A 132,031-nucleotide genomic window follows, 5' to 3' on the forward strand; every position below is an offset into this window, starting at 1 on the left:
GCATCCATCATAATCACTGTCAGTGTAAGCCATCAAATCAAAGGAAGAGTTCTTTGGATACCAAATTCCCAGGTCTGGTTTTTCTCTCAAGTATCTGAATATTCTTTTCACTGCTAGCATATGTGACACCTTTGGATTAGCTTGAAACCTTGCACAAACACACACAGCAAACATAATATCTGGCCTAGATGCTGTAAGATACATCAATGATCCTATCTTGGCCCTATATTCATGCTGATCAACTGGCTCCCCCTTTTCATCAGGTACCATTTTCTCATGTATGTCCATTGGTGTTGACACTGTCTTGAAGTCTTGACACTTGAACTTGGTGAGAATCTCTTGAACATATTTGATTGATTAATGAAAATTCCATCTGGCTTCTGTTGCACTTGCAATCCAAGGAAGAAATTTATTTCTCCCATTGAACTCATTTGGTATTTGGACTTCATCACTTACTCAAATTCTTTGCACATTTGTTCATTTGTTGACCCAAAAATGATATCATCCACATATACTTGCAGCAGCAGCAAATCCTTTCCTCTCCTTTTGTAAAACAAAGTCTTGTCTATGGCTCCTCTACAGAAACCATGTTCTAACAGATGGTTAGACAGCTCATCATACTAGGCTCTTGGTGCCTGATATAATCCATACAATGCCTTGCTGAGCTTGTAGACTTTGTTTGGATGAATTGGATCTTCAAATCCAGGAGGTTGAGTGACATACACTTCTTCATCTATCTTTCCATTCAGAAATTCAGATTTTACATCAAGCTGATAGACTTTAATGTTCATTGATGCTGCATATGCCAGAAAAATCCTAATAGCCTCTAGTCTTGCAGCAGGAGCAAATACCTCTTCAAAATCTACTTCTTCTTCTTGTAAACATCCTAGAGCTACCAATCTAGCTTTGTTCTTTATCACTATCCCCCTTTCATCCTTCTTGTTTCTGAAGACCCATTTTGTACCAATTGCATACCTTCCTCTGGGCTTGTCCACCAAGTCCCTTACATATAAGTCTCTGAACTGAGCTAATTCCTCCTGCATAGCTTCCACCCAGCAATTGTCCTTCAAAGCTTGATTGATGTTCTTTGGTTCAACTTGGGATAGGAAACAGGCATACAGGCATATATTTGCTTTTTCAGATGCACTTCTGGTAACTCTTTCATGTAGATCTCCAATAATGTTCTCTGCAGGATGATTTCTTTTATTTGAGGTACTTTGTACAACTGGAGGTACACACACTTCTGCTTTTAGATTTGACAAATTTAACTCAATAGATTCATCTTCAGATGTGACTTGAGTCTCAGTAGAAGTTTGAACAAGATTGAGTTCTGATGTAGATGCCTCATTTCCTCCTAGCTGCAATGAGTCAAACAGGGATTGTAACTGACACATTTCTTCAGTTTGAGAAGGTTGTTGACTTTGGATGGGTTCATTTTCAACAACACTTGGACCTTCATTTGAGATTTCAACTTCAGCCTCTTGTCAAACTCTCTCTAGATCATCTTCTCCTTGGATAGTACCTCCAAAGGTAAATCCATTTGCTTCAGACGCAACTGAGGTCCATAGTTTGTCCAGATCAACTTGATTTGCTTTTCCTTTTTCTTCAAAGCTGGGTCTGTACATACTATCATCCATGTTTTCACTGTAGATTTTAAATGATTTGATCATTTTCTCAAGATCAAATAACCATTTAGGACCATCAGTATTGTTGAACTGATTTTCATTGAAGAAAATGCCAGACGATTCAATCACCACCATGTGCTCTTTCACATAGACTCTATAAGCTTTTGAGTGAGATGAGTAGCCCACAAGAAACATTCCAGTGATTTGGACTGGAATTTATTCAAGTAATCCTTTGTGTTCAAGAGTGAGCATTTGCATCCAAAAGGCTTCAAGAACTTCACATAAGGTTTTCTCCTGTAGAGAATTTCATATGGTGTCTTGTTTTGAGCCTTGTTGAATAGAACCCTGTTCTGCACATAACATGCAGTGTTTATTGCTTCTGCCCAGAAAGTAACAGGCAGGTTGGCATCAGCAATCATGGTCCTTGCAGCTTCAATTAAAGTTCTATTTCTCCTTTTCGCAACACCATTTTGTTTAGGGGTTCTAGGAGCACTATACTGCTGGAAAATACCCTTAGAAGTGCATAATTCACTCATAGTCTCATTCTTGAATTCTAACCCATTATCACTTCTAATCACTTTCACTCTCTTCTCAAGTTGATTTTCCATCTTCAAAACATAAGCCTTGAGTAACTCTGGAGTCTCATCCTTGCTTCCCATGAAAAAGACCCATGTAAACCTTGAAAAATCATCAGTTATTACTAGGCAGTATCTCTTCTTTCCAACACTTGGAACATTCACTGGACCAAACAAGTCCATGTGAAGTAGTTCCAAAACCTCATCAATTGTGTTCAGCAGTTTGCTCTTGTGTGAGGATTTGTGTTGTTTTCCTTTAAGGCAAGATGTGCATTTGTCTTCCAGCTTGAACTCTCTTGTGGGAAGACCAACAACATGTTCACCTTTCACCAGCTTGTTCATGTTCTTCAAATTTACATGACACATCTTCCTATGCCATAAAACAGATTCATTCTCAGTTGCCTTTGATACAAAGCATGAACCACCTCTTGAAGTTGCAATATTCATTCTCAGTTCATAGAGATTGCCATTTCTTGGAGCCATCATCATAATCATTTCTGTTGGTATCACAAACTCTGGCTTCAAAATCAGGCAATGTTCATCATTAAAGGCAACCTTATATCCTTTGTCACAAACTTGAGAAATGCTCAGCAGATTGTACTGTAGTCCTTCAACATGTAGAACATTCTTAAAGGATACTTTGCCATTCGTGAGTGTTCCCTTGCCAACAATTTTTCCTCCATTTTCATCACTCCCAAATGCAACTGGTCCCTCATACTTCTTCACATAATCTATTAATGCAGACTTGTCACATGTCATGTGCCTTGAATGTAACATCCTAAAATTTATAATGTTGAATAAAGAAAGTTACGTTTAGTGATTTCCGCGTTATTAATTAATTAATATCGAGTAAAGAACGGATCATGGATTTAGATTAATTGAGATGGGTTAAATGAGAATGGGCTTTAGGTCCATGGGCTTTAAGGGATATAAATATCCCCTAAACCAACCTAAAACCCTAAACCCTCATTTCATTTCCATCATAATCTCTACACACTCCAAAACACACACACACCACACACCGCCATATACGGCCGGCGGCCGAGGGAGAGAAACGAGCAAGATCCGAGAGAGAGTAAACGATTAGTTGTGATTAAACAAGTTAAACGAGATCCAAACGAGCACAAAAGGTATGTTCTTGACCTTTAAAGTTTATGTTTTATTGAATGTCCTTAAGCTTAAAGATCCAAGCTTTATAGTATATACGGGATATATATACGAACGAAATGGTTAGGGAACGTTAGTGGGTGATGTCGAACCATAACAAGGGTATTAAAATCGCCAAAATGCTTGATAAAAACCAAACCCGTGGCTGAACTGGGCAACTTCGCCTGCGAACTGGGCAACTTCGCCTGCTAACTGATAATTTCGCCTGCAAACTGGTAACTTCGCCTTCAAAGCTTAACTTCGCCTTCAAAGCTTAACTTCGCCTACGGCCAAGTTCGCCTAGCTGGTAACTTCGCCTAAAGCTAAGTTCGCCTAAGGTTTAACTTCGCCTAAAGCTAAGTTCGCATAAGGTTTAACTTCGCCTAAAGCTAAGTTCGCCTAAGGTTTAACTTCGCCTAAAGCTAAGTTCGCCTATGGTTTAACTTCGCCTAAAGCTAAGTTCGCCTAAGGTTTAACTTCGCCTAAAGCTAAGTTCGCCTAAGGTTTAACTTCGCCTAAAGCTAAGTTCGCCTAAGGTTTAACTTCGCCTAAAGCTAAGTTCGCATAAGGTTTAACTTCGCCTAAAGCTAAGTTCGCCTAAGGTTTAACTTCGCCTAAAGTCAAGTTCGATTAGAAAATAAATTAAAAACCTAATGGAAAATGTGTTAAGACAGCTCGACCCCAGCCAGGGGCTCTGCCCCTTGGACCCTGCTAGGGGCTGCCGCCCCTAGACCCCGCTGCCAGGGGCGCTGCCCCGGACCCCCGTTCGTTGTGGGTTGTATAAAGATAGAAATACAACATGAGTAGTAGTAGTTAATTGATACATGTAAATATTATACAGTTAGCCGTGCACAGCTCAAGAAGGGAATAACGATTAACGGAGAGCGTAACATGATTCAGGTGAGTTTCTAGCCCCATTCCTTGTTATGTTTTCGGGGCTGTGTGCATACTCGATGTGTTGTTAATACATTTATCCTAAGTGATAAGTGTATGCCATATGTGATATATGTGATGGATATGAATGATTGCTTGTCGGTACGTGAACGGTCTTCGGATATTGCGCGTACTATCAGGTTAAAAATAAAGGTACGAATATTATATATCGAAGATGTATGAACATTACAAATGAATACTTGTCGGGGCGTGAACGATCTTCGGATATTGCACGTATCGACAAGAGGTTTGGTTGTTAAATGAATGATGTAAAGAACGCCTAGAGTGTTCTTATGCTATAATATAATTATTGTATATGTGAAGTATGTGTATACAGGTACACGAATGGTATGTGAGTTCCACGTTCGACATAGTAAGTTAGGATGGCAAATCCCTCTAGCTTTTGTCGGACATAGACTCGGCTGGTGATGGCGTAGTTAAGGACTGCGGGCCTTATACGTAAAGTAGATGATAGATGTAAACGTAGATAGGGACGGTGGGCCTTATACGTGTTACAGATAATAGACGACAACGTAGTTAAGGACTGCGGACCTTATACGTATTATAGATAGGCATCAGCATAGGAAAGGACTGTGGACCTTATACGCGCTGTATTTGTATTGTGGTAGCATAGGGGAGGACTGCGGACCTTGTACGTGCTATGGTTTAGGTTGCAACATAGGGAAGGACTGTGGACCTTGTACGTGTTGTGGATGTAGGATGGCATAGGAAAGGACTGTGGACCTTATACGTGCTGTATTTGTATTGTGGTAGCATAGGGGAGGACTGCGGACCTCGTACGTGCTATGGTTTAGGTTGCAACATAGGGAAGGACTGTGGACCTTGTACGTGTTGTGGATGTAGGATGGTATAGGGAAGGACTGCGGACCTTGCACGTACCATAAATGGTGAACATAGGTAAGGACTGCGGACCTTTTACGTGTTCACGACCTTGAGTACAGGTATAGACGGCGGACTATGAACGTACTCTCGGTAGACTGAGGTTAGTGATTGTAGATATGTATGTATGTATGGTAGTAAGTATGTATGTAGAACAGAAGGGTAACTAGTTAGGTATGGATATGTATCTTCGGATATGTATGTATGTGTATGTATTGTATGGCGTCCGATTAACTAGAACTCACTCAGCGTAGCTGACTTTTAGTATGCACGCAGGTGAGTAGAATGAGACAACTAGCTTGAGCGGGCACATGGTAAGCGAATAGGAGACTGGCATTTGAAGACTCAAGATGTTTTAATGTAATTGACGTTTATTTTGAAAGACAAGAATGTTTAATTAAGGCAAGTTTTGGATTGTTGTAACGTTTCATGAAAGTTTTTATATTCCCCGAAAGTTTTAATGAACTCTGATTTGTAAGAACTGTGTTTATGAGTAAATCCGACGCTAAAGTAGGGCTACCGGTAATGGGGCCTTACATTGAACATCCACTGTCCATATACCATAAATCATTTTTGCTCATAGACTGATCCTGCACACACACAAAAGAAATCAGTTTGATTCTGAGTTACAAACTCCATCAGTTTGTAATTCAGAGAAAGTGGAGGATGTATCAGAAGTTGGAATTTGAAATGGTGGTGGATCTTCATACACAACTTCACACTCATCATCAGTGTCTAATTCTGATCCAATGTGCACTGCAGACACTGTAAAGCTTCCATCAACTTCCTCCATCACCTTATCCTTACCACCTTCTACTTCCTTCTTTACTTTCCACTGAAATCCTCTTGGTTCATATCCTTGTTTTAACATAAACTTCTCATCACCATTAAGAACACCTGATCTCTTCTTAGCCTTTTCTTCATTTGGAGATCTTCTGTTCTTGTCTGTTGTTTTCAGGATTCTATCATCTTCTTTAAGCTTCAAATTTGCTTTGAGTATTTTGTCCAACACAGACTGATAGTTCTTCTCTTCAGATGGATTTTTTTATTCCCTTCAAGTATCTCTCATACATTTCTTTGTAGCTTTTCATATCATAGCCACTAACCACATCTGGAATTTCAAAACTATTCTCAAGAATCCAGCAAGAGTCAGTGTGATGCCCATATGCATCACGTTTTGTGCAGAACACTTTAGCAAAGTTTCCCAAATCCTCAAGAAGTTTCTTGTCCTTGATCTTGTCACTTGGTTTAGGAAAATCAAACCCTAAAGATGTTTTTGAGTACAAAGTGTTGGAAAAGTCCATCTTGATTGGCTTGCTGAGATCAATTGGTTGGGAACATTTTTCTTTAACAAAAACAATCTTCTTCAGCTTAGATGGCAATTGTGAAGAACTTTCCTCTTGTTCTTTTGAACATCTTCTTCTTGGAGCATAGTCCACATCACCCACATCAAATAATTCATGATTAGAGAAAACTGGGTAGATAGGTGCACGACTTTGATCATAAGAGAATTTGCTTTGTGTTTCTGTTATCTTCTTGATGGCTGGTGGTGATCTAGCACATATATCAAATGGAACATGCTCTCTTCTCTTTTTCTCATGATGCTCTCTCACCTTTGATGTCATAGGTGGCAGATGAGGAATTGTGTCACCTTTCTTCTTCTTTGCTCCTTTCTTCTTCTTCTTCCTCTTTGATGACTGAGAGCTTCCACAGCTACAATTGCTTTCTTCACTGGAGTATTCACTCCACTTCTTTTTCTCTCCTTGAATCTGTTCATCCACCACAGTTTCTTGCTTGTCAGCCTTTTTCATTACAAATTCTCCATTCTGATCTACCATCACATCATCATATTGCTTGATAAATTCTGGCTTATCATCAAACACATTTTTGAACTGTTTGAGATACTCATTTCTGCTCTCTTTATCAACTTTCAATGGGTAACTATCACAGAACGGGGGTGGAACCTTCTTGTACTTCTCTTCTTCAGTCATCTTTTCAACATGCCCAACAATGTTTCCAGTAGAGACTAGGTTTTTTAAAAACTCAATTTCAATCAACAAATCAGCATTCTTGAGTTTCTCTTCAGCAAACATCTTCTTCAGTCCTTCTATCTCAATTCTCATTCTGGATTGAGCTTGATATGCTACCATGCAATCATCCTCCAAACCTTTGATTTGACTTTCATATGTAGCCTCACTTTCAGTATACACATTTAGAAAGACATCCTTCCTACCACATTCAGTTTTCCATTTTCCAACCTCCTGATTTAATTCTTCAATTTTAGCAAGAAGATCAGAAATAGAAGTATCAGAATGTACCTGAGTGTTTTAAGATTCAGCCTTCTCATTAATTTTGGCCATGAATGCAACATTTGCTCTTTCCATCTCAGCAGCATGATTACTCCAGTCAAACTCTCCATCCTGAGCCACCCTTGCAACGGCCACATTCCCTTGATCTCTTTGCTGGTTCACACCATTTTGAGATGGTCTGCTTTGATTTGTATGAACCTGCATTTGATTAGTTCTCCGAGGTTGAAATGTTTGTTGCTGGGTTCTATTCTGATTTTGATAGGGATTTTGATTGGGCATTTGAGTCCTTTGCTGCTGAAAGTTCTGATTCTGATTCTGATAGAACTGACTTTGATTGAGTTGATTTCCAAACTGTCTTGGCATGTTGCACTCTCTTGCAAAGTGTCCAGGTTGTTAACAGTTATAACAGATGGCCTTGGATTTGTCAAATCCAATTCTTTCATTTGGTCAATTGAAACTACTTCTGCCAGTTCTGTTATACAACCTTTTACTTCTTACTGCCAACATGGCCGCTTGCCATTTGATGTCCATATCTTCTAAATCATCAGCATCAATTTGTTCTAAGTCTTCTTGCACGATGCTTGTGTTTATCAGATTCTTGGCCATAAAAGGCATGATAAGACTCAGTGAACATTGAGAACAAGGCCTGATAGTCTGTTCCTTGAGTCTGGTTGTGATATGCAAAATTTGATTGCCCATTTCCAGTAGATGGATGGTCATCTTCAATCAGTTGCACATTGAATCTTGACTGATTGTTACATGAGGAGTGTGCATCTGATGGTTCCTCAACAATAGGCTGTTGATTCTTGACAGAGAGGTTGCCCATGGGTGCCACAAGTGCATTGTTCATTTGGAAGCTTGGCTTGTCCTCTCGAATCATGTGATTCTCTAACATTTCATGTTCAGCAGCCTTGAGGAAGGTAATCACATCATCTAGTTTGAAGGTAGGAAAACTTGTCTTTTCCTTTATGAACTTGCTTGCAGTATACCATTCCCCAGATAGAGATGATAAAAGCTTCTTGTTAAGCTCAAAGTCGGAAATCTGCAAATCAGTGGTCCTTATTTCATTTACAATGGTCATGAACATTTGTAACACTGACTTTAGACTTTCTCCTTCCTTAAACTTGAACTTGTCCAACTGCTGCTTCAGTCGATCTTTCTTTATGTCTCTTAACTCAGTATTACCTTCAAACATTTCAATCACTGCATCATACATATCCTTAGCATTCTTATGATGATTTACAGTGGTTAGAATCTCCCATGAAAGTCCCAACTTCAGCATGGACAGTGCTTTGTCATCCCTCTTTTTCATTCTTAGATCTACCGCAGCACTGTTATTTGGAGCGGCTGAAAGAGTGTAATTCCCTTCAGTAATAGCCATCCAAAGTTCTGGATCGTTGTAGTTCACAGCAGCCTCAAACAACACCTTCCACTTTATGAAGTTCTCTTGTCCAAGTAATCTTGGAATCTTGTTGGTTGAAACTTCTTGATCTTTCATTTTATCAGATCTGATGTTATCAATAGCAATGCACAGTTAATCTTCACTTTTCCTCACAAACCTTCAGTCCCGTGGTCTTCAGTGAGCTTACTCAAGCTCTGATACCACTTGTCAGGACCGTCTTTCGGGTGCAACCTTAGCAAAGGTTTGACAAGAACACACCGACTTAATTACTCAAAGACCGATTGAGTATCCCAGCGGAATCAGGATATTCAATGATTGAGAATGAAAGCTTATGGAGAATTATCAAACACAAAACAATAAATGATAATCGGTAAAGACTATTTCAACGACAAAGATTCACTATATTAAATGATACGTCAATGATACAGTGAATGGAATGTCTAGGGTTTTGTGTGACGGCGGCTTTTGATATTCGTTTGCAAAGATTGTCAGTATGCGTGCCAAAAAAAACCGTCTCCTAGTCATACCCTAGGATGTCTATATATAGACCCTAACATTCCATGTATACGTCCTAGACATTACATAATGAAAGATAAATCTAATACAAGTGTTTCAGACCTCGAGCAAGCTTCCTAAACAAGGTGTGCTCGGAGAGTGTCTTCGAGCATACTTTACTTAGAATATATTCTCTTTCGGAGAATACATATTCTCTTCGAGTAAGCTTCATTCCTCTTGACTTGTTCAGACTTTGCTCGAATAAGTCCATCAAGCAAGCTCATTCTTCTTGATGTCTTCAGCTTTTCTTATTCAGCAATCTTTATTATGCTCGGATGTAAATCTTGCTCGGTAACTGAACTGTGCTCGAAGTCTTTGCTTTGATTCACGTGACATCCTCTTATTGCATCCATGCTCGTCCCCATGTGCTCGATCATCCTGTGCTCGTAACACTTGGCTGGAACTTGTATGATCAAGCTGTTTGCTCGATTGGCAATCCATGCTCGATAGAAAATACCCTTGCTCGTTGAAGTGTAGCTTGCTCGAAGCCTTCCACTTATCAGAATCAACCATTTAAGATTCAGAACCTTGCTCGAAGTAGTAAAAACCATGCTCGATCGTCTGGGCTTGCTCATATTCCATACTTAGCCGTTTCTGAGGAGGTTGAGAAGATTCCAATCTTCCTTATTAAGAAATCCGACCCAACGGTTTGTTTTATAATTTTTTTAATATTTTTTAGAGGGTTTTTTTAGTGGTCCAAAATGGTTCTCAGAGTTCTTAATTTGCCAATGGTTCTCTTAATACACACACACACTAGAATATAACCCGTGTAATACACGGGTGGTTAAAAAAGTGCAATCAAAAGGTTAAATTTAATAATACAAGTAATAGCATGTCTTGTCGTCTCTAAAAATATGTTTAATACAACAAATTTTTATCTTATGGATTCATAATAACATAACTTATGGAAGAATGATTTTGTTTAGTAGTACAAATAAGTAAATTAAAATTAAATAGCTTATTAGGTGTAAATTATAATTTTGAAAATTGTTGAGATAGAATCCTATGTGGATAACTTAATTAAAGATCACGTAAGGCCACGTGGAAAGTGTGTTGATTTAATATAATAGTTAGATTAATTGTTGAACAACAATAATTAGTTAGCTTGCTACTATTATGAATTTGACTAGTTTGACGTACAATAATTTTATTATTAGTTTATAATGAAAAGAAAATATTAAAGTTAAGAATTCAACGGTCATTTCTATAGGAGGATTTGTATTTATAAATCTAGAAAGAAAACATAAAACCGTTTTTGCAAATTGGAAAGATCGATGGATGTCTAACAACAAATAAATAATAATCTCACCAGAAAATAAACAAGCGATTGAGAGAGTGGTTGCTTACGGTTGCGGAGAGGCGTAAATCCATCACTCATCACATTCACATCCATTCTCTATTGTCTGTTTTTCACGTTCCTTTATTCCCTCCCTTTTTTTTTCAGAACAATTTAATTAAACACACAGGAGAGTCACAATAATCCAACATATATATACGTTCAAGTTACACGCGGAGGAGATCGGATGGTTATCCGGTGAAATTTCAGGTTTGTCATTCCTTTTGTCAACAGTTTTCTATTAATATTATTTGAATTTGAATTCGGTTTAACATTATGTTATTCCGTTTCTGATCATGTGTAGTTTTTATTTTGATTGTTGATATTGTTATATAATTTCTTTGTTGATATCTTTTTGGTTGTTGTAATTCAATTTCATCCATGCATGGTTAATGCGATTTAAGATTTAACGATATATCTACCAAACCAAACGGCATTTGGCCCAATGGTATCTCGTGACGTAATAGGTGATCCCTCCCTTGGTTAGGTGGATTTAGGAGTAGAATATTAGTTGTTAAAAACAAAGACGATTCAATAAAGTCTAATTTGATTAACGGAAAGCCTTTCAATTTCGCATTTGCAGAAACAATAATTTTCCGGAATAAAAATGTCGAAATCTAAGGTACAATCAAGCTCACACGGCAACCTATCCTTGCCTCATAAAAACCTCTTCATCACACCACCACCAAGGAGTTCATTAAGCACACAAGAACTCGACAACGACATCATCGATTTAGATCAAGCCAGCCCGCTGGCTGCAGACACGTATGAGCAGTTGTATCGCGATGCTTTCGATTTGCAAAGTGTAGACGGATCAAGCACGTCTATACAGGATATAAAAATAGAGACTGAGCTGCGCGTGCTTGCATTAGGAGACCACGCAAAAGGAGATAATAAAACCACGAAAAGGAATGTTATCAAGATTGACACCATGGAAGCTCCATCCTGTAGTACTCCAAAAACCAGTACTCCAAAAGCCGCCACTCCGAAGAAATTAAACCAAACTTTAAGTGTCAAAAGTGTAAGTTCTCCAAGATCGCCCCAACTCCCAAAACCAAGAACGAAAAGCAGATCATTCCAAGACAATAATATACCTCTTGGGAGCCCGAGAATATCGAGTGCTAGAGTAATTGAAAAGAGTCCGTTACAAGGATCGAATGGGAAGGAAGATCCGGCTTACTTAGGGCCTTACTTGTTAAAGCAAACTCAAGAACTGATATCGTCAGGGGAAACCCCGAAGAAGTGTCTTGAATTGGGGATAAGGGCGATGAGAGCGTTTGAAACGGGTCGGTTTCAGAAGCCGAATTTGGAGTATGTCATGTGTTTGCATATTGTAGCAGCTTTGTATTGTAGTTTAGGGCAGTATGGTGAAGCGATTCCGGTTCTAGAACGTTCTGCTGAGATACCGAGTATGGGTGAAGGGCATAAGAACTCATTAGCTAAATTTGCAGGGTGTATGCAGTTAGGCGATACGCACGCGATGCTTGGATACATTGAGAATTCGATATTATGTTATACAGCGGGTTTGGGGATTCAAAGGCAGGTTTTGGGTGTGACCGATCCTCGGTTTGGGGAAACGTGTAGGTACGTAGCGGAAGCTCATATTCAAGCATTGGAGTTTGATGAAGCCAAGAAGTTATGTCAAATGGCTCTTGACATACACAAAGCAAACGGGTCAACTGCTTCTGTTGAAGAAGCAGCCGACCGAAGACTTATGGGGCTTGTGTGTGATGCCAAGGGCGAATATGAGGCTGCACTTGAACATTATGTGTTAGCCAGCATCACCATGTCTGCAGCGGGCCAAGACTCTGATGTTGCAGCCATTGATGTATGCATAGGTGATGCGTATTTGTCTCTGGCCCGTTATGATGAAGCAGTTTTCGCTTATCAAAAGGCGTTAAACGTGTTCAAGGCTACAAAAGGAGACAATCATCCATCAGTTGCTTCGGTTGTCGTTCGTTTGGCTGAGCTGTATAACAAAATGGGGAAGTTTCGCGAGTCGAAATCTTACTGTGGTAACGCGCTGCGAATATATGAAAAGCCAATGCAAGGAAGCCCGAATGATGAAATCGGCAACGGGTTCATTGAAGTTGCTGCTATCTATGAATCCATGAATGAAATCAGCCCAGCAATAAACTTATTAAAAAAGGCGTTAAGGGTTTTTGGGAAAGTTCAAGGGCAACTGAGCACGATTGCAGGCGTCGAGGCTCAAGTGGGAGTTTTGTATTACATGATGAGGAATTATTCGGACTCGTATGATTATTTTAAGGTTGCTGTTTCAAAACTAAGAGTGGTTGCAGAGAAGAAGTCGGCTTTATTTGGTAATGTTTTGAATCAAATGGGATTAGCTTGTGTTCAGATAGATTTGTTAGATGAGGCTGCTGATCTTTTTGAAGAAGCAAAGGGTGTTTTGGAGGTTGAATATGGGCCTCATCATCCAGATACACTTGGGGTTTACAGTAATCTTGCTGGCACATATGATGCAATGGGCAGGTAATTAATAGTGATAAATATTTCAAAATAGTTATTGTGGTTTTGTTGTTTGTGTTGTCAGTATAATAAAGATGAACGTTTTGGGACTTGCAGGTGGGATGATGCAATAGAGATACTAGAATATGTTGTGGGGATGAGAGAAGAGAAGTTAGGAACAGCAAGTTCTGATGTGGATGATGAGAAGAGAAGACTGGCCCAGTTATTGAAAGACGCGGGCAGGGATCGAAGCAAGAAAGATTTGTCGCTTGAGTTCCTGCTTGATGGTTGATTAATAATCTCGTCGCTCTCTCTCTCCCTCTCTCTCTATTTAGATAGCAATCCATATATGCATACATATGTATGTAGGTGTATGTACATTCATCCAAACGTATGCCTGGTTCTGTAAGTACATCCTTCGGGTTGTTTATGCGATGTACAGTAAGAGGAGCCTCGCTTTTTTTCTTGCATTTTCAGAACTTGTTCACATGTGTGTGTTTGTGATGTGTAAGCCTGAAAAAACAGGTGGGTCGGGTAACGGGTCAAACTGATGTGGTTGACTGGTAGCAGAAATTTATATATCATGGAATAAAAGGGTGGATTCCTTAGTTGACTCACATTATGTCAAGAAAAGAAAGTTGTTTGATTGAAATCTTGATACTAAGGCAGCATTACAAAATACTAGAACTTGCATATGCTGCAAATAGGTAAGTTGGCCATGAAAAGTTTGTAATGAGTTTATTGCTTTTCGTTGTTTCTAAAAGAGTAATAAGCAATTTTAAAAGGCTTGTGATGAGGTTATTAGCACTCTTAAATTTTTATTAATTGTCTTTTAAATAGTAATAAGCAGTTTTAACTTTTAAAGTATAGAAATTGCTATGTGGACAAAGAATCCAATGAGTAGATGTGATTGTGCACAGTTAACAGAGACGGCCCAACCATTTTAGGAGCCTAAAGTAAGGAAAATTTTGGGGTCTTTTCAATATTTTATTGGTATAAACTTACTCATCTGTTTGGGTTTGGGACCAACAATAATAAGCTTTTTATAGCTACCAACTTCCTGTTATATATTGAGCGGTTTTGCAATTTTTGTAAAAAAAGTTGAACATGGCTCGTATCTAATATGAATTCAATGTGTACACATACAACTAAAATGAAAAAATGAGAAGCAAAAGAGGAACACATAAATTACCTTATGATGGGTAAGAAAGATATGTGAAAAAAATAAGAAAGATAAAAAAGCCATATGAGATAATCAAACTTACGTTGCAAAAATCCAACGAGGATGTAAGTTTGGAACAAACGTTATCAATAACTGGGTCAGTGCAAGTATTTGCTTTGAGACCCACCCAAAGCCTTTACTTTATCCGATATTATTGTTGGGCCGACCCTCATAGGAAAAAATAATATTTATTAATAGGAAAAAAGTTAAAATAAACAATGAGACCAAAATTAGAAGAGTGGGAATGATTTGTGAGAATGAAAAATTGCCTCAAAAAATGATAAAAAAAAAATACATAACTCAAAATATAAATAAAAAATTAAAAAAAAAAAACTAAAATGTTTCCCCCGTCATTTCCGCTCCATAAAAACGACGAAAAGACAAAATGACGACAAAAAATACACAATGACGAAAATAAACAACAAACACAATGATAAATAAAAAAAAGACATAATAGATCGCAAAATATAGCACAATGCAGAACAAAATATAACACAAAGTTAAGTAATATTGCACAATATCAACTATCAAAGAAAAAAAAATCAATTGCGAAAATAAACACAAAACACAAAGATAAATAAAAAGACACATTGATCTTTTTTCCTCATCATTATTTTTATTATTTTTTTTATTTTTTTTAAACGAGGAAGATGGAAACATTTTTGTGTTTTTACTTTTTTTTGTTTTTTATGAAATTATGAGTTATTATAATTAATTTTTGTATTTTTTTTAATGGGTTTTTTTTTCTACAAATAATTCTTATCCTTCTCATTTTTGTTCTATTTTTAACTTAACCCTTATTAATATACACTTTATTTACAAATAGAAAAAGGAAATCATATTCCCTTCAGAAAAAAAATATATACCATGCTATACAAGTTGTAACTACATGTGTCTTTTTAAAACATGGCTTAGTATATATATTGCTATTGGATAAAGATTATTAGTTTTAATGAGAAAAAGTAGATGAAATGAAGTACTTAGTTGATGGAGGATTACTTTTTAAAAGTTTGATGACAATTTATAAACTTATAAAAGAAATCATATACTATAGTAAAATGTGTGGATTTTGTGAGTCTTTGGCTATGTGTAATTGTTATTTGAAAGGGGTTTGATCACACTGTCATATAAACTTGTAGAGAGTCATTTTCATCACATAAAACTCACTTGGGTATGTGTGACAACCACTTGACAAAAGAGTTTGGCCACTCTTATTGTGTAAATATTATTTTTTAACTTACTTTAATTATTTTCTTTTCAATGATAATTAATCAAATTTAAGACTTATGAGTTAATCTAATTAAAGAGAAATTTACAATTCAAATAAAAAACAAATTAAACACATAATAATAGTTTTGAAATTTCTATATCATTGAATATTAAAACCGAACCTTATAAACGAGACAACACCCATGCGTGTTCAACTCTCTGGTCTGGTAATAAACTAATCTTACTAATATATTAAAGCAAGATCATGTGGAAACATGCCATCTTTCTAAAGTATCCACATAGAATGACACATAAGTTATTTCCAAAATTAAACCTTATTTAAATCTATTAAATTTAATATGCTACATTTATTTTTATTTTTAAAATTCTAAATTAAATTTTCATTAACTCTTATTTAATGGTGATTTTCATAAATAAAAAAATATTTAATGTTTATTTATTTATTATATCTTTTCAACTTATTTTTTAAATACTTTATTTCAAAATATTATTATTATAAAGATCCATTTGATTTGCGTAAAACAACTAACAAACGCCTAAACTATTAAAAGTCTCCTTTTCTAGCGTGTGTACATCTAAATAACCAGAATTTGCCTTCTGTGAAAATTTAGTTAAACTTGGCTTGATTCATGATTTATTTTATCATTTTAAAACTAAAGTTATCATTTCGTATCATCTACCTATTCTAATAAAGTAAGATAAATGTGGACACTTGTCATGTTTTGGTTAATTCTCACAATTTTTTCCCTTCAAAACTAATATACCCTAATATATGTAATAAATCAATAATTATTCACTTTCCTTTTACACTATACTTATATATATATATATATTTTGCATTCTCAAACTTTTTAATTACTCAAATTTTTCATTTTTGACATGTTACAAATTTTAACATAAATGTAGTTAACTTGTACCAAACAATCAATTTACCAACTTTTGACCCATAAAATCAAATTTAAGTTCCGCAAAAAACCCGAAACAATTTTCATTTCAGAAACATGATTTGTTGTTGATTTTTGAAATTCACCAAGTATTTTGAAATATATAGTAAAATAAAATGTTAATATATATATATATATATATATATATATATATATATATATATATTAACATTTTATTTTACTATATATTTCAAAATACTTGGTGAATTTCAAAAATCAACAACAAATCATGTTTCTGAAATGAAAATTGTTTCGGGTTTTTTGCGGAACTTAAATTTGATTTTATGGGTCAAAAGTTGGTAAATTGATTGTTTGGTACAAGTTAACTACATTTATGTTAAAATTTGTAACATGTCAAAAATGAAAAATTTGAGTAATTAAAAAGTTTGAGAATGCAAAATAGATTTATCGTCAAATTTGTTATGGGTTCAAAGTGTTGACTTTAAAATGTCAAAAGTATGAAAGTTAGAAGTTTAAATATAATTCAGGTTTCAAATTTATTTTTAAGGGCATTTTTTGAAATAATCAAAAGGTTCGGGATTTAGCAAACTGACTATTTTTCTTTCAACTATTAAAATATAAGAAAAGACTGCTAACACTTTCGACGTACCACCCCCATGCCTATCAATGCTTCTAACTTTTATCAAATTTGAAATATTTATGTCATCATTAATTTTTCTTTCAATGGTGATTAGAACGTTGTATGGGAAGCATGTCATGCAAAACTATGCTCAAATAAATATTCACAAAATTGAATGGGTTAACATGTTATTTTTTATGTTGCCAATATGACAAAGTCGAGAAGCCTTCTGAAACTTATCAAAATCTTTTTGATGGTGTAGCTCAGAAAAACATAGCTCTTGAAGAACATCCATTGTTACAATTTAATGTTCTACTTTCCTTTGATGGGTGGTAAATTGATAATTATATCAATAACGGCAACGCTCCTTTTGTATTTAGGCTGAGTGGTTAGAACTACTATTGTATGAGAAACTTTATTTCTGAAATTGGTTCATAACCAAAAGTCTTTCAATTATACATATATGACACTGAGAATGAGAATGAATTTTTCAATAGAAAGAAGCATTCCCGGGTACATTTTTCACGGACATTTTTTTTATTAAGTTCATTTAAAAAAATTATTTTGTGATATAAATAAAATCAATTTATCTACACATTATATAAATACAAGCATAGATGTAATACGTTTTTTTAGTATATGCTATGTAATTATTTTCTTTACTTATAATTTTATAATTTGAATTATACCGTGTGCTCTAAAACTAGTTGAATTATATATAAACATCTTTATTATTCGTAGTTATATTATTTATTCAATCGGGTCAGTTACTAATACACCGCGTAGCCTAGATTCACACTCATCTTCAACAATTAACTTCAACTTCCCAAATAAACAAACAAACCCTAGCCTAGACAAACAAATACTGTGCAGAGCAGAAAGAAATTGAAGCAATACTACATATGGGTAACTAATTATGGACATGGATGAAGCAAGCTCCTCCACCGCCTATGGTCCTCGTCCCACCGCTCTTCGACTATCCTCCCCTTGCTGCTCGCACCAGGTACTATCCACACTCATTTCCAAATTCACCTTGTAATGCAGCCATGTGATGGATGCAGGATGTTAGAGTCACCATATAACCTTTTGTTTGGGAAGCTAGCTCTAAGATGTCTTTTCCATGATTATTTTGAAGCTGCTAATCATTTTAATACTAAGCTCATGCTTAAGCCCACTGATGATCCTCTTGTTGATCTCATTGCTACTGTATCCCCTCAATACCATTGTTATTAATGCGTTTTTCTGTATGCGTCTTCCTTCTTAACCCAAATTTGCCATTAAACAGGAAGTTATATAGCTAGCTTCTTTATATGTCCTTTATCAAAAGAAATAAAGTGACATGAGACATTCTTATTGATGACTGATTTATATTTTTCCGTCTATGTTATGTTTGGCGTCGAACTGAATTATATAGAAAATGATAATCAAGAGTTTACTTAGCTCCAACATTCAGGTTTCATTTTGCAGCCTGGTTTTTTTTTACGAAAAATGATAAAGAAAGAATTTCCTTAGCTCCCATTCAGGTTTCAGGTCCACTTGATCCAAATACCAAAGAGACAATTATAGGCAATGCATTATTTTGCTTGCAAAGGTATTCGAAAAGTTGGTAATCTCATCATGTTTCTCAATTTACATATCTTCACATTCTGTTTGAATTATAAATCTTATCATTATTATTATTCTCACAGTGATGTTGATGATCCTCACACGTTTGCGGACCTTTTTGTATCTACTTCTGATCCGTAAGTACCATTTTTTTTCTTTCTTTTCCCCTTAAAAAAGTTCTGCTTTTACCGATGTTTATGATTTTATTCTCAGGATTTTACTCATAAGAGCATGTGCATACTATCCAAAATATGGGCTGGGAGCATTTGGTATTTTACCTGTGCTTCAAAAGAAGAGGTTTGTTCATCTTTGTAACAAAAATTAAGCATGTTACCTTATTCAACTTTCTTAATCTTGATAATGATGTGCAGAGTATCTTTTGAAGATTATGGGTTGATTGGTTTGAGATATGGGTCATCAAATCTATCACTTGGAGCTACTCTTATGCCATATTCATGTACATGGTTTCTATCAGTTTTCATTTGCAGAGATTTTGGGCAATTTTTCTAATAATAATGATTTTTAATTGGAGTGAGAGATGAATTTCCTAGATCTGCATGGTTGGTGAGCAAGATAGGAAGGTTAACTGTTGGCGCGCTGTTCGACCCCAAATGTAAGTTCATTCTTTAAAGAATTTTTGCGTGCTCGTTTACTGATAAATTTGAAACTTGACACATTCCCGTTGTTGGTTGAAAGTTGAAAAGGAGGAAGATGCAAGGTATACAAATTTAAAAAATTGGAATTGCGCCATTGGCTATGGGCTTGGAACCGGCAGCCCACTGAGCCCGTCATTCAATTTTGGTCTTGAACTTGCACAAAATTCACAGGTTTGCCACAGGCTAATGTTTCTTACCTTATCATTGTTCCACTTTATGCTTTTGCTAATTTTATAATATTCATTCTGCAGTTCATAGCCTCATTTTATCAACATGTGGTGGTCCAAAGAAGGGTAATCTGTGTGTGTGTTCGTGTGGCTTACGTCTGTAAGTTGAAGCTGATATAGGCTGTTTATTGCAATTGTGTAGGTGAAGAATCCTCTTGAAGATAATGAAGTTGTTGAAATCACAAATTATATAGACTTTGGGTTCGAGTTGCAAACAAGGTAAAGTTTAGGGGGGTGCAATGTGAAAAACTATCTACTAATGGTTTATATGAGCGATCTAAGTCTTCAAATATTTTGGCAGGATTAATGATGAAAAGACATCAAACACTCAAGATTCAATCTTTAATGTTGCTGCATCTTGGCAAGCTAACAAGAATATCATGGTCAAGGTAGTCATTGACCATTTTCCATTGTTTACCTATCTACACATGCGCCATGGAATTTCTAACTATTTTCTTATTTAGGCAAAAGCGGGGCCTCTCGGTTCATCATTTTGTTTAGCTTTCAAGTCATGGTGGAAACCTTCTTTCACTTTTAGCATGTCAGGTAACCAAGAATATGGCAACCAACATCGAAGTTGCTAATAATAATAATGTGGATATGATATGATTTCTTTTGATTTTGACAGCTATAAGAGATCGAATAGTTGGAAAAACATCATATGGATTTAGTTTTTGTGTTGACAACGTTAGAGAAGCAAGGTTTGTGTTCATTGCGTAATCGCATGCTTACGAATCGGTTGATTGGGTCAGTTTGTTTTAACAATAAGCTATAATTGCAGTTATCAAAGGGCAGATCCAAATTTTGTAATGCTGACGCCGAACAAGGAGCATCTAGCGGAGGGGATCCACTGGAAAAGTGGGTCCAGGACATTGCTACAATCCAATGTGGATTCTGGAAACTTTGATGCAGTTCCTAAGGAACTAAGGCCCTTGGGTACAATTGTATGATCATGCTAGTCTTTTGCTTCTTGCCTTTAGGAATCTTTTTGGCTTTTATTTAGTCCAGTGTTGTACTCGTTTTAAATAAATAGATGGAACCCTTGTTTCAAGATAAAAAAATGTATTTTAATTTATTTATTGGTTATTATTCAAGATAAACCATATATAGAGCCTATATATGTTTATATTTTATGTAAGTGATGCTAGAAACCTATAAGAAACATAAAAAAATATGTGTTTCGCGCTTTATAAAACCAAGGACTAGCACCGCATTCCCATTTTTTGAGATTAACTCTGTAGGTTGTAATTCATGCAATTATTAGAAAAAAGTGGGATGGATGGACTACTTACCAACCCGAAAGGAATTTGAATAAATAAGAGCAAAGAGTCCTAAAAAGACAATTTACACAACTAATAGAGTTGAATCAGATTGCATCCAGCGCTATGAACTACAACAAAGGCAGAACCAAGCTAACTTGTTCTAGTAATAATGCATTAATGTCTGTCTGTTTACAATTACATGTATGACAAGTATATATGTATGTATTATGTTATATTTCCATTAGCAAAATAAACAACAGAGAGAAGATACCAGCTAACCAGTGGGAATGTCTACAATCAATGGTAAATCATCTGAATCAGCCGACAGGCCACATTGCCAAAGATGCCATCATCGTTGAGGTTGAATAAAACACCAACCTCTGTTGATTTGCAGTAGTATTCTTCATCAATGGCACACTGAGTTAATATAATGATCCGTATATGGTGAGTGGGTGACTCAACAAGCAAATTCAGTTGACTTTGGCAAATGGTTGTTTTCAAAGAAATTGTATGGTATGGTAGATGTGAAACTATTTAGGAGCCAGTCTTATGGGACAGACAGCGAATGCAATACATCGAGCTGCTTTTGCTAACATGAACCTCTCGTTTTCTGTCAACGGTCTCTCAATCACTTTCACAATATTTGCATCCTAAAACAAATATGATATACATGAGAACATCTATACATGGTTCCCTCTTTTTTGAATATTCTGAAATACAAATATATACCTTTTTTGGTGGTTGAATAGAAGGCCGAACATTTGCAGTTGCACCAACCTCAAGAATATTGTTAAGGTTTCCCCTGTCATCCCTTTCAGTGGGTGAAGATGTTGAATGTCTCCAATCGCCATTAACTATGAACTTGTAATAATACCTGTTATATGAAGTATGAGCAAAATCTTGCTGGATATAAGACTGCGAAAATGCCAATATTGAATGTTTAATGGCTTGTAATGCAAGTAACTTACTTCCCTTGTGCAAGGCGAACCTCAGCTTCATATCTTGGGCCGCCTTTGTGGGTTGCTTTAATTGGTTCTTTCCAATTACTAAAATCTCCAATCAATTCTACATTCTCTCCCTGTAATGTAACACGTATGAGCAAAAAGAATTTACCATAACCGTTAAATGTGTTTGAAAAAGAGAAAGTCATTAGAACCTCATGTCCATTCCATACAAACGTCACAGAATGGGTTGCAGGTCCATCATGTTTGCCATTTTCCACCATTGCTATGAGATCCCATGTTGCCCAAGCAATTGCTGGTCTGTATTGAACATTCAATAAGTAGGATTATACATAAATCACCACTATTTACTGCTTTTTATTACATCATTTCATGATTATGAACTAAGAACCTGTCGGGACGACATGTGTGCAATCCAGATACATAGTTGTAGGCTGCGTGAAGTGAAGTATCTGTCATCCAATGGAGGTATGCAACCACACAGGTGGAAGACCGGTCAAGACCTGTGGTGCAAGTAACATAAACACAATGATTCTTTTTCAGCAACCGTAAAAGAAGACCGACACAAAATGGAAGTTTGCTCCTCAAGTCAAATGAGTCTCTTTCTCTGCAAAAGGAAATTATTTTTGGAAGCAGTTAGCATGCAGATAATGAGTGCAACAAAAACGCCCTCAAAGAACTTATGTTTACCTTATTGGATAGTTGATCATAAGAATATTATTCTGTTGGCATGACTCATTGATTGCCTTTGAATCAATTTCCCAATTTTCTGCTTCATTTCCACCTTGGAAATTTAGTACAGCAGTGACTCCCTGGTGCAGAAATCCACCATTTTTGTCATGATAAAAAGAATAAAATAATATAGTGATTTAACAAGTTTGTTAGTGCTCACTGCAACATTAGCCAAAATTTCTATATCTTCCTTAGTTTGTATGCATGACCCTACGTACATTTGATCTGTAATCTGCAAGATAAAAAATTCATATCAATTAGCATTACACATCATAACAAACTGCTTAAATTGATATGTACTGCCAATAAATAATCTGGACATCTCACCTTGCTATAACGCATACCAAGAGAATGATCATAATAAAGTTCTCCTTTAGAACGATCCAGTGCTTTAATATACTCCTCAAGTGGAAAGCTTCCATGTGACCAATCATCACTAGATTCTTGATCAGAGAAAATGGTGACGAGTTGAGTAAACGGTTCATCAGGAATGTTCTTCTGTATCCTGCCACGAGGTTGTCCATTTTGGTTGATCAAAAGATTCCAACCTTTCGGGGTAGAAAATCTCGGCGTGAACACTATAAACCCTGGATTCCCATTACCCTCAGAAGATGCTTGCAAACTTGATGTCAGTATTGATTTGTTCCAAGTGGCAATAGGAACCCGACCACGATTAAACTGGACATCAAGATCACTTTTGTGATGCAGATGTTGAATCGGAAAAGGCGAAAACGGTCTTTCGAGAACAAGACTGCAAAGTCCTGATTTCTCTAACATCATCTTCCTGCAATAACCAAAACTGTAATCAAAATCACATCTGAATAGATCATATTACAAGGATTAGTTTCATATGGTTGCATCATGATATGCAAATGTAATGATCTAGCATGTGATCTTAAGTTATATATAAGGTGTATGCAAGTACTCTGCATCACTGAAGTCTTTAATATCAATAAGACTACCGCCAGAAGATGCGCTTGCCTTCTTTAGAGTGTCACCGACCATTATTATTCTGGATTTCTCAGCATTGCCCTACAAAAAAATAGCCACAAAATTATACAAACTCAAAAAATGCAGTAATAAACACCATGTTGAAGATAGGGACGTGCATAAACCAAAAAAAAAATCCAAAACTAAAACAAAAACCGACGGTTTGGTTTTTATGTTTTCATAAAAACCAAATTTCCTGTTCAGTTTCGGTTTTTCGTGTAACTAAAACCGAACCGAACTTATAGATTTTTAATTTAAGTAATTTATAACAGCTTAATATATAGTTTAACTAACCCAAACATTTTAGCCAAAATATGTAATAATCAATCAATTAACTATTAACTAACATAAACATTTAGGCTAAAAAATTCATTACTTTCGACCAACTTTTAATTTCGGCCCAAAATTTTAAAACCCAAATGTCAAAACCAAGAAAACCAAAGCGAACCGACCAATGCACACCCCTAGTTGCAGATAAAATAAATACCCACCCCTTTCTTCATGGAATGAACCAAGATCTTGCCATCCAAAGACAAAGCAAAGCGAATCCCTAAGGGTTTCTCTAAGGTAACCATATACTCATTCAAATTCATCTTAAACCTAGGGTTCGTCGAAGCAGACATCGCTAAAACCCTAATTCCTCGTCGTACATTTCGTGTTCTCCCCATATTTCCATCACCTGAGCCCTCACTGATCCAACAAAGCTCTTTTCCCCAAATTGACGAGCACATTGGAGTGCTAATTGATCGCTGGATCAACGAGAAGCTTCTGGAACATGGAGATTGGTGGAAATTGGAAGCTTGAAGCAGAGACATCAGAGAGTGTGAAGGCGATTGGCTAGGGTTTTAATAAATCATAAATGCGAATGTGTAGATGGATAGATAGACAGATACAGAGGATTGGATGAATGAATGATATTATTATCATTGAGATTGGAGCAGAGTGTAAGCTGGATAATTCGGGAAAGAAAGACAAGCCACATACTCGGTCAACGCTTGACCTTTAACGGTACATGTTATCTTATGTACCCACCACGTTACGTTACTTGGACCCGCTTTCCACGTGTTTTGCCTTTTCACTTTTTCTCCGTGCGACAAACAAAGCTCTACTAGTTTTGTCACTTTTTATTATTATTATTTCAGGAAATATTGTGTAGTCTGTCTACGTGAAAGAATTAAGAGTAGTAACAAAAAGATGGTTGAACAGAAAATCGAAGAAATATTAAAGAATGTAGATCACAAATAAACAACCTGTTTCACTTTCTACCTAGGCTTTAATCCTATTTCTTTTATTTCTGGGGCTTTCCTACTTTACCTATTTTAGCATTTCCAATATGATGTTTTCTAGGAACGGATTGACCCAAAATTTTCACTCTAACTTTATGTCTGCCAGTTGTGTTCCTTCTTATATATTGAATGAGACAAAGAGAAAGATAAGTTCATATGAACCATACGTGCACACCCTTAGTCACCCCCACCCGCATCCCAACCACGCTTAAGACTCCAGGCCCGGCCCAAGGGGAGGGTGAGGAGGGCGACGGACCCAGGCCCGCTCTCTCAAGAGACCCATAATTGTTAAAAAATTTAAACTTATATTTTATATATATTTTTGTTTTTAACAAAAAGGCCAACAAAATGACTATTTCGTTCAATGGAAAGTGCTTTAGACTATTGAAACGAAGGTCATTGATTCAATTCACACAATTAGTGTTTTTTTCATAGAAAAAAAACTTTCATTTGTGTTTTATATGCCATTTTAATAACATGTTTATTATTATTTGTATGTTTTGGGCTTTTGAAAGGCAACCTTATCGGTAAAATTGTCAAAATTATCAATTACATATTTGAGAACGCGATTTTAGGGGCCCGTTTTTTACTCGTCCCAGGCCCCAAAATTTTAAAGGGTTCTCGGATACGGGCCTGTAAGACTCTATACCCCAATCCAACTTGCTTTGCCCACGGGTCCTTTCTTTTCATTTCTTGATAAGCGGGAAAAACAAAGAGATACCGTATAAAAAACCAAAACAAAATTGAATGCTTTTATACCATTGTAATGCTCTGAAAACTGCTAAAATGATTTTTTTTATTTATATTTTACACAAAATTTATAGCTTTTGTTTTAAAAAATTTGGAAACTCAGACTTATTTCCATAGTGTAAACAAATTAATTTATCATCAAAATCAAAATGATTACAATAAAGTGGCAGGCAAACGGACAACAAGTTGCGCCGCAACCCCCTTTTGAATAGCAAAACCAATTCTACTAAAAACAAAACGTTGGGTCGTAGGAGACAACAAAGTACCATGAACGACACGCTGAACCATGTTTAGAAAATTCACGGCCTCCGGGGCCAAAAACCCAAATGTATCAAAAGCAAAAGGGAGAAACACGTTTTGATTTTCTAAACAGGCTTTCTCGTGTTTGGCAACTTTGCCCGATTCGGCCTTCAACGCAGCCTGACCCACAACAAATCTGCGATCCCTGAGCCCGACAAGAGGAGACACTCCTGTAAGGTCCACACAAGCGGGTTTCCCCCCTACCCACACAAACGTGTAAACTATAATTCGTTTTATCTAACACAGTTCCGTAGTTATTCATGTAGAAAAATTATAATAATTAGTATTTAATTTTATTTTTGTATGGACTTGTGTACAGACAACGTTGGTGTCCCTTTGTAATTTTTAAGTTATTGATTCCGCAATATCATGTCGAAAATATGATTAGTTTTATATAATATTTGAACAACATCGTGGATTCGTGCCTTCGTGGGGTTTAAGGTACCAATTTAAGACGAGAGACTTGGTGAAGAAACACTAGGTGACCCGGTACAGATTATAGATAATCTGGGGGTTAAGTAATGTTTCCCACGGATGAGGTCTAGCTGAGAAGGCTGTTCTTCAGGAGACCTGCAAAACAAACACCGTAAGCTCGTCACTGAGAAGGGGGGGGTTCCTCCTTGTGACCACCCTCCGGCGTGAGAATCAGACTAGGTTGCTCTGAATATAAGTGTATATTAAGAGATTGCTAGATAACTGGATAGCAGATGATCTTACCATTCCGAGATGTTGGAGTATTTATAGCCGAAGGTAGGTTTCCAAGCAGGTACAGCCGGCTGAATAGTATTCCTGTTCTACCAACAGTGGACTATGCACAGGCCATACTGGTTGGTGGGTAGGTTACGGCCAACAGTGACAAAGTCGGCTGCACTATTCCACCAACTGTAGATTATGCACGTCCTACCTACTGTGGATTGTACGCAGGCCATGCTGGTTGGTGAAAAGGTTACGGCCAATAGTAACACTATTCCACCAACTGTAGGCTGCGCATGTCCCACAGTAAGGGTTGGTGAGTAGGCAGCGGCTAATAGTGACAAACAGTACTAGAGGGTGCTCCTCCTCGCACTGTTGTCGGTGAGCTGTCACCCTGTGATTGGCTCATGGGTTGTTCTGGTCAGATCATCTGTCCTATCCATACCTTGGTAGGTATAGTACAAAAGATCTTTCAGAATCATACAGACTGGCTCATTTAGGCGGGATTGTTCCTGCCTTGCTCATTCCTTCATGTGACTACTGAAGTATCTATTGTCTTGTGCGTGTAGCCCTGCTGTCTGCGGGTAGCCTTCCCTGATGGCTTGTATCCGCAACTGCGGGAACAGGCGGGGTACTTCACCATTGGGAGGCTTTCCCTGCGTGTACAGCTTGCGTACTGCGCGTAAGGTTCTATGAGCATGGTGGGTCCTGCGGGAGCAGATGGTCTTTGCGCCGACGTCCCTGTTCAAGGTGAGTCTTGCGGGACCAACTGGGCTCTGCTGGGACCTACCTCTTCACTTGGACATCGGATGTTGTCATGTTGATATGTAACTCATTCACGTCGACATATGTGAACACATGTACGGAATTTCTGTGCAAAGATAATATTAAAAAAAATGACAACTCGGTAGCAAAGTTAGGTAACGTTTGTTATACAGGAATAGTGGGCGGAATGGAATGACCCATTTTGAGGGATTGGAGAAAACTGTGTTTGATTGATCAAAATAATAGAATGATTCATTACCTAGTCCATTTTATTCCCTTTAAAACACCTCAAGTTTATTCCATCCATACTCCATATTTTTTTTATTCCATTCTTTCTATCACCCTACATCACCTCGTCCACCCACCACGATCAACACCCAGTGGCGAAGCTTGGACAAGTTCGTTGAAGGGGGGGGTCAAATTTACGTCGAAAACGGGTAAATTTACACTACATAAAAAAAATTCGGGCGAAAACATGTAGCGTCCGACTTTTAGAAATAATAAATAAAGTAATATTTAAATAAACTTTGTTATTTAAATTCCGTATAATAAGTAAAATGAGAGAAGGTGGGCTTAAATGGATATGGACTTAGTAAATTAATGGGCCTAAAGTCAATGAGCTAAGGGTATAAGTACCCCTTAAACCTTTCCTAAAAACCTAGATCTCATATTCCATACCTTTTCATTTTTACCAACACACACCCTCCTTACTTTGAAACCCAAGAACGAGATCCAAGTCGTTTTAGTGATTCTCGCATCCAAACGACAAGGAGAAACAAGATCTAGCTCGTGTCAAGACCAAACTCTAAACCGGATTCGCTAGAGGTACGTTTGTGGTGTGAATGTGGGTCATTTGATGTCGGTTCTCCATAAAACTTGGTAGAATCATAGATCGGGGCTTAAGGGTTAATAAAAATATAAACTTGATGTTAAAAGATGAACTTTAGGAGTCGAATTCGTTTGACTCATTCGTTAAGTTCGGCTCGTTCATATTTGTAGATCTAACGAAAATTTGGCTCTTTATAAATATAGTATAAAAGAGGGTTAGATTCAAATAAGAAGTTTGATTTTCCTAAAAAGGCTAGGAAGGAGGGTATTTTAGTCTAATACTTTAATATCAAAACCCACTTAAATTAATTTCAAAAACCCACTTACATAAAACTCAATTACATCTTCACTCATCTCTTACAACCACCACCACTTCACCGCCCACCGCCACCACAACCATCACCCACCGCCACCACCTCGCCGGAAAAGTCCGAAAAAACACAATAAAAAACACACAATGGAAAAATACATTATGAAAAAAAAACACAATAAAAAACATAATTGTATGACACAATGTAAATAACACAATGAAAAAAAAAACACAATGAAAAATACTATTGTATAACACAATTTTGTAAAACACAATTCGGTAAAACATAATTTGTAAAAAACCCACTAATTTTTTTTTAATTTTTATATTACAATATGGTACTCATATAAAAGATAAAAAGACACTCGTTATTATGGTGAATTTGTTTTTCAATAAAAATGTTGTAAAAATAGTTATGAACGTTTTAAAATGATGAAGGAATTTGGCATGCGCCTTGCATGTGGAGAGAGAAATTCATCAAATGTGTTATTCCTTTTATACCCTTTACCTTGTGTTCACACTTGATTTCCCCCTAAATTAATCTCAACCCTCCATGTTCAAAATCAATGGACAAGATTACTTCTTATACTTTATACAAAAAGTATACTTCCTATTAGAACCTAACCCGTATAAAAGATTTGAAACTTGAATCTAACAAAGTTTAGATTATTAGCGTTAATAGTAATGGAAATAATAATAATAATAATAGAACAGTAGCAGCGCTCATTATTAACGATTAATAGTAACTTGAGTAATAACAATAATAATGAAAAGAAGCAATGATGTATGATGGAGGGCTGCACATGTGTTATTATAGTAACATTACTACTAATAATAATAATGAAACACCAGTAGCAGTAACGAAAAGTTAGGATAATAATAATAACAATAACATGGATAGCATCCAAGGTAAGTGGTGGAGTGGTTAGGCCACTTAGGTAGTTGCGAGAGGTTGAGTAGCGCGAGGTAAATTTTTTGCGAATAGGAGGACGCGAACTGAGGGGTTCATGCGATGTGAACTGGGCCATTCCTAGTTAATCCAAGATAATCCAACAAAATAAACCAAACCAACCTCGTAACCTCCGTATGACCTGATATGTTTTTAAGACAAATAATCCGTTAAAACAAAGAAATATATATATATATATATAGACACATAATAAGGCGTTAAAGGAAAGAAATATATTATTAATTATAATTGGAGAATATGAACGCAAAATAAGGGCCGTCGTTAAATGAAGCTATTTCGGTAGATTTGTTATCTCAAACAAACGAGCCTAGCTTATCAAATACGCTAGACTAATAAATACAGATTTAATTAATTATGTTAGTACATGGTTAATTAATGAATATATATATATATATTAAACCGTGCACAGCTCAGGAAGGGAATTACAATTAACGGTGAACGTAACAGGATCCAGGTGAGTTCTAGCCCCTTTTATGTGTTATGTTTTCGAGGCTGTGTGCATACTACGATGTGTTTAGATTCATACACTTAGCTTGAATGGTATGTAACACCCCGGCTAAAGCGGAAACGCCTGAGTGTGACGTACAGATTGCTCAAACACACGTGACACTATTAGGTTACCATAATAACATTATTTCATTTAAATCATCATGTAACACAAGTTTATCAAATAATACAAGTTGAAACAATAAATAAATAAATGATAAGTTGTTTTTGAATATCCTATAGGCATGTTACGTGTCTTCTAACTTTCATCCTCGTATCTTTACACCTGTAACATATGTATAAAATAAAGTCAGCTATAAATAGCCGTGAGTTTCCACAGTTTAAGTACGTACGTAAAAACCATACAATTCATGGACAAGTGATAAACGAGCAAGTAAGTCATTTCCAGTTGGTAACAACCAATGTACTTGGGTAATCGCGCAAGTAAGGTCCTTTCCAATTGGTAACAACCAACGTACTTGGATAATGAGGTCCTTTTCCACTCGATACAAATGGATCGGAGTACAAAGGGGGGCGTATGATCAAACTTAATGAGGCTTCCCAATCGTGCAAGTAATACAAGTAGCACACAAGTCTATATACGAATTGTAGTTTGTAATAGGAAACAATGCTTGAATTTTTTATAAGGATGCATATGCTACCCCAAAACATTAAAATATTAAAAAGGGGTGGTGAAAAACTCACCTCGAAATCGAAGACAAACTTGTAATAAAAGCCGAACGCACAATAACGAAACCGAAGCGGTCAAACGTCACGAACTATAAATGAAATAAATACGGAATTTAAAGACTAATCCAACGAGATTATTAAAGTTTGTTATTTGTTGGGAACATGTGTTATTTAATTATTTTAAGGCATGGATTAGTTAATATTATTTTTTAAGCTTAAAGGAATTTTAACGATTTGTAATATTTTAATAATATAATTAACGCTAATATGAGGGTTATGGTATTTACAAGGCACAGATTTTATCTCGAAGAATAATTATGTTATTGGATTAAAGTTAACGAATTAAGGTTAAGGAATTATAAACTAACAAACGGTTTATGGTTAACTAAATATGAGTTTAACGAATTAAAACAAATTATTTAAAGCTTAACGATTAAAAGTGAATGAGTTTATATTAACGGTTTAACGATTTATTAGTATTTTAATATTACTTAAGTTTGAATATAACGTGTACAGAATTTTGGTGCTAACGTATATTTTATTTTGAAAACGAAAGTGTTAACGAATTATAAAGCTATCGAATTAAAGTTAAACGTATTATAAATCTAATGAATTCAAGTTAACGAATTAAAAAAAAATCAAATGATTTACCGTTAACTAATTATAAGTCTAACGAATTAAAGTTAACGAAAAGATATTTAATAATATATTAAACGGATTTTTATGAAACACGTCGAATATGAAAAAAAGTGAGTTTTTGAATGAAATTTGGTAAAATTAATTTATAATTAACTAATAATATGATTTTTAATGATTTTTATAAATTATATAAAAAGAAAAAGGTCTTAAAAAAACAAATGCCATGACCCGGGTTCTCCTGGTTATACAAGCATGTCCTAACCATTGGACCAGTCTAACAATTTGTTAATAGTTTGAAACAACTTAAATAAATATAACATTACAAGTTCTTCATCTTCATACATAAACCCTAATTTTTAATCTGTTTAAATCAATCCATGTTTGCTAAAATCATGTTAGGGGTTTTGATTAGTGGTGAAAAACGATCAAAATTCATGTAAGTATTACCTATCGGTGTGGCGGGAAGAGGGTGAACCATGGTCGCCGGAAAACGAAGCTTTGACGGTTTATTTAGCGATATAGAATGTGTATTATGATAAATAGAAGATGTGAGCGAGTTTAAATGATTGCTAGGGTCCATTTTATAGCAGTTAGAGGAGCGTGTCATCACTATATCGTGATTAATGCGTTGGCCGAAAATCCAACGATTATCACGGGTCAATAAGCATGGTTACAGTCGTCATAACGAGTTTATTAATGAGGATTACGGTTTCTTATTATAGACAAAATAATTTACGGGGTTTAATTTGGTCGTTTGGCGAGTTTTATGATGATTATACTTTGGCCGGAGCCGCCACCGGCCGGTTTGCCTGAAAAATGAATTACAGGGTGTGACATTCGTCAATTTCGGGTCTTGTTTGTATTCGTTTTTGTATTTGTTTATTATGTAAACCGACCCGATTTGTAAACCGAAGCTTATGTTATAATCAAAATGATGGATTTATGTTACAATATTGTTTCACACTTGTTGGGTCTTGAAAACATCCTACCTTAATTTTTATTTTTATTTATTTATTTATTTATTATTATTTTTTTTTATTTTGTGTTTTTGTCTTTATCCATTTTGCATGAAAACTCTTGTGTCTTACACCTATATTTGACCACCAACATTACCCTATATATACACCACCTTTCCTCTTCATTTTCCCTTGCTACAACTCCAAAAAAAAAACTCTCTCAAACATCAAAGATTCAAGGTTATCTTCTTAAGTGTTCTTGAAGGTTTTTAGTCTTTCATCTTAATTAGTTTATGTAGCCTTATTAATACTTGTTTATGGTTGTGCAACACATATATATAATATACACCCCTTGTTTACCTTTGGTAGTTACTTCTCCGATTCCGGTCGGTGAGGTTTCGGACCTCATAAGGCAAGGCTTCATGGAGGACTTCGTGTCATTGATATATATACATCTATATAACTTGTTCATACATATTAATCTTGCTTATTTTAGTTTGTTGGTCATGTTTACAAGTTCCATGGTTATGGGATTTTAAGAGTCTATGCTTCGGTTTAACCGTAAATAGCTCTAAACCGTAAACTAAACTTTGTTACTAGTTTTGTTAAATAATTGTTTAAACATGCTTATTGTTAGATCTAAGTTTCTAAAATCATTTTTACAAATTCTATGGTTATGGGTTTGTAGAATCTTACCTCAGTCTTAACCCGAAACACGATCCGAACCGAAAACCAAACTTTTGTTTAAGACTTTATTGTTAACTTTTGGTTGTAAAACTTAAAGTATTTTTTTTATTTGTACATTATTATACAAGTTCTTTAGTGGTTGGACATGTGAAAACCAAACCGATTCTTACTCGCTTAAGATACACAAGTGTGTTTTTTTTAGCCATCAAGACTTGTATATTTCTTTAAAAATAGTTACAAATTGATTTTTAAATATTTTCTTAAGTACTTGGAAATGTTGGATCCAACTTGATCTCATAACAAAGTTTGGACCGACAAAACCGAACACTCGCTTAACGTGCGTTGTTAGTTCTAAAACAATGGAACTACATACTTGGTTAAGTCTTATTAAATTTTATTGAGTTATCTCATAACATTCAATATTTTGGAAAGTTGACTTTGGGTTTGACCAATTATCAAGACCCGAACCGACAACCCGAACACTCGATAAAAAAAACCGTTTTAGTATCTTTATTCCAAAGGGATTTGCATTCTTGCATTTTACCCACCTTATTACTTAACATAGGTTGAGTAAATATTAAGGTTAGATACTTTAACCCGGTTTCGAGCAAACTTACATTTTTAAAGGGTTATTATTATAAATTTCTTAAATAGTTATATTTTAAACCTTGAACTTTAATTATTTACATTTCTCAACATTTATTTTGTTTAAAGACCTTAAAGACAACCTTTCTAAATTCAAGACTTCTTTTCTTTTTAGGCATTGTGCGTTAAACTCGTCGTTTTGACAAATCTCCAAATTATCATCTTTCAAGTTTACTACTTGAAGGTGAGTACTTCATACCCCATTTTCCATCTTTTATTTTGGGGGTGACATTTCATACTTATTCAACAAAATGCATTATATTTGAATCTTAAACCACAAACGTAGTTGTATACTTTACCTAAATAATTGCTCGATTTGGTGTTCTATGCTTATATGCCTATGTGTTTATCGCTTTTGGTTGGTGGAACTATAAAATTCTAGACTATTTGGCACCCCCTTATAGCAAGGTGTCGTTAACGTAATGCAATTAACGATAACTATAAAATCCTAGACTATTTGGCATCCCCTTATAGCTAGGTGTCGCTAATGTGTTTAGCGATATCTATTTATCCAAATTACCACTTTTATTTATCGTTTCGTATGCAAGTTTTGTGGCTATCTTTATTATATACTAATATGATTAAACTTATGAATTGCTCACCAACCTTTGTGTTGACAAACTTTATTTTATGAAATGTTGTAGGTTTGCATCTTGGTTGATTTATGATTGTGAAGAAAACGACATCAAAGACCTTAAGATATTAGTAAAAATGAACAATATCAAATTTGCCATATTTTGTGATATCTTGTTTATGGTTATTTTATGGATAATTGTTATGTGACATTTTCGATGTTGTGAAATGAAATAAGTTTATTAAATACTGTCACTTTAATTAGTGTCATGTGCTTATGGACAATCGTTACACCTCGGCATGTTCCGCCGCCTTTGGTCGGGGTGTGACACAGGGGGTAGGGGACGGGGGGCTGGGTGAATAATTAATTTAATATTATATTTTAAATGTAATTTACAATTTAGTCCCTGAATTTCAAGAATCTTTAAGTTTAAGATTAATATTCAATATTTCATATTTAACCCTGAACTATATAATTTAAGTTAAATAATTTCGATTTTGGAATATTTATGTGTCAAATCCCGCAAAGCACAATTAACGATAAGGTTCGAGATTTTGTAAATGAATCAATACTATTCGAACGCACATTGAACATCAAGTCGGAATATAAATGACGAACAAACATACTTTGAATGATAACCAAGTCCGTAAATATTGACGAATGTCAAACGAAATCCCGTGAATATTAAATATATATGTGTGTGTGTGTGTATGTACTTGAAAACAGAAATCCGAAAATTCAAAACGGGTCGGGTTTTCGGGTTTGAAAAGTAACGAATGTTACATGGTAAGTGTGTGTTAGATATATGCTTACGTATAAATATGAATGATATGGATTGTTTAACTAGTATGCACGTAATGTTATATTAGTTATGATTGAATGAACTAGAAAGGAAATGTAACGAAGTTAGAATGGTATGGTATGATAGAGGGCAGCGTGCCCTTATAATAACCGAGGTATGTAAGGCACTAGACCCTTATAATATCCAAGGTAAGTAGGGACTGGACTCTAAGGAGATCCAAGGTATGTAGGACTCTAAGGAGATCCAAGGTATGTAGGACACCGAATCCTTATTAATTCCGAGGTATGTAGGGTCTGGACCCTTATAATATCCAAGGTAAGTGAGGACCGGATCTTTATAGTATCCGAGGTATGTGTTTAGTAGGAAGTATGTATGTATGTATGATTGATTGAATGATAGATGAACATGTAAGTATTAATACGTATCTTCGGACGCGTGTTGGTAAGAAAGTGAATGTAATGTATGTTAATTAACTAGAACTCACTTAGCGTAGCTGACTTTTAGTATGCACGCAGGCAAGTAGAATGAGGCAAGTTGCTTGACGAGGACACGTGGCAATAAGAGGAAGACTGGCATCGCTATGAAGAAGACACCCGTGTCGTTTTATGCTTTATGTTTATTGTTTAAAGATTTATGTTATGATATTTTAAGACAAGATGGTTATGTTATGTATGAATGAATGACTTTTATTTTCGCTAAATGTTTTAATTAACTTTGATTTTACGAATTATGTGAATGAGTAAATCCAACCAGCATGAAAGTAGGGCACCCAGGTTGGGGACCTTACAAAACAGGTAAATTTACACTGCAGCTCAAAAAAACAGGGGGGGGGGGATCACTAACCTTCGCCCCTGACAACACCCACCAACAGCCGCCATCATTAACCATCGCCCACGTCCCTCACCACCACCACCCGCTGCCCACTGCCCACCGTCACCGCTGCCCACCATTGCCTGCCACCTACACCGCCACCGCCCACCCCCAGCACCACCACCACCACCCACCTCCAACCACCATTATCTCCCACCACCAACCACCATCACTATTTAGATGCTTCAATTTTATAGAGCCGGACTATGATACTACTAAGTGCTAAGTATCGACTATGCTTCAATTTTATAGACTCGGTCGCCTAGGCCGACTTTTATAACTCTGTTATATAACATTATCTTCCAAATAAGTTTTCAATCATATACTACTATTAGGTATTAGGTATCGGCTATGCTCTTAATAGCACAGAGAAATAGCAACAATGAGTTCAAAGTGGGTCATTCTTAATCATATCATGTGTGTAGTAAAACTAAAAGTCCAATAACAAGGTATACAAAGATATATAACAAAACAAAACAAGTAACAAGTAGATAATAGATGCAAATTAATATACAATTTTACACAAGAGAATAATACAACCCTAAAGTCCCGTTACAAAAACGCATAAAAATTTCTCAAGACGCGTATAAACTTAACTAGAGTCATGAAATCCGTACTTGAAATAAATCTGTCTAAAATTTTTTATTGCTAATAATTCCATGTGATAACTAACGTCTTCAGTATAATCATTTTAGATTAATAGATTGTATAAGGCCGTAAGTATACTCTTATACCTTAAAAGGATATTTGTTAACTTGAATATTATTTTCGTCTAACTTAGACCTATTGTGATTTATTATCTTTGTGCCTTATATGATTTATCTTAGCTTATTTGTTATGATAAATGATAAATATAGTAAGTTGGGGTAACTTGCAAATATCCTTCACAATCAATTTATTCTATTATTAAATTTATTATTATTATTATTATTATTATTATTATTATTATTATTATTATAAAACTTATAAAGTACCGCATTTATGGCCAACGAAACCCGCTGAAGACGTTTTTTGCATCATCGCATGTCACGATGCTAGTTGCAAGGGGAAGGGAACAACAAGTTGTTGCTTCTATTAACAGATACAAGGTTTTTTAAAGTGTTTTTTAACAAATTATATAATTAATATACTTATTTCATACCTATTTATTTATTTTCATATTTAATTATACATTTTATCATTTACTTGGTGATAATATTAAAATTCATATTCATATTTATTACGAATTTAAGTCTCTTAAACTTTAGAGACCGGATATTTTGGAGCCATCAAAATTTTAAACCTATATTTAATGAAGCCATCAAAGGCATGAGTATCCCTGGCATGTAGGCATCGTGGGCGTGGAACATTGCACTCCGAGAGTGTGACAGGCGTGGGGAGTTAGGGGTGATCACTTTATGGCTTATTGCATTCACCACTTCAAGAATTCATCCATTTTAAACAATATTAACCTTCTACGTCACCTTTTTTCTCTCTTTAAGTAGAACCCTTGTGATGTCTTAAGTGTTGTTTATTTTTTAAGAGGTAAAATGTCTATAGTCTGCGGACCATATCTGCAGGCATCTGCAGCAGAAAAGGTGGACCAAACCTCTACAGTCTGCAACAAGAAGACTGTTTGTTTTTTAACGTCTGCAGACTGCTATAATAAATGGAAAATTAAATAAACCGATTTTTTTAAACTTTATTCAACAGCAAACTAGTAATAATCGTACAGTTTTAACAATAATCAAACAACAAACATTCATAAACCTTCTACAAACTTTAAAATCAACAATAAACTAGTAATAATTGTACAACTTTAACAAAAAATCAAAAAACACATTCATAAATCTAAACCTTCTACAAACTTTATTCAACAACAAACTAGTAATAATAGAACAATTACAATAATGGTGAATAGACTATCAAATCTTGGAGAAATAAGCATGCAAAGGTAGATGATGGTGGAGGTGACAGCTAGGGCTGGAGGTGGCGGAGCAGCGTGCGACGGCTATTGCGGCGCCGGAGGTGGAGGTCGCCGGTGGTGGAGGTCGCGGTGGTGCGGTGGCGAAGGGGAGGAGATGAAGGGGAGGAGAAGATAGAATGAAAGGGGGCTAGGGTTTGGAATAAGATAGAAGATGTAGAAGATCTAAAAAGAGGAAGGCCCATGTCTTTCAGGATTAGAGGGTGCGAAGACGTTTTTTAATGAAATGTCTTCAGAAAAACAAACAGTCTGCAAGCCTAAGATCTTCAGACAAAAAACAAACACCACCTTAGTGAGTGTGAAGAGTGGAACAATTATTGTCTACGTGGTTGTGATATGCCAACGCTTTTTACTCACCCATTGAGAACATTTCAAGCAAAATAATGTGATTTCAAATAAATTTAATAATGTGAAAGTTTATTTATATATTCAGTAAATAACTCGATTAAGGAAATGATGGAACATGGAGAGATATAGAACGGATCTAAGAATAGCAAGAAACTGTTTGATACTTTCATGTGTACTTGTTGGAGGATATGGTTGTGTATGAATGATATAAAGTCTTCAAGAACAAAGGGGCATTGAGCTTTAAGTTCATGGTGAGCATGAAAGAACAGTCGCTATGCTATTTGAGTAAAAAATATAAATCAAAATGATGTAGTTTAAATGTTAAATGCTTCGTTTTAAATATTTATAACTTGATTTATTGTTGTTATAATACTTAAAATAACGCTGTGGTTAAAAAATAAATAAAAGTAAAAGTTTTTCTCAACCACTTTTCTGTTTTTATTGTGTAGTTCCAATTACAAAAGAATGCACATTAAATAGCAATACATGTTTCCAGCAAAAACTGGGAAAGGTAATTGTATCAACTGTCAATAGCCGCATTTTCTAAAAGCATGCTTAATATCAGTAAATGTGTCTCACCATTTGAAATCATAGATTAAACCAAATCAACTAAAGAAAAATGTCACATCGACTCATTATTATAATGTTTTTAAATAAACCAACAATCAAGTCGTTTATGCTACTAACTTTCTGGGTTACTCAGTTGCTTATGATAATAAAGATAAGAACTAGGTTTTTTTACGAGAGGTCGTAAGTTCAAATTCAAACCGCACAGGGGGTTTATTCTATATGTGTTACGTCAGAGGGTTTCGACCTTTGTGGCGGCGCAACTTGTGTCAAGTGGCATCCAAGGAGAAGGTTCCTCTGGGGATGCGAAAAGGGCCCGAGAATCAGAGTTTATGCTCTTTGGAAGAAATTCTTTAGGGGTTTCAAACCGGGGTCGACCGCAAGCCAATATGGATCACCCAGTTATAGTAAAGACAGAAGACTGTCGCTACTAAAAAAAAGGTTTATGCTACTGTTTAGTGATTGGACCTATTGACCCAGACAACTTAATAATTAATTTTAAAATATATTTAAATATAACATAGATTATAAAGAATATTTTTCTAACACTTAGTAAAAGGGAATTCTATATGTAAACCTTCGTTTTTACTTGTTACTACCTTCTCACACGGTAAGAGAAGAAAAACAATTAATTTGATGTTTTCGGTCTCTTACAATTTGTTGCTCGCCTTTTCAATTTGTTACATTAGACTCCAAGACAAGAAAAAAACTTTTGATTTCATAATTTCCAGGTCGAGTACTGTATAATTTTTGTAGCTTGAGACAAGTTTGTTAACCGCTTAACCCCCCATTTGATTAGGTAGCTAGTTACAAAGGGCATTTCCACCAATGGTATCTTAGTGTGATATAAGGTGTTAGCCCAGACATATTAAACAATTAGATCAAACAAACAAACACGAGATATTGGGGGAACAACCTGCAATTCTTTTCATATGATCAAACGAACATATAAAGAAAGAGAGTTAATAAAAACATTATTCTACACCCCTATTTATATATCTACTTAACTTCCTCTCTAAAACAATTACTACACTCTTTTTAAGACAAAACTTTTCCTAAACCTACAACTCAATTAAGTAAAATAAATCATAACAAATAAACCCGAACTTTAACAATAATTTAGGAGTAACCTATAAGATGTACCTCTTAAAGATTAAGGGTTCGAGGCCCGTATTATTAATTTTCAATTTATTATTAAGATTAGATTGTCGTAGTGGAGATTAGTGTATTATTAATTTTCAATTTATTATTAAGATTAGATTGTCGTTAATAAAAAGTAGCTACCTAGAAATACAAGCAACTTTTTTTTTTCTTTTTCTTTTTCTTTTTGACCAGCGAAAGAAAAATTAATTGTCTTATACAACTAAACCAGCTAACGCTTGGTTCCCATCCCAACCGACTCAGTCATGTTTTAACAACATTTGTTTTCCTTATCAAACCATAACATGCAAAATAAGAATAAAAAAATCCCACATAAAAATATATAGTTCACCACTAAACAAGTCGAATACATGGATTGCAAATAAAAGATTAAATTAAAAAAAAAAAAAAACAAAATTGGGTTTTAACTTTGACCGGAGTCTAGTCTAGAACTAGAAGGGCAATTTTTTACCCGAGCCGTTGACATTACTGAAGAACCCTACCAAGCCTTGCCTATACGGTAAATACGACCTCCTTTTACCACCTTCTCTCTGTTTCACATACAACAACTCATGAACCGCCGGCGACAAGGGTTTCACTTTTCCGGCAACCGTTGACACCATCGGCCCCTTGCCTTCACTGTTACTCCGCCGTAGCAAATCCCTAATCCGCCACCGCTTCGACCCTGAACCCGTAGAACTACTCTTCTTACACTTACTTAATGCCCCGGCATCCGTTTTATTATTGTTATTATTATTATTATTATTATTATTATTATTATTATTATTATGTCTCCACACACAAAACATCGGAGGAGACTCACTGTCGGATGACGTGTCCGAGGTTTCTGTTTCTTCTTGTTCCTGTTCTTCATCAACCTTATTATTGTTTTGCACAAATGGGTTGTAATTAAAAAGAGGAAAACTCGTAGACGAGTGTTCGTGTTCATGCGAGAACTCGAACTCGAACTCGTCTTCTTCTTCGGCTTCGTTATGTAGCTGAGTACTGATTCTCGCGGCGGAGGTGGAGGCAGAAGAGTAGCAGTTGAAGCTAGGGCAGAACCCTATATCATCAACAAGTTGTTGTTCCTGTTGATGTTGTGGTTGCATATTGTTTAGCAATCCCTAGAAAGAAATTAATTATGTGAATGAAGAAATAATAATAACATGGGATTTGGTGGTAGGGGTTTATATAAGGAAGGGAACGTGGGGAGGTGCATATGGAAAACAAAATATCCTTGGTTTAAAATAGGAGCACTTGTTACATTAGATTAAGTTCCTAGGCTTTGACATACCAATTTTATATGATATGATGATTATTTATTTCTTTATTAAAGAAATACGGATCATGAAAGTTAAATTTTTAGAAAAATATAATAACACACGTCGTCAATTCTTTACGAAAATAGCGTATGTTTCTAGAATCAATAATCAAAATGTGTATTTTACTAGTCAAAAAGTAATAAAATGTTTACTTAAACAGCTTTTTTTTATAATATGTTCATCTTCAATTTTGTTGAGCATCACACTTTTTATTACTAATTGATGAGATTTTTAACTAACAAGATTCCACGCATTCGTACCTGATTATTTGTTTTTCTCGTACAAAGTCAAAACATATATCAGCATGAGCAAAAAAAAAGACCAGAAGACGAGAAAAATAATGTCGGATGCCAAAAGAAATCCCGTCGGATACCTAACAAATACCATCAGCTTTGCCGATTGTTTGAAAAAGAACTATGGACCCGACAACTTTTATGCCTGGAAGTTGGTTGAATATCTCGTCGGATAAGTATTAAAGCACGTTTAGGGTTGAGTTTGAAAACAAATTATTTACTTATTGACTTTTTTCAACAAGCCTATAAGTTAAAAAGGTGTCTAACAAACACAAAAGTCATTATTTTAGCCTTTTGAAACTGTAAAAAACTATTTTTAAAAAGGCCACAAATATGGGTTTTCCAAAATAATTTTTGAAAAAGCCAATAAGTCAATAAACTATTTTTAAACTCAATCCTAAACATGCCCTTATGAGAGAAAGTTTGTTAAATTGAGATTTTCTTTACTCTTGATTAAATGAACATTTTGATCATTTTTCCATTTATGAAACCTTGGGCAACAAGAAAGCGTAACAAAAGAACTTATAACATTAAATTTTGATTGTAAATACTAAATAAAGAAGAATAAGTAAACTAATAGAGTTTAATATTCCAATTTGTTACTACATGTATATGTGCACAGATGTAAGCTTCAAATTTGCTTTTTTCCGTTTGTGTGAGGTCGCTATCTTTTTTATTAAAAGATGTTAGCTTTAATATAAACATAACTTAAGTTTCACGATTCTTCAAGGCCAAGTTCACACGTATGTGGTATGTGTAAGTTGGTCCGTGTCTCCACCACTATCCATACCTATGAATGAATGCAACAACTAAAACAATACGTTGCAAGTTGCCGTTAAAGTTGTACTACATACTATGTGTAGTCAATTAGGTATTTTAACAAACACATAATTTATAAGTGTATTTATATTAATGTTGTTTAATTCATTATGAAAACCAAATTCACCATATGTATGCATACGAATTGACACTACATAACAGAAAGCCTTTACTGTGGATGAATCCAACAGAATTCCATCGATAAAGGTGTTTTACGTTGGCGATACCCCCCCCCCCCCCGTAAACATGTCGTGAGTAATGCATATATTTAAGGACATATTACCGGTGGAGTTTATATAAGAGTCACCAACGATGGCTAACCAACAACTATAACGCCTTTGCAACAGAGGTATTTGGTTGGTACATAATTCCTTCATAAACTGGTCGAGTAGCCATGAATCAGCTCCGATGTTTATTTAAGGTTATCCTCGATAAGGGAAGTCTCCAAGTATCCTTAAAAATTTTGGGGTTCGGGATGAGCACAAAAAAGGGGTCACTGAAATCACATTTTTAATTATGTGATAACTTGAAAATTTTACCAATTAAATTGTATTTCCAAAGTTAATATAGACCAAAGCACAAAATAATAATAAGAATGTTTTTTCTTATAAAAGTAAAAACACCACCAATCACCAATGGGAATTAAGTACATGATCTTTGATTCCGTAGACTACTACTCTTTTCATTACACCAATGAATCATTTTAATTTGTAAACTTATGTTTTGAAATAAAATTATATATAAAATATAAATAATATTTTTTTAATAATTATGAGTCTCTCTGGAGAATGAGTCTAGGCACGTCACCCTCCTCGACCTTCCTTTGGGTCAGCTCTGTCTTCCATGGTTAACTATTTCTCAGGGAAATTCCACATAAGAAGCTTTTCTTGTTAATGTCGAATTTGCGTCCTATATATAGGTAATTAACCATCTTTGACGAAATTCAAACCAAAGCGTATTCACTACAAACTCGATAATGGGACAGCTTTGAATCATCAATATAAAATAACATATTGTGAATTCCTCAAGCATGCTTTTTTTTTGGAAGGTTCTTTTAAACGCTTCGTCGTCTTGAAGAAACTACTAGATAGTTTATCACTCTCAGGTGACAAATCTTTAAACATAGGAAAATTTTGATTATAGGTCAGACTCATGTATATTACATGCATGATCATTTCCATTTCAACAATCTCGCCATAGATTTTAGCTTTAAGTAGTTTCGACACTCATTCCCTCAAGGCTCGCAAGCATCTTGTAACGTTTGAAAGTATCCCTGTATATTATATGTTATACATTATTGTTTGAACGTGCTCCCTGAAATTTTTGTGAAGCATCAAAGTCACTTCGATTACACGAAATCTGTGTTGGTAAAAAGTAATTTATTGGTTAAAACACTAAAACAAAGTTTAAAGTTTTTATGTGGATTTTATAACCATTAAATTTTATATAGTTAAACCATTTTAATTGTGAAATGATTTAATTAAATTTCAATTAAAACGGTCTTCTTTTTCACATGTACAAGCCATACTTTTCAAAAGTTTCATCCACTTTCCGATCAACCTTTTATTAAATCTCACCAAAAGCCTTTTAACTAATTATTATTTACACAATTTATAGCACTTTACCATGGTTTTCAATGGTTACCTTTTCTATATGTTCAGTAAGCCTGACCCGACAACTTGGGTAGTGGGGTAACCCAAACTCAATAACTTCTACGTATGCCATTCGAACCAACTTTGATTTGAAGCTACAAAGCACCAAGCCATAAGCATGCTTTGCAATAAAATGGACCGAATGGTGCTCGTCGACTGCACCAAAGATACCGTCCCTACCTATGAAGGATTATCTAATGGGCAGTATACTGTACCACAACAATTACTAATTATTTCAACTCTTTCATTTAGTCCTATCAACTTTTATAGCAACCTATTTCAAGATTTATTTCCAACACCCTTAACAAACATAAAGGCCTCTCTGACTCATACTCATCAGGTTTTGGATATGTCCGTCCCATATGTTACCCGTGAGACTTGGTTTTTTTTTTCCATCCTTACCTCTCCCACCTTTTAGGCTCCTTTGTTCTTCCTTTTATCATGAAGACTTTATAAAAGAAACTTTTATGTGGATAATATGACCTTTAAAATGTATTTATTTAATCTATGCTGATTGCAATTTGCAAAGTATAAACGACTTAATGAAAATTCAATCAAGACGGTTTTCTTTTTCAATGTACAAACATACTTTTCAAAAGTTTCATCTTCTTTACTTTAACTTTTTATTAAACCTCAAAAAAGTTTTATAAGACCGTTCACGATGGAGGGGCTTCACCACCCTTCCACGTCATCATTGCGTAAGAAACGAAACTTCGAAGCCTCTCTTCATAAAGCCCTACAACTATTTAAAGCCACTTTAGCATGAGTGAATGGTTGCAAAAGTCGTTTGGCGCTCCCAGGGCGGTCGACTAGGGAGTTGCGAGTACTCAGTTTATGCGGAGAGTACTCGGGGAGTACTCGGACATGGTAAATTATAAAGAAACTTATTTTTGGGAACTTATATATATGTCGAGTATCATAAATTTACTAATATTTATAACAAAATACGTGAATATTAATATAAATAAAAAAGATACATCTTTAAATCCTAAAGCATCTAAAATTTGAAAATCATTAATTGAAAAAATGACAGTCGGTCTTTAATGTTATAGAAATATGAATTGTGTTTAATTTTTTAAAGTCAAAATGTGTTTGAGTTGACTGAATAGATCCAATTGTGGCGGAGGTTAACCATTTTTTATCGATTCCGAGTAACTAGGCGGAGTTAAAGAAAGTCGCATCGGCACCATACTGATGGGTGGATTGTAGCACCACCCTTAAGTGTAGTAATTCTCGTTAAAACGTGTGCGTTTATGTTTAATTTCACGAATTTGGATTACTACACTATATTGTGCGTTTGTAGGTACAAATGCTAAAAATGGCGGTTCAAATGAACTATGATGAAGAGGAGCAAAGGACGCGAGAATTGGCGATGGCAGTCAACAAGTCAAACCAAAACAAGGAAATTAGAACTGAGGCTACCGTAGCTTACGGTAGCCACCGTAAGCTACGGTAGAGCTTCAGCGTGGAGTCCTGGCGTAAACAAAAGATAACTAGCGTAGCAACATTTTAAGCTACGGTAGCCACCGTAAGCTACGGTAGCCACCGTAGCTTACGGTGGACTCTGACACAGAACTTGTAACTGCTATTTTAAGGCCGTTTTTGGTTGGCTTTTGGTTATCTTTTTCATAGTTTTTGATCTAGAGACATTTGAGAGGCGATTTGGAGGAGATATAACTCAATTTTGAGTTGTGTAAACATTAGAGACTTGTTTTTGATTCATATGCACATCGTAATCGAAGGGATGATGACCCGAATCATGCTCGGCTAAATTCCTTTATGTTTTCCCTCGGATTGTAAGGTTTCATATGGTTTGTTGATTGAATGTTTATGCAATTGTTGAGATGATACTTTAGTATTATTGATTTCATAATTATGATATCTATGTGTTGATTGATAAATTGTTAGTTTGTTTAATTCGTGTTCTAAACCATCAGTTCTTGGTGTTATAGACAATCAGGATTAATCGGGTGGAATTTAGGGTTGGATAATCTAATTGATCTTTGAGTGATAACCTTGCAATTGTAATCCAAGTACTTAGTCCTCAATTATCACAATCAATTGCATATTCATGTATTATGTTTATAGTTCGTCTCAAGTTAAAACATTTATATTAACATTCATTGAAACCTGAAATCGAGGGAGAGCATATCTCCTCGTCGTTGATTGAAAAACCGTGTTAAGTGTTTTAGTTAATTTCGTTAATCAAACAAACCAACCAAAACTTTGCAATTTCATTTTATGCATTTAGTTTTAATTTAGTTAATTTATAAAACTACTTGATAACACATATTCCACAAACTATTCGTGTTCGACACCCATTTACCACTATCTAATTAGTTGTAATTGGTTTATTTTTGGGCGAGTCTTCGACCTCGTGTCGCATACCTTGTACCGATTACTCGGCGAGTACTCGGTGCCTAGTCGGGAGTTTTACAACCATAACCATGACATATATATGTGTAGGGTTTAGTTCATGCGAGAAGTGATTTTAATACGAGAAATGCGAGAAGTCATTACAACCAATAAAAAATGTGCTTTTCATATTCTTATTAATTTTGTTACAAGGGTATTGGAGTAATTTGGACGAATAGATTAATTTAGTAACTAAACTAATTAAGGCATCGTTTTTAATATTAATTCTCTCTTTTAGTTTTAAAAATTAAAGTTTTGAATTCAAAAGTAACTACGTATTAAGATATCTGATGGTTTTTTGAGAATTAATAATTCCTAACGATTAATTCAAATAATGTACTTATTAGAGTGCAATTTATCTATACTTCTCGCATTATTTCTTTTTTGTTTATTTAAAATCTAAAAAATAATTTAACTGCAACTAGTTTCAGCGCTTTGAGGGAAGTGCGCCCCCCATCAAAGCGCTCCGGAGGAGGGGGGTGTTTCCCGATGCTTTGGATGGGAGAAACATCTCACTACGCATGGTTTCATAAAAAGTAATTTTTTCTGTATTCTCTACTCACAACTATTTCATAATATTTAAAAAAGACACTCACATATTTATTGAGGAGCTATTACAATTTACGAATGCTCTAATTAATTATGAATTTAGTTGACTATTAGATAATTTTTATTAGATTTACATACATAAAAGAAATAAAAGAAGAGAAATGGAAAAAATTGACTAGACTGGTCAATGAGAAAAAAGTAGTGATTAGTAGATCATGAGTCATGGCACGATATGCACTTAAAACTTAACTTTAGAAGTCTTATTTTACACTAGCAAAGAACTTATTAGAATCAAAACAAAAAAGGGCTAGTTACAGGCCCATATACTTCTAATGGCTTTTTCATGAATTGACCGGAGACTTGTGATATTTTAAAGCTTTAAACGAGTTGGGCTGAGTTTTAACTCGTCTAAACATTACTTTCATAAAGATTAAGTTCAACTTGTAAGTAATTCTTCATATTTGTGTTTAGTTTTAGAGGGGTAGGTTCAAATAAAAAGTTTGATTTTCCTAAAAAGACTAGGAAGAAGGATATTTTTGTCTTAACACTTTTATATCAAAACCTACTTACTTTAATCTCAAAACTCACTTACATTAATTCAAAAACTCACTTACATAAAACCCACTTACATCTTCACTCATCTCCTACATCCACCACCACTTCACCGCCCACCGCCACCACCTCGCCGGAAAAGTCCGAAAAACACAATGGAAAACACTATGAAAAACACAATGGATAAAAACACTACAAAAAAAGCACAGTAATAAAAACACAATAAAAAACACAATTGTATGACACAATGAAAAAAACACAATGAAAAATACTATTGTATAACACAATTTGGTAAAACACAATTTGTAAAAAGCCCACTAATTTTTTTTTTAATTTTTATATTACAATATGGTACTCATATTAAAGATAAAAAGAGACTCGTTATTATGGTGAATTTGTTTTTCAATAAAAACGTAGTAATAAAAAGTTATAGACGTTTTAAAATAATGGAGAATTTGGCATGTGTCTTGCATGTGGAGAGAGAAAGTCAACAAATGTGTTATTCCTTTTATACCCTTCCCCTTTATGTTTATACTTGATTTCCCCTAAACTAATCTCAACACTCCGTATTCAAAATCAATGGCCAAGATTACTTCTTATCCTTCCTACAAAACTATACTTCCTATTATAACCCAACCCTAGTTTTAGATTGAGTTGTTTTTATTTATTAATTATTATTAGCTTAAAAACCAGTGTGATGTACGAAATGCATAAAATAAATACAATTAAGTTATAGAAATTAAATGGGTTAAATTTGAAAAAAACAACTATATTTTATCAAATTAAATGGTTTTGTAAGTTCAAATTATGTTTTCTAATGTGGTGAATTCTCACGCAGTTTTTCATAATCACGAAAAAGATGCACTTAGTGATTTTATAAGTTGTAATTATATTTTTAATGGAATTACGAATTGTAACAAAAGATGATATGATATTTCATTATGAATTACATAAGAAAAAGAACATCATATATAAAATTAGCATGAATAAAACACGCTTTTGTATTACAATTTCGAAATAGATGAATGAAAAATCCATGGATCCATGGAGATGTAATGAACATATGAGAGTAAATTTGCTATTCATTTATAATTTCTTATTGTCTTTATCATCTTATACATATAAATATCGTTAATTGAATTTTATCACATTTATCTCATATATTCAAAAGTGTATATAAATTGATTTAATAAATAAATAAGGTAGATCTGATTTCATTAAATATATAAATATTTGATTACATTGACATAAACATTTTTTTTATTAAAATATAAAATAGTTTGAGCGGGAAATATATACTAAGAATGAATCTCTAAGTGACACGTGTGGTCATTTATTTTTTTTATTATTAGAATATGTAGATTTCATTTGCATACATATCTATTTAGTTAGTTTTATATATGTTTATGGTTATAGTTTTTATATACAACATTATAAAAATTATCTATATCTATCCTATATTATATTACTTGTTTGATACCTGTATTATATTATATTATATTATATTATATTATATTATATTATATTATATTATATTAAAATATATTATATTATATTACTAGTTTTAGAACCCGTGTCACATACGAGATAATTTAAATTATAAAATTATAAGTAAAATAAATAATTACATAGCGTATATGAAAAAAAATGTATTACATCTATGCTTGTATCTATACAATGTGTACATAAATTGATTTATTTATATCACAAAATGATTTTTTTTAATGAACTTAATAAAAAAATGTCCGTGTAAAAACGTACCCGAGAATGCTTCTTTCTATTGAAAAATTCATTCTCGGTGCCATATATGTATGAAACAATTTTGGTTATGAACTAATTTCGAAAATAAGACTTTCATACGATAGTAGTTCTAATCATTCAGCCTAAATACAAAAGGAGTGTTACCTTTATTGATATATTTATCAATTTACCACCCATCAAAGGAAAGTAGAACATTAAATTGTAACAATGGATGTTCTTCAAGAACTATGTTTTTCTGAGCTACACCATGAAAAATATTTCAAGAACTACGTTTTTCTGAACTATGTCTTCGACTTTTCAGAAGTTTTTTTACAGCGAGAAGTGCGAGAAATGATTCTAACCAATCATATTATTTCTTTTTTAATTTTTAATTATTTAAATATAAGGGTATAATAGTAAAATATGATTTACATTTTTTTGGTAACCGATAATAATTAAATTACATGTAAGTTACAATTCATTAAATATGTATTTGAATTCAAAAATATTTATTTGATCTTTAATTCTATTTTTTAATCAATATATCTAGTTAACACATTGCCGCAAATTTGCACACGTTATCTATTGAGTTTGAAATTAATAGTTTGATCAAACAATCTCAATATTATTATTGCATTAGCCTAGCAATTGTGTATGCCTATTTTATTATTGTATTTTATACAAATTAAACTTGCTACGTTTCACATTTGATATTCGTAATTTGTTATGATACCATTAATCCATTTTTTTTCATTTAAATACATTAAACAATAACACTTGAGTATAAACTTTATCCAACTTTCATAAAAAGGTCATAAGCACTTGACCAACTAGTTTAGCTTAACCAAAAACAAAATGTGTATGTCTAGGTACTTACGTATGTGTGTCGGTACGCATGTATTTGTGTGTGTAAGTATGTATGTGTGTGCGCGCGCGCGTCCGTGCGTGTACTTATGTAGGTACATTTGTATGTATGTACATATGTATTTAGTTGCGTATGTAGGTACGCACGTACTCAGGTACCACTTTATGTATGTAGGTACGTGTTTAGGTACCTATGTAGGTACATATGTACGTATGTAGGTACGTATCTACGTATGGATGTATGTGGGTTTGTGTGTATGTATGTATGTAGGTAAACCATCAAATACAATAACCTTTATCAAAATATACTACAAAACAAGGGAGATATATTTCACAATTACATGAAAATTAAAAACAGTTTACATATTCTTTTCATACATCATTCTTATTCAAATACTAAAAAATAAAATTAATAAATAAATAACACAAAGCCACTATGAGCATGTTGTACATTTTCTAACTATACCTGTACAAGTACTCTAGACTCCGTACATGACATTTAGGTGCTGTTTGTTTTTGCAGACATAAACTGTCTGCAAGCTGATTTCATCTGTTTTCATGTCTGCAACTGAAGATGTGGTCTGAAGATCTGCAAGCTGAAAATATAAGACTGTTTGTTTTTATAAGCTGATACTGTCTGCATAACTGTCAAACTTATCTCACAAGATAGAAGTCATTTATTCAAGTTACATCTAGTTTTTAGTCTTTGCTTGCCATGCCGATTTGGTTTTGGTGGGTGGTGGAAGGTGGTGGTGGTGGATGGTGGTAGTGGCGGCGGACGGTGGGTAGTGGCGGTGGATGGTGGTGGTGGACAATGGGTGGTGGTGATGGATGGTTTTGGTTGGTGGTGGACGGTGGTGGTGATGGATGGTGGTGGTGGTGGGTGATGGATGGTGGTGGTGGCGGTGATGGATGGTGGTGGTGGTGATGGATGGTGGTGGTGATGGATGGTGGGTGGTGGACGGTGGTGGTGATGGATGGTGGTGGTGGTGGCGGACGGTGGTGGTGATGGATGGTGGTGGTGGTGGCGGACGGTGGTGGTGATGGATGGTGGGTGGTGGACGGTGGTGGTGATGGATGGTGGTGGTGGTGGCGGACGGTGGTGGTGATGGATGGTGGTGGTGGTGGCGGACGGTGGTGGTGATGGATGGTGGGTGGTGGACGGTGGTGGTGATGGATGGTGGGTGGTGGACGGTGGTGGTGGCGGTGATGGATGGTGGTGGTGGTGGCGGTGATGGATGGTGGTGGTGGTGGGTGATGGATGGTGGTGGTGGCGGTGATGGATGGTGGTGGTGGTGGCGGACGGTGGTGGTGATGGATGGTGGGTGGTGGACGGTGGTGGTGATGGATGGTGGGTGGTGGACGGTGGTGGTGGCGGTGGATGGTGGTGGACGGTGGCGGCGGGGTACGGGGGTGGTGGTGGCGGCGTACGGTGGGTGGTGGTGTTGGCGGACGGTGGTAGGAGCAGTGGATGAGAGGGTGGCTGCAAAGGGAGAAGAGTAGGGTTTTTTTGTGAAGATGTTTTAAGCAAGATTTCCTTGCTTTTCTTTTAAGATGAAAGAAGATAACTTCAGATCTGTTTTAAGAAAAAAAACAAACAGTCTTCAAGGGTAATGTCTGCGCGCCTGCAGACATTAGCTCCCTTGAAGATGTTTGAAGAAAAAACAAACACCCCCTTACTCACACCTACACACGTAACAAAACCTATTACACAATTAGCACCAACATACCTTACCTATTTAACAATACTTGTGCCAACAAGGAAAAAACATCTTCCCTTACACAAATACTCTAGAAATGGATGTTCAAAGTCATAAATCAAAATTATTCCATACACACATTCATAAACACAGAACATATTAAAAGTAGTAATAAAAAGCAAATTCAAATAAAACTTATTCCATACACAAATAAATACTTAACCAACTTAAAAGTAGGCATACTCATAACACAATGATGCAAAGTAGATAAAACAACCAACTAAGAATGAAACACGTTAAACATACACTTGTTTTCCATTCACTTGTGACCCTTCAATAATTTAACTACAACTTTTTCTTCACATAAAAAAAAAATTTTGAATTTATCTTTAAAGACATATAATAACTGGTTTTATGCTGTTTATTCAGCTAGAATTTTTGCTGTAAATTTAATCCTTAAACCGAGCAGAAACTTTTTCAGCTTTACTAACTCCTCCCCCTAGACTGCAACCACAATTATTCTTCCCCATCAATGTCGCTATATGCCTCGTGGTAAAAAGCCCAGACTCTTCATAGTTAGTGTCATTTTGATCATATCCAGATTCAGCATGAGTGTAAAATTCTGTTTCAACACCGTGACGCCTTTGCCGAATGGAAAGCCTTTGAATGTCAAATGTCTTTCATTCTATTGAAAAAAAAGTATCAAAGAAACAAGCCAAGTGAGCATAGTTAGTTTGTACACACCTTATAACCCAAGATTATAACACCTGAAATGTATGCCCTACACCTACAAAGTACGACGTACAACAACATAAAATTGTGCCTCAACTTAATAGCATAAACAAGTTATAAACATCACAACATTTCTAACACCTATATACACAGTTGACCCCTAAAATTCAGATAACATTGTTACTCGACCCGATATTCAACTGACACCCAGATACAACTTGAAACACCTTCATATTATATAACACCCCCACCCCCGCTCTCATACACTATACTGTGGACATGCCCCCACATAAAGCCGACAAACCATACACATTAATGAATTACATGTAAATGGTCCCGAAAAATCACACACAAATTTAACTTCCTTTTTTGAAGTAATACTAGCTGTTTCATCTACCCTACACAACTATTTAACATCCATACGGTGTTTATTATGTAGTCAAACCATATTCAACGATAACATTATTTCTAGTATTTATTCAAAACCTTTTGATATTTATTTATACAACACCAACAAATTCAAATCAAACAACAATAAGTGGATTAAAAAAAACATACATAATTTTTTTTTTGTTGCTAGTGTCGTCTTCTACATCCACATCAACTGAATTTGACGAATCATTTTTAAACCGTGAAAAAGATATTTTCTCACAATTCTTTCACTTTTCCTTCCTAGCCAACATTAGTAAAAAAATTATACATATGAAAAAAAAACTAACTGTTTAGCTACAATACATTGTATTCATCAAACACTAAGGGTCAAGATAAGAATCACCTTGCTGCTGGACATTGTGAAAGAATGGATCTGCGATTATGACCTGCAAATATGAAACACACTTACAAATTATGTACTTTGTGTAAGCATCACTAACTACTAAATGTAATTACACATAACGCGTATTCTGTGTACGGTTTCAAACAAATAGACCACTACCTCATCTTCTATTACTACTAAGTAACAAAACAACACATGTACAGACTTTGTAAATAAACTAAAAATCATATCCTATGGATTGAGTAACATGTTACTTATGTAAGAAGCATACACAATAAATATTACTAACAATAATAAAAAAAACTGTCAACATTTAATAATCTTACACAAAATGATATGCTGTACATGGGTTCAGGAAAATACACCAATGCCTAATACCACAATTATTAATAACTACACAATACAAAAAGATCCGTACACTTGGTCTAACCATCGGTTAATACTAACTACACCATATAGCGAGATGCATAAACTATGAAAAGACACATAAACATGACCACCTACAGATATATTAGCATCAAATATTAGCATTACACAAAACGCATGTTTTTCAAGAACATAATTAGATGTATCCAATCTTTGTAAATTAATAGATTTACCTACTGTCGGTATTATTTTCATTTTAGATTTTCACAAAATTGAGGCTCGCTTGAACCAAAAAAAAAAAAGAAAAGAAAATTCACCAAATAACTGGGTGTATGGCATGCTGATGAACTACATCTAAAACAAATCATAATGTAAGCATCATTTAGGTTATTATAAATGTTACTTGATTCAAACAAAAACCATAAATTATCCTACATACCTTTAATTTCTTGCCTAGGGTTTGGTCACTGTAGCATATGAAAAGCCCCCCAATTGAGCTTCAAAACTCATCGATAAAGAGCCATTATGAATGATTGCTTCTTCTGTACATACACAAACAGAATCAACACACTTTGTAATCATCAATTTTATGTATCAATTTCATAAGATGGATTTCTCATGAGGAGTGATCGAGTCGTTTAGGAGTGAAAGCAGGGACCTTGAAGACGTTACTTATTGCAAGCTACACAATATTGACCTGTTTGCCCTTTTAAGCATAAAACACCAGGATAAATGTTCAAACTATTTACAAAAAAGCCATTGTTTATCTTAAACCAATGATTTGTGTAATGAATGGTTGAGATCCACTTCTCGCACTTCTCGCATGATCCATTCCATATATATATATATATATGATTGGGTTCATTTCAGAAGTTTTCTTACTGCGAGAAGTGCGAGAAATAAAACCAACCAATCACAAATTTTTTTTTGTTATTTGATTTATTTTAATCATAAGGATATTTTAGTACAAATGATATTTCTTATATTTGGAAACAAATTATCCTCTAAAAGCAGTTACACTTTATTTGTTTTATTAGTTTCCTTATTATCAATTATATAATATATTCCCTGATTAAATTTTATAAATAAAAAAATCCATATTGATTTATTTATCGACAAAAAACTTTTTTTTTTCTAAATATTAATTTTAACCAATTTTTATTATAACGTATACATAATTTGAATTCTCGTAATTGATATATTCCTAATTACAGCTTGTCCACAAACAAACATACATCTTATTTTTATTTTTAATTTAATGGCTCTTGTAATTTATAAAGAAAACCAACAACGATCTAAACAATCTAAAATTATCATTATCCTTTAAAAGAAAGTGAATCTACAGTAGTGGAAAAAAAGGTACGTCGAAACAAAATATAATTTAAAACTCAATAATACACAATTATATACTAAAAATCCAACATTATATACTACACATCGATACATAATTATTAATTAGTGAGAGGCCCTACGCATAAAAAGTTATACACTACACATTAAACAAGTGTAGGAATTTTTTTTTGTGTCTGTAGGAAATAATTTTTTTATATGTGAAAACATAAGTGTGTAGGTCATGGAAAACACAAGTGTAAGTTATATGTAATTTGTGTAGCTTATTATACACTTGTGTAGGTTGATGTACACATGTGTAGGTTATATGTACATGTGTAAGAAATATGTTTTTTATGCGAAAAAATAATTATGTAGGTCATGCGAAAACACAAGTGTAGGTTATATGTTTTTTGTGTAGGTTAATGCAAACATGTGTAGGTTACATGTATATATGTAGAATATATTTTTTAAACAAATACACAGATAAACATGAAAGCTACCAGTACTTACATTTACATGAACACCATTCGAACTCCCATACATTCGAACTTACACAATACATCACTCCTACAATTTCAGATTTTAAGATAACCGATAACGAGTAATCACATACAACAAAGATGATATACTACAAATCTAACATTATATACTACACAATTATAAATAATTAAAATGCTCTACACATGAAAAAAACATATACTACATATCAAATAAGGTTATTAAAAAATAAAACTGAACATGTTATATTAATGAAAATATATGCTACATAGCCAATATACAAGAAACGTTTTTTCACAATTCCTTTAATGCTATATTAGTGAAGGCGAAAAAGGAGGGAAATTGACGAGGAGACTTTTAATGGTTTATTTATGCCTATGCATATTTGATAATTCTATCCTTTTTACTTTAAAACTTGTTATAACAATGTCATAGTAATTACAAATATGTCATTTATAATCTCCACCATTGATTTTACATAATCAATGGTTAAAATTGACTTCTCGCTGTAAAATCACTTCTCACATGAACCGTCCCATATATATATATATATAAGTATAGTTTGAAAACCCTCTTGAGTTGAGAAAACCCATGAAAACCCTATGTAGCATCGTTTTTTTTTTGTTGTAACACGTAATATATGTTACATTTAATACAAAATATCGAAAACATAAAAAAAAATATTTTGCTATTTTTTTTACATTTTTTTAGTAATTTATATATATGTTTTCAGGAGAGAGAAAGTGTAAGAAAAGTTTAACATTTTTTATTAACTTTAATTGTGGACCACAAAATTTAATCTTTAATTAAAAACATGTAGTTGAGAATGAGTTCTAGAGTTTTTACAACTCAAGTGGGTTTTTATTCTAACCTAACCCTATATATATATATATATTATAATATATTAAGAGGGATATGCAAAGAATTTTATATTTTTAAAAGTTTTATAAATTTTGATTCATGTGGCATACCACTTAATGCATTCATTACAAGTAATAAAAATTTTCAGATGGTAAAATTGTCTTTGCAACATCTGGTAATTACTATCTAGTATATTTATTAATGTATATTAAATTAACAACATAAAGTTGTATTTTGTAACAATTAATAATAAGTACACATTATTTATTCATGTATATTTAATTCACTATTTAATTATTATTATTTAAATACTAATAATACCCCAATATAATCGGTGCTTAAGACAATTCAGGTTAGTTTTAACTCTTGCGAATTTGCTGTGAAGCGCATGCTAGCTACTAGTAATGATTATTTATTTAACAAATTAAAACGCTTACTAGGTAAGTTATATACATATTATATTTGTATAAATAATAAACACGTTTGACTCACAAGTCTTGATAAGTTTAAATTATAAAAGCTCAAACTCCAATTTTACTTACTTAGAAAACAAAAGGTAACCTATCAATTATTTAACAAGCTTTAATCTATGCTACAACCTGGACTCGTCTCAATTAGAAATTTTAGAAAGTCGATTTTCAGTATCTTACAAGTGACTCAGTTCATTACACACCCCTACAACCACTTTCAGCGACTAATGTCCATGATTGTTTGGCGCGGTCATGCTTTTTAATCACATAATTAACATTAGATACGATGTCATAATCTTTCGAGTTTTGATTTGGCTTACTTAGAAAACAAAACGTGGTTCCTCTATCATTAATATTAAGCCGTACTTTAATAACTGAAGCCCAAATCTAGTCACTATCAACTTTTTTACTTTTACTTTAGTTAACATTAAAAAAATAATATAAAAAAGATTAACCGTAATCACTCTGAAATACCCCGACAAATCACAATAACACAAAGAAGATTAGCACGACATCTACACAACGATGACTCGCACAAATAAAAAAAAGAATCATCCACACAATTAACAAAATATTCTTGCTTATCCTAACAAAATTATAGTTGAAAAAGATGTATGAACCTAAAACTATTACCCAAATTAGCAAGGGATGCATATAACCTTAAAAACAGTAAAGATTCGGTAGATATTTGTCTGATCACCAAAGCCCCCGACTCCGACGTCGTTTAACCACAACTTTCGTAATAATATTATAATAATAATAATAATAATTATTATTATTATTTTGTAATAAGCAAAGCAGCAGTAGCACAGCACTTGGTTTGTCTAGTCAGTCAATAGTAATAGTCAATATTCAGTTCTTGTCTCAAGTTGTCTCGTACGGAACGAACGAACGAACGGCTGCTTCAAATCCCTAGGTTCGTACACACACACACACACACCCTTCATCATTTTCTATCTTTTCGACTGGCATCGATGTTAATGTTCTTTAATTTGCTGTATTATTTCTCAAAATTAAAATTACAAAGTTGGTATATTTTTTTATTTAATTTAATTTTGGTTTTGTTGGCATCGACGGATGAATTGAAACATGGAAGCAGTTTATGTTAATCGCAAAAGTAATGTGGGTTTTTGGGTTGTTTGTTAAAAGGGGGTGAAAATGATTTTGATGCTTTGATTTTTAATCCAGTGATTGGAAGTTAAAGATTATGACAATGTCACGTTTTGTTTTGTAAATGCCCTAATTTGATTATGATTTTTGAGAGATTTACGGGTTTAAATTGGTACTGATAAATAATAATCAGTGTTGTAGAACTCGCTAGCTAGTCTGGCGGTTAATTGATCGGGATTAATCGGATTGGAATTATATGTAATTTAAAAAATTTTTAAAATATACATATATCTAAAGTTTTCAATTTTGACCAAATTTGACCAAATAGCGATTAATCGGTGACTGGTCAGTGGGGTACCGACTAGCGATTAATTGGGATTAATCGAATTGAAATTTATATGTAATTTTTTGAATATACATATATATAAAGTTTTCAATTTTGGCCGACTTTGACCAAATAGCGATTAATCGGCGACTAGTCGGTGGGGTACCAACTAGCGATTAATTGGGGATTAATCAGATTGAAATTTATATGTAATTTTTGAATATACATACATATGAAGTTTTCAAATTTGACAAACTTTGACCAAATAGCGATTAATTGCGACTAGTTGGTGGGGTACCGACTAACGATTAATTGGGGATTAATACGATTGGAATTTATATGTAATTTTTTGAATATACGTATATAAAGTTTTCATTTTCAATTTGACAAGCTTTGAACAATTAGCAATTGAATGGGGACTGGTTGGTGGGGTACTGACTAGCGATAAATTGTGGATTAATCGGTGCCTAGGCAGGATTTTTACTTTACAACCATGCTAATAATGCGATTGGCTTAATTTTGTTCCTGTTATTGCAGGGTGATAAAATCATATATCATAGAAGAGAGGCGTTACCGTTGTGGAAGGACTCTTTAATGTTGATTTAATGCGCGATTCTGCGTATTTAGCTTTATTTTAGGGTAAATCTTTTTATTTAATCGTTGTTATAACTATGGGAACTGCGAAAAAGAAGTATCCGGTTAATGCAAAGGATTACAAGCTATATGAGGAGATTGGTGAAGGAGTAAGCGCATCGGTGTATCGGGCGCTTTGTGTCCCGTTAAATGAGATAGTGGCAATCAAGGTTCTTGATTTGGAAAAATGTAACAATGATCTGGTATGTTGGTTTCTGTTTATAGTATTAGTTGATATTTTATTATTATTTCTAACACTTTGTTTGATTTGAATTAGGATGGTATTCGTCGGGAAGTACAGACTATGAGCTTGATAAATCATCCAAATTTGTTACAGTCGTATTGCTCCTTCACAGCAGGCCACAACCTTTGGGTTGTTATGCCATATATGTCGGGTGGATCATGCCTTCACATAATGAAATCATCTTTTCCAGATGGTTTTGAAGAGCCCGTTATTGCTACCTTTTTGCGTGAGGTTCTTAAAGCCTTGGTTTATCTTCACGCGCATGGCCATATTCATAGAGATGTGAAGGTAATTCACCAAATTTTTAATAAAAGTGTGTGCGCTCTATGTTTTTAATTTTTAATTACATGGTCGGTCAATAATGATGTATTGATGTTTTGTGCAGGCGGGAAACATATTAGTTGATTATAATGGTTCCATAAAGTTAGCAGATTTTGGGGTATCCGCGTGCATGTTTGATGCAGGCGATCGACAACGTTCAAGAATCACTTTTGTGGGCACTCCTTGTTGGTATGTTTTTTGGTTATGTTTGTAATAAGGAGTTTCATTATTTGTTTTAAAATATTTATTACGCCTTTGAATGCTTTATCTTAGGATGGCACCTGAAGTTATGCAGCAATTGCACGGATACGATTTCAAGTAAGTCACGATTCACTTGTTTATTTACTATTATTAGACGTACATATTTTTTGATTAACTCGTTTAATAACTTTTATCTTCCATGTAAACAGAGCAGACATTTGGTCATTTGGAATCACAGCGCTCGAACTTGCTCATGGTCATGCACCTTTTTCAAAGTATCCGCCAATGAAAGTAATGAAATATTTAATATTCATTTAGTAGATTACCAAAGAGGGATTCTTTTATTCAAATATATGTTAACCTCTCGCGTCTTACCCTGCAGGTGTTACTTATGACTCTACAAAACGCACCACCGGGCCTTGATTATGAGCGTGACAAAAAGTTTTCAAAGGTTTGTGTCATGATTCGTGTCACAAGAAATAAAATTTAAAATTCACCAGAATTTATGCTAACTTTCAGCTTTTTTCTTATTTAGTCTTTTAAAGATATGGTTTCTGCTTGCTTAGTGAAAGACCCGAAAAAACGTCCCTCTTCGGAGAAGCTTTTAAAGCACTCGTTTTTTAAACAAGCGAAAAACACTGATTATCTAGAACGTTCCATTCTTGACGGTCTTTCTCCATTAGGTGATCGCTTTAGGATGCTAAAGGTGGACTTCTGTCATTATTAATCGTGCTGTTATTTATTATTTAGTCTATTTATTAACCTTTTTTTAAGTTGTTTAGGCCAAAGAAGCCGATCTTCTTGTACAGAACAAAGAATTATATGAAGATATGGAACAATTATCACAGGTAATATATGTTGTAATAATTTACTCATTTTTACAAACTGATAATATTTTTCATATTTGTAACATGCAGCAAGAGTATATACGGGGAATTAGTGCCTGGAATTTTAACTTGGATGACATAAAGAATCAAGCTGCACTTGTATGTATTCAAATTTGTAGCAGTTTTTTGTCATAAAACACTTGGTCTTCCGCTTTTTTACCCTAATTCATTTTTGGCAGATAAATGATGATGATGAAATTTCAAATATAGAAGAACCGAAAATTTCAGACCAACAAAATGGGATCAATGATAATCATTTAGCTGCTAAAGCTCAAGATACAGCTGATGAAATTGTTCAGTAAGATTATATGTTTTATTTATTTTTTTTCTTTCTTGATTCACAATTTGTGAGTTTTTTCCTGGTCATCTCATGCGAAGTTGCACATTAATACAGGGAATGCTTTGATATCTGTGAAGATGGCATGGAAGCTGCTAGCCCAACCAAACAACCACCTGCACAGCTATCACTAAAAGCTAGCGACCAACAAACCGATAAAGATGAAATTAAGCAACTTGGACAAATAAAATTACAAAAAACTACCATCTCCGGACCAAGAAAATTTATGAGCGGCTCACTGCTATCGGATAATGTTTTTTCTCCTAAAAAGTTAGTCAACAATGGTGAAAGGTAATTCACTTTAAATAAATAATTTTGATATAAATTTGGCATGTAATTAATTTTCAATTTAACATGAAGGGACCCTCACCTACTAAAATTTCAAGTTGACCGTAGTAGCAGTGGCCCGTTACAACATATTCAGAGGGTTAATATGTCCAACTCTTTATCTGGTAAATCTTCATTGACGCGTCTTAATATTATTATTATTATTATTATAATTAATTATTTCACTTTCAAAAATTTTGTGGCCTGCTGCAGTGGAAAATTTATCAGAAGGAGTTGTGGTGCAGCAGAAAGGGCGTTTTAGGGTCACCGAAGCAGACATGAGCCCTAAGGTACACACTTTGTGTATATGCATATCACATATACATATGTGTGTGTATATACATATAAATAATAAATTTGTAATCATTGTTTTCTTTTTCCAATCAGGCTCCGGTTCTTACTCCAACTCCGACCTCAGGTGTACCCGCTGCCTTACTTCTTCCATCTTTGCAAAATATTTTGCACCAAAACACCGTACAAAGGGTATGCAAATAAGTTCTTGAATTTATCTCATCAATGGACTACAAATCTGATATCTTAATTTCCATGTTTTTTTTTCAGGAAGAAATACTTCAATTAATCAAGTTTGCGGAACAAAACCATGGTTCTTCTTCAGGCTTTTTTTATCTCTGAAATAAAAGTGTGTTTTCACTTTTCACATCAATTTCTGTTTTAACTTATGTGCATTTCTCAATGCAGGAAATGCAGTGGAGACAGGAAACAGTGACTTCTCACAAGTAATGCACCTTAACCTGCTACTAAACAAGTTCTTTTTATTTTGTGCTTCATGCTTTAATCCTTAAAATGTTTGTTAATAACTTGTAGATCCCTCCTACTCCAAGGGAGAAAGAACTGCAGTCTCAGGTGGTCCAATTACAGCAAAGGTACACTAAAATCTGTCCCATGATTTGATCAAGTTGAATGGTTTATGATGCATTTGCACGTTTGTCATTTAAATAACCGCTCAAAAATTTGCAGCGTTGACAGTCTAGTTGAGGAATTGCAAAAACAGAAAATGAAGAATGTTCAGGTTTGTTTACATTTTTTTTTCTTTTTTTTTTTTTTGTAACGCCTTGTTTGCGTCTTACTTGTTTATCACATGTTGATCACTTTTCACTTTCTGTCATATTTTTCGGTAAATTTCGACAAGTAATCTTATAAATTGTTTGTTTTTCGGTTCTTGTAGTTGGAAAAGGAACTGAGTGACTGGAGGAAAAACAGCATCAAAGGATGATCATGATGACAAGGACAATGACGAACAGTTAGTAGGAATTTGGCAATACAGACTCAATGTTGTCATCTTTCTATCCGTTTTCTAGTGAGTCGAGTCTAGTAGTATTTAACTTTTTTTTTTTTGAATGTGAATATGGAGGGGAATGCTGGAAGTTATGAGTAGCAATTCCTGCTATAAATTATTTTAGTTGAATGAATTTCTCCCAAATTTGAAAGTTATAGTCAAAGATTGTTGCTTGTCTGGTACTCAGCTCAAGAGAATGATTGTTGACTTAAATACAAGATTTGTTTGATAAGCTTTGGGTTTTTTTTTTTTTTGGGGTTTTTCTTTTTGTGGTTGAAGATCTAATGTTGCATTTGTTCTGCCTTGGTTTTAGTTTAAGCATTCATGCGGGTTGAGATGCACAGAATACCTGGTTCTGTACCTGATCCGGAACCGGTTCCTACCCGTACCTGACCCGCGGGTATGGCATAGTTTTTGGTTTCTCCCCAGACGCCGTAACCGGTTCCACTTTTACCCGGTCAAAACCCAACCCAGTTTGTGCACCTCAACATGCGAGAATGGTATTTGATTTTTTGAATTTTCCATGAGAAAAAATTAAATCAGATTTATTTAATAAAACCTTTACTTCTACTGGTTTCCTGCTTTAACCTTTAAAAGTCAATGTTCAAAATAAGTTTGAGCTTTTTCTGTGTTGAGGGTGTTGGTTGGATCTGTGAATATTCCATAACTGTTTAATGTTTATCATGGCCTATAAAAAATTATAAAACAAGTGAATTTATCAAATTTTGAGTGTTAAAAATATAATGGGAAGACAAACAAATAGTCTACGGTTTACAACTAATTACTTTAGCTACTTGAACTCTTTACTCTTTAGTAATGCAGACAAACAAATTCTGAATCCTAGTGATTTGCCCTCCAAACATTGCTCCAAATAGTCAATTACACAAATTTCTTTCAAGAAACAAATTCCAAAGAATCAAAGATCAAGAAAACTCAGAATAATCATTGCACATCGATAGAGATCAATCTTGAGCATCCTTAAATTGTTTCTTAGTGTAGCAAATATGGTTCAATCACAGCAGAAACAATTCCGTTAAGAACCTCCTGAAGAATCAATCAACAGACTGTAATTACAAATCTTACAATTCTCTACTAAAAGCAATTTAGATTGTAATCAGAGTTAGAAAGCTACCGTAGAATGATCCTTGAGACCAAGTGAAAGTGTCAATGGTTTTGAAGAGCCAGAATTGCTGAAAACAGATCATAAGATATAGCTCCAAGGTTTAATTAAAATAATTACAACATTTTCCAATTAAACAAAAAAATGCATTGATACCTTATATGTTCAATAAGCTGGCGAGCGCATGCCAGTAGCATCGGCTGCAGGTTATAATTGACACACAAAATTAATTAATATCTCACGACATACATTTCAGTAATCTATAACCAATATGATTAAGAAAAGCTTCATAAGCGGGCTTACCTCGTCTCGTTTACCAAATATCACAGATACATTAAAAGTAGGAGTATTCAACATCCCTTCTTCCTTCCTGTAGTCCACAATCGACACACAAAATTAATTAATAGGTCATGACACAAGCACACAACAAACCAGTGAAAGAATCAGATATAAAACCGACTTTATTCCTATGTTACCTTGCATGCATCATGGTACCCATAGTCCCAATTTGAGTAGCAATAACCTGGTAGCGATGAACAGATTAACAAATGCACCCGCGAAGCATGTTTCAAATGGAAACAAAATAAAAATAAAGCAATCACTCACCAAGAACCGATCCTCATAGCTACAAATGACTACATCAATTTTACTTTCCTGCCAAGAAAAATAAGATTTGTTACTGTAAGAATATGAAATACTTGATTGATTTCATTCAATAAATGATTACAACATATAGAGATAAACTGGGGCTTGTGGGCTCAATACTAAAACCTAAATAGCAAATATTATGGGTTCTAGGGGTGAGCACGAAACCGAAAAAAACCGAACCGAAATTGAAAATACCAGAAAAACCAAACCGAATTAGAAACCGACGGTTCGGTTTTGGACTCTAGTAAAAACCAAAATTTTGGTTTAGTCTTTCGTGAAGAACTGAAAAAACCGAACTGAACCTAAATAACCAAGAAACCCTTTATAACCGAACCTAGCAATAACTAAATGCTATTAAATTTATGGCTTTTTATTTTTAATTTTAAATGTAACTATCTTTTATTAGATGCTTATATTCTAACCCAAATGTTCAATATTCTATTAAGTATTAACCATTAAATTTTTAAAATAAACTATTACGCCAAATATTAATATCTTGGGTCAATTTTTTTGGCATGATTAGGAAAACCGAATAAATGAATCCAAAACCGAATCGAACCTGAAAACCTTAACGGATTTGAAAAATTAAAAAAAACGCAAATTTGGTTTCCGGTTTGGCTTTAGCCCTAAACCGCACCACGCACACTCCTAATAGGTTCCAATACTCTCCCGCAGTCAGAGCGGTACAGAATTTACGAGCTGTGTAGGTCCAAAATTCTGCCAAACAATTTACGAGCTGCTTAAATTCAATAGTGGATGTCACAGTATCAAATTGGTTTGGTTTCCTGCAAAGCTAATGTCTTAAGATAAAGATGCAAATGATTTTGATTTAAATAAAAAGAAAGAAAACAGAAGAGGCATTAACACAAACAGGTGGTGGGCATAGGCAAAAATGGCCAATTTCATGAACTGTGCATATTAATAAACGATCTGCTGCTACCTGCAAGTAAAAGATAGAAACCCAGAAACAGATCACTCTTGAATATCTCTATGTGAAACGTTAGATAGAGATATCGGACCTTTATGTGGACTGAGAACTTATTGTGGCGAACTGGGGAAGAATAGGTTGAAGCAGCAGCAGCAGCATCATCATCCATGGAAGCAAGCAGTCGACTTGAAGCTTGAACAGCAAGTAAAAGGGGAAGCACTTGTAGAAGGAAACTTTGCTTTCAATTAAAATCGAGCCGGATTGATAAAAAGCTCGAATGATCCGTGTTTTTTCGATCTCGAGCTTTAGATAAAGCTCGTTAACTTATCGAGCCCTCGTAAGTCCAAACAAGGTGAGCTTAGGTTCAGCTTGTTTACAGTTACACCCCTTAATCTCGGCTCGTTTACACCCTAATACTATCCACTGTAACAACCCAACAATTTAATAAAAAAACTAATTTTTCTCTCTTTTATATACACAACTCAATCCAATCCAAATTTAACTCACATTTACAAATTACAACTCAACCTAACCTAATTTTTTTATTAAATAACAATGCTTATTTTTTATAATTTATATTAAAATGTTTAATTTTCTTTTATAAATAAAATTGTGTTTGTAGGTTTTTTTCTAAAGTTAAAAGTTGTAATTTTTATGAAAAAATAAAGTTATATATAAAAGTTTGGTTGTAAACTTAGGTTGCTAGAACAATCTAGGTTACAATCGGCTATGAACAAAATAGAAATTTCCAATTTTATACTTATAATGGATTTTGTCTTTTTTTTATATGACCTTGTAACCGGTTATGATAGCAGATAGTCTAATATCGTCCATATATGAAGGAATCGGTCACACCTCGATGGCTCGATCTCTACTCTTTTGTTGGGCTAGATTCCCCCACTTAATCAAGACGCTTTGGATTGGGCCTACTTCGCATCATCAACAAGTTGGTAATGATTAAAACTAAAAGATCAAGCAAGTTTCATAGTTTAAAGTCATTTAAATTTAAAACCATGCATAGTTAAAATTAGGTAACCTCGGGTAATTTGCCTAGTCAGCTTTGGTTATTTTGTGAAAAGTGGGTGTAGTGCGAAAATGCCCCCAGAACGCCTCTCTCCCCCCTCTCTACCTCTCTCTCACAAAACCCTCAAAATGTGAGCAATTTACAGCGTTATGTATATAACGTTCCTCACCATAATGCCTGGGGGCTGGTGTTTCTGGGCATTATGGCCCCAAAACGCCACAAAACATATACCACTACGGATGGTCTAATAGAGGCGCTCCGTTCTAGTAAGTTATTCTTACGCTCTACCCATGGCATTTTGCTTGATGGTCAGAATGTATATCTACATAATATTTAAACAAAGTGTAAGTGATTAGAAGTATGTGAAATAATATATTTTGCATCAAGTTTAAATACCAAATATGTTTCGTGATTGATGATTAGAATGTATATCTATAGGATTTTTCAATAAAGTTAATTAATGATTTTGACTAGGGGTGGCAATCTTGACCCAAACCATTTTAAATGGGTCAACTTAGGTTAATTTAAAAATTATATGGGTTGATTTTGGCCATTTATTTTAACTAAAAGTGTCAAAATGGATCACTTGAAATTCTATCTTGTTATTTTCGGGTCAAAATGGGTCGAAAAATTTTAAAAAACGGGTTGATGTGGGTTAGTGTCCTAAAAAAATGTGTCAGTTTCAGGTCGGATAGGTTTCAGCACAAAAAAGGTTTTGGATTGGAACGAGTTCGGTTCATGTTTTGGCTCGGAACAGGTTTCGAGCCGACACAAGTTTTCGCACGGGATGGGTTCGGTCCATATTGATTTCGTTTTCGTCGGTTTTTTTGGTTTTAGCTAACTTCTCGATGCTTTTTTTTTGAACGAGCACAATATGTTAACGTTTCAGCTTTTTTACTTTTTTTGTTTCTATTTATATTTTTAGTTATGATTTTCTTTTTAATTTTGTGAAAAAAAAATTTTGAGGGATTTTTTTATCTTAATAGAAAACCCCTCAAAATAAAATTCAAAAATAATAATAATAATAAAATCATAACTCAAAATATAAATAAAAAACAAAAATTTTTAAAAAACTAAAATGTTTCCGCCGTTATCATCATTCAAAAAAAATCAAGACTCGTTTCGACCATAATCTGTCCCGACCCAACCCAAAACAACCTTTTTTTTAATTGACCCGTTCTGACCCTAACCCATTCCGACCCTAACCCGATTCAACTCGTGACCAGTTTTGACCCATGACCCGTTCGACCCAACCTACCACCCCTAATTTTGACCAGTAATTTTGAGGGTGTTGTTAATAACAATGTTTTGACCTGTTTATGTTAATACAACGATTAGCAATGGTTCTCGATTATCTAAATCAAGTGTAAATGGTTAAAAATTATGTGAAATGATACATTTTATTTGATTATGATGATTAACAGGAGATACGAAAAGCACGGGATCAAACGAGCGAGACCAGAGATCAAAAATTGTGTTTTGATGAATGAGGTGTACCCCTACTAGAGTAGCTTACGCCCAAATTTGTCACTCTAACCCACAGCGGAACTGCTGAGGCGCGACTAAAATTGCCTATAGCTCAAAAACAATAATAAATAAAGTGATAATGATTAGTTATTTTATTCGATATCAAAGTACACAAGATGTTCGAATGAAAGAAATAATACAAAAAGGTGAATACATCAAACTAACAAAACATTAGCTTGCTTGTATCCTATGGTCCAAATCTAAATTCTTCAACTCCAAATCATCTTACACAGCATTCTGCAATATGTGTAAAAATAATATAGTTTGCCACAACACATGTTGATTGATCAACCATAGTTTAATATATTCATAATAGATAAAAAGAAATAAACAATTCCGTTGCGATATGTGAAATTGGGTCAAGTTACTCCGACGACGTATGGTCATACTGTTAGGATGAGGATTAGATATTAACCAACCAAAAAGTAGTAAACACATAGTTATATAGCATTTAGCAACTAATCGAGCAATATCACAACCACGCAATTAATGGGATTGTATTTGAGTATATAATATAATGAGAAACTAAGTCTTTTTGTATGCATAAAGCTCCCAAAACATAAATTTGAAAAAACGATAAGTGATTACTCACCTTAAAATGAGGCGACCGTAAGAAATTAAGTAGATGTTCGAGAAATAAGCGAGCCTACCAAATTATATGAAAAATCCTAAAAAAATGGAATAATAGACTACAAGTTAAAATAAGAAGAAACGAACCAAAATTACTGAAAATTACGATCTACAACTCAAGATATAAAGAAAACGAGAGATAAGCAAAATGAGGATTGAGGGTTTTCGTTTAGTATACGATAATAAACAACTTTGATGTTTACAACTTACCAGAAAAGCTTGAGGAACTAGGAGAAATCGAAGAGATGAACAACTTTGACTTCCATAAGTCAACCTTCAAGAACTTGATAAACTAACACCAATGGACAGGAATTGGGAGAGGGAAATCAAAGAACAACAGAACACTAAGGTTCAGGGTTAGTAATTTGATTAAGGAAAAAGGTTAATGCAATTAAAGCAATTGATCTCGGCTTAAGCAATAAGACAATGAATATAGAGTGGGAAATCGTCCAAATACATTTCTTAGAGGATACCCTAGAATATCAAGGCAATTGGAAACGATTTGGAGGATCAAATCGTTTAAACAAAGATTTTTCACCAACGACATGTTCGTCGCGTATCGCAACAGATTGAGCTAAACCGTCCGCAATGTGCAGCGATTTATTTATTTACTTTTTTTTTTAATTGACGGATGTTACAAAAATCCTCTAGATTAAAAAGTTTAACGCCCAGATGCTGGGGGGCGAAGGCAATACCAAAAGGAGAGTACGCCGCGCCCTTTTTATTTGATTTTATTTTGATCCATATCATTTTGCTATGCTTCTTATATAGCTTGTGGGGTTGTTCTGTCCTAGGTAATGTTGATGGACAAGAATGTGGATTATGATCGAGTCCTCGGGACGATAGGCAGACGCACTTAATAATCGAGAATTTAGCATTTGCTTTTAAAACTAAACCACTATGTTATATGTAATATGATACTTAGTAGCTTTAACTAAGCTGTGTTTGTCTTTCAAGGAAAAAAACTAAGTTTGTTGGTTAAAAAATACAAAAAGAGTAGGTGGGAAGTGATTTATAAGTGTTGTGAGTGTTGTTTAAAGCATGGTATCCTTTTCAAACTTAGGGTTGCTACGCATCGAACTTTTATCCCAATCAATTCCTGAAGAGCAGATACTAAAAATCGTGAACATGTCTGTCTACAACCAAAGAGATATGGGAAGTGATTAAAAACTGAATTCAAGGGTTAAGGATGAAGGGCCCAAGTTCAATCAATGATTTTGCAGGAAAGGTTACTGACTTACTGGTATATAAGCAAAATTAGCGTCGCTCTGGCATATTCTTGAAGAATTTAAACTCCAAACTCTCATATCCAAATGCAAGTTTAAGATAGAAATGCCACTCGACTTTCTTTGAAGAAAGGATCAAAATAAAATCAAGAAAGGGCGTAGCGTAGCCTACTCCCCTTTTGGTAGCCTACTTTTATTTTTGGGTCAGTCTCCTTTCTTCGTACTCCTTTAGCTAACTACAACATCAAAGTATTCGTTTTAGTTCAACCATATGTCTTTGTAATCCGTTGGGGGATTTTTTAGCAAAATCATTGATTGAACTATATGGCATAAAAGTAGGCTAACGTTCAACAAATATGATCTCGGGGCTAAGTACCAATTCTACGATTCAAATAAGGGGCGCGGTACGGGCGGGTCTCAGGGCAAATATTTATCTCTAACTTATAAAATAGTTACTTACAGTGTTAAGATAAATGAGATACTTATTGGTAACGATTTTGTAAGTTTTATAATAAACTTGAAATGAGAATGAAAAAATTGTGACGAATAGATTGGTGAACAAAGAGTGATATATTAGTGAGAGTAACATTACTTCTTTAGCAATCAACAGCATTTAGAGACGCTAACACCCTTAACAAGGACGCACGTTTCACGACATCGATAGTGAACAATGGTATAATAGCACTCTTAGCAACTTGTTATAGGCATAAATTGGGTTTATTTGCCACATATGGTGACGCCAAGGTTTCTAGTAGGGATGAGCAGAAAACCGAATTAACCGAAAAAATCGCACCGAAAAAACCGATCCGAAGCATTAACCGACGGTTAATTTTTTGTTTCTTTGAAAAAACGAAATTTCGGTTTCGATTCGGTTATCCATCTTTAAAAAACCGAACAGAACCGATTGATGATGATAAAGATTATCAAGATGATGAGAAATGAACTAAAAACATTTTAAGATAAATAAATAAGATGATAAATAAAGATCAAGACTAAATTTTCATGCTTTTTAATTTTTAAACTATATTTAGTAACTTTGTATTCGTACGCCTATTTTTGACTTTTGAATTCAATAATATATGTGGACTACACGTTCTTATACAAACTTAAAATATGCATTTTCATTAACTTTTTTTTTTTGCATTGTCAACACATAATTGAAAAAAACTCGAAAAAAACCAAAACCGAATTTAACCGAAAAACAAGAAACCAAAAAACCGGAAAACCAAACGGTTTGTATATTCAAATAATCGATTACTTCGGTTTCGGTTTGAGTTTCGCCTAATAACCGAATCGAACCGTGCTTAGCCCTAGATTCTAGTGCTAATGCGATAGAAAAGAAACTTGTTAATGGCAGTTATTAATGATGGGCAAACATCATAGTCGATGTTGTTCAGTCACTGAATAGTAGTTGAGTTATTTTTAAAACTATAGTGGATTTTAAAAGGAAAATTGGTTTTAAAAAATACCAACTATTGTTTATTGGCAAATAACAGTCCCAACTTAGCACTTAGCTGGTGAAGAGGTAGGTCCCAGCAGAGCCCAGTTGGACCCGCAAGACTCACCTTGAACAGAGACGTCTGCGCGGTTGGACCCGCAAGACTCACCTTAAACAGGGACGTCTGCGCAGTTGAACTCGCAAGACTCCTGAGGGACGTCTGCGCAAAGACCAACTGGATCCGCAGGACCAACCATGCTCAGAGACGCGACGTCCTTACGCGCAGTACGCAAGCTGTTCCCGCAGGAAATGCCTCCCAATGGTGACGTACTCCGCCTGTTCCCGCAGCTACGGATACTAGCCATCAGGGAAGGCTACCCGCGCAGCAAGGCTACACGCACAAGGCACTAACTCTCAAATAATTCAGTAATGTCACCTGAAGAGGGAATGAGCAAGCCGGGAATACTCCCGCCCAAAGCCGGGAATTCTCCCGCCCAAATGAGCCAGTCCGTACGATACTGGAGGATCTTTTGTACTGTACCTGCCAATGTATGGACAAAAGAACTGACCAAAGCTGCGACATCTCACTGACAACAGTACGACGGGCAGCACGCTCTAGTACTTAAAGTCACTATCAGCCACTGCCTACTCACCAACCCTTGTCGGGGCACGTCCATAGCCTGCAGTTGGTGGAAAAGGAATAGTACACAGCCGGCCTGGTCACTATCAGCCGCTGCCTACCCACCAACCATCAGCATGGCACGTGCGTAGCCCACAGTTGGTAGAACAGGAATACTATTCAGCCGGCTGTACCTGCTTGGAAACCTACATTCGGCTATAAATACTCCAACACCTTGGAATGGTAGGATCATCTTCTATCTAGCTATTTCTCTTAATATACACTTATATTCAAGAGCAATCTAGTCTGATTCTCACGCCGGAGGGTGGTCACAAGGAGGTACCCCCCCCCTTCTCAGTGACGAGCTCACGGTGTCTGTTTTGTAGGTTATAAGAACAACCATCTTTGCCGGAACTAACCCTCGTCGGAAACATCTATTTAACCCCCAGATTATCCGTAATCTGCCCGGGGTCGATTAGTGTTTCTTCATTGGCGCCATCCGTGCATAAAAGCTAGAACTTATTCTCAGTTTTTTTAAACTTCTGGAAAGATGGTTAAGGTTACTCCGTTGCCAAGGCCAACGAGTGACCATGAAACCCCGGTAACCACAACCCCAGCTACTGGGGGGAACACCGGCGAGTACACAATATTTACGAACACTACCCCGGTTACCCAAGCCGGGGCAAGTGCAGTAAATTTTACGAACACTACCCCGGTTACCCGAGCCGGGGCAAGTGCAGTAAACAATCATCCCCTGGAATTCATTGATACCCAGGCGGAAAGACGACAGACGAGGTTCCCCCGCCAAACACTTGATCAAGTTAAAGCGTGGGCGGAAGCACGTCAGAAAGAATTCCAAGCTGAGTTGGACGAACGCTTACGTTCCATCCAACAAGCTGACGAATTCGGAAGCACTCGACAACAGCTCAACATGAGCAACGAGTGCGAGTCCTCGGACGATGATCGGGAGGAATCCGACAGTGACGCAAACCCTCGCCATAGGGCGAAAGGGAAGCGTAACGACACGGACTTCCAACCAACAAGGAATTTTGGAAAAACCTTCAAACAAAGGAACGCGGGGGGAAACCCACGTGACTTCTCCAAAACCTTTAGACCAACTGCTGCAAATGCAGGAACGTCCAAATTTGCAAGGGACATTGCGGAAGCAATCGCCCCGAATAGTACCAAGCAGATGCCCAACATCGGCACTTATGATGGTATATCCGACCCAGACGATCACCTGAACAGATTCATAGCGGGGGCAACCGTCAGCAACTGGACAGAACCCACGTGGTGTTATATGTTCCAGATGACGCTGGTTGGAGCGGCTAGAGCGTGGTTTGACCGTCTACCGGTCCACCACATCTACGATTGGCGGACTTCCAACACAAGTTCAGCCAACACTTCAGTCAACAGCGGAAATATACTGAAGAGCAGTGGACGATCATCAACTGTGTTAGAGAGGAGGATGAATCTTTACTAGACTTCATCACTCGCTTCAACTCGAAAAAGCTGAGTCTGGGCGCTATAAGCTGAGTCTTGAGGGATCTTGTTCTCGCCGCTTTCATCCAGGGCGCCGAATACCCAGACCTTATCCGCACGTTAACGGGTAAAGACGGCATGCCATCCACGTGGGATGCCATCATGACGGTGGCCAAGCGCTTTGCCGAAACAGAGAAGCAACTGGGTGGGGATCCGCCCCAGAGTACAAACCTCTACGCGCAGAGGACTAGAGAAGACGTCCGGACCGCCCGGCAAAACAAGAGGAAGCCAGACATTTGGCAGTCAAGGGTAAACTTTGACACCTCATCCAGCTCTCGCTCTTTAGTAGGCGGAAGGGATAACACGCACCCATCAAGCCGACACCCCCGGTGGACGCCGCTCACCAAAAGCGTCACGGAGATATTTGCCACTGAGAAACTCCCATGGCCAAAAGCTCCAACGGTCCGGCACCGACCTGACGCGGATCAGAGCAAATACTGTGACTTCCACGGGACAAAGGGTCACACCACTGAGAGGTGTACATCCTTGAGGGATATTGTTGAATCATTCGTCAAGGATGGAAAACTTACACACATTGTGGCATCAATCAAGAATGGAAGGAAGAATGACAACCGATACAAAAGCAACGGACGAAAGCCCGTTGACATCAGCATCCACATGGTTCATAGTAACATCAGAGGAAGAAAAAGACGGACGACAGAACCATGCGCATGGAAGGAAGCTGAGGTGCGTTTCCCGCGAGTGCCAGGAGGACCCAGCAAAGAAGGCCCTATCGTCATCAAAAGCCAGCTGGGGCACTACATCACTTCCCGCACTCTTGTTGACAACGGCGCCTCGTCAACAGTTATGTACAGGCAGTTCTTCGACAAGCTAGACGATGAAGACAAAGAACGCCTGGAAACGGTCTACGCCTCGATGGAAGGGTTTGACGGCAGCACAAACACCCCCCTGGGTATCCTATCCTTCCCCGTCATTCTCACAGACGGGAAACACTCCCGCACAGAAGACGTGGACTTTGTCGTAATGAGGAAGCCACACCACACATACGACATTCTCTTCGGGAGAGACGGGATGGCAAGATTCAATGCCGTGGTATCTTCAGTCCACGGCATGATGGGATGGCTAACAGCTGAGGGCGTAGCGATGGTCACCGGTATTCCCCAGGTAAGCATCGCATCTGTCTCATCAACACCCAAACCAAAGATGGCTAAACCGACCATCACCGAACCAGAAGAATGGGCCTTCAATGGCAAATACCCCGACCAGGCGGTTACCATTGGCCCAACAGTCACTGATCCTATGCGCACCTTACTCAAATGCTTAATACAGAAAAACGCTGACATCTTCGCATGGAAACCAGCTGACATGACTGGGGTACCTCGAAGTAAGGCAGAGCATAAGCTCAAGTGTGACCCGGCTTTTACGCCGGTCATACAAAAGCGCATAGTAATGGGGGCGGAACAAGCTAACGCGTGTAGAACCCAAGTCAAGGAACTCCTTGACGCGGGCATCGTACGCGTCAGCATATATCAAACATGGGTTGCAAATCCCGTCATGGTACCGAAGTCTAACAAACAATGGCGCATGTGCATAGATTTCAAAGACTTGAACAAAGCATGCCCCAAAGATTGTTACCCGTTACCCGAAATTGATCTTAAGGTAGATTCGCTAGCACCGTTTCGCCTTAAATGCTTCCTTGATGCGTATAAAGGGTACCATCAAATCCACATGGCCGTTGACGATCAGGACAAAACCGCATTTCGGACCCCCGATGGCACATTTTGTTATCAAATGATGCCATTCGGACTTAAGAATGCCGGGTCCACATACCAACGCCTGATGGACAAAGAGTTTCATGCCCAAATTGGGAGGAACTTGGAAGTCTACATGGATGACCTGGTCATCAAAAGCCTTGACCCAGAAACGATGTTGAAAGACATCGAAGAAACATTCAACACACTCAGAAAGATAAACATGAAGCTCAACCCGAGCAAGTGTTCCTTTGGGATGGAAGAAGGGAAGTTCTTAGGAGTCATTGTTACTAAAGATGGCTTCAGAGCGAACCCTGAAAAGGTCGAAGCCATTATCAAAATGGAATCACCTACCACCATCAAGCAAGCTCAGACACTGAATGGACGCCTAGTCGCACTTAACCGCTTTTTGGCAAACCATGCGGATAGGTCGTTCCCATTCGTGTCAACGCTGAGAAACTGTTTAAAGAAAACGCACTTCCGCTGGACACCAGAAGCGGAAGCAGCTTTTCAGGAAATTCGGTCACGTTTGATCGAACTCCCAACGCTCACAGCACCAGAAGCGGGAGAGGAATTAATCCTATACCTCTCCGCCACAGATAGAGCAACCGGGGCCGTCCTGCTAGTCGAGCGAAAAGGCATCCAGATGCCAATCTACTATGTTAGCCGTCTCCTAACAGACGTCGAAACCCGGTACTCTACCCTGGAAAAAATAGTCTTAGCACTTGTACAGGCTTCACGCAGGCTAAGACGATATTTCCAAGGTCACCCAATCACCATTCTCACCAACTTCAAACTTGCAAACGTTTTAGGCAAACCCGAACTGTCGGGACGCCTAGCCAAATGGGCAATAGAATTGGGAGAATACGCGATAAAGTATAAGCCGAGGCCAGCCATAAAAGGCCAGGTCTTGGCCGACTTTATTGTAGAAGTCCCTGCCTCGCGGGAGAAAGAGTGCCAGGACGAGGCTTAACCCTCTCCAGCACAGGACGTCAATGATGTCTGGCGACTCTACACTGATGGAGCAGCCAGCAACGAGGGCTCAGGCGCAGGGTTAAAACTAACCAACCCAGCGGGCCAAGAATACACTTACGCTATTCGACTGGATTTTCCAAGTACAAATAACGAAGCGGAGTATGAAGCATTCTTGGTCGGGCTGAGGATTGCGCGAAAGATGAGAGTAAAGAACTTGGAAGCCCACGTGGATTCCATGTTAGTAGCCAATCAGATAAACGGGACGTACACGGCCGTGAACGACACAATGGCCCTGTACCTCGCTAAAGCAAAAACCCTCATGCGCGATTTTAACGATTGTAAAGTCATACACGTCAAGCGAAGCGAAAACAAATCTGCGGATGCGTTAAGCAAGCTTGCGTCATTGGCTTTCACCCACTTGGGAAAGGACATCCGCATTGAACTCCTTGGAGCACCATCAGTCCCACACAAGGAAGTCTGTGTCATCCAGACCGGCACGGAAACGTGGATGACACCAATAATAAATTACCTTGCGGCGGGTATACTACTAGAGTCGAAAAAACAGGCAAGAAAACTACGCCGTAAAGCACTGAACTATCAACTCATCGATGACATCCTTTACAGACGTAACTTTCTTGGTCCACTCCTCAGATGCGTCGACGACCAAGATGCCGACTACCTCCTAAGGGAAGTACACGAAGGCATCTGTGGGATACACGCAGGTCCACGCGCAGTTGTAGCTAAGCTAAACAACGCGGGATACTTTTGGCCGGGGATGCATACGGATGCACTAGCATACATCAGAAAGTGTAGGTCTTGCCAACTCTACGCACCCAACACGCATCGCCCGAAGAATGAACTTGTTCCAGTCACCTCTTCATGGCCATTTCAGAAGTGGGCCATCGATGTGACATGCCCATTTCCCACAGCAGCAGGGAACGTCCAGTTTCTAGTGGTTGCCATCGACTACTTCACCAAGTGGATAGAAACAAAACCCTTAGCCCAAACAACCGCAAAACATATCAAAAAATTTATTTGGGAATTTATTATTTGTCGTTTCGGGCTTCCACAGAGTTTGGTGAGCGATAATGGCACCAACTTTGCCGACAAGAAGCTACAACAGTGGCTGAAAGAACTTCAAATCACCCACACCTTTACCTCAGTGGCGCACCCACAGGGTAATGGTGAGGTGGAAAGAGCAAATAGGAGCATCGTCGACGGCATAAAGAAAAGACTATTGGAACACAGATCCGGCTGGGTGGACACACGTCCTTTGGGCACACAGAACGATGAAAAAGGCAAGTACGGGAGAAACCCCGTTCAGCCTCACTTATGGCACTGAAGCCATGGTCCCGGTCGAAATTGGTCTACCCTCACCAAGGGTCTTGATTCATCCAGAGGACAATGATGCGGAAAGACGGTTAGACCTTATGCTAACCGAAGAACGCAGAGACTTAGCCGCAGTGCGTGAAGAGAACTACAAACGACAAATGCAAAAGTACTACAACATGCGGGTAAAACTCTGCAACTTCAATGTCGGAGACTACATACTGCGTAACAACGAGGCTTCGAACCAAGAACGCCCAGGAAAGCTGGCCCCCGTCTGGGAAGAGCCATACATTATCAAAGAAGTTTTGGGAAAGGGCGCATACCGGCTCGAAAGGCTCGATGGCACCCCCATCCCAAGAACATGGAATGGAGCTCAATTACGCAAATGTTACATGTAGATCAATTCCAAACTTATAAAGAAACGGCCTGGGGCCACTTCTAATGGAAATAATTCTCCTTTATCACATTGTGTTGATCGCTTTACATTTATAAACTTTCCGGAAGGTATGCCTGTATTCACCGCATAAATATGGAAAGAAGTCGTTGCGTGTGGACGGCGGAAAAACCCGCATAAACACAAAAAACGACAAACCTCCACGCAGGTCAGTTATAGGTGAAGATTGGTCATCCCACTAAATGAAAGTGACGGTCCTACCCGCACAATCATGATAGAGGAAACTAAACACTAACCTATTGACAACCGCGCGTCGAACGGTTAACGTATTCAAAACACTGGGAAAATTGCTAAAATAAACTAAAATATGCATGCGCAAGTCATGTAACGTTTATAACGCAAGTCACAAAGATTCAAAAGTAAGCGGGACTATACCCCTTACCTTGGCAACCAAGTAACTATAAGACAGGTGCGGGTACAGTGTCAAGGCAAAACCCTTCACATACTTAGCACCTGCAGGGAATTGAAGCCAAGAATACCTCGGCAACCAAGTAACTATAAGACGGGTGCGGGTACAGTGTCAAGGCAAAACCCTTCACATACTTAGCACCTGCAGGGAATTGACGCCAGGAATACCTTGGAAGTAAAGTAACTATAAGACGAGTGCGGGTACAGTGTCAAGGCAAAACCCTTCACATACTTAGCACTCCGCAGGGAATTGAAACCAAGAAGGATCTTCTGGGCCATGCTTGCGGAAACGGAAATAACATCCCCGCATAACGGGAACGTTGAGAACTAGATTGTTTGAAGCTCCAAGATGGAATTGGTTGTTTAACATAATTGATCACTATGTTCAAAACTACCAAAACATCATGGAGAATCTACACAAGTGGAACTCAACGCTCCTGACTTGCGAGGAGGTTACAGACCTACCCGCATCATACCCAAAGATCAAGCAGAAAAGTCGGGAATTTCTGCACGTGACATTAGGACTTCCGCGGGAATAATCCCCATGGAAAACCTTAAAACTAAACCATTTTCAAAACCCCTTGCTTAAGTCCAAAGTTCACCTCACTTATTAACAATTCATGAGAAGAACATTGGACTGGGGGACTTGAAGAGGTAGGTCCCAGCAGAGCCCAGTTGGACCCGCAAGACTCACCTTGAACAGGGACGTCTGCGCGGTTGGACCCGCAAGACTCACCTTAAACAGGGACGTCTGCGCAGTTGAACTCGCAAGACTCCTGAGGGATGTCTGCGCAAAGACCAACTGGATCCGCAGGACCAACCATGCTCAGAGACACGACGTTCTTATGCGCAGTACGCAAGCTGTTCCCGCAGGAAAAGCCTCCCAATGGTGACGTACTCCGCCTGTTCTCGCAGCTACGGATACTAGCCATCAGGGAAGGCTACCCGCGCAGCAAGGCTACACGCACAAGGCACTAACTCTCAAATAATTCAGTAATGTCACCTGAAGAGGGAATGAGCAAGCCGGGAATACTCCCGCCCAAAGCCGGGAATTCTCCCGCCCAAATGAGCCAGTCCGTACGATACTGGAGGATCTTTTGTACTGTACCTGCCAAGGTATGGACAAAAGAACTGACCAAAGCTGCAACAGCTCACTGACAACAGTACGACGGGCAGCACGCTCTAGTACTTAAAGTCACTATCAGCCGCTGCCTACTCACCAACCCCTGTCGGGGCACGTCCATAGCCTGCAGTTGGTGGAAAAGGAATAGTACACAGCCGGCCTGGTCACTATCAGCCGCTGCCTACCCACCAACCATCAGCATGGCACGTGCGTAGCCCACAGTTGGTAGAACAGGAATACTATTCAGCCGGCTGTACCTGCTTGGAAACCTACCTTCGGCTATAAATACTCCAACACCTTGGAATGGTAGGATCATCTTCTCTCTAGCTATTTCTCTTAATATACACTTATATTCAAGAGCAATCTAGTCTGATTCTCACGCCGGAGGGTGGTCACAAGGAGGTACCCCCCCTTCTCAGTGACGAGCTCACGGTGTCTGTTTTGCATGTTATCAGAACAACCATCTTTGCCGGAACTAACCCTCGTGGGAAACATCTATTTAACCCCCAGATTATCCGTAATCTGCCCGGGGTCGATTAGTGTTTCTTCAGCTGGTGATAGTATCAACTAGAAGTGAGCCCCAATCCCCACCATTCCTCTCCATCTTCCCCTTACCCCCATCATCAACTTTCCACCACCGTCACTAACCTGCAACCACCACCAACTTCTTCTTTTCTGCCACCACACACCACCACCAACCCATCACCATACATCTCATAATTACTTTGTTATTATTGAGGCGATAAAAATCTATAATATATGATTGTTTATTGGATTACATCGAAACAGAAGGCAAGCGGGCAACAAGCTGCGCCGCTACCCCTTTTTGAATCGCAAAACCCAATCTTTTAAAAACTATATTTGCTGATCTTGGAGTCATAACATTACTATGCATGACCCGCTGAACACGGGTGAGTAGCTCCACAGCTTCAGGCGCGAGGAAACCAAAAGTGTCATAATGATCCAGTAAAAACTCACGAGGCCATGACATTTAAGTTTGTGTTATGAGTTTTCGCTAACCACTAATAGCCATGCGCTATATGTTCAACCCACCCGTGAGATTTAAAGCCAAATTTGTCTAACCTTTGATTTTTGATACAAAAACCATTTTTTTGAAAACTATCTCCCTTGTGAGATTTGAAAAAAATAAATCCTCCTCATTCCATCATTATTTTCACCACCACCAACACATGTCGAAAACTGGAGAAGACAACGGAGTTAAAATTCAGATCTTAGATTATACATGTGAATCTAAACAAAAACACTAACGATAGCTGGTCTAGAGGCTAGCACGAAAAGAACGGCGGCTGGATATGGTGATGTTGGATGGTGAAAGCGACGGTGGCAGGATATGGTGATAATAGATAGTGGACCATGGCCAAAGGTGGAATATGCGACGATAGTTGAAGACAGAGGAGCCAACACAGGCTGAAAAAAATGAAGTTGAAGGACAGAAACGGTGACAAAGTTTACTCAGAATATTTCAAAAAAATGAAGTGTGGCGATGGTGGTTGTGGTGAAACAATGGTAGAATGAGAGAAATTCAAACTTTTTCCGACCCACAATAAGATGGTTTTAAAAATAGTTTTGGCATTAAACTCACTGGTAAGACAGACATAGCTTAAAATCCCACAGGTATGGACAAACAAATAACACAAATAGTTCAAGCCAAAACTCACAGCACAAATTCAAATGTCACAGCTTCTTGAGCTTTCAAATAGATAACTAATTTTTGAAAACTTTTAACCTAGACTAAAAATATCTCCTCATGCGGCCTATTGGGAATTTGCCCTTAAGAAACCTGATTTTGCTTCAGGTAATACAAGTACGTATGAGTTAAAAAATATAGGTTCCCAATTTAATAGGTTAGCTTATAATAGGAAGTATAGTTTTTATAGAAAAGATAGAAAATAATCTTGTCCATTGATTTTGAACATGAAGGGTTAAGATTAATTTATGGAGAAATCAAGTGTGAACATAAGAAAAAAGGTATAAAAGAAATAACACATTTGTTTACTTTCTCTATCCACATGCAAGGTATATGTCAAATTCTCCCATCATTTTAAAACGTCCATAACTTTCTTTACGACATTTTTATTGAAAAACAAATTCACCATAATAACGGGTGTCTTTTTATCTTTAATATGAGTACCATATTCTAATATAAAAATTTTTAAAAAATTAGTGGGTTTTTTACAAATTATGTTTTATAAAATTGTGTTATACAATAGTATTTTTTATTGTGTTTTTTTCATTGTGTCATATATTGTGTTTTTCATAGGGTTTTCCATTGTGTTTTTTCGGACTTTTCCAGCAAGATGGTGGTGGTGGGTGACGGATGTGGTGGCGATGAGTAATGAATACAGGAGATGAGTGAAAATGTAACTGGATTTTATGTAAGTGGATTTTTGAAATTAAGTTAAATAGGTTTTGAGATTAAAGTAAGTGAGTGTTTATATAAAAGTGTTAAAAACAAAAATGCCTTCCTTCCTAGCCTTCTTATAAAAATTAAACTTCTTATTTGATCCTAACCCCAATCACCTAAGATGTCAATTATTTAAAATTAAAAAAACATCAGTCAATGTTTAATAATAACATGGTTGATTTTATATATTAAACTAGCTTAATTTTAATTAAAAAAAAAATCTATAGCTATGGTGCCATTATGGTTGCTTATATCAGTTGACCACATTTAAATAGAAGTCTAAACTGTAAATAAAATGTCCACCGGATCATGGTTTTTCAATACCATTGTTAACCACTAAAAACTACAATCATTAGATGAAACAATTCAATCTGACAATGTTTATCTCGATTCAAACCATGAATGACATAAATTTAACAATAAAACATATGAAATTGGAAACATACAGTGAACATTGTAGTAAAAAAAGGTCTGCAAATTATTCTAATAAATAAAACAACTATGGTTAACTTTGAAAACTATCAGCACTTTTAAATAACAAATTCAAGTTTGTTGTCCACTTTCTTGAAATACTTGATAAAGTCCATCGATCATTCATTCTTTACTATATTTTATGCATAAAATGTTAAAATTATATATTCAAAAATTAAACTTATTAAACTAAGATCACGCCAAAATTTGTACGAAATTTTGTTAACTGCTCATCAAACCCAAACTTTTCTCCTATAATAGACTTTAAATAGAATCCACATTATCCAAAACCTAAGGGGTGTTTGGAATTCCTTATTTTACCTCCTTGTAACTTTTCATTAAGTAAATAAATTATAACATTGCAACTTATTAAACTTTTCATCTCAAAATATAAACCATCCCCAACACCTTGTTACTTTTTAAAAAATTTACAAGTTATAAGTTGGTGAAAATAAGCAATCCCAAACACCCCCTGAAACCAAATTAAAAACATTGTACGTTTGCTTACTAGACCAGCTTCATTGACCATAAATCTCAACAAATCTGAAGAGCAAAAGAAATTGATTTACGAACAGAATAACACCTACCATTTGAGTGATTTACAAAAGGTGGTTGCCTGAACTTCTGTTCGATAATAAACGAACAAACATTTATCCCCAAAGTGTTTCAAACAAATTTAAAAACCTTGTGTAACTTATAAATAAAATGAAATGATCGATGAAGGCTCAGAGCGTTGCTATATGTGCTCAAGGAACAGCTTTCGCCGTTCTCATACAAGAGGTGTCAGAATATAAGCAATCAATCATCGTGGCCAAAAAACAAAGTTAAAAACAAAAATAAGAACGAAGTATTTCTAGATATTATTGTTCATCATCAATGAGTAAAGGAAGACTGCCTCAGGCGGCTAGGGTTCCAGATTCAGTTGTGATGTTTAAGGTTGTAGAAGTGGGTATTTGTAGATTTCAAATGGGCTTTGTTAAAGGCCCAGTCAGGCTAGGGTTTTAAATGGGCGTATTCTACTACTTTTTCTGCTTACATTTTAATTTTCTCTTTTAAGTAGGCTGCCAACCTCAGCCTGAGTTTGGCTTATTTTAGCTTACGAGAGTCTGGGCTTGAGCCCGCTCGTTACAAACTCAAAATTCGAGCTAGGCTGGTAATTAGTTATTTATTAATTATTTTCGGAAGAGTTACGGCTCTAGGAGTTATACATTGTGCTTCTACTCTTGTACTTTGTTTTGGCAGTTTTGAGCTACAAATTGAATCATTAATATAAATTTCCCTTCAAACCAAGTTGTTAATTGACTACATTTTTGTCATGCTTTGTTTGAAGGAGATGAGCTAGGCCAAAAAAGGATGTTGCGGTGAACACGCATTGGCAGGATTGTAAGTTGCACTATCAGCCTACTAGCTAGATAAGCACTATCACTCTACTACTTACTCTAGTGACGCGTACTACCATATAGGGGATGAGCAAATTTGGTATTGGTAACGATTGGATATCGGTACGGTACAGTACGATACTGGTACTTTCCGAATTTTTACCTTCAATACCACAACACACACAAAGTTAAATCAATTATAAAACTAATCATTATAAAAATACAATAATAAAGAAAAAGTGTCCAATAATAATTAATATTAATTAATACTCTTATATTCCTTTGCTTTCAGCTGTCTCCAGCCATTCCATGGTGCTTGGGTGACAATCTTATTCGATCTAAAACTTTCCATTCCAAAAAATCAAAAATGTCGAAAAATGATGAGAAATTACAAAATCATAATTATAATTATAAAGCTAAGAAGATGTTAGTCTGGAATTGTGCTCCTGAGCATAAATTACTACTATCTACCATTTTGTTTGTTTGTTCTATCATCACTATGTTTCAATTATTCCCAGTTGTTCCAGACTGCGCCTCTTTCCGGCGGCAGTCCTCCGAGCTTCTTGCCTCATCCCCACCAGACAAGAAGCTCGGTTTCATCAAGAGAAACTTCAACGGCTACGGCACCGCCGCCTACAATTTCATACTCATGTTTGCGTACAGAGGCGGCGCTGCCACGTTCGCCGTTGTTGGTTTATCTTCAAAACCGCTGCACCTGTTCGCCAAACCGACTTACCTCTGCCAATGGGTCCCGCAACACGCGACGGTAGACAACGAGAACATCACCATCGCGGGTTACAAGATCCTCCTAGACTGGGGATACGGGCGTCGTCGTGGTGGTGAACTGCACATTCCCATCCCCAGTCGGGGAGGATGGTGTCGGTGGACGGTTACTCGTCCACGCCTCCACCTCTGGCGGCGGGGACGCTAAGTTCAATCTCACCGACACCATCGAAGCGTTAGCAGAAACTCCAGGGAGCTTTAACGTTTCGGTATTCGAATCTACAACGAGATTCGAATACTTATACTGTGGGTCCCCTCTTTACGGGGACCTGAGCCCTCAACGAGTACGTGAATGGATAGCGTACCACGTGAACTTGTTCGGGGAGAAGTCGCGTTTCATGATATACGACGCGGGTGGTGTGCACCCGGATGTGATGGCGGTTTTACGGCCGTGGATCGAAACGGGTTACGTGACGCTGCAGGATATTAAGGAGGAGGAAAGATTTGATGGGTATTACCATAATAATCAGTTTCTGGTGGTGAATGATTGCTTGCATAGATATAGATTCATGGCGAAATGGATGTTTTTCTTTGATGTGGATGAGTTTATATATGTTCCTAAAGCAACCACAATTAAAAACGTTACTGATTCGTTGTTGGGGTACACACAGTTCACCATTGAACAAAGAACCATGTCGAATAAGATATGCTACCTTGATGATGATCCTAGCAGAATTTACAGGTACGAATCATATAATTATATAGAGTATTTGTTTAATATTATTCCTAGCCCGATAAAACCGACGATTTATCTTGGTTTGGACGGTTCAGTCTTTTTCAATATAGAGATCGGCCGTCCATGTGAAAAAATATTTTTTAATACTCTTATAACGTAAAATTCCAGACCAGCTCATGTGATTATATAACGACACTCAACTAAAAAAATTTCTTAGTTCACACTGCTTGCATGACCTTGAAACTATACAAGTCAATCTCGATGGTATCTCGGTTATCGGTCCTCATGTAAAATATTGGTCAAAATATCGGTACCGATAATATCACCGATATTCCTGATATCAGCATTTTAAGTCTTAATTTTCAACTTTTAGTGTTTAATGTTGGTGTTTCGAGTGTTAATCAATTCCTACTTGCTACAATTGTTTCGAGAATATACTGCATTGTTAGTGTTAAAGTGCTACATATATATATATATATATATATATATATATATATAAATTCGGCATGATATTAAAATTACCGATATCCCACCGATATCTCACCGCAATAACCGATATCTCAAATATCGATCCTCGGCCGACATCAGATATTTTTCCGCATTAACTACTTAGCCTTGAATGAACAATACATAATTGGTGATTTAATAATAAATACAGGAAATGGGGGATGGAGAAGATGGTGTACAGGGACACAAAGAGGGGAATCAGGCGAGACCGAAAATATGCGATTCAACCTCGGAATGTATTCGCGACAGGGGTACACATGTCACAAAATCTAAAGAGGAGATCGACGCACAAGACGGATGGAAAGATAATGTACTACCATTACCATGGGACGATATCAGAGCGGCAAGAGCCGTGTAGACACATGGTGAACACGACCGAAAAGATTATTGATGGAACGCCGTATGTGGTGGATACCACCATGAGGGAGGCTGCCGAAGCCGTTAAGAGATTTGAGCTCCAAACGATAGGTCCGGTGTTGCAAAAGACTCATCAATGATGATAACACAAGTACATTTTATTGATTCTTTTTACTTATATAAATAATAAATATTGTTATAGCGAGGTATAGGAAGAAAAGTTACAGTATATTTTAATTTTGATTTTTGGAGTAAATTTGTTTCTACAGTTAATTCAATTGATTGATTTTTTTAACTTTGTTATTGGAAAACATGTTGGATCCTCTAACGAGATCACGTAGATGGCAACTTATGCTACCAGTACGTTTAGTTTAGAGTAGCAAACATGATATGTAAGACTACTTTTATTAAAGATCCAAATTGTAGGTGAATTACCATGAGACGATTCAGATATTTATTAAAACCTATTTTATTGTAGGTTAAAAACATCATTCATTTATAAAGGTTTTTAAACGAGATCACCACATCATTCAGAACAGTAATCACATGTGAATATGTTAAACCTTTTTATAACGTGAATGTGTTAAACCTTTACAAACTGTCAAAACAAATTTATACTCTATAAGATAAATAGGTTGTTTGTCTTAAAGAGTCAGTCAAACGTTTACATGAGATTACGTGATCTCTAAAACGTTATAATACAAGATAGAAAATAAAAGCAACTCAGACCGATTACACATGTGCCTGGATCCAAACATATCTGTCTAGCAAGGCTATGTGGCCACAGGCTAGCAGTCATATCAAGTTCTCCAAACAGGGGTTACGTGGCTCGGGGAACTTTTTAATTGTGTGTATGGAAATTCCTGAAAATACGTTTATGTTGAGCTTGTAAAGAAAACCATATTTGTATTATAACAGTAGTTTAAATACTTTTAGAGTCAACGATTCACCAGCATGTCGCTGACGTATTTTCCCCCACATTTCAGGGAAACAGATTTAGCACAGGTAGCAAAAAATTAGAGTCACTCATGGAGTTAAACGCTTGTTATATCAAGATGACTAAGTTTTTAATATTGTAAACAGATCAAATAAGAATTTTAAATAAAACACTTGGGTATCTATTATCCGAAAAAAAATTTCAAAATCTACCAATTCTAATAAAGTAAATTAATTGAGGACACTTGCCATTTTTTGGTTAATTCTCATAATTTTTTTCCCTCAAAACCTAAGATATGTAATAAACAATAATTATTCACTTTTCTTTTACTCACTATTTATATTATATCTATATATTTTTATAAATATAAATATTAACATATTATTTTACTATATATTTCAAAATACTTGATGAATTTCAAAAATCAACAACAAATCATGTTTCTCAAATATTGAAAAACATATAATTTCAAATCTATCATTCACATATTGTACTACGCATATTGTAAAAGATAGTAAAAAAAAATAAAACCTGAATATGCTTTCATTTTACAAAGTAATATTTTAATCATTAAATTATAAATACATGCTTAAATGGCGATCAATTTTTTTAAAATCAATCCATTTATCTATTATTATTATTACTACCATCGTAAATTGTCATGTAAATTTATAAATTATAAATATATGTTTTAAATCGATGCATTTATTTTTCAGTTAATTTAGTAAACTATATATATGTAAAAATGTAAGGATAGTATATACGAATCACTTTCAGGCATAACAAAGTTTATCATACTTAATTTCTTAGTTTTTTTTATAAAGGATTGTTTCGGATTTTTTGTGGAACTTAAATTTGATTATATGGATCAGAAGTTGGTAATTAAATTGTATGGTACAAGTTAACTCCATTTAGGTTAAAATTTGTTGCAGGTCAAAAATGAAAATTTTGAGTATTTTTAAAAATTTGAGAATACAAATAGATTTGTCGTTAAATTTGTTATGAATTCAAAGTGTTGACTTGAAAATGTCAAAATGATGAAAGTTAGAATTTTAAACATGATTCGTGTTTCAAATTTATTTCTAAGGGCATTTTTTGAAATAATCAAAAGGTTCGGGTTTGGCAAATTGACTATTCCCCCCCCCCCCCCACCCCCCCCAACTATTAAAATTTAAGAAAAGACTGTGAACACCTTCGACATGTCACCCCATGCCTATCAATGCTTCTAACTTTTATCAAATTTTAAATATTTATGTCAGCATTAACTTTTCCTTCAATGGTGATCAGAACGTTGTATGGGAAGCATGTCATGCAAAACTATGCTGAAATGAAACAAAATATTCACAAAATTGAATGTGTTAACATGTTAATTTTTATGTTGTCATTATGACAAAGTCGAGAAGCCATCTGAAACTTATCAAAATATTTTTCATGGTGTAGCTCAGAAAAACATAGTTCTTGAAGAACATCTATTTTTACAATTTAATGTTCTCCTTTTCTTTGATGGGTGGTAAACTAACAAATGTATCAATAAAGGTAACGCTCCTTTTGTATTTAGGCTGAGTAGTTAGAACTAATATCGTAGAGAAGTCTTATTTCCATAATTGGTTCATAACCAAAATTCTTTCAATTATACATATATGACACTGAGAATGAAATTTTCAATAGAAAAAAACATTCTCGGGTACGTTTTTTCACGGGCATTTTTTTATTAAGTTTATTTAAAAAAATCATTTTGTGATATAAATAAAATTAATTTATGTACACATAGCATAGATACAAGCATAGATATAATATATTTTTTCATATACGCTATGTAGTTATTTGCTTTACTTGTAATTTTATAATTTGAATTATTCTGTGTGTGACACGGGCTCTAAAACTAGTAAATTAATATTTTAATAACTTAGAGACTTCCACTAAAATTAACCCTTAACTCTAACATATTTACAAAACAGGTACCAACTGATGGTCACACTTCTAGGTCCTAAGTCGGGGAGTGACAGGGAGTGTGATTACTCACCTTTGTGTTTCAGCGAGTAACACGATAATAAGAATAAAATAAGCGAGCTGACTGATCCAACATAAAACAGCCTATAAATTTAATATGTAAAAATATCATTAAAACCGAGTAGAATCTAAGTGGAATCATATTAATATTCATTACGGTTCATGAGACAGTGTATATGCATGGATGCATCAACCTCTATGTTTATGTGGCTTTCGTAGCCGGTCGCTGGTAGCATATTTGCCACTTTTAGAAGTCTTTATATGATTAAAAGGCTCCTTGTGCATGGTATCAATAACTTTCCACCTACACTGTTACTATATATTGGATTTTATAAATGTTGTTCAAACTCTTCATTATTTATTTATCTAAATGGGCACGACACACCATTTCCTTTGCTTTATGTGGATGATTTTATTCTTATCGAGTCCTCAAATTAGTTGGTATATTGTGTTATAATGTCACGATTGACTTGGTCCCTATGCATTGCTTTTTTGGATTGATGTTGTTCGTGATACAGAGAGGTATTTTTATTGTAGGCAAAGTATGCTCAAGACTTTTAGATCATGGAAAGATGTCTGTTTGTAAGACAACAACCACTCTTAACGCCAACTCGAAAGTTTCTATTACCACCCATAAGTTAGGGATATCTCGCTATACTCATTGCCATCAACCATATCACTTATTATATAAATTACTTTTATTTAAACAGTCACTTGACTTCAAATTTAATCCTAGGAAAAAAAAATCACGTTACCTTGGCTTCCTAATCACAATAATCATTGATGTGTCCCTTTTCTAAAGCTTTCAATCAATAATAACTAGAAGTCGTGTAAACACAAGAAACAAATATATTCTTAACTATTACACAAATAACACAATCTTTCTTGTCAATTGACACTTATATAAATTATAGTATGTTTAAGTGAGTTAACACATGTACATATGTTGTTTAACTTATATTTGAAACTTTAAAATAAATCATATTCAATTTATGATCATCTCAACAAGATAAAAGCCTCAACGGATTGATAAGACGAATCGGTGAACACTAAATTTCTAATTATTATAAACATTGCCACGTTGGAGTCGGTCAAAGTCTTGATCAAGCCCATACTAAATTCCCATGCATTTACAAAAACAAGTTAAAAAGTTTGCATAAAAGTAACCCCTTTTCCCAACACAACAAGAAAGAAATTAATATTGCGATCGATCATTTGTCCTTTGTTTAGTTCCAAATATCAGTTGTAACACCAACCCAAAAATCCAAGATTTCAAATGGATCATCAACTACAAACCTGCCCATGTGAAACCACCACAGGAATCAGCCAAATGTCCAGCCAGAACCAAGTGACATGCCCCGGGAAGTCATGCCAGTCTTGTACCGCGAGGGCGATAGCCGACTGCGTTGCGGTGTGTTGTTGTCCATGCGCGGTTGTCAACTTTTTCACACTCACACTTCTTAAGGTTCCATGGATGATGGGGAGGAAATGTTTGGATAATAAAAGCAAGAAAAAAAAAGATAAAGATGCAACTTCAAGAAAAGAGCATGGAGAGACTTGGGGTTCACGAAAAGTAACCGCTATCGGAGAAGATCAACCGGGAAGCCGTAAGTATAGTGCAAGGTTTGAAGCAGAAAGGGTTTGGTTGGAATTGTATAAACATGATCATTTTGGTTTTGGTAGAGTTTCATTCAATGGCATCCATTCACTCCATTAGTTATAGACTTGCTTTGGAGGCTTTATGAGTGTTACAATTTACAATCTAAGATTTTGATCTAATTGATCCATTAACATGATTTTAAATTTGTAGTACACCATCTATGCCAAATGTAAGGATCCATTTATTCATCATAAAAAAAAGAGGCATTTTGCACTACTTTATTGCTTTCTCTTTCATATTTTTGTTATTAATCTTTTTGGCATGTCATCAAACATCTAAAAAACGCCCATCTGTTCATCTTCTTTACTATTCGTTACAATTTTAATGTCCAATTCTTCATTACGGTTTCAAGCTATCTTCACTATGAAAGTCTTATTCTTTTAACAATATTATTTTCAAAGTATAGTCGTAATGTCGCATAGAGATATTGATTATGTAAAACTCATATGTGGTAGATTGCCTACAATATTGTTCAACTGATGGGAGTCATGGTAGCCTTAACTGTTGGTAATCAGATATTACTGTTAATATAAAAATATGGTCGTTTAAGGTTTGCAATATATAGTCGAGTTCGTGGTATGAAATTGGGATTGAGACTGCTTACCAAGCGAACTCCAATTTGGGTGTAGGTTTGTGTTGATTCAAACTTTTAACGAGTCAATGCTTTCTGATTCAAAAACATCTCTACTAATTTTGGGTATAACACGAAGTTATTAGTTAATCAATTCAATTTTATTTATTTTCTATACTAGGTTAGCTACCCGCATACAACAAGGGTTTAGGAAATTAATTTTATAACTCCAAAACGTTTGAAATATTAATAACGAAAAGTCATGCTAGATAAATATGGTTTTTAAACAAAAAGGTACAAACAGACATTACAATTATTAGATAAATACAATTCTTGTGACTAATACATTGATCATAAACGGCAAATCAGTGATGTGTTTCATCAAAATGAGATTTTCTGGGTATTCTACACACGCTTGACTTTTAGCACATTTTCAGCAAGTGTATGCCTATTAAGAAAATACTTATTCAAAGTTAGGAAAGTAAGTTTTAAACATGGCTTGCTTGCGTCTTCATTCCCTGAAAGTTTAATCAAGTTGTGATTGATAAATATAAAAGAACATCAAATAGGTATCATATGTCATATGAACACAAAATCGTACAAAAATCATATATAAAATTGAAAAAGAAGATTTTATTTAAAATTACAAAACAAACATCAAAAAATAGTTATGCAAGTGTTTACGTTTAAGTATAACAAAAAATATTTGCAGTGAAAGTGTTTGAGGAGCCTAAAAAAAAGATTAGGTCAAAAGAAAAGAAGATTTATAGACCTGTGGACAAAAAAAAAGTTTGTAAATATAATTTCATTTTTGTTACACAGTCAAGATCATGACGACGCTATGGTTTTTTCATAACTATTTTTATGACTATAATTTCATATAAAACAATCCCAGTACAGATACATATTTATAAGAACGGTAATCAAAATTGGCTAAACATGTATAAAACAGATTAAATTATAATATAAATGCAATTAAAAAATTCAAAAAGACTACGAATTTATTATATATGACACCTTAGACACATGAAAAATGATGAATGGGTAGGTGATGATTTAGATTCATTTCCTGTAATTAAAGATTGATTTACAGTTTCTCGAAGGAGCATTACCAAAGTTCAGAAAAATGATTTAGGTTTTCTGATATGATATGAGAAAAATCGAAGAAAGCCATTAGTTCTAGTCGACAGTGATTTTGAAGATGAAATCAGAACTTTCTGATCTAGGTTTTCTAGAGATGAATTCGAAGTATTGCCGCCAGTGATTTTGGAATTTGGGATCGATTTGACAGATCAATGAGAGGAGAGATTGGAATGTTAAACATTAGGAAAGAGACAAGAAGTAGGGTTTCTGGAAAATCGCCAATGTGTTTGTTCGAGTTATGAGTAGTTAATTGGGTCGGGTAAGGATATGAACCGGGTTTGTAAAAGGAATGTGGTGGAAGGCGGGAAATTAAAATGAATGATTAGTTAAAAAGAGGACACGTGGCATAAGGAAATCTTTATTTATTAAATAGTATAGATATAGATATAGATTTGTGTTAAATTTAACAATGACACCATTGGTTTTATGAAAATATATTATATAAAGATTTAAACCAGTAAAAAATATCGTTTAGTAAATTAGTAGTTTGTTGCCGAAGACAGTTGCGAGAGAGAAAGTTCGACCAATACATTCGGAAAGAAGGGTATATCGACATAATCTACTTGTGGAGGAATATAATGGGAATGTAACTGCAGGAGCATATGAGAGAGGGTATGTAAGTCTACGACCTCCCTCAACTGCTAGCTTGAGATTTATTTTAGGTAGCGTTTGTTATGTAGGAATGACAGTGAAAATGGAATGATTCATTGCATAGGAATGAAAAAAAGTGGTGTTTGGTTGCTCAATGGAATGGAATCATCCATTACACATGGAATCCCATTCCATCAAAACTATTCCTTCCCATCCCCTTCTTTTTTTCATTCAATTCCTCTTTCACCCTACCTTCTCAACAACACCACCACCTAACAACAACCATCAACACTACCATCGGCACCATCAACACCTCCGACACCGCCACCACCACCTTACCACCAGCATTACCACCGTCACCCGCCGCTGGCAACAACGTTTTCGTAACCACCGCTGCCTGATCATCATCACCACCACCACTGTACCATTGCCATCACTACCAGTGCTACCACCGCCTGACCATCTCCACCACCATCACCATTTTCGTCGAGCTACCGCCATCGCTATTGCCGGTTTTTTTTTTTTTATAATAAGTATTTTGAGATAGAAGTGTTTCTATTATTTCTATTTTATTCCTACAATTTTTTTTGGATACCAAACAACAAAAAGTAATAATTCATTTCATTCCTATGGGTTAACCAAACAAGACAAAGGAATGGTAATGATCCATTTCATTCCCTTGCCCATTCCATTCCTTCTCCCATTTCATTCCTTCTTCATTCCATTACCTCCAACCAAACATACCCTTAAAAATTTTAGATGTCTAAGATTTAAAGTCGCAGACTTTGAATGATCAAGATTTAACCAAAGGATGGTTAGACTCAACTCTGGCCATTTATATTGTTATAACTAATATGTTACCCAATCGGTTTCCTAAAGTTTCTTTATAACTCATCTTTCTTGTTTAACTTAGTCACCCTTCAATTTCAAATTAATTAACATATTTAAGAGATGCTTAACGCCTGGGCATTTGGTCTAGTGGTATGATTCTCGCTTTGGGTGCGAGAGGTCCCGAGTTCGATTCTCGGAATGCCCCTTCCTATGTCTCTTTTAATTTTAAACAAGAGGCTTTTTTTAAACAATATCAAATATCAGGGTGTGTTATATAAATACCTGTCTCATTTTCATCTAAAATCAACCAAAGCTCCCTCTTCTCCCAATCTTCTTCTTATCCTATCCTTTCTGCACTCTGCTGCAATGGCATCTTCAACACTCTCTACAGTGACTCTACGCTCCTTCTCTTATCCTCCACGAGGCGCCACCACCACCACTCACTTTTCACCCAAACAAACCCTAGAATTCGGCCTCCGAACCCCCAAATTCACCCACCGTGCCGTGGCAGAGGAGAAAGTCGTCCAGCTAGGCGATGAAATCTCAAACCTAACCCTAGCTCAGGCACAGTCTCTGGTCGAGTACCTTCAGGACAAGCTCGGAGTCACCGCCGCGTCCTTCGCTCCTGCCGCCGTCGTCGCCGCCCCTGGTGGCGCCGGAGCGGAGGCGGCTGAGGCCGTGGAGGAGAAGACGGAGTTCGATGTGGTGATTGACGATGTTCCGAGTAATGCGAGAATTGCGACGATTAAAGCCGTTAGAGGCTTGACGAGCCTGGCGCTGAAGGAGGCGAAGGAGCTGATTGAAGGACTGCCGAAGAAGTTCAAGGAAGGCGTGTCGAGAGACGAGGCCGAAGACGCGAAGAAGCAGCTTGAAGAAGCCGGAGCTAAGGTTTCTATTGTTTGAATTACCAGTTTCTAATGCAATGTGTTTTTAGTTGTTCAGTTTTGTAGTTGATATGTTGAATTGTACCATTTTACGAAACCACTCTTGGTATAATGCTCGATTTCGCTGTCTAATATGATGATATTGATACCGTGTTAAGTTATTCATATGGAGCTTTTGCTAGATGAAGTCGCATAAAATTGCTTGTAGAGTTTGATGATTCTTGTGTATTTGTTGAATCTCATTACATCGGAAAGTTGTCTCGATGCTAATCTGAAAACGATACAAAAATCGAAACCTAAGATATTGTATGGATTGAAAGCGTCCTTTACGCATCTTCTAAAACCAGTAGTTGACAAAGATTTCGAGGTTCATCGGATCAATTAAGTTAACAGTTAACTCATACATCTGTCAAACCTACTTCTAAATCGATTCCAGTTTCCATCATATACTGGAACTCTCTTGGAGAAGAAACCCGTCCTAACTTGTAGTTAAAATTGTTAAATTGGCTAATTAAATTTTATAGGGGACCAAGAAAACCGGGTTGGAACCAAAACCAGTTTGAGATGACCTGGTTTGGACTTCTGATAGAGTCTAGAATCTGGACTCAAACAAACGATTCAATTACTAGAACATAATAGCCCGATTCGAGATGGGAGGTCTCAGATTACCCAATTCGAGATGGGAAGTCTCCGATAAAAGGTTAAAGAAAACCTAATATTTAGATAATAATAAACATTTGCCTCTTCATCACTATAACGAAAGATATAAATAAACACTAGTAGAATGGTAACTTGTCATAAACTTTAGCTACCCTTTATTAATAGAATAATAACCTGTTCTAAATTTTAGCCACTCATTAACCAATTATCCCCTCTTTTAATAATTGATTTGACCAAGATATGGGACCGTATCAACCTCACCCGTAGGATTATATTCCGTTAGCGAACCCCTATGTTGCTGTCAAGGCTTGAAGTCATAAAGTTCCAAATGCTTAGAGTAATAAGGCATAACAACATGTCAACATATTATCAGGCAAAGTTAGATAGCCAAAAACACACATCAGTTTGCATGTTCAAAATAAAGCAGAATATTTCGTGGGGTGAAAAAAATGCAAGCATAGACAATTTATATATAGCAAATTGGGCATTAGTTAAGGATCAGATCATACTCCATTTCCCCCTCTTATTATCCTATTCCTACACCTAATGAGCATTGAGCAGTTAATTAGTCTTTGCTAGTTTGCAACAATTAACTGTAGAAAGGATTTCTAAGTTTATGATGATTCAGTTGTTAACCAAGCACACGAAATGGGGTAGTCTTGATCTTTGAAGCATGCAAACTAAAATCAGTTTTGGTGATCCAAGACACATGAAGAAAATAAAACCAAAGAAAAATGAAGAGCAAGCGCAGCACAATACATTCAGTAATCATAATCTAAAAATTTCCATTATAAGAGCGTAAATGTTAATTGTTAATAAACATAACACATATGTCCAACCAATTTATCAATATTGGATAACAATATATAAATTTGCACCCGCAGCTAGCGTTGTATCAAATTAAACAAATTCATATCCAATAAATCTCCATTATGTTCGCCTTTTATGCTTACAAGACCTCTTCCTTGTTCTTATTCTCTTCCTCTTCCCCCCCCCCCCCCCCACTGCTTTATTATTATACAAACATAAAACTAGGGCAATTATATTTAGCATCAATACATGAGAGTTTGTGTATGTATGTATGTATTAAAAGAAATTAAAGACATTCAGATGGAACCTTGATATTCCTCTTTTGTCCATTATTATTAACATGGAAATGGGGAGATACAATGCTATTGACAAATACACCATGACTAATATAGTCCCCATTGTTGGGCACACGTCTACCATCATTATGAATGTAAGTTTGGGAATCCACCAAGCGGTGTACAACATCGTACTTGCTCTCACAATGATCTATATAGTTATGTAGTTCCCACTCATTGTTTTTCATTACCCATTTCTTCCTTCTAAAGGGGGAACGATATGCATATATGCATAGACATTCTTCTATAACCGCAAGTCTCTTAAAGTAATCACGCTCATATGGCAGATATAATGGTAAAGGGATTTCTTTAAATTGCTCTGTAGATAAATCTAGAGAAATAATTACTTTCCTCTTACTTTTTTCATTAATCATGAACCAGTGAAGTGCTCCATCACATAAGATGCCAGATATACTAGTGTAGCTCGTGTGCTTTACGTGTCCAATAACTCTCCAAGTATTTGACTTCAAACTCAACACAAAAAAACGTGTCCGCCTTTCGTTCTTGAATCCTCCTATAACTTTGTAATCATTTGTAGACGAGTCATAACCAAAGCCCCAACATTCAACTATTTGCCTGATCATCACAAGTTCGTGCATACGATGTCGATAGGGCAGCGTTGGCAGTTCTTCTCCTCTCTAGTCGAAGGATTGGTTGCTACGAATTCAATATCTCTAGGAGAAACGCATACTAGGCCATTACAAGAACCAACAATATGAGTTTCATTTCCGTAAAACGAACTAAGTTTTTTTTATATGAGAAAGAAACACAGATCCTTCTATGATCAGTCTTGTAAGCATGGTTCAAATGAGCTTGAACAAAACGAGAACCGGATATAAAAGACTGCCATGACTTACAAACGCTCTTGCATGGGATTAGATCTTTCACATGCAAACGTAGCAGCATCTGCTCAAGCACATCAAGCGCAAGCTCTGCCATTGGAACCAAGAACAACTCAACACGAGTCAAAGAATTGAAGGAGTTGGGTTTAGGGTTAAGAATGATATTAAACGTGAATTTGTTTGGTTGGGCCACGCCTAGTAAACACTTTAAAGGTGTCTAGATTAAATAGTAGATATTTTTATACTATTGGATTCTTGGGGCCTTGGGTGCAAACGAGCCGAGTCCGTACTTGACTAGGCTCGAGCTCGGCTAGTTTAACTTACACAAAGCTCGAGTTCGGCTCGGGCTCAGCTCGTTTACTGTATATCAATTATTTTTTATATAATTATAATTATTTTATACATTTTTTCTATTATACTTTTATGTATAAAAATATATATTATTTAGTTATTTTTATTATTTTTTCATAACATTATATATATATATATTAATTAATTAATTAATAATTGTTAAAGATATATTTTAAAAAATTATATCAATGACAAGCTCGCTTAGGCTCGCGAGCCGGCTCTAGCTCGGGCTCGGGCTCGTTTCTTAAACAAGCTTACTTTTAGACTCGGACTCGATCAAGCTTTTTAACGAGCCGATCTCGAGTAGCTCGCGAGTAGCTCGGCTAATTTGCACCCCTATTGTGAGCTTGGGGCCTTTTCTCTAGAATACAAGCATTTGTATTTGTGCGTTGCTACGGGATTATATCGCCTCAATGCTTTGTTTGTTTAAGCCTACAAAAGGTCATCATCATATATCCAGAAAAGTATTTTGATGCGTATTTTAAATTGATCGAAAACAAATTTAAATTGCTTAAAAACGTATATTATTTAACGTATAAGGATAAAACTGAAAGTCAATATAATTGTATTCATTTAAATCAAAATAAATGACAACCACGCAACAAGTTACAACGTTGGGTTAAAAATAATGTGTATTTTACATAGAAAAGTTGAAAATTAAATAGGTTAAGATGTATACTATTTTTATATATTATTTAAAGCATAAGGGTATAACTGAAATTGAAAGAGTATTAAAACGTGTTCGGTTCGCTGTTGATGTCACGAGAATTGGGTCAATATTGGGCCGGAACTCATATATTATTACGTATTATTTTATTAAATTTAATTAGGTTGAAATGTATATTTTAAGGTATCGATTAAAAGACTAATAATACAATTCTCCAAGATGCTAAATGTTATACTATGGTTATAGTTAAAAAAATGTTTGATAGGGACCGAAGAATTTAAATTGAAACCCTCAGGCATTTAAAATGGCTATTGGAAACGTCTTATAACTAGTTTTATACTTGTTTGGTGGCTAGTGTGTTAAAGCAAATCCTAGCCCATATATTTTTAGGTCATGATCGACGCGTGGACGCATGATGTGATAATAGATTTATGAGAGATATTGAGTGAAATATGGATTCCACACAGTTAAGAGTTTAAAGCTATGATATATTAAAAATATCGCATGGTTATAATATTGCTCTATATTTATAGAGATATGGTCGCATCTACCTCTTGCACAACATTCCTAGTGGTCTCTAGGGGGACCCCAACCTATCACTATCTAGGTATAATCCAGGTGTCATATGGTAGACTGTCATTTCCTTCTCTATACATTACATACGATCTTCCTCTTTGTCCTTATCTGGTCGATGTGACTTGTTGTCTTATAGCCGTAGATGCGGTATCTGGGGTGTTACCCTTACAGGGTGTTTTGATGTTATAATCACATAACCATTTTACTTTACATGTCAAACAAAAACATAATGAGTAATTACACAAATAAATGATTCATGCCTTAGCAAGCAATGAATCGATGACTAGTGCTACAGAAAAATGAAGTATAGCATTATCAAGTACTAAATGTTTTTTTTTAATCAATTGAAGCATAACATATGCGCGCTGCTTGCGGTGCGCGCATATAATGTATATATGTGTGAACCCTCGGGTGGGCAAAAGTGAAATTGCACTAATTTTGACGTTATTTTACTAATCTCGTGAAAATAACGTTAAAAGTGGCGGAAGGTTAATCATGCATCATGTGGTGGCGTTGATAGCCAAAAGACAAGGGCACATGCACCAATCAGCCGGTGGTTGAGTGTTATGTGCCTTATGTTCAAGGCTTGATGCAAAACTACTATCGAGCCGGGGGTCTCACCGGAAGTAGCCTCTCTATTCCTACGGGGTAGAGGTAAAGCTGTCTACATCTTACCCTCCTCAGACCCTACCATAGCTTTGCTATTGGTGAGATATACTGAGTACGATGATGATGATGAATTGAAGCATAACATATGATCTAGTTAGAAAGGCAAAAACACACATATCAAGTTTTTTCTTTTGAAGGTGTCTGTCGTAGTGACAACGTGTGATGTGTGAAGTTTGGATGTGTGATTTTGTTATGGCTTTGTATGCTTGAAAAAATGATTGATCAAATTTTATTGAGTATATATCATAGTGATCAAATCCCCTGCTTGCCGTTATTTTAGGCATGCCAATGCAAATGGCTAATGCTACACTACACAAAAAGGTGTCACACAATATATTATCATCTACCAGAGGGACAAACTGTTCTGCAACAAAACTTCAACCATCTCAAAGATATGTGAAGAAAGTTTAAATTAAATATGTTATAAACATATATTATTTAATGTGTAAGGGTAAAATCGAAACCGAAAGAGTATCAAAACATGTTCGGTTCGTTGTTGATGTGGCGGGAATCCGGTCTGTACTGGTTCGGTTCGTTACAACGTCGGAATTTGTTTATTATTTAAAAAGGTGCTAGTTGTGAGGACCCGCGCATTGAGCCGAATCCGTTAAAACGAAAGGGGTATTTTGGTCACAATCATAATTCTGACTGAAACTGAACTTCTAGTATGAATTGTCAAACTGGTTATAAATTGGTAGACTAATTTTTTTAATCAATTCCTAATCTGCAACCTGCTGCTTGGAACTCAATTTTGGCTTTGAATTCAGTTTGAAACTGAAGTTTGTATATGCAGTTTTGCAATAAAACTCTTTTTTTATTCCAAACTAGCCCTTCTTCAAATTCACTTCAACTTTGACTTTTAATCCATTAGTTTAGCCGGGTTTAATCTTATACGGATATAATGTTGCACCGGTGTTGAGGGCGAATTTCCATAGGATGGCTAGAATGACGATTAGTGTAGACGTCTAATAGCCCAAGAACTATTCTGGGTAGCCCAAAAATGGCATGCACCATTTCTTAATTAAGTCGTTGCTACACTTATTGCAGAAGTTGCTGATTTTCAAGGTAAGGATAGGTTATGATGACTGAGTTGCTGATTAACCACACAAGAACGGGCCAGTCTTGATCTTTGAAGAAAGGAAACTAAACTTCTTCAATTTTTATAATCCAGATACCATGAAGAAAATAAAAACATAGAACAATGAAGAGCAAGCTCAGTACAATACATTCAGTAAGCATAATTTTAAAGTTTGCATCAGAAGAGCGTGAATGTTAATTGTTAATAAACATAAAACATACGTCCAGCCAATTTATTAATAAGGGATAAGAAAATATAAATAAGCACCTGCAGGTAGTACTGTACTAAATTAAATAAATTTATGTCTAACAGATTCCCATAACGATCGCCCTATTATGCTTAAAAGGCCTCTCCCTCGTTCTTAATTCTCTTCCTCTTTCTTGTGTAGCCCTTGGCACTGCTTTCAACCCTCTCATTACCTTGCTCCCCTGCTTCATTATTTACAAATAGAAAACTAGTACAATTTAGTATTATCAAACTATCAATATATGAATGTGCGTGTGTGCATATATGTATAGTGTTAAAAGAGATTAAAGATATTGAGATGGAACCTTGGTATTCCTCTTTGTCCATTTGTATTAACATGGAGATGGGGAGATACGAGTCTTTTGACAAATATATTATTATAAATAATGTCCTTATCGCTGGGCATATGTCTACCATCATCACGACCGTAAGTTGTTATCTGTGAACCCGCCGCGGTTATCAAGAGAGGTGTGCAATGTCATACTTGCTCTTACACCGATCTACATAATATAGTTCCCACTCATTGTTTTTCATTATCCATTTCTCACTTGTAGAGAGGAAACAATATGTATATATGCATAGACATTCTTCTATAACCCCAAGTCCGAGACAGGAAGAACATCCATATGGATTATTATCTAGTGGTACGGGTATTTCTTTAAATTCCTCGGTACATAAATCTAGGGAAATAATTACTTTCTCCCTATTTTTATTTTTACGGGTCATAATCCAGTGAAGTGCTCCATCACATAAGATACTAGATATACCCCTATATCTGGTATACTTTACTTGTCCAATAACCTTCTAAGTATTTGATCTCAACGTGATGACATGAAAAACTATCTTATAATTTTCTCTGAGCCCTACTATAACCTTGTAATCATCTGTAGACGAATCATAGCCAAAGCCCCGACATTGAACTTCATATCTGATATTTAAACATTTGGGCAGTTTCTTGTGCTCTCTAGTGGAAGGATTGGTTACCACAAATTCAGCATCTCTAGGAGAAACGCATACTACGCCATTACAGGAGCCCACAATATGAGTTTCATTGCTAGCTGCGAAAGAAGCACGGGATTTTATCGCGGGAAAATTCTCAAACTAGGCCATGTGAGGATAGAGATTACTAATTTAGGCCAACAATTTTGAAAAATTCCATAATGATTCATTGACCCGTGAGATTTCAAGTCAAACCTGTATGACCCGTGATATTTGGGTTCGTGCCAAATCCGTGAGGTTTCAAGGCAAATCCGTCTGATACGTGAGATTTTCAAGCCAAATCCGTCTGACCCGTGAGATTTCAAGCCAAATTCTTCAGACCTGTGAGTTTTGATACCAAAACCGTTTCCTTGAAAACCATCTCCTTCGTGAGATTTGAAAAAAGTTTGAATTCACCTCTATCCACCATTGATTCACCACCACAACCACCACCTTATTTCTTTGAAATAATCCCGATTAATCTTCGTCACCATCTCCGTCCTTCAACATCCGACATCACCATCTCCGGCCACCGTCGGCTACACTATCTCCAACCACCGTTGCATTCACCATCTCCGGCTAACGTCGTATTCACTATCCAGCATCACCATATCCAGCCACCGTTGCCTTCACCATCCGACATCAACATATCCGGCCACCGTTGTCCTCGTGCTAGCCTCCATTTCGTGGTGAATCAACTCCGTCGTCTTCCAACATCAACATATCCGCGTCACGTCGTCTTCTCCGGTTTCTGGCAAGCGGCGGTGGTGAATCAATGGTTCCGTCGTCTTCTCCATTTTCCGGCAAGTGGCGGTGTTGATGGTGGTGAATCAATGATGGAATGAGGTGGATTTAATTTTTTTCAAAAACTCACGGAGGAAACTGTTTTGGTTTGAAATCCAGACGAATTTTCTTTGAAATCTCACAGATCAGACTGATTTTCTTTGAAATCATGAGGGTGGGAGCCAACTTACACGTGTCACTATTTCATTAGGGGACGAAAATCATGGGCTCTAACCAAATGTCACGACAGAGATAGGTTTCGGTGGATTACTGATGAAAGTCTTGAAACTTGTGGTCTATTTTGAGACTCTCTCCTCAAATGGCCTATTTTAGAAAATTTTCCTTTTATCGCCTCAATGTATTACTAGGTTAGGGCCCGTGTTCCACACGGGTGAAAAATATAATAAAAATAAAAAAATTGTTATATGTAATACATTAATTATAAGTGAATTAACAATATATCATTTAGAAGTCAAGAAATTCAACACAATAACTACTTAAGTGGAGTTGGTAAGCATCTTTTGTTTGAAACATAAGGTCTTGGGTTTGAGACTTGTATCACACAATAATTTATTTTTCAAAAATTTTACAAAATGTTATCTTCATATGAAGCAGGTTGTATGTGAAGAGAAACCGGGTCATGGGTTATAACATAACCAAACGGGTTCATGCTCCATATTGTGTTTGGAAGAAGAGATAATAAAATAGGAAACTACTCATATGGCATCTATGTGGCATCCTATGTGGAAGCCCTAGAATGATGTCATTTGAAAAAATCATGTTGCTTTAATATATAGTTAGATTTGTTTAAGCCTACAGAAGGTCGTCATATATCAAGAGTAGTATGTCAATGTGTATTTTACATTGCTTAGAAATAAAAAATAGGTAGCTTAAAAATGTAGGGTCAAATTATTATACAATTGGGAACAAAAAAGAAAAGCGTGAGAATGATTTGTGAGTACAAAAAAACATCTTAAAAAATTAATAAAAAATTATTACTCAAAATTTAAAAATAAAATAAAACAAGTAAAAAAACAAAAGTGTTTCTCATGTCTTCTTCGTTCTAAACAAAATTAAAAATTAAAAAAAAACAATAACGTTGAAGGAAAATAATTATTGTGTCTTTTTGTTTATCATTGTTTTTAGTTTATTTTCGTAATTGATTGTATCATTGTTTTACATCATGTCTTTTTTTTCTTGATATTATGTTATATTACTCATCATTGAGTTATATTTTGCTCGGTATCCTACTCTTCTAATAAAAGAAAATAATTGTACCACGTATCACTTTTTGGTTAAACCTCACAACTTTTTCCCTTAAAATAATAAGATCTTAATTGTCATAATATATGTCATAGATAAATAACTATTCACTTTCCTTTTATACTCTATTTATATTATATCTATACTATATATTTCAAAATCCTTTTGAAATCCAAAAATCAACAAAAAACCATGTTTGTTAAATATTAAAAATAATATATTTTCAAATGTTATCATTAACATATTATACTACGCAAATATTGTTCAAGATTGTAAAGAAAAACAAAACTCAAATATGCTTTCATTTTAAAAAACAATTTTTTAATCATTAAATTATAAATATATGCTTAAAAGTCGATTCATTTTTTTTAAATCAATCCATTGATCTATTATTTTTGTTATTGTAAATTGTCATATAAATTTATAAATTATAAGTATATGCTTTAAATCTATCGATTTATTTTATTTATTTATTTTTGGTTAATTTAGTAATCTATGTAAGGATAGTATATGCCAATCATTTTCATATATAACAAAGTTTATCATATTTAATTTCTTGGTTTTTTTATTAAGGATTATTTCGGGGTTTTTGTGGAACTTAAATTTGATTTTTACGGGTCAAAAGTTGGTAAATAAATTGTTTTGTACAAGTTAACTACATTTGTTTCAAAATTGGTTACGGCTCAAAAATGGGAAATCTGGGTATTGTTAAAAGTTTGAGAATGCAAATAGACTTAACGTCAAATTTGTTACGGGTTCAAAGTGTTGACTTGAAAATGTCAAAAGAATGAAAGTTAGAATTTTAAATAACATGATTCGGGTTTCAAATTTATTTTCAAGGGCATGTCTGAAAACAATCAAAAGGTCTGAGATTTGGTTACTTGACTATTTTTTCCTTGACTATTAAAATTTAAGAAAAGAGAGCGAACACTTCCGACATGTCAACCCCAAGCCTATCAATGCTTATAACTTTTACCAAATTTGAAACATTTGTGTCAACATTAACTTTTCCTTTAATGGTGATCAGAACGTTGTATGGGAAGCACGTCATGCAAAACTATGCTTAATTAAAGCAAAATATTCAAAAAGTTGAATGGGTTAACATGTTATTTGTCATGTTGTCATTATGGCAAAGTCGAGAAGCCCCTAAAACTTATCAAACTCCTTTTCATTGTGTAGCTCAGAAAAATATAGTTTTTGAAGAACATCCATCGTTACAATTTAATGGTCTCATTTCCTTCTATGGGTGGTAAATTGATTAATATATCAGTAAAGGTAACGCTCCATCTGTATTTATGCTAAGTGGTCAAAACTAATATTGTATGAGAAGTCTTCTTCCCGAATTCGGTTCATAACCGAAATTCTTTTAATTATACATGTATGATATCGAGAATGAAATTTTCAATCAAAGGAGCGTTCTCGGGCACGATTTTTGCAAGTGCATTTTTTTATTAAGTTCATTTATAAAAAATCATTTTCCGATATAAATAAAATCAATTTATGTACACATAGTGTAGATATAAGCATATACGTTATGTAATTTTTTGCTTTACTTGTAATTTGATAATTTGGATCATCCCATGTGTTAAACGGGCTCTACAGCTAGTTGTGTTATATTTTGCGATCTATTGTGTATTTTTTTATTTATCATTGTGTTTTTAATTTGTTTATTTTCGTCATTGTGTCTTTCTTCTTGACATTGTGTCTTTTGCGGGTTTTTTTTATTATTTTATTTATATTTTTGTTAGTGCATAATTTGTTGTTCGTAGCTGATCGAATATGCTAGGGGTAGTTTGGTTATTATGCTATGATGTAAACAGCTCCTTCTGTGTCCAAGTTCATCATTGTCACGATCACTCTTGCCAGCATGGTTCAAGTGAGCTTTAACAAAACGAGGGCTGGATATAACAGATTGCCATGATTTCACACGCTGTAAAACAATTAAGTAAAATCATCAGAGAAATCTTTGAAGTTAATAAACAAATTCTCTTTTCGTTTAAAATGCAAAGAAAGATAGTCATGACGTTAGACGTCCTGATATCCGGGTATAAAACTAGTTTACTAAATACTGAATAAGAGAATATAAATAAGCATCGTTTAGAATGCAAAGAAAGATAATCATGAAAAAAATATTGGAATCTAGAAGGATAAGTGGGTGTGGTCGGGGGACGACTAGAATTCTCGGGTCACTCGCTCATAATGGTAAAAAAAAATTGAATGGGGCTTTAACCACGTCAATTATGCTCAGCAGTGGATAAATTGGATTTCATAACGTAGAAAGAATCGCATCGTCTAAGACAGGGGTGGATCTACATAGTTAGGTACGGTGTCACGAGAACCCAGTGAGTTTCAAAATTTATATAGAATACCTATATAAGTTGTAACATCCAACTTTGTTAAATAATACATAATAGAAAGTTTGTTATTAACTGTGTGTCGTTAAGTTAGTCGTGGGTTAAGTATTTTGATAATATTTGGAGTAGGAATTGGGAATGGGTGGTGGGACCCATGAAACCCCCTCTATATAAACCCAACCACTTCTTCCTTTCTTTTCTTTTCTCATCCAAACACACACACACACACACACACACACACTGAAGAAACACACACATAATCTCTCTCTAGCACTCGGATTTAAAATCCAAGCCAAAGAAGGGTGGAATCTCGTGTTTAACATCATCAAACAACAAGAATCACGTCCAGATCTACGTATTGTCCAGATCTGAACTCGAACCCGAAGCAAAAGGTGGGTTTCGGTTTAAATGGTTAAGTTTTATAGTTAGAATCGTCATGCAAACAGATATAATGATAGATCAGGTTGTAAAATGTAAGAAAAATATAAACTTGGTAAGTTATAACCTCTTGGGTGCACTTTAAGGTGAAAAGGTGGCGTTGGACTATGAGAGATATGGGTTCAGGATCAGGTGCATGGGGTCAGAATGTGTCGGGAAATGGCTTTAAAATGGTAAAAACGAAGAAAAGGAAAATTTTCGCACAGCCATGCGAAGCGAAAAAGGTTATTTATCATCGCATGACCACGCGAAGCGAAAAAGTTCCATGCGAAGCGAAAAAGCATGCAAAGCGAAATTCCCATGCGAAATTTCATGAAATTAATTTTCTGATGCGTTTTTGTTAAAGGACTGTTAATGAAAATAAAATTTCATGAAATTAAATTCCCATGCGAAATTTCACGAAATTTCATGAAATCAACCCCAGCCAGGGGCGCTGCCCCTTGGACCCTGCTAGGGGCTGCCGCCCCTAGACCCCGTTACCAAGGGCGCTGCCCCCGGACCCCCGTTAGTTGAGGGTTTCATAAATTTAGATGTAGGAAGTTGTGGTAATAGATAATTGACACGCGTAATGTATTGTACAATTAGCCGTGGACAACTAAAGAAAGGAATTACCATTAACGGCGAGAGAAATCGACTCCAGGTGAGTTCTAGCCCCATTTCTCTTTGAAATGTTTTCGGGGCTGTGTGCATACTCCCATGTGATAGTTAATACATTTACTTAATTGATAAGTGTATGATACGTGTATGACTATGTATTGGATGTTATTACTATATAATGATAGTATGAATGAGCATATATATATATATACTATTATATACATGAGACAGGTAAAATATGCACGTATGATAAATGTATGGTTATTCGAGGCAGTAGGGACCAGACCCTTATAATATCTGTGATGATAGGGACCAGACCCTTACAATATCTGTGATGTTTAATGTAGAATAGCTTATGGTATACCATAGGGTTTTATGAAAGAAAGTATGTAAGTACGTATGCATGTATATATGGTATATATGAAAGGAGTAATAGAAAACTAAGGTATGAATACGTATCTTCGGACGCGTACGAGTAAGGGTATGAATGTATTGTATGTTAATTGATTAACTAGAACTCACTCAGCGTAGCTGACTTTTAGTATGCACGCAGGCAAATAGGTTAAGGCAGCTGGCTTAAGGAGGGACACAGGGCATGGACTGAAGAGACTGGCATCCATGATGAAGTGTTATGACTGTTTTAATTAATTATTTATGAAAAGACAATTTATATGTTAAGACAAGAATGAATGTTTTGTAATGTGATGTTGGAAGTTTTTAATTATTCCGCGAAGTTTTTAATTTACTCTAATTTTAGAACTGTGTTTATGAGTAAATCCAACACCAAAGTAGGGTTACCGGAAACGTGGCCTTACATAAGTTATGAGAGTGAACCCACATATAATTTGAGAGTGAATCTCTAGACATTCTGAAGCCTTGTTGTGGTGGTAAACACTCCTCCTTTGAATCCTTCGAACTGGGTGAACTCGGTTTTGAAACTCCCTGCCAACGCTAGTTCTATTTAATTTTTAGCATTAGGCCTTTTACTTCTTTACCCCCACCCACATCGCAGCCTACAAGTCAGACTCCATATCAAAACAGCAACAACCTCACCACTTCAATTCTATTCTCCACCCTTATGTTCAGTCCTTAAGTCTTTGGGGGTAAGGTAATTAATTATTTTCATGTTTTGCTTCAAGTATTTTTATTTATTTATTGAAATTAGAATTAGAAGGATTGATTCTGGGAAATTTGTTAATTGGACCAGACAATTAGTGAATGTTTTAATTTGATTTGTAGGCATTGTGAATATTAAGAGACATTTCCAAAGTGAACTGTCAAACGTTCAATCGTTATCTTCAAGTAGTAAACAACCCTCAAGAATAGATTTGGATGATCTTTCGTGGGATCCTTCATAAAGAAAACCAATTTCATCTTATCATCCAAGTCAAAAAGATGAAATTAGACGAACATATTTGCTTAGAGGTCCATGTCAACCAACAGAGCATGAGTTTCCACAAACTGATTTTTGTGGTAAGCTAAGACGTTTTAATAAGGATTGGTACACACAAGGACATGGAAATCAGTTAGAATATAGTGTCAAAACGGATAACGTGCATTGCTTATATTGTTACTTGTTTAAGGAAGTTGGACACAATGATGCTTTTGTGAGTGGTGGGGTACGGTGTTGGCATAGAATCTCAAGACTACTAATGCCGGAAGATACAATAGTTTACATGACCAAGCATGAAAAAAAGGAGAAGACTTACTCAATCAAGCTCAATATGTACATCTTGCACTTGATAAAAAAAACTGATAAAAACAAAAAAGACTATTGAATCCGATTAAGTGCTTCGTTTATAGTTGCTAAAGGATTGTTGAATTCATAATGAGTCTGAAACATCTCTTTATAGAGGACATTTCATAGAGCTTTTAAAAATATTTGGAATCATAACTGAAGAAATTGGTAAAGTTATACTAAGTAATGCTCCGGGGAATAACTAAATGACGACTCCATCAATTCAAAAAGAGATTTGTAATTGTTTTGCAGCAGAAGTAATAAAAAAGATATTTGATGAACTCGTAGAGAACAACTATAGGTAGTGTTTTAGTTTAAAAAGACAATCGTATCTTTATCATGTATGTTTTCGTTTCTATGACGATCTTTGTTTTGGTTAATTTATCGTATTTATGTAATGTAATGAACTTTACCCGGCCCGAACCGCTGAACCGAACCAAACCTTCGAACCGACACGAAAATTTTTATGGCTAGTTGTATAAAATGAAAGCATTTAAATCAGTGAACCCACTAAATAAAAGTTCCGGATCCGCCACTGGTCTAAGACACTCAAGGAGAGGTATGAACATCAATTCAAACCTAAAACTGCTGATCATCTACTGGTAATTAGTGGATTTGCAAACTCCATTTCGTCACATATACGTTCCTGGGTTAAGATTCGACCCCCCCTGCTTGCCATTCATTCGAAAGCATTCTAGCCATGCAAATGGCTAACCCTACACTATACAAAAAGGTGTTGCACAATCTATTATTATCTACCGGTTGGAGTACCTGAAGGGCTCGTAAGAACTAACTTTTCAACAACAAAACTTCAACCATCTCAAATATATGTGAAGTAAGACGAATTTGTTCTTGTGTGTAAAAAATATGATGAATCTTCAATCTTTAGAGTAGTTCGTGTAGTTTAATCATGTTAACTTCCGGTGTCTTGAATTACAATGATTTATAATCTAAGGCTGTTATCTTCTTCTAACACTTCCTTTTTTGACGAACATATAATAAAGAAGGTTAAATATGGCGAAAAGGAAATTTTAGTGTTTGGGGGTTGAGGCAAAGTTAAAGAGAGACGTAATTATCATTTTAGCTCAATTAGAACCTAAAAGTGTTGATGTTGTTAAGGAAATATAGCTTTAACGAGCGAGTTTTCCAACAAAACACTTCATTTTAGCTTCTGAGATCATCAAAGACAAGTTTTGAGATCATTTCCAAGCAAATTATGTGTGTTCTCAAGTGTTCATTGGGCTCCATTAGCCTTGTTCATCATCAAACCAGTTGTGGATTCCAAATTCATGTAAAAAATGGGGAGCTAGGAAGTGTCAACGTTGTCTTTTTGGTAAAAATTTGATATTAGATTTTATAATTATTTCATTAGTGTTGGTACTCTCTAGTGTTTGGGGTTTGCTGGAGATGACTTGTTTATATGTATGGCTGGCTGTATGCAACAGTGAGATTTCTAATTTTAGGTTCAATTAGAACCTCAAAAGTGTTGATGCTTGTAAGTAAATATAACTATAAATAAGAAACTAGTAATCTTTATAAAAAAATATTCAAACTTATATATTTGTATAGCATGTTAATATATTGAGCCTCATAGAATCACACTAGTCAAATCTGATATATCATTTGCAATGAGCTCTTTAGTGATTCAAAGTATGTTCTAAATTGTTTTATATGTATAAGACAGAACTTACTAATGAAAACTGATGTATGTCTTAAGCATGCATTTCCAGTGGTTGTTAAAGAATAAAGAACTCGAAAGAACAGTCCAAGGTTTAGCGGCAGTTGGCGTTGAGAACGAGGTTGAATACTTGAATTTGAATTTGATTTAAGAACAAACTTTCGTACTAGGTTCTGTACTCAAACCTACAATCAGCCAGAAATACTTGCCCCTGTTGGTGAGCCGAATAAGTTACTAAACTCCCTAAATCAACGAAGAACCATAATCAAGCTTAGTTAAAAGTTATGCGGTAGGGCGCTGAGTGAGTCGTGGTATGTTCTGTAATATATGCTATGAGCCTATGAGTCCTTAGTTATCAATCATCTAGTATTGGTCCAAACACATATTGAAGATGTTCATGGAGAACATAAACAATCAGCGAACAAGTTATCAGAGCGAAATATGATAATTTTTAACTACAAAACAGAACAACTAAAAACACATTGCATTAGGAAAGTATAAAACAGAAACTGGTAATTTAAACAATAGAAACCTTAGCTCCAGCTTCTTCAAGCTGCTTCTTCGCGTCTTCGGCTTCGTCTCTCGACACGCCTTCCTTGAACTTCTTCGGCAGTCCTTCAATCAGCTCTTTCGCCTCCTTCAGCGCCAGGCTCGTCAAGCCTCTAACGGCTTTAATCGTCGCAATTCTCGCATTACTCGGAACATCATCAATCACCACATCGAACTCCGTCTTCTCCTCCACGGCCTCAGCCGCCTCCGCTCCGGCGCCACCAGGTGCGGCGACGACGGCGGCAGGAGCGAAGGATGCGGCGGTGACTCCGAGCTTGTCCTGAAGGTACTCGACCAGAGACTGTGCCTGAGCTAGGGTTAGGTTCGAGATTTCATCGCCTAGCTGGACGACTTTCTCCTCTGCCACGGCACGGAGGAATGTGGAGTTTGGAGGTTCGGAGGCCGAATTCTAGGGTTTGTTTGGTGGGAAAGTGAGTAGTGGTGGTGGTGGCGCGTGGAGGATAAGATAAGGAGCGTAGAGTCACTGTAGAGAGAGTAGAAGAAGCCATTACAGGTTTGGTTGATTTTTGATAAACTGCTTATCGGCGTCAATTTAATTTTTCGGTTATTTTCAGAAAACACCCTAGTATTTAATCTTTTTTAAAAAACAAACACCCGTAATGTTTTCATATGGCCGGACTAGTCGGATCGGGGTCGCTGATAGGTTCAACCGTTCAAACCCTTGTGAGCCGGTTCGAATTTTGTTTTATTCTTTTAATTCTCTTAACTTTAGTAACTTATGAGATTTGAACGTATGATCTATTTTTCTTTTTATTGAAGGAACAACTTTTATTAACATTTAAAAGGAGACTAACAAGTGACTAGCCTCCAACTAAGTAGGAGAAACTAGATTCCACATAAGGGCATACACCAAATCATCAGCTAGACCTAATATAATAAACACCTAGACGTATGATCTAGTAAAAGATTTAATTGAGGTTTATATATTGTTTTTCAAGAACTACCTTTTGTTATTTTTCTATTCGTTCCATCAAGAAAATATGATATTTGTTTTATTTTTTAATAGAGCTAAATAATAAAATATTTTTATTAAATTTCATTTTTATAGTATTTAAATTTTGTGTATCATTTAAATATTTTCAAATTTTAGTTATGACGTCATTTAGTTCTATAGTCATGTCGGCGAACCAATAAGGCCATCGACTTGTTTACGGGTACGGAAAACATTAGACATAAATTTGTTGCAAGTTATCAATACATACATAAGCGTGCTTTCATTCCAATATTTGTTGGAACATTTATAACATATCTTATTACAAAATTTATCATTCAGATAAAGATTAATAGTTACTATGAGGTTTCATGATTATTGCATTTAAGATTCAAACTATAAACATTTGATATAAGACTTACACAAACTCATGTGGTAGTTCCTAGTTAGATTTAAACCTGCGGTTCCATGGTTTGTTATTGGTGAAAAAATGTAGCATGTTTACATAAACGCCAATAGTATAAAAAATAGAATAACAATGATTATGTTATGTATATAAGTCTTAGTACATGAGTATTTGTGTTCTGCAAACCTTTTAGTGAGATTGCACAAGACATTGAACCATAACACTCACCATCGCCGGCGTCTTCTTCCATACCAATAAGCAAATGCAGCTATCGACGCCGCCGCCACCACCCCAGATGCTGCATGCCAAGGGTACACCGGTTTCTCTAAAACAACCATCGACGTCGAACCACCCACATTCGCTATCGGCACTACCGATGGTTTCTGGCTCAACGCCACCACATATCCTAGACCCTGCATCTCGAGCTCACTCAAATCATCAATCACCGGTTTGAGCCTCGTCACTTTAGCTATTGCCTCATACTCTTCTTTACTCCCGCCTTCCAGGAAAGATCCAACTAGATGACCATCGTGGACCCAATAAGCACCAAAACTAGTTCCTGAAAAATCTCCAAAATAAACGACTTCACCCAAATTTTCTCCATAAAACTGCCACGAAAAGGAGAACACTCTAGAATAGAACAATGGCAGGTAATCAAATTCGGGTGTTGTATCTGGTTCCATTATTGCAGAGACAGCATGACGAGCTGATTTTCTGGCAGCATCAACATGCTCAAGCCGTCGGATTTCACCAAAAATCTTAACCGGAAATGATGCCACATCACCAACTGCATACACAGAGCTATTACTCGTTTGCAACTGACTGTTTACTTTGATTCCTCCTTTCTCTAAAGTCAGCTGGCCTTCAAATAGACTTGTGTTCGGACGGATTCCAATTCCTACAACCACCAAGTCAGCAGGATGATAGCTTCCATCCTTAAGATTAACTCCTGTAACCTGCATACAATCAATTTTGTTATTACATATATATATAAAATAAATTGCAAAAATTTACAAATAATGAAATTAATAAGCTTTGAGATTTACCTTCCCCTCAGGGTTAATAACAAATGATGACATAACTGTGCCTTTGACAAATTTTACACCCTTCGATTTATAAAACTCTTCATAATAACTTGCAATCTTTGGAGTGAATAAACGGCCCACTAGAAAGATGAATAGCAGTGCTTCAAGTTGACTACAACTTGTATAAAGAAAACAATTAGGTTTGGAAAATGGAAGCGCTTACTGCAATGTGGCTCAGGAAACACCATTGTAACATTAATCTTATTTATAACCAAGGATGCAGCAACCTCCATTCCAATGTAGCCACCACCAATAACCACCGCATTGCTGCCAGTAGAGGCTTGCATCACGTCAACAAGCCTGGTTGCATCAGCCAAATCACGCAGATGGCATACATTTTCAGCATCTGATCCACTTACACCAAACTCTTCAAGCTTCAAAGCCTATGACAAAGCCAGAATATTGTTTTATGATGTTTAAGAAACAAAAACAGACAGATAATAATTAAGATTGTTTGAGAACCAGATTCAGTACCCGAGCACCTGTTGCAATGATAAGATATTTGTAGCTGATTGTTTCTCCTGCAGAAGTTACTAGTGTCTTACGTCTTACATCAGCAGACTTTACCCGAGTACTGAGAATCAGTTCAACTCCTGAAATATTTTTGCATTAGGTTTTTATCTTTTCATTATCAGGTCCATTTGTAACAGCATTTGTTCATCAAACATAGTATAAGAGCACTTGATACCGATTCATGAAAAACATCTACCATGTTCCTTGTACCACTTTGGTGTTAGTCTCTCTTCCTTGGCGCCTACACAAGTGTGGAATGCAGGGAGACGTGCAGGATCTGTGTAGAAAAATTACAAAACATAAAGTCAACTTGTGATTAAATTGCATGGAAGTATACTAAGATTATATCCTTCCAATGTGGTGTAGTGGTAGGGAGCTTGGGTTTCTCAATGGAGACTCAAGTTCAATTCCCACTTACAACACTTTGGGGGGATATGGGTGGCTCAATGAAGGAAGACCGAGATCTTTGTGATTTCCAGTTCGATCCTGAGGGCATCTGGGTCTTACCACCAGTGGGCCTTCGGGCGGTGGGTTTTCCCTGGAACTGGAGATAACTTGGAGGCGCTTAAGGGCTCCGTACGGCTGGGTTGGGCCAGCTGGCGGTGGCCTTTTTGCCATTGGGTCACCCCGTACGGAGTACCTAGGCATTCTATGTTTGTTGGTCGTTCAAAAAAAAAATACTAAGATTGGATTTTAAATTAAAAAAATAAAATAAAAATTCAACATTATATACCTTCTGGAAGTAGAAAACCTTTGCTGAGCGCAGGTCTCTCATAAGGAGCCACCTGCAGATTACCAAGATGTGTCTCTAAGTAAATCAAAACACGAATTGCATGTGCTTTTATTATCATGCATTATTGTCCTAAAAGTTCTAACACAAATTGATAGCAATATCACCAGTAACGGATAGAAATTTGAAATAATTAAATAAAAAACGGATAGATCAACGGCTCGTTTTCGGATACAGATACACCACCGAAATAAACCGTCAGGCTACGATCTTTTAACCAAAGATACAGACACCACTTTGGATAAGAAACCGTGTCGAAGAACACCACTCAAGATGCCAAAATCGAGCTAGCATAGACAAATCAACTTTACTCAAAATCCATTGAGAAAATTAACCAAAAATTTTTTTTAACATAAATCTTCTGCCCTGTTTCATTACATCATCCTAAACATTTACATAGAGATTAAAATAACTACCACTAAAATATAGGAAACTACCTTTGACTACTACTACATGACTTGAAAGAAAATATGGATTTAAATAAAAGAGATAATAGCAAATGGCAAATAAACATGATTGCATGCAGGCTAGAAAATCAAGGCTCATGGTTCGGATCATGGTGGCTCTTTGGGTTTGGGTAGGGTTAAGTACGTGACCCAATCGAACAATTTGATGAACCGAACCTGATGTATAACACAAATTTATGTTACTGTTGAATTCTATGCATGCAAATGGCAGGATCCAAACCAGAGTTCAATGTGACTGTGAAAGGCAGACTAGCATTGATATTTCAAACCCATGTTATGCCAGTTTCGCCACTTTATAACACTTTCCAAAATGCACAGGTAGTTGAACCCAAGTTAAATTTGGTTCCATCCATCATTTGATATTGCATAAATTTATGGTATAAACATAGGGGTCAGCTATATACAAACCGTCGAACATCTAATGCCACGCCGTCTCGAATGGCCGTTATGACAAAAAAATTTCAAAGTTTGACCATCTATAGTTAGAACGGCCGTCCGAGTGAGGTTGGACAATCATTTTGACCAAATACTTTTTTCAGAGTTTGACCGCCTGTAGTCCGAAAGGTCGTCCAGATATTGGCCAGGCAGACAGACGTTCTTACCGGTAATTTTCAATTTTCAAAGTTTGAGTTTCTTGGTTGTGGAGTGCCAATGTGCCATTTGATAGTGCCATAAACATTATGAAAATCAAAGTTAATGTGCAAATTCTAAGTTTCCACAAACAGGCAAAACAACAAACAGTTGGCGTGCAAGAAAGAAAAAGGCCGAACATTAACAATGAATTTCAAGAAACGCGATGATCAATTACAATCAACGAATTCACAATATACAGAAGTATTGAAATTGGATGAAAAGGAGGATGAAGGATGGATTACAGGTTCGTCGGAGATGATGCAGAGTTCAACATGAGCGACACCTCTGTTTGCGAACTCAAGAGCTGCGTAGCCGGCGGCCACTCCTCCCCCAAGTATCACGTACACGAACGCCCTACCCATTTACCCGCTCTTTCTCTCTCTCACCTCATATTATTTATCTCTTTCTCTCTCTATAAATAATATAAACACTCCGATATTAAAGACTACGTTATCTGATGAAGGCTTACAATGATTTAAAACTAGAGTAAATTTAGCCATTATGCATAATCTACCTTGTAAAAATGAGTAAAGTGTCATTTTCGTCCTTGTGGTTTGTCAAACAATGCTAATTTAGTCCAAAAAGTTCATTTTTTGTATATGGACCCTCCACGTTTCCCAATTATTGCCTATTACATCCAAATCACTAACTTCGTTAAATTGAATCGTTAACTCAGGGATAGACATGTCTTTTCACTCTTTTTTTATTATATGAGTACAGTGCCAAAATCGTCCCTAAGGTTTGGTCATATTTCCGAATTTCGTCCAAAAATATTTTTTTCGCAAATAGACCCTCGATTTTTCTCAACCGTTGCCAATTTCATCCAAATTGTTAACTCAGTTTAAATTCAATTAGACCCTCGATTTGGTCACATTTGCTAATTTCGTCCATTTTTCGTAATTAGACCCTCGATGTTTCCCAACTGTTGCCAATTTCGTCCAATTTGTTAGCTCGGTCTAAATTTAATGTTAACTCAGGGGTGTTTCTGTCATTTTACATATTTGTTTACATTGTTATTATTATTACGCTGAGCTAAACCCCTTATATGACTAAAAATAAAGAAGAATAAACAAACGGATAATATATTGGATTCAAACATAGGAATCGTGAAATGTTGTATATGTTAGGGATGAGCAAAATCGGTACCGGTACCGGATTTGGTACCGTCGGTACCAAGGTTTTGAGTTTTCGGGACCGGGTACGTTACCGGTATTTCCCTAATTTTACCTCAAATACCGGTACCATCCCGGTACCAAACATTTGCGATTTTCGGGATCGGGATTTTCGGTACTGGTACCGGTACGGTACTAAGCTCATCCCTAATATATGTTATCAAACAAACCAAGGTTGTAAAAGTCGTTAGGCGGTCGATTGGGGAGTTGCGAGTACTCGGGAGTAGTCGGGGATTACTCGAAAAATACCTACGGAGTACTCGGCTGAGGCGGAGAGTACTTGATATAGGCGGGGAGTAATCGGGGAGTACTCGGCTGCCTACTTGAGAGTTTTACAACATTGAAACAAACACATAATAACAATAATGCAAACAAACATGTAAAAGGACAGCAATACCCATAAGTTAACGTTGAATTTCAACTGAGTTAACAATTTGGATGAAATTGGCAACGGTTGAGAAAAATCGAGGGTATATTTGCGAAAAAAAATATTTTTGGACGAAATTCGGAAATATGACCAAACCTCAGGGACGATTTTGGCACTTTACTCATATAATAAAGAAATAGTGAAAAGACATGTCTACCTCTGACTTAACGATTAAATTTAACGAGGTTAGTGATTTGGATGTAATTGGCAAGAATTGAGAAACATGGAGGGTCCATATGCAAAAAATAAACTTTTTGGACTAAATTCGCATTATTTGTCAAACCACAAGGACGAAAATGGCACTTTACTCTTGTAAAATAAATCTTGTCATGTTTTGATTAATTCGTACAATTTTTTCCCTCCAAAACTAATATACCCTAATATATGTAAAAAATCAATAATTATTCAGTTTTCTTTTACACTATATATATATAATATCTATATATTTTTATAAATATAAATATTAACATATTATTTTACTACATATTTCAAAAATCAACAACAAATCATATTTCTCAAATGAAAATTGTTTCGGGTTTTTTATGGAACTTAAATTTGATATTACGGGTCAAAAGTCGGTAAATAGATTATTTGGTACAAGTTAACTACATTTAGGTCAAAATTTGTTACGGGTCAAAAATGAAAATTTTGAGTATTTTTAAAAGTTTGAGAATGCAAAATAGATTTATCGTCAATTTTGTTATGGGTTCAAAGTGTTAACTTTAAAATGTCAAAAGTATGAAAGTTAAAATTTTAAACATGATTCGGGTTTTAAATTTATTTTTAAGGGCATTTTTTAAAATAATCAAAAGGTTCGGGATTTGACAAACTGACTATTTTTCTCTCAACTATTAAAATGTAAGACAAGATTGCGAATACTTTCAAAATAGCACCATATGCGTATTAATGCTTCTAACTTTTATCAATTTTGAAATATTTATGTCAACATTAATTTTTCCTTCAATGATGATCAAAACGTTGTATGGAAAACATGTTATGGAAAACTATGATCAAGTAAAACAAAATATTCACAAAATTGAATTGGTTAACATGTTATTTTTTATGTTGTCGTTATGACAAAGTCGAAAAGCCCTCTGAAACTTGTCAAAATCTTTTTCATGGTGTAGTTTAGAAAAACATAGCTCTTGAAGAACATCCATTGTTATAATTTAATGTTCAACTTTCCTTTAATAAGTGGTAAATTGATAAATATATTAATAAAGGTAACGCTCCTTTTGTATTTAGACTGAGTGGTTAGAACTACCATCGTATAAGAAGCTTTATTTCCGAAATTATTTCATAACCAAAAGTCTTTCAATTATACATATATGGCACCGAGAATGAATTTTTCAATATAAACAAATATTCTCGGGTACGTTTTTGCATGAGCATTTTTTTTATTAAGTTTATTTAAAAAAATAATTTTGTGATATAAATAAAATCAATTTATATACACATTGTATAGATACAAGTATAGATGTAATACATTCTTTTTCATATACGCTATGTAATTATCTGTTTTACTTATAATTTTATAATTTGAATTATCCCGTGTGTGACTCGAGCTCTAAAACTAGTTATCTATATAGAAGTAAAAGTGACTAGTTGGTGCCACAAGAAGCATTTTGAATATTTTATTGTTTTTTTAGGCCTTTCAAATTTTGTTTGTTTTTTAAGTCATGGACCTTATTGGGCCATTGATGTCACCTTATAAGGTTTGATTTTGTGCTTTCTTTGTTTTTCTTATTCACTTTTGTTTTTGTTCTTATAAGTAATGAACGTAACAAAATATGACCGAATACCAACTTCGGTATCGTAACAAACGCAACACAAGTCGATCGAATTCGAGTAGACTCATCACGCTTTGTTTTTAGCTCTAGTAACGTAACAAACGTAAACCGACCGAATGTCGATTTTTGTTTTTGTTTCAGTTCGGGTACCATGATAAATATGACAGGCACCAACCAACTTTGCGTAGATTCACCGCCTCAACGACAACGGTAGGGTTTTACCAACGCTCGCGTTTTACCAACCGACGCTACCCTATTGGTCCACCTTAATTTTTATAAACTTTTTTGGTTTTATTTTTTGTTTTACTTCATGTGCAATAATGCACGTAACCGAAACCGATCGAATTTGTGTCGACTTACCACTTCAACGTTTGGACCGCCAACACTTGAGTTTTACCATGGTTTTAATTAACCGATCTGCCCCGACGCGTTGCGCGGGGTAAATCCCTAGTTTTTTTTTAAATGCTTGAAATTACTATAACGCCTCAGGAGTGGGAATGGATGTCAACCGTCCATAATTTTAGCGCTCAAACTGTAACTCACCTGCGAATACTATCATATCAAAAAGGAAATCCACCATTATAAGAAAAAAATCCCTTGGATTAGGTTTCGAGCATGAAACCATAAAGATCACAAGTCTCAACCATCACCTCATGTCATTATACCAAAAGCTAATTGAAGACAAAGCAAGCTAAACAACAATTGGGGCTCACCGGAAAATATTTCCTGACACATGTTGTTAGCATATGGGACTCGTTTTGTTATTACATTCACACTAACCAACCATGTTTTTTGATATTTTGAAGACAAGATAAATGAATAGCAGAAAAGCTTGTGTGTTAATTTCTCTATAGGTTCATGAAAATATTTGGATTCAAAATTGTCATATAACTGATTTAAAATAACATATTCCACATAATAACTTACAATTACAAAATATAGATAAAAAAATATTAAGAACTCCCTTTAATGTTATTTCCAAGAGAATGCCACCTTATGGAAAGCTTGGAGAAAAGACTATTATCGTCTTTTTTTTTTTTTTTGCTAGCTTCAAAACAAAGCGTTAGTCGTTTAGGGCGACAAATGGGTTATCCAGAACAAGTGGTGGACAAATCGATTACAACTTACAAACTTTCAACATAAGATAAAGAATGGGATCAATTGGATGCCTAGGGGATTGTGATTTGTGAAGATTAGATACAAAAATAATATTGAGGTGTGATTATCTGGATCGGAAGGGGTGTTAAAAGAACTAGATATGTTTGCTTAATATATTATTATGTATATTATATGTTTGTTTTAATTAATAAGTCTCATAAAACTATGTGTTGTGAATGATGGTTAGTTAATCAAAAGTGATGTCACGTTATTGTCACGTAGACGGTTGGGCATTAGCTAACTAACCCATAAATCATGTGTAGTCAAGAACGGATTTAGGTGGAGTTTAGAGTCTGGTCTACTCCTCAACTTTGTCTTAGAAGTGCAAATAATTAAGGTTTTTAGCATTCTTAGAAAACTAGTATGTATATTATGTTTATCAGTCTAAAAACATTATTTGGAAGCAATGGAGTGACTATCAAGCATCACTATAAATTGCTTGTTCTTAGTGTAGTGGAAAGACTTTAACTATTAACCAACTTTATAATCATTTTGGTTTATATAAAATTTGATGTTATAACCGAAGATTATTCGAGAGCTGGACGACCGAAGAATGGAAGAGAGGCTAACAAGAAACGGTCAAAGACTTGGGGCTGCCGGCGAACGACGGCGAGGCAGAAGCAGAAGCGGCGAGGAGGAGATGAAGAGTCGAGGTTTGGAAGCGGCATGAAAGTTGTGAGGTAACTAAGGGTTCATATGCATATCTTATATTTAGTTTAACATAAAAAATAATAATAAAATATTAAATTTAATAGTTGGATATCCAAACTATCCGAAAAACCTCAGAATTGCTATCCGAATTCAAATCCGAATCCGAATTTTTAGATATCCGGGATTCGGATATCCGAAATTTCGGATAGTTCGGATTCGAATTTCCGGATAATTCGGATACGAATTCGAATTCTTTTGAACACCCATTATATAAATATATAATATAAATATATAATATAAATATATTGGTTGGATTAAAAAGGTTTATTCTCATGTGTTGGTTTTAATTGTGGTCCCACCACCTTGAGTGCATTTGCTCTTTATTACACTAGCACTCCAAGGAGTTGAAGATGGGTTTGGCACTCGTTTATTTAGGTTGAAATGGTTTAAACACTTAAATAAGGTGAGGAGGCAGGGAGTGACGCCCCTCATCTCACCAAAACGCATGGTCTAATGTTAGAAGGATTGGATAATTTGATAGTTGCAATTAGAATTTAGGATTATCATAAGCTATGTCAATGAGTTTGAACTTTGAAGCCGCATGTCATGTTTGTTGTGTTTTATATACTCTAGTTTGTTATCTTAGTATATATTAATGGCTCATGAGAATAAAAAAATAAAAAAAAAATCTCCATGTTTGGAGTCGAAGAGAGGCATGGCTTGATTTACAAAGTGTATCATGAATCACCCAATAAAAAATTTTGTCTAGACTATAATCAACAACTCAAATAAATGTTAAACAACCTCTAAATATTTGTATCCTCTAATTGGATCAACCTCTAAACAGTTCACATGTTTTTCTTATTACTAACTATAATGTATTACTTTTATTATCACTAATAACAGTATAGCCAAAGGGTTGTTTGTTGTGCTTAAACAAATATGTAAAATATCCAAAATTATAAATTTTTACAAGAGAGCGTAAATGTAACAATTTTGTTGGGGGAATTCGTGATCAAAGCCTGAATAATCTAAGAGTCATGTGATAATTTCATATTAAAGTTATTTGGACTTCAAACTTAGATAAAACTCAGACTTACTCGTGACTAGCTGGTCTATTGGTATGGTCAATGATGTCCCTTAGTACTTACAAATGTGAGGTCGCGGATTCAAAACTTTGCAAACGCAATGTATAGGTAGAATTTTGTTGTAAAAAAAAGAAGATAAAACTTAGACGAGATAAGAAATTTATATGAAATTTTAGAGTGAATTCTGAACAAGCATGTGACCAAAAAGACGATCAGATTCAGGATTAGGTTTAAAAAACTGTCAATTACAGTTATCCAATTTAAATTTCAAATTTAATTAAAAATCTGTTCACTTTGGCTTAATCTATAAATTCATTTTTTAATGAATTTTAAACATAGCGATACAAGTCAAAATGTTTGACCCTAGTTAGGGGGTGTCGCCTGTTGGACCCTGCTACCAAGGACGCTGTCCCATTGAAATCCCTGTTGGTTAGGAGTTTCGTCCCTAACGTTATAATAACCTCAGACAAGTGTGCATCTAATACCTCTTGCTTGTTTAATGTATATTATAATTTACATTAGTCGACATTAAATCCAATTAAACTAAAATATCTAACAAATTTGATGTGAACATTTTTTATTAACGTATTGAAAAATGAAAACCCAACAAAGGAATGAAAAAGTAAAAGAAAGAAACTTAAAAGGACTGTTTGGCAATTAGCTTGATAATAACTTCCTATTTGGCTACTTTTATTGATAAATCGATAACCAAGAGAGTGTAGTGTAGCAATGGCGTATGCTGCTAACTGGCTGCAATCTTCTGCTCTTTCTCATGCTACCTTCACTACCACTAACCACCGGCGGGATACTATCTCAGCGAGCTTCCGGCCACCCAATTCGTCTGACCGACGGTTCATTTTCTCTTCGAATTACCAATACAAACCTCCTCCAGCCATGACCGTTCAAGCTCAGCCCAAACGAGGTGGATTATTATTACAAAAAAACCAAGAGGAGGAGGAAGTAGCTTCACGTAAGTTTTCTCCTGTTAATTCTCGTTATTATTATTATTATTATTTGTTAATATGTTTTTGGGATTTGGAATGTTTGGGGGGGGGGAGTTGGAATTAATGAAACCGAAACCGTAATCGAAGGTTGTGAAACAAAAACCGACGGTTTGGTTTTATGTATTTGTAAAAACCTGACTTACCGGTCGGTTAAGGTTTTGCATATATTAGAAACCTAAAAACCTGCCCGAACCGAATTTAGAGATTTTAGCCTTTTGTTTTAAATAATTTATAGGATTTTTAGTGAATGTGTAACCGAGTATTTTAGTCCAAATGTAGAATAATCATTTAGTTATTAATTAACAAAATGATTTAGGTCTATATTCATTATTTTGGGCCAAAAAGATTTTCTACAAAAAATTAAAATCTCATCTGTTTTTTAAAAACTCTAACACTGCATTCTCGGGTTTAAAATAAAAGGAAAAGAAATGATAAGATTGGATAGGAGAAGAAAGGAAAAGAAATTATATATTTAAAAGGCATTCTCGAGTTAAAATAAAAGAATAGAAAAGAAAGTGTTAATTACATTCTTGAGTTAGATAGAAAGGAAAAGATAGGAAAAAAATTGTAACTTTACAATCATGTCCTTATTATTGAGTTAGATATGAAGGAAAAAATAGGGTAAATTAGTAATATTATACATGACTATAAACTTTCCTTCCGAATCCGGCCATATTTGGCTGGAAAGTTTTGGAGGAAAAAAGCCCTAACTTTTCTTTCCATTATCTTTCTTTTCTTTTAATGAAAAAACTCAAGAATGAAAAAAAAAATTTCTTATCTTTTCTTTTCCAAACCCTTAAAAAAAAAACTCAAGAATGCAGTGTAAAACCGAAGTTTTGGTTTTAGCTCAAAACCAACCTAAACTGAACCGTGCCAGTAGTTCTAATATGGTAATACGTCATAGCATATTATTTGGAGATCCTGTATAAGTTCATTATGACTATGATTGTCATTTCAGCGGCTGATATGCAATTTGAAGCTCCGCTAAAAATTGTGATGTATCCAGACCCTATATTGAGGGCAAAGAACAAGCGCGTTGTTACATTTGATGAGAACTTGAAGAAGTTAGTAGACGAGATGTTTGATGTAATGTACAAGTAAGTTTTCTTTCTATGCAGTGTTGTATTTGCTCATGATGTATGTTGCTGATTTCATAGCAAACTAAAAATTGTTAATGTGTCAATCCAATACATATATTGATCAATAGTGATTTAACATTTAAGTGTGTATTAGTATGTTGTAGGTTCTGATTTGCATTTGGGGTAGGTTATTGCATGTTTTATCGATAAAGTATTGAACTTTAGGTAATGCTAAGAATTATATTATTGATACAGTATGTCTTTGTAGTGTTTGTTTGACTCTTTCTGGTGACCGTGTTCTATGCTCTTTTGGTTAACCTTTTGCCAGAAAAAGAATGTGATTTGGAGCATTTTTTTGTGTAAGTAATGAGGTAGATGACTAGATGCTACGCATTCATATATTAAGTTTAGGATGATCAGATGTAATCTAAAAGAGTGATTTTCCAATGAAAACCATGTTACTGTTTGGAAATTTGTTAGAAATTTGATTAGAAAGATGGAATAGCTTTTGGATTAATCCGAGCACAATCTTTTCTGTTGCTCCCCTGACCTGTAATCTGAAGTATTGAGGGTTGAATTAATATAAGTCCAAGAAGCATGTGTAATATGTAAGCGAGGAGATGAAAGCTCGCCGGAATTCAAATAATTTTGATTTAGTTTGAAGTTTAACCCTCTGGGCTAATAGTCTTCCAACGTCTATGTGTTTTAAATTAATACTTCTGATTCTTAAGAGTCTTGCATAATTTCACTTGCTAGGCTTACTAGCTTTTTCGATCCATGCTATACATGGGATGCGCTTTGCTTTTGTTCAAGTTTATGGTAGTAAAAACCATGTGGTAGTATGACATGGATTAGAAGTAACAATTTTGGCCCACCTACTTGTGAAGTGGTTAATTTGGGTTATATTTATTAACTGTAATTAGTCAAATGGGTCAAAACATATAAATAGGTAAAGCAATATGCGAGTAGTCCAAGCATTTGTACATGTAAAGCAATATTCCAGTAATTCCACAATAAAAACACCAATGACTCTTTTAAGCCACAGTAAATTCAATAATAGGGAGAAGAAAAGGAGCATAAATGTAAACCTTGCCACTACTATGCAACAGTTGGTTCACCTTTCCAACATATTTCTCGTACCTTTCTGGATGAGAATCTTCTTGAACCAACTCCTGCCTAAAAGAAAAAAATGCAAAAGCTGTAAAGATTTAATAACGATTATGCAAACTGTTTTAAGTGACCCACTGACGCCACAAATGTGCAACTTTTTCTTATCAAGAAACAATACAATGCAAAAAGAAAAATAAGGAAAGAAAAAAGAAATATCGATGTCAGACCCACCCATAGATGGAGTTTATTTTACGGTGCAAACAATTTTCTTTTTAAAACTTGTGGACATGTGGGCTCGTTTGACGCTTTGGCCTTCACAAGGTGGATATTTGGGGTCGTATGACATTCTCAAGGTGGACATGTGGGGTCGTTTGACCTTCATAAGGTGGATATCTGGGGTCGTTTGACTTTTGCGAGGAGTAAATGAAGTCTATGACTTCATAAAGGATGATGTATGAAGTCCATGACTTCGTTAATGAGATGTGAAATCTTTTTTACTTTTACAAAAAAAAAAAAAATAAAAATAAAAAGGTATATAGTTTTTATTTACTTGTTAAAAGAGAATCATTCTAATAATTTATGCCAAGACATTCTGATTTTAAAGTGATGGTTTGCTTGCTGAGACATCTTGGTTTATTATTACATTGAACATTTATAGGCATTTTGCTCAAGGTTTTTACTACTACAAATCATATTAGAACTCACAAGAAAGTTGTTCAAGTTTGATTTTTTATTGCGTAACGTGTTAACAATTTTCTCATCTTGCTGAATCTCCAATACTCCAATTCCACGCCACATGACACCAAAATGCCTCAAAGCTTTTAGCTTCACTTATCAGATATATAGATTATGGCAAACCTTGTGATTGTAACAATACCTATGTGTCCACAGAACTGATGGCATTGGGCTCTCAGCACCCCAAGTTGGAGTTAATGTTCAACTTATGGTGTTTAATCCAGCTGGTGAACGAGGTGAAGGAGAGGAGATTGTTCTTGTAAACCCACGGCTCGTCAAATCTTCTAAAAAGTTGGCCCCCTTTACAGAAGGCTGCTTATCCTTTCCAGGGATCAATGCTGATGTGGTGGTAATAACATCTACATTTTTTTATTAATTCATATGATTATTTTAAACTGGTTAATAAATTTATCATAATCTTTGTTGCACGCCTTGGCGACTGCACTTGACCTTGACTTTGACTTTGCAGAGGCCAGAAGCTGTTAAGGTTGATGCACAAGACATTACTGGTGCAAAGTTTTCAGTTAGCTTGTCACGTCTCCCCTCACGGGTTTTCCAACACGAGTTTGATCATTTGGAGGCAAGTTAATCAATACGACAATACCCGTTACCTGTCTTTGGACTACAACCAACAAAGACACTTTTTAACCATTTGAAAATAATTATATATTATAAACATTTTTACAACTTTAGTTTCTGAACTTATCTAAGACTTCTTAAATCTACAGGGAATACTTTTCTTTGACAGAATGACAGCAGAAGTTGTCGATAGTATCCGGGCAGAACTACTGGTGAGTTAATGTTGTTATTGACTTAATATCTACAATGTCAGAAGTGGAAAATAAGTGGGTTGGGTAATTGGTCTAAATGGGCACGGGCCAAAACATGTCAAACAGGTCGGGTCAGAGTGGAACACCAACAATTCTTTATTTCTTTAAATATCAGAATGTTTCCCAAGGATGTTGGTTGATTGTTTTGATGTTTGATGATACTCAATAGGCGTTGGAACAAAAATATGAGGATAGGACTGGACTGGTGAGACCCGAAAGTGTAGAAACACGCAAAAGATGGAGAGCAGCTGCTGGATTTGGAAAATCTTGATACGACTAAGGGCATTATTGTAATTATACCACACTCAACTCATTTCTTTCATTTAGATTGGCTGAAAACTTATGAAGATATAAAAGTATGAGTGTAGTTTTAGAGCATATACATGCATATATAAAAAAACACAGTATTATTTAAAAATCTACACATGAATTTAGCTGGAAATAACAACTTCAAAGAACCATACACTAGATAGTTTTTAAAACCCAATTATTATTTTTTAGAACATATACATGACATGATACTTTAGAAATCAATGATTTTTACATATGTACACGTGTAGTTCTTGACCTTTAATGTTGACGACATACATAAAAAATAAAATTAAATATAATAGCATTGTACCCTAAATTCTTAACTGGGTGAGTTAATTTCTGCATAGTATTGGTGCATTTGTTTTCATATTTTCAAGATTTACTACTATGGCATATGAACGGATTATAACTGATGAATCTTCAATATATGATAAAATTGAGAGAAAATGATATTTTAGGGGTGTTAATGAAGAATTAAGATAAAACACCTATACTGTCTTTATAGTTTTAATCTAATTTTTTTAATATTTAATTTAATTACAAAAATATCATCAAAAATTTTTTAATCATTTAACCATATCAATCAGTAGTATAACTGTATAAGTGAACTATTCAAGTTCAAACAAAATTTGAAGTTTTTGAAATGTAGTTGTGTACATGGACAATTGGACCCTATCTTCCTCGGTGCCTTCATTCTTTCTTCCTTTATTTTCATATTATCCCCTTAAACTATAGATTCTGAACTATATCATCCTCATGCCACATGTCATTATTATGACAATGGTCATTTTTCTTTCCATGTATCTTCCCTTATCAGGTGAAGGTTCATAACTTTATGTAAAACAATTTTCTTAGAATATGTCAACATGGGCACCTCAACCTTATTCTCTTGATCTTTTCCTTATAGCATGTACAACGAAGAGGTCCGGCCAAAGTTCGAATGAACGGAGATGAGGTGGCGGCCTAAACCACCGCTGTGGGCTGGTGTCTAGGCATGATAGGTCCATGGATTTAGACATGGAACGGACTTGGTTATGGGCCCAGTTAAAATATAAATTATTTAATCTCCCTTTATATATATACTTCTAGGGTATATTTTTAAAAATATAAGTTTAAAATTTAAAATAAAATTTCATTAACAAACATTACAAATCCCAAGAATAAAAAATTGCATAGAGCAAAATATTACTTAAAGTAAAAAATTACATAAAGTTCTAACACGTAATAAAAATTTGAATTAGAAATCCTAATCCATATTGTAACTCCTTTTTCCATGGATCATCTAGATCTTAATTGTTGTGCATGTTGTTAACGATGTTTTTCTCTGTGTCTAAGAATTCTTTACACGTAAAAATAACAATTTTTAAACTATTTTGAGCGAAAAATCGGTTTATTTCATATCCCTTGAAAAGTGTTTTTTTTTCAAAGAAATCATTTTTATTTTAAAATTTGTATGTAATCATCCTTTAGCTATAGAGTTTATATCTTTTGATTTATAACATCTATAAAAACTCTAATTATATGATGTCACTCACATTATCTTTTTTATTTAGAAAAATCAAGTCATATTTTTATCGTGTATGCCTTTTTTATCTTTACAAATTCAGTATTGAGCTAATCTAAATTCTTTTATCTTTCTTTTTATGATCATAAATGTCATCAATTATTATTCAAGTTCAAACAAAATTGAAAGGTTTTGAAATGATTATTCATATCTATGAAAACAAAAAATATGTTTAATATCATCTCCATTAATACTTTGATGTTACATGTCTTTAGTGATCCAATCACTCAATCATCAATAATTTGATTTAATTTTTTAAAGGCTTCAGCATATTAGACCATTGGGTATACATTCATGCTTCTTAACTCTATATAGGCATTTTTATTACTTTACTTTTATCCTATTTTCACTCATATCACCATAAAGAAATTGTTAACTCCCCTTTTCATCTATTTATTTAATGTAAATTGATTCTTAAATTATTGTGTGCTTAAAGGATTTTAAAGTCTGTTAACATTTTAACCCATATTGCATTAAAGATGGAAAGGAAAGTGAAGGAAAGAAATGGAGGTTTGTGTTCCCGAGTTTCATTTAAGAAAGAAAAGAAAAGAAAAGAAAAGGAAGGAATAAAAAGGGTGTTTCCGAGTTTTCATTTAAAGGAAGAAAGGAAAGTTTGTTGGGGGGGGGGGGGGTTTTCTAGTGTAAAACCTTTCTTTCCAAAATGAAAGGAATTGAAAGGAGGGAAAGGAAAATGAAAGGAATAGAAAAAGAAAAATAAACTCGGGAACACAGTGTAGCTGTCACTTAACCCATGAAAAGAATGGTATACCACTTGTTAGCATTTGCCAACTCAGCTTTAACACTCCAGACTAGACTTAAAGTTGTGTTTCCTGAGTTGAGTTAAGGAGAGAAAGGAAAAGCATCATTTTCCTTTATTTTCTTTTCATTTTCACGTCCTTTCCTCCTTTCGTTTCTTTTCCTTTCCATCAAGTTTTTTCTAATTTGGAAAGAAAACAAACCCACCTATTTTACTCTTCATTTGCTTTATCTTTCCTTTCCTTTCCTTTATTTTCTTTTCTTTCCTTTACTGAAACTCGGAACACACATTTTTCTTTTTTGGTGTTTTGAGGAGGGGAGGGCAACGGGTGGTTGCTCTCCTCCTTCCTCTTTGGTTCGGGTGTTCATTCCTCAAACTCAACTCGAGTTTTGTTGTTTATTATTATTTTTCTTGGTGTGGTACTTGGCTACCGGGGTGTTTTGTGGGTCGGGGGTGGTATGACCGGGGCTATTGAGGAGGTTGTTTGGCCGTGTCCGTTTAGAGGCTTCCACTGTTTGCCCGATGGATTACCGGTGTCCAAGGGGGTTTCGATTGGGCCGCACATATTAAGCGGCTTCATTTGTCATCGGATGACAAGAAAGAGACCTTACGGGAGGCGATCTCGACAAATTTGGATTTGTTTATTTTCAGTTGGTGAGGCTTTAAAGGTCTCGCGTAGGTGGATGTGTGGAGCGTGTATGGAGTCACATGCTCTCCGTCGGGGGTGCCATCATGATGACGGGTCGGTCTGGTACAAGTGTGTCACGGGAGATGTGGAGGAATATATAGTGGGGATTGCGAAGCCACCATGTTGGGAGGGAAGTTGTCGCGGTGGGAAGGGTGGAGGTGGATGTAGCTCTCCTTGAGCGTGTCTTCACTCTTCCTATTACGACTGTTAAAAACATTCCTCATAGTTGTCGTATGGCTTTTTCCCAAGCCTTAGTGGGTGCTCTGGGTAAGGTGGCGGCTATGCCAGAGTCTGTTGAGGCGTGGGTGAAACTGTTGTTGTTACCACGTTGCACCTTACGAGTTTTCAGACCTTCTAATCGTCAGCAACGCAGGTCTGGCAATAGAAAGTCTGAGCAATGCCGAATTATTCAACGGTCGCTATCCGCTTTGGGGTGACCGTGACGGTTTCTTTGAGCTCCTTATATCGCTTTTTAACCAACCCCTAGGAGATGCCCCGGGTGGTGATCGCGTTTGTACCCGAGTCTGACAACGCCGGGTTGGGCGCCAATGTTAAACAATGTTTGCGAAAAGTTGCGGACGGGCATTTCACTGCTGCGGTAAAGGTATTATGCTCTTCAGGGGTTGCACCTTTCGGTAAGGATACTTTGAACGCTTTGTTGTCTAAGCATCCCATCATGGCACCTATCCGATTATGCCTGCTTCCTTGCTTTCTGAGTCTCCCCTTGTCCGTGGACGTTGATAGTGTGCTTGGGTGCATTAAGTCTTTCCCTAAAGGGACTTCGTGTGGGCGGGAACGGTTTGCGAGCCCAACACATTTTAGATGCGTTGTGCGGAGAGGGGTCTCCCGATTGCGGATGGTTTTGCTCAAGGCTATCTCTGCGGTGGTTAATTTATTTTTGGGGGGGAAGGTGTCCTAAGGTGTTGGCAGAGTTTGTTGCGTCTGCCCCACTTACGCCGTTGCTTAAACCGGACAATGGGATTAGACCTATTGCCGTTGGGGCCATTTGGAGGCGGTTGGTCTCTAAGGTGGCTATGAGGGGTGTCGGGAAGGAGATGGTTAAATACCTCGGTGACTTTCAATTTGGGGTGGGAGTCCCCAGTGGGGCAGAGGCCGTGCTTCATAGCTGCGAACAGGTTTCTAAATCAGTTTCATTCGGATGGGTCATTGGCTATGCTTACTGTTGATTTCTCCAATGCCTTCAACTTAGTTGATAGGACGACCCTTCTACATGAAGTTCGGAGTCGATGTCCTTCCATTTCTCTTTGGGTGGATTTTTTTATATGGGCAGTCGGCTAGGTTATATGTGGGTGATACTTTCATTAAATCCACCACTGGGGTTCAACAGGGGGGACCCTCTTGGGCCTCTCCTTTTTGCCTTAGCTTTGCACCCACTTGTTCACCAAATCAGAGATCGGTGCAAGCTTCTCTTTCATGCTTGGTACTTGGATGATGGCACGATTATCGGGGATACTAGAGAGGTAGCCAAAGCATTAGATATTATCAGGTTCTGAGGGGCCTCGTTTGGGTCTTGAATTAAACGTTAAGAAAACAGAGTTTATTTTGGCCAAACATGCAATGTGGTGAAGGCACAGGAGGGGTTGTTCCCTTGCGGGATTGGAAGGCCGGTGCTTGGCGTGAAAACTCCTTGGTGGTGCTGTAAGCCAGGATGCGGGGTTTTATCAGCAGTTTGGCTATGAAAAGGGCATCTAGCGCTGTGGAACTGATG

The 132,031-nt window shown here is 35.7% G+C and overlaps 8 protein-coding genes, 3 non-coding genes and 4 pseudogenes across 14 annotated transcripts; 8 read left to right on the top strand and 7 right to left on the bottom strand.

Moving 5' to 3' along the window:
• The first annotated feature begins 11,388 nt into the window (after positions 1 to 11,388).
• LOC143565586 (protein KINESIN LIGHT CHAIN-RELATED 2-like) lies at positions 11,389 to 13,542 on the top strand. 2 transcript variants are annotated; one of them, XM_077052520.1, is made up of 3 exons: positions 11,389 to 11,603; positions 11,748 to 13,274; positions 13,368 to 13,542. In XM_077052520.1, the coding sequence occupies exons 1-3, from the start codon at positions 11,389 to 11,391 to the stop codon at positions 13,540 to 13,542; spliced, it is 1,917 nt and encodes a 638-aa protein (XP_076908635.1). The 2 variants fall into 2 exon arrangements, with proteins under 2 accessions (XP_076908635.1, XP_076908634.1); XM_077052519.1 differs by having other exon boundaries at positions 11,389 to 13,274.
• A 4,586-nt stretch (positions 13,543 to 18,128) lies between these two features.
• On the top strand, positions 18,129 to 20,664 carry LOC143565587 (uncharacterized; annotated as a pseudogene). The gene is made up of 14 exons (XR_013141100.1): positions 18,129 to 18,229; positions 18,288 to 18,432; positions 18,750 to 18,817; positions 18,915 to 18,968; positions 19,045 to 19,128; positions 19,203 to 19,288; positions 19,364 to 19,444; positions 19,528 to 19,658; positions 19,739 to 19,780; positions 19,857 to 19,933; positions 20,016 to 20,103; positions 20,179 to 20,260; positions 20,343 to 20,415; positions 20,496 to 20,664. The product of XR_013141100.1 is annotated as an uncharacterized LOC143565587 (transcript).
• A 673-nt stretch (positions 20,665 to 21,337) lies between these two features.
• LOC143565588 (phosphoglucan phosphatase LSF1, chloroplastic-like) lies at positions 21,338 to 24,475 on the bottom strand. The gene is made up of 10 exons (XM_077052521.1): positions 24,152 to 24,475; positions 23,596 to 23,702; positions 22,998 to 23,454; positions 22,831 to 22,902; positions 22,629 to 22,750; positions 22,330 to 22,545; positions 22,133 to 22,238; positions 21,945 to 22,054; positions 21,706 to 21,850; positions 21,338 to 21,626 (listed from the first exon to the last, which is right to left on the bottom strand). Exons 1-10 carry the CDS (start codon positions 24,473 to 24,475, stop codon positions 21,507 to 21,509), a joined length of 1,779 nt encoding a protein of 592 aa, XP_076908636.1. The 3' UTR covers positions 21,338 to 21,506.
• Positions 24,476 to 57,753: 33,278 nt separating this feature from the next.
• Positions 57,754 to 62,569, top strand: LOC143565589 (serine/threonine-protein kinase BLUS1-like). Its single transcript, XM_077052523.1, has 19 exons — positions 57,754 to 57,785; positions 58,842 to 59,140; positions 59,215 to 59,469; positions 59,567 to 59,691; positions 59,776 to 59,820; positions 59,913 to 59,994; positions 60,086 to 60,154; positions 60,239 to 60,409; positions 60,486 to 60,551; positions 60,621 to 60,689; positions 60,770 to 60,888; positions 60,985 to 61,218; positions 61,288 to 61,379; positions 61,468 to 61,544; positions 61,642 to 61,737; positions 61,954 to 61,991; positions 62,080 to 62,138; positions 62,233 to 62,284; positions 62,441 to 62,569. The coding sequence occupies exons 2-18, from the start codon at positions 58,976 to 58,978 to the stop codon at positions 62,244 to 62,246; spliced, it is 1,776 nt and encodes a 591-aa protein (XP_076908638.1). The 5' UTR covers positions 57,754 to 57,785; positions 58,842 to 58,975; the 3' UTR covers positions 62,247 to 62,284; positions 62,441 to 62,569.
• A 1,007-nt stretch (positions 62,570 to 63,576) lies between these two features.
• LOC143565590 (uncharacterized) lies at positions 63,577 to 65,485 on the bottom strand. The gene is made up of 6 exons (XM_077052524.1): positions 65,339 to 65,485; positions 64,278 to 64,325; positions 64,148 to 64,194; positions 63,975 to 64,041; positions 63,828 to 63,871; positions 63,577 to 63,741 (listed from the first exon to the last, which is right to left on the bottom strand). The coding sequence occupies exons 1-6, from the start codon at positions 65,414 to 65,416 to the stop codon at positions 63,672 to 63,674; spliced, it is 354 nt and encodes a 117-aa protein (XP_076908639.1). The 5' UTR covers positions 65,417 to 65,485; the 3' UTR covers positions 63,577 to 63,671.
• A 17,156-nt stretch (positions 65,486 to 82,641) lies between these two features.
• LOC143565617 (small nucleolar RNA snoR77) lies at positions 82,642 to 82,768 on the bottom strand. The gene has a single exon (XR_013141105.1). It is a non-coding gene; the product is annotated as a small nucleolar RNA snoR77 (small nucleolar RNA).
• Positions 82,769 to 82,872: 104 nt separating this feature from the next.
• LOC143565616 (small nucleolar RNA snoR1) lies at positions 82,873 to 82,963 on the bottom strand. Its single transcript, XR_013141104.1, has one exon. It is a non-coding gene; the product is annotated as a small nucleolar RNA snoR1 (small nucleolar RNA).
• Positions 82,964 to 83,896: 933 nt separating this feature from the next.
• LOC143565591 (galactan beta-1,4-galactosyltransferase GALS3-like) lies at positions 83,897 to 85,992 on the top strand (annotated as a pseudogene). The gene is made up of 2 exons (XR_013141101.1): positions 83,897 to 84,994; positions 85,647 to 85,992. The product of XR_013141101.1 is annotated as a galactan beta-1,4-galactosyltransferase GALS3-like (transcript).
• A 4,083-nt stretch (positions 85,993 to 90,075) lies between these two features.
• LOC143565613 (uncharacterized) lies at positions 90,076 to 90,516 on the top strand. Its single transcript, XM_077052540.1, has one exon. It carries the CDS (start codon positions 90,076 to 90,078, stop codon positions 90,514 to 90,516), a length of 441 nt encoding a protein of 146 aa, XP_076908655.1.
• Positions 90,517 to 93,728: 3,212 nt separating this feature from the next.
• TRNAP-UGG (transfer RNA proline (anticodon UGG)) lies at positions 93,729 to 93,800 on the top strand. The gene has a single exon. It is a non-coding gene; the product is annotated as a tRNA-Pro (tRNA).
• A 161-nt stretch (positions 93,801 to 93,961) lies between these two features.
• On the top strand, positions 93,962 to 94,498 carry LOC143565592 (large ribosomal subunit protein bL12c-like). Its single transcript, XM_077052525.1, has one exon. It carries the CDS (start codon positions 93,962 to 93,964, stop codon positions 94,496 to 94,498), a length of 537 nt encoding a protein of 178 aa, XP_076908640.1.
• A 1,737-nt stretch (positions 94,499 to 96,235) lies between these two features.
• Positions 96,236 to 97,223, bottom strand: LOC143565614 (putative F-box/kelch-repeat protein At1g12870; annotated as a pseudogene).
• Positions 97,224 to 110,942: 13,719 nt separating this feature from the next.
• LOC143565603 (large ribosomal subunit protein bL12c-like) lies at positions 110,943 to 111,600 on the bottom strand (annotated as a pseudogene).
• A 1,073-nt stretch (positions 111,601 to 112,673) lies between these two features.
• On the bottom strand, positions 112,674 to 114,898 carry LOC143565615 (monodehydroascorbate reductase 4, peroxisomal-like). The gene is made up of 6 exons (XM_077052541.1): positions 114,781 to 114,898; positions 114,244 to 114,324; positions 114,009 to 114,127; positions 113,698 to 113,917; positions 113,496 to 113,614; positions 112,674 to 113,405 (listed from the first exon to the last, which is right to left on the bottom strand). Exons 1-6 carry the CDS (start codon positions 114,896 to 114,898, stop codon positions 112,674 to 112,676), a joined length of 1,389 nt encoding a protein of 462 aa, XP_076908656.1.
• Positions 114,899 to 122,949: 8,051 nt separating this feature from the next.
• Positions 122,950 to 127,362, top strand: LOC143565593 (peptide deformylase 1B, chloroplastic/mitochondrial-like). Its single transcript, XM_077052526.1, has 6 exons — positions 122,950 to 123,193; positions 124,186 to 124,324; positions 126,308 to 126,500; positions 126,621 to 126,731; positions 126,880 to 126,942; positions 127,151 to 127,362. The coding sequence occupies exons 1-6, from the start codon at positions 122,953 to 122,955 to the stop codon at positions 127,250 to 127,252; spliced, it is 849 nt and encodes a 282-aa protein (XP_076908641.1). The 5' UTR covers positions 122,950 to 122,952; the 3' UTR covers positions 127,253 to 127,362.
• Positions 127,363 to 132,031: the final 4,669 nt, after the last annotated feature.

The sequence above is a fragment of the Bidens hawaiensis genome, unplaced genomic scaffold, assembly GCF_021521415.1.
Source record: "Bidens hawaiensis isolate Kalapana, Puna unplaced genomic scaffold, B.hawaiensis_p1.1 tig00022487_1, whole genome shotgun sequence".
Classification (NCBI taxonomy): domain Eukaryota; kingdom Viridiplantae; phylum Streptophyta; class Magnoliopsida; order Asterales; family Asteraceae; genus Bidens; species Bidens hawaiensis.

What these genes read in the sequence shown, in the direction of transcription:
- LOC143565593 (XM_077052526.1), top strand. Translation starts at nt 122,953, where the DNA reads ATGGCGTATGCTGCTAACTGGCTGCAATCTTCTGCTCTTTCTCATGCT. An exon ending in ATGTTTGATGTAATGTACAA is followed by an intron (nt 124,325 to 126,307) that starts GTAAGTTTTCTT and finishes ATGTGTCCACAG; the next exon opens with AACTGATGGCATTGGGCTCT. An exon ending in GGATCAATGCTGATGTGGTG is followed by an intron (nt 126,501 to 126,620) that starts GTAATAACATCT and finishes TTGACTTTGCAG; the next exon opens with AGGCCAGAAGCTGTTAAGGT.
- LOC143565588 (XM_077052521.1), bottom strand. Translation starts at nt 24,475, where the DNA reads ATGTCTCTGCTTCAAGCTTCCAATTTCCACCAATCTCCATGTTCCAGA. An exon ending in AAAGACTTCAGTGATGCAGA is followed by an intron (nt 23,455 to 23,595) that starts GTACTTGCATAC and finishes TGGTTATTGCAG; the next exon opens with GAAGATGATGTTAGAGAAAT. An exon ending in GTTCGCCTTGCACAAGGGAA is followed by an intron (nt 21,851 to 21,944) that starts GTAAGTTACTTG and finishes TTCATATAACAG; the next exon opens with GTATTATTACAAGTTCATAG.
- LOC143565586 (XM_077052519.1), top strand. Translation starts at nt 11,389, where the DNA reads ATGTCGAAATCTAAGGTACAATCAAGCTCACACGGCAACCTATCCTTG. An exon ending in ACATATGATGCAATGGGCAG is followed by an intron (nt 13,275 to 13,367) that starts GTAATTAATAGT and finishes TGGGACTTGCAG; the next exon opens with GTGGGATGATGCAATAGAGA.
- LOC143565589 (XM_077052523.1), top strand. Translation starts at nt 58,976, where the DNA reads ATGGGAACTGCGAAAAAGAAGTATCCGGTTAATGCAAAGGATTACAAG. An exon ending in GTGACAAAAAGTTTTCAAAG is followed by an intron (nt 60,155 to 60,238) that starts GTTTGTGTCATG and finishes TTTCTTATTTAG; the next exon opens with TCTTTTAAAGATATGGTTTC. An exon ending in AAGCAGACATGAGCCCTAAG is followed by an intron (nt 61,545 to 61,641) that starts GTACACACTTTG and finishes TTTTCCAATCAG; the next exon opens with GCTCCGGTTCTTACTCCAAC.
- LOC143565613 (XM_077052540.1), top strand. Translation starts at nt 90,076, where the DNA reads ATGGATCATCAACTACAAACCTGCCCATGTGAAACCACCACAGGAATC.
- LOC143565592 (XM_077052525.1), top strand. Translation starts at nt 93,962, where the DNA reads ATGGCATCTTCAACACTCTCTACAGTGACTCTACGCTCCTTCTCTTAT.
- LOC143565615 (XM_077052541.1), bottom strand. Translation starts at nt 114,898, where the DNA reads ATGATAATAAAAGCACATGCAATTCGTGTTTTGATTTACTTAGAGACA. An exon ending in TCATTGCAACAGGTGCTCGG is followed by an intron (nt 113,918 to 114,008) that starts GTACTGAATCTG and finishes GCTTTGTCATAG; the next exon opens with GCTTTGAAGCTTGAAGAGTT. An exon ending in GTTTCCTGAGCCACATTGCA is followed by an intron (nt 113,615 to 113,697) that starts GTAAGCGCTTCC and finishes TCATCTTTCTAG; the next exon opens with TGGGCCGTTTATTCACTCCA.
- LOC143565590 (XM_077052524.1), bottom strand. Translation starts at nt 65,416, where the DNA reads ATGGATGATGATGCTGCTGCTGCTGCTTCAACCTATTCTTCCCCAGTT. An exon ending in AGTTCTCAGTCCACATAAAG is followed by an intron (nt 64,326 to 65,338) that starts GTCCGATATCTC and finishes TTTTCTTGGCAG; the next exon opens with GAAAGTAAAATTGATGTAGT. An exon ending in GGTACCATGATGCATGCAAG is followed by an intron (nt 64,042 to 64,147) that starts GTAACATAGGAA and finishes TGTGGACTACAG; the next exon opens with GAAGGAAGAAGGGATGTTGA.